At 56.6% G+C, this 133,166-nt stretch overlaps 11 protein-coding genes across 25 annotated transcripts in view; 7 read left to right on the top strand and 4 right to left on the bottom strand.

Annotated features, from left to right (window-relative positions):
- Positions 1-85, bottom strand: part of TAF8 (TATA-box binding protein associated factor 8) — a gene marked incomplete at its 5' end in the record, with an annotated part of 5,446 nt that extends 5,361 nt beyond the window's left edge. The window contains one exon of the mRNA XM_082069422.1: positions 26-85. Coding sequence (XP_081925548.1) covers positions 26-85 — 60 coding nt within the window. The remainder of the gene's footprint in view (positions 1-25) is intronic.
- A 21,401-nt stretch (positions 86-21,486) lies between these two features.
- Positions 21,487-34,443, top strand: CCND3 (cyclin D3). Its single transcript, XM_082069423.1, has 5 exons — positions 21,487-21,827; positions 23,426-23,641; positions 29,700-29,859; positions 30,375-30,517; positions 32,722-34,443. Exons 1-5 carry the CDS (start codon positions 21,630-21,632, stop codon positions 32,881-32,883), a joined length of 879 nt encoding a protein of 292 aa, XP_081925549.1. The 5' UTR covers positions 21,487-21,629; the 3' UTR covers positions 32,884-34,443.
- Positions 34,444-35,400: 957 nt separating this feature from the next.
- Positions 35,401-38,214, bottom strand: BYSL (bystin like). Its single transcript, XM_082068966.1, has 7 exons — positions 37,850-38,214; positions 37,333-37,495; positions 37,125-37,263; positions 36,738-36,871; positions 36,456-36,616; positions 36,174-36,276; positions 35,401-36,026 (listed from the first exon to the last, which is right to left on the bottom strand). Exons 1-7 carry the CDS (start codon positions 38,127-38,129, stop codon positions 35,678-35,680), a joined length of 1,329 nt encoding a protein of 442 aa, XP_081925092.1. The 5' UTR covers positions 38,130-38,214; the 3' UTR covers positions 35,401-35,677.
- Position 38,215: 1 nt separating this feature from the next.
- MED20 (mediator complex subunit 20) lies at positions 38,216-40,721 on the top strand. The gene is made up of 4 exons (XM_082068971.1): positions 38,216-38,282; positions 38,394-38,548; positions 39,199-39,452; positions 40,089-40,721. The coding sequence occupies exons 1-4, from the start codon at positions 38,269-38,271 to the stop codon at positions 40,302-40,304; spliced, it is 639 nt and encodes a 212-aa protein (XP_081925097.1). The 5' UTR covers positions 38,216-38,268; the 3' UTR covers positions 40,305-40,721.
- Positions 40,722-42,818: 2,097 nt separating this feature from the next.
- On the top strand, positions 42,819-65,382 carry USP49 (ubiquitin specific peptidase 49). Of its 7 annotated transcripts, XR_014185684.1 has the most exons (8): positions 43,996-44,067; positions 55,190-55,308; positions 56,248-57,658; positions 59,237-59,441; positions 59,663-59,771; positions 60,495-60,700; positions 61,443-61,782; positions 64,842-65,382. XR_014185684.1 is itself a non-coding variant. In XM_082068942.1 (7 exons), the coding sequence occupies exons 3-7, from the start codon at positions 56,276-56,278 to the stop codon at positions 61,631-61,633; spliced, it is 2,094 nt and encodes a 697-aa protein (XP_081925068.1). In that variant the 5' UTR covers positions 42,819-42,939; positions 55,190-55,308; positions 56,248-56,275; the 3' UTR covers positions 61,634-62,847. The 7 variants fall into 7 exon arrangements, 6 of the variants coding, with proteins under 6 accessions (XP_081925068.1, XP_081925067.1, XP_081925071.1 ...); XM_082068942.1 differs by lacking the exons at positions 43,996-44,067; positions 64,842-65,382 and adding an exon at positions 42,819-42,939 and having other exon boundaries at positions 61,443-62,847; XM_082068941.1 differs by lacking the exon at positions 64,842-65,382 and having other exon boundaries at positions 61,443-62,847.
- Positions 65,383-65,500: 118 nt separating this feature from the next.
- TOMM6 (translocase of outer mitochondrial membrane 6) lies at positions 65,501-66,356 on the bottom strand. Its single transcript, XM_082068972.1, has 3 exons — positions 66,173-66,356; positions 65,983-66,084; positions 65,501-65,814 (listed from the first exon to the last, which is right to left on the bottom strand). Exons 1-2 carry the CDS (start codon positions 66,304-66,306, stop codon positions 65,988-65,990), a joined length of 231 nt encoding a protein of 76 aa, XP_081925098.1. The 5' UTR covers positions 66,307-66,356; the 3' UTR covers positions 65,501-65,814; positions 65,983-65,987.
- A 149-nt stretch (positions 66,357-66,505) lies between these two features.
- Positions 66,506-77,367, top strand: LOC309447893 (uncharacterized protein). Of its 6 annotated transcripts, none has more exons than XM_082068955.1 (14): positions 66,506-67,061; positions 72,825-72,929; positions 73,190-73,303; positions 73,507-73,659; positions 73,744-73,896; positions 74,122-74,213; positions 74,381-74,517; positions 74,619-74,707; positions 74,797-74,925; positions 75,212-75,310; positions 75,457-75,660; positions 75,765-75,956; positions 76,434-76,541; positions 76,841-77,367. In XM_082068955.1, the coding sequence occupies exons 2-14, from the start codon at positions 72,888-72,890 to the stop codon at positions 77,021-77,023; spliced, it is 1,695 nt and encodes a 564-aa protein (XP_081925081.1). In that variant the 5' UTR covers positions 66,506-67,061; positions 72,825-72,887; the 3' UTR covers positions 77,024-77,367. The 6 variants fall into 6 exon arrangements, 5 of the variants coding, with proteins under 5 accessions (XP_081925081.1, XP_081925082.1, XP_081925079.1 ...); XR_014185686.1 differs by lacking the exons at positions 66,506-67,061; positions 76,841-77,367 and adding exons at positions 71,388-71,540; positions 75,034-75,068; XM_082068956.1 differs by lacking the exons at positions 66,506-67,061; positions 76,841-77,367 and adding exons at positions 71,389-71,540; positions 75,034-75,068 and having other exon boundaries at positions 75,765-75,923.
- Positions 77,368-77,619: 252 nt separating this feature from the next.
- PRICKLE4 (prickle planar cell polarity protein 4) lies at positions 77,620-84,604 on the bottom strand. The gene is made up of 8 exons (XM_082068957.1): positions 84,375-84,604; positions 80,563-80,715; positions 80,265-80,372; positions 80,054-80,191; positions 79,761-79,961; positions 79,314-79,500; positions 78,823-79,134; positions 77,620-78,557 (listed from the first exon to the last, which is right to left on the bottom strand). Exons 2-8 carry the CDS (start codon positions 80,710-80,712, stop codon positions 78,067-78,069), a joined length of 1,587 nt encoding a protein of 528 aa, XP_081925083.1. The 5' UTR covers positions 80,713-80,715; positions 84,375-84,604; the 3' UTR covers positions 77,620-78,066.
- A 2,027-nt stretch (positions 84,605-86,631) lies between these two features.
- Positions 86,632-96,428, top strand: FRS3 (fibroblast growth factor receptor substrate 3). The gene is made up of 7 exons (XM_082068925.1): positions 86,632-86,837; positions 87,908-88,042; positions 88,235-88,323; positions 88,836-89,022; positions 90,964-91,125; positions 91,697-91,854; positions 92,215-96,428. The coding sequence occupies exons 2-7, from the start codon at positions 88,033-88,035 to the stop codon at positions 93,139-93,141; spliced, it is 1,533 nt and encodes a 510-aa protein (XP_081925051.1). The 5' UTR covers positions 86,632-86,837; positions 87,908-88,032; the 3' UTR covers positions 93,142-96,428.
- A 2,750-nt stretch (positions 96,429-99,178) lies between these two features.
- PGC (progastricsin) lies at positions 99,179-102,719 on the top strand. The gene is made up of 9 exons (XM_082068973.1): positions 99,179-99,356; positions 99,631-99,769; positions 100,196-100,313; positions 100,883-101,001; positions 101,348-101,547; positions 101,698-101,820; positions 101,906-102,050; positions 102,293-102,391; positions 102,511-102,719. Exons 1-9 carry the CDS (start codon positions 99,301-99,303, stop codon positions 102,661-102,663), a joined length of 1,152 nt encoding a protein of 383 aa, XP_081925099.1. The 5' UTR covers positions 99,179-99,300; the 3' UTR covers positions 102,664-102,719.
- Positions 102,720-105,044: 2,325 nt separating this feature from the next.
- On the top strand, positions 105,045-120,167 carry TFEB (transcription factor EB). 4 transcript variants are annotated; one of them, XM_082069450.1, is made up of 9 exons: positions 105,045-105,137; positions 114,875-115,144; positions 115,220-115,474; positions 115,563-115,643; positions 116,311-116,431; positions 116,620-116,676; positions 117,086-117,161; positions 117,265-117,412; positions 117,747-120,167. In XM_082069450.1, the coding sequence occupies exons 2-9, from the start codon at positions 114,950-114,952 to the stop codon at positions 118,179-118,181; spliced, it is 1,368 nt and encodes a 455-aa protein (XP_081925576.1). In that variant the 5' UTR covers positions 105,045-105,137; positions 114,875-114,949; the 3' UTR covers positions 118,182-120,167. The 4 variants fall into 4 exon arrangements, with proteins under 4 accessions (XP_081925576.1, XP_081925578.1, XP_081925577.1 ...); XM_082069452.1 differs by lacking the exon at positions 105,045-105,137 and adding an exon at positions 112,281-112,359; XM_082069451.1 differs by lacking the exon at positions 105,045-105,137 and having other exon boundaries at positions 114,692-115,144; positions 117,799-118,098.
- The last annotated feature ends 12,999 nt before the right edge of the window (positions 120,168-133,166 follow it).

Raw genomic sequence — 133,166 nt, 5'->3', positions numbered from 1 at the left:
CGCCCCGCCGAGGAGCCGCCGTTACCGTGCCGGAGCCAGCGGACGCTGTGTCGGCCATCTTGGAGCCATAGGGAGTTGTGCGCATGCGCCAGGTGCGGCGGCGGCGCGTACGCGCTGGGGGTGGGTGCGCGGGGCATTGTGGGATCCGTAGTTTGGGCGGGAAGGGGACGCGCGCGGGGCCGGTCCCGCCGCCCGGCCCGCCCGGGGGTCCCTGCGGCGCAGGTGCCGGTGTCGTCCGTGGGCTCCGAGCACCGACTGCAGCTCCGTGGCCCCGCCGGGGGCCCAGGGGTGAGAGGTCAGTCTGCCGTGTTCCGAGGCGCTGAGGAGCCTCTGTCGTCTGCTGAGCTTTTCTCTCTGGTGACCGGTGACAGGACCCGAGGGCACGGTAGGAAGATGTGCCAGGGGAAGGTCGGTTGGACATGAGGAAAAGGTTCTTCAATCAGAGCTGCTGGACACTGAACAGGCTCCCCGGGAAGGTGTCACGGCCCCACCTGACAGTGTTCAAGGAGAGACTGGACAATGTCCTCAGGTACACAGTGTGACCTGTGGGGTTGTCGTGTGCAGGGACAGCACCTGGGCTCCATGATACTTGTGGGTCCTTTCCAACTCAGGACATTCTGTGACTCCGAAGCTTGTGGTTTTCCCTTCTTGGGGGCACACCCCTCATCCTGCCTCTACCAGGTAACCAGGAAAGCAAAACCCCGTGTAACGGCATTGCAGCGGCACTGAAACAGCCCATGTTCCCATTAGGGTATTACCGAAAAAGCTTGAGAAGTGCCAGCGGTGTGCCAGGAACCCTGTAACCATGGGAGCACTTATGGTTTTCCTGTTGTAAGCAATGTGTACTCTTAGCTGAACCTTGGTGTACCAGCTCGTGCGCTTAGATCTTTTGATCAAAGCTTTGGTGTCAGTTCAGTGTTTCAGAAAGACAGAACAGGAAACCCCCATGCTACAACTCCCACCCCTCGCTTCCTGTTTAAGTACATGTGTGGGAGAACAAGGAGGTTGTGAGAACCAATTACTGCATGTGAGAGGGGGAAAAAATGTGATGTAAACAACAGCTGCCACGCTGGAAATTAAAGGTCCTGATCTCATTTGGTTTGGATGGTAACACAGCTTCCACACGCTGCTGCTTTTCAACAACAATAGCAGCAAAATCCGTTAAGAGATAGGGAAAGCAAGGAGGCAGAGGAAGGTGGAGGCTGGATTGTTCAAAGCAAACGTGCCTGCAGAAACAAATTTCTTGATCATCAAAGGTAGGAGGCAACATATCTTCAGAGACTGAAAAGTGGTGTAGATGCCTTACCTGCTCAAGCAAAACCGCTGGGGGAGGATAATTGTGCTGATGATATTAGAAGTGCCTTGAAATGGCTGTATGGGGTCGGTGCTGACTGGGGATCTTGCTGCAGTTTGTTGATGTGATTCCCAGGGTGTTGTTCTGCCAAACTGATGCAGCCACTTTGGCATCCCTGGGTGGGGATGTCGTGTCCCCAGGGCTGTGCAGCAGGGCTGGGACGGGCTCTCAGCCCCCTGTGTCTTAGGAGAGATGCTGAGCCCTTGTAGCTTCCAGCTGAGGAGCTTCTGGAGGTCTGCACATAGATGAAGCTAAAAGAGGGGAAATGTGAGCACGTAGTGCTGGTAGGTTGCAATCTGCTGGGTAACTATTGAGAAGTGTCTGACCCCAGTTGTTTGGGGAGTGGACACAGACAGGTCTACACTGAAAATGTGGGTACAGTGCTGCTGCAAAGATAGGCTTGAGCTGAGCCAGGAACGTCTGCAGGAGACAGGAGGGGAGCAGCAAAACCGCAGCACTTTAGTGCCACGCTGGAGGATGTTGCCAGGGATCCAGTTTGAAGGGGATGGAATTTGGAAGCAGAACCCAGCTGGCAGCTGGTGTCCATAGGTGGAGGGTGGGATCTGTATTTCAGAGCCCATGTGAAGTGGAAATGACATTGCCACTGGGAGAATTTGCCAATTTAATGTGCCAGTGTCCCTAGGCGTGCTGTGAAATTGGTCATCTGGCAGCAAAATGAAAAAAAGCAGGATGGCAATAGTCTGTGTGCCTTCCTGGGTATGTCGTGTTTTCCCAAAGGTTGGAACATTTCCTCTTGTTTCCCATTTTTTAGCAAAAACAAAAAAAAACATTTTCACATTGGTGCCAAACTGAGAAGGAAAAAAGTTAATGTTTTTACTCTGGATTGCATGCAGATTATTTAAAAGAGGCAGCAGCTGGGATTCCCAGGTCTGCTGACACTAAACAGCTGTGTAACCCCAGACAAAAAGCATATTAACCTTGTTGAGATACAGTTGTATAGTTATTCTGATACGTACAATCCCAGATGAGAAGTTGTGCATTTGGAATTCATATTTGAAAAGAATGGTGGGAACTGATGACTCTGGACCCTTCGGACAGCGAAAGCCCAAGCTGCTGCTGGTTCCTTCAGCCGCTGCCACCAGCGTGGTCCGTCTGTCCCAACCAGCAGCGGCGCTGCCACCAGAGGGCACGGTGGCACCGGCATGTTCTTCTGTGATTCTTACAGCCCAGAGCTGTGAGGGTGCCACCAAAATCCTCCCTGCACCCATTTGTTGCTGAAAGGCTCCTGTGAGCCCCCAAATTCCTGGGCTGACCAGACCTGAGGGGTTTTGTTGTGCAGTTTGACAAACATTTACTTTGTGTGATGTCTTTTTTTTTTTTCCTCTAATGACATTTGCTTTTGCCTTGTGGAAATGAAAACTCAAATGCAGAGAGCTTATAGCTGTGTTGCTGCTATTGGTTATTTACTGTTTTATTTACTATTTTGAGAAGCATTGTTTCTTTGCTAGTGTTATTATCCTCCTCTCTAAAACAGCAGTGGAATGTACACGGGGTGGAGAAAAGCTTCCAGAATGCTAAGAACATCTGATTGTGTGAGCTGGATGTTCAGCTGTGGAGTTTCTCTCAGTAAAGCTTGAAGCTGTTTAGTCAAACCTATAAATAATCACAAGGGGAGAAGGTGTCTGGTGGTGGAGGGCTCTTTGATCTAATGGCTCATAAAAAGATGCAGGTGCTGGAAGGGCAGGTCAGGTCAGTACAGTTAAAAGAGGAAATAAGATGCATTTCTTCCTGGGAGATGTCATCAGGCTCCTCAAGGGTGCAGCACACTCCCAAACATACCAAGACTGTCTGTCCAGAAGATAATGCTGTAGCTTAGCTGCAGGCTGCTGAGTTAGGGACAGAGATGAGGTGTTTATAGGTGGCTCAGAGCCAGGTGCCACTGTCCCCTGTGGGGCTGTGCTGTGGGGCAGTGACCCTGGTCCCTGGCTCAGCTCCCTGCCACTGTCTCCTTTTGCAAGCCATGCTCTGTGAGGATGAGCCTACAGCAGCACAGAGGATCCTGGGGGCTCTGTTTGGCCAAACTGGAGTGTCGGAGCATCTTCATTGCTTACAGCAGGTCCTGGGTGATTGATATTTACTGGGCCTTTTGTTCCAATGCTATTTAGCTGACGTAAAAACTGTTCCTTCCCACTGTACCAGCTCATAGCTGTGTTTCTGAGTCAGTGCCATGTCTAATCCCCCAAGCATGTGAACCCACACCTCTGGGCTGGCCGGAGCCGCCGCTGCCGAGAACTATTGCAGATCTCTGGTCAGCTCATCCCGCCTCAGCAGTGACTCAGGGTTCTGCTCTGCCATTCTGTCCCTGCCTGAAGCTCTGGGATCCAGAGGTGATGAGGAGATGGGTAAATTCTGCTTTTGTGCAGCCGGTTAGATGTGAATTTTGTTTTCTGCGGAACGGCAGATGGTAGGGTTTGCTGAGGAGAGGAACACTGCCAGGTTTAGGAGGTGTTCTCTGGTGCAGATTCCTCCAGACAATGCAGATGGTCCTCACCTCCCCTCCTGCGATGGAGAGGACAAGAAGTTCTCTGTCCAATCTTATCTGCAAGCTGTCATTCTGACTTCCCATCCTTGCTTTGGGCAAACTGCAGCTGCTTTGGACTTGCCAAATGCTGGATGTAACAGCCACTGATGCAGTCCCTTGGTATCAGGGATGCTGTAAATCAGAACATCCCCAGCGGTGTCAGGGAGAGCCGATGGCAGGCTCAGCACAGCCAGGACTCGGCTGGCCCAGTCTCACTTCTGTCTCATCAAAGGATGATGATGATCTGGCTGCTGGGGACCCTTAAACCAGCTGGAGGGACTCTGGGAGGAGACTCGTTGCCTCTGCCTTGTCCCTATCATGGATTCATGACCCTAAACTTCCTTGAATCTTCAATCCTTCTCACTCATCCTTGCCCAAGAAGTGGCAAATGTGGTGTGTAATTGCAGCAGAAGCAGAATTATCTCTGTTTGCTGACCCCTGTATCCACACTTGGCATATTTTGCCTTGGGCTGTGAGCCTGTTCCCCACCTCGAGTATTGGCCTGACTTTTAAATGTCATCTGCAGAGCATCAGACCTTGGGGAGTAGGGGAAGCGCTGCACAGCAAGGTGGACACCGGCTCTCTTGCAGAGCACATACCAGCATCAAAGCTCGGCCAGGACAGCGTCCCCTGTGTTCTTTGTGTGCCTCCCCCATGGCTAACAGCTTGGCAGCTGCAGACACCTCTGCTCCGAGCCAGAGCTGCATCGCATGTGCCTTTGATATCTTGCAGAGGGTGCAGCGTTGCCGGCGGCCCCGCAGGGTGACAGCCGTACCCCGGAGCACCGGCAGCTCTCGGCTCCGAAGAGGCCACTTACCACATCTGAGTTTCTTGCTGCTGGCTTTGCCAAATATCGCTATCGTTTCAGGAAACCACATGGTGGGTGGTGTCTTTTCAGGGCAGGGGTGGGGGAAGGAATCCTGCTCCTCCATGCAGAGGCCCGGGATGGGACTGGGGTGGTGGGACAGTCTGCTCTCTGGGATGAAGCTGCCCATGCTTCTTCTGGCATGGAGCATCCGGAGCCAGCCTGAGGAATTCTGCATGGGGTGCGCTGTGAGCGGGCTCACCTGGCTCTGCTTCAGAGTAGAACACCATGAAAGTTTGGAAAATTCCTCTGAGCTGTGGTTGTGCACTGCTGCCTAACCCAGCTGGGCTTCAGGCCATTTTTTTGAGCTCTTATCTCCAAAGGACAGGGAAGTGGTTTGGATGGGTTCTGAAGAGCCCACATGCCTCAGCTGGGTTCAGATCATGTCATGGAATAAGCCTGAGCTGGGAAAACTTCATTTTTTCTCCAAATGGCTCTTTCCACAGGAGCCTGACCCAAAGGCTGTTGGTCTGTGCAAGTGTTGAATCAGTCAGACCTGCCAGGAACCCCAGACTGGATCCCTCCAGCATCCCGGTGCAGGGTCACTGCCCAGCCAGGCTGAGCTGTTTGTTTCTCTGGGGGCTTCAGGAGCAGCAGTGAGAGACACGGGTGAGGCAGAGATAGAGGGTGGCAGCAGCTGTTCAGGATGTGTTGCTGATTCTGTGACATCTCCCACCCTTTTTGGAAATCAAGAGTTTGGAGCAAGACAGAAAAAAAGAAACAGTCGCTGATAAAGCTTCCCATAGATGACAGCCCTGTCCTCAGCGAGCTGTGACCCACAGCCTGGCTCCGGGGACCCACACCAGCTGGGAGGCACCGATAGGCTCTGGTGCTTATTCTGGCTGCTCACCCTGCTGCTCTGGCCATGGGGATGGGTTCATCTCCCTCCCTCAGGTCTGTGGCTCTTCCTCTCTGTCTGAAGCTCTCTCCACAACCCCATTGAACTTGCAGAGTTCCTGGCTCTGCTCACTGACCCTCTGTTGTGCAGCTCCCCAAGGACTTGTAGCCTTGGTCCCCTGAGGGTGTCACCTAGAGATGGTGGGCTGGGAAATCCCAGAGTGCGCTCTGTCCTAGGAAATGCAAGTCTCAAGAGACAATAGAAAAATAGCGAAGAAAATGTTTGTGGCTGGAAACTGTTGATGTTGGACCGTGTTCCCTGGACAAATTTTCTTCAGAGCACAACTGTGTGTCACTTGGGTTTGTTTGTGAGGGACTCCAAGCCAAGAGGATGTTGGTGTCACCCCAACAACTGATCTCCTGTGGGTGGTGGCAGTAGGACACCTACTGAGGGACAATGGAGAGGCGGTATCTGCTGAGCTTGTGTGGCAGAGAAGTTGGGAACGTGGAGTCTGGTAGAGCATGAGTTTCCTCAGCCTCACTGACAGCAGGGTCTATTTTGGGGTAAATATTTAAGACTGGGTCTTTGAGGGTCTGATAAACTGAGTTCCCACGGCCCAAGCAAAGATCCTGTGGCTTCAGGGTATACGGAGGGCTACAGGCCACATTTCACGTGCAGACAACTGTCACCATATGCAAATTGCTTTGTTTTATCTTTTTTTTTCCGCTATAACAAGTGAAGAGGGTCCCCACATCTGGCTGTGGCGGTTAAACAGGCTTGATTTAATCACAGACTGCTCTAGGAGAAAGGAGATGAGAGGGGTGAGAAAGGCAGAGCACCTGCTGAGCCCCAGCGCCGTGCTGGGAAATCCACAGCCCGCGGGGAGGCCACGGGAGAGATGAGTCGCTCGGGTCCTGCCTGGGGGGAACGTGGGTTGGTTGGGCCCTTTTGCAAAGGTTTTCTGCAACCTGCATCTGGGCGGAGTGGGAGCACAACAGGGATGCTGGTGAGGGCTGGCAGAGGGCCCGTGCTGCTCCATTGCACTGCAGGAGGCTTCCAAGGGGGAAATGCAGGAGCATGATGTGTGTTGAGAGGGGAGACAAACCCAGAGAGAGGAGCAACTTGGCTCTTCTGTGAGGAGTCCCTCAGAACCAGGATTTTGGGGCTGGAACCCCAAACTGGAGCCTAAAAATGCGCTCCTCCTCGAGGAGCTGGTCCTCCCACCGGGATCCAGGTGTTTTGCTGAGACGGTGATGGGTTTTGCCATGCAACCAGCACTGGGTTTCTTTTTCCCCTTCCACTCATCTCTTGCAGCGGGTGAGCACGTTAACTGAGACAACAGTTTTGCCTGACCCTCCCCCCTGCCCCTTTCCTCCCTCCACCCCCAACCTGGTTATCAATTAAAGCAGATTTGACATATGATAGGTCCCAAGATAAAAGCAGCATTACAAGAGAATGTAAGCAACAGCTCAGGGGGACAAAAAAATGCCCCAAAATAATGCAGGCATGGGCAGGGTATGTGGTGGCAGCCCAGCGCGCTGGGCAGAGCCCTGCCTGCTGCAAAGGGTTAATGCCAGGACTGCTGTGAGACTTTGGAGCCCTTTTCACAGTGGTTTTGAAATCTGATTTTCTTTCTGCAACCAAGTGAGGTTTTTATCGACTTCCTATTTGAGAGCAGAAGTCAGAGCTGGTGCGGGGAGGCTGGTGCAGGAGTTCTGGCTTGTCCTGCCCCGTGCCCTTGCATTTATTCATGGTAAGCAGTGTGCTGGCAATGCAAGAACCGCAGCTTGGGCAAATGGGAGGTTTGGGGTGGGGAACAGCCCCGCAGTTCGGTGAAATCAAGGGTCCTGGTTTATTCTTGGTGTCAGCCCACAGGCCAGCCCTGCTGAGACCTGCACTGCGCCTCAACTCCAAAATCAGAGGGGCCACAAATCAGCTCTGTTGTGGGCTCATAGCCTAACACCACCTATGTATGTATATCACCATGAGGAGGTGAGGAGCAACATCCCTGTGCAGGCGGCTCCATCCTCCACTGCTATTGTACCTGCGGCCACCGCAGCATTGTCTCCGGCACTTTGTCAGCACACGCAGAGTGGAGCGGGTCCCTTGCTTCATGCAGATGTGCACGAATCCTGTTGCTCTAACCCAGGAGCTGTTTGCACAATTTGTAATTGCTTTCTGTATGTGGCTGAGGCTTTTCACTTGAAATGTCTGTCCCAAACTCAAGCGCTCAGGGACTTGCACTCTTCCATGCTCGTGTTTTCTGGAGGAGCTGGGCCCAGGCAAGCACGGATGGACTCGACGCTTATGGAAAGTACCTTTCAAACCAGCCCTGTTTAGATTTCTAGCCTGAACCAGAAAATAACTAAATAATGAAGAGAGGTCTGCCCTTTTTTTGTCTGGTGTATTTTATTTCATTGACAATCAGAGCCCGGGTCAGTCTCTCCATTGGAAATACCCCAGAAAGTCTCAGATTTTGCAGAGATTTCCCTAAATTCTTCAGCTGGGGAGATAACACTTCTCATCTTTATCCAGAAACTATCTCAGCGCTTTTCTGTTCTCTCGCCCCGGACAGAGCCCGTGCTGGCTGTGTGGGCCGCCCCTCCAGCCCTGGCACACACAGACACGGGTCACCTGCCCTGGGTGACACGGCTCCATCAAGGCAGGGAAGGCTGCGATCCCCATATTGCTTGTGATGCCCCAAATCACAGATTCCATCAGAGCAATCATAGGATTCAGCAGAGGGGAGTCTCGGTTCTGCCTGTGCCGCTGACACACGAACAGCTAATGGAGTGTGAGAGCAGCACTGACAGCACCAGAGCTGCGAAAAGCTGCTGCGACTGTAGCTGTGACAGAGCGTGCAGGGAAACTGCTGCCGAGATGCTGTGTAATGTTCAGGCAACTGTCTCTCTTCAAAGGTCTTGTGCCATGTTTGTTTTCTGCCTCGCTTGCAGTTGTTTTTCTATGCTGGTGCCTGTTAAAGCTGTTGAAACTGTCAGCTTGCAGAGCTGAAGGGTTAAACACGGGGTGTAGGGTGGGCCTAATAGAGCAGACTGCTTTGGCTGGGGACTGCCAGCTTCATCGCTGCTCTCAAAACGCTGTCTCTGCTCCAAAGCAGGTTTAGCGCAAAGCATCATCCACGTGTGCAACCAGATGCATCTTCCTTGGGCCTAAGCTGTGCTGCCAAGGGCCTTGCTGAGCCAGAGCTGCAGGTGCAAAAATGACAAGAGATGGGGAGTGGAAATGGGTCTGTCTTTAGGGCCGCAGTGTAGTTTTCAGCTGTGCATCCAACCATCAATCTCTGCAGGTGAGCAGAGATCGTTGCTGAGCATCTATTTTCTCCTTCTTAACTTTTACTGTGCAGGAAGTAAATAAACACTTATGCATGCTTTTAACATATTTGTCAAGTAATTGTGGTAAAAGTAGGTTTGCATATTGTGGGGCTGAATGGGCTGAGAGCTGCTTCGTGTTGCACATGGGAGCCCGTTGAAATCAGTGGGGTCTCAGGGGTATAACTGGTGGCAAACATCAGCCCGTTTTTAAGCCTTTTGTGTCACTGTCCCAGCTGTTGGCACATAGGAACGGTGCCCTGCAGCCCTGCCAGCACCAGCCACAGGCTGTGCGGGGGCTGAGCGCTCCCCTGAGCGCACCAGGGAAGGAATCATCCGGGATTTTGACGCTTCTAACTGTGAAATATAGGAGTCTGGTCTTTGCAGCATCTCTTACTCCCATCTCATAGGAGAACCCTGTCAGGCTCAGAAGTACAAATGCACAGTCCCTTGTATACAGTTTATTACGAACTAGGATCAACTGTAATCTCAAGCAGTGTATGCCTGAAAAAGATCTGTTTCCATGGGCACCAAACTGGTATACAGAGCTGAGTAAATCTCCTGACCCGAGCAGGGCTTTCCAGGGCCCGTTGTTAGCTGCTGGTGTCCCTGGTTGATGCGTTCCCAGTAATAGCTGACACCAAGATGAATGTGTCTCCCCTCTTTCAGATAGATCATAATCTCTGTCCCGAAACAATTCATGCAGACACTTGGCATCGCTTCATACCCAGCCAGCAGCCGGAACAGCGACGCACAGAACACGGCTGGAGGAGAAGGGAGCTGCCCCGGCGGAGCCTGGCGAGTCTCAACAAAAGGTTTTTCCATGTGGAGATATAAAAAGAGTTGGATAACCAAGATTTTTAACCAGGTCACCACCTTACCAAGCAAAACCATAGTGCCTGTATTTCCTATAAACCCGGTACCTTTGTTTCTTCAACAAATTCAGCACAGCAGAGGGGAGAAGCAGCATGTCCAGCTCACTTTGCTGAGAAAGTTGTAGCAAGGGCAGGAGGAGGTGGTTGTCCAACAGCTCCCAGCCCTACCGTACAAGAGATTTTGGATAGGAAGTGAAGAGCAACTTTTCCCATGGGAACTACAGAGGGAGGCAAACTGAACTGAATGGAGGCCTCATAAATCAAAGACATATGCCTTTGACTTGCTGCACTATAGCCTTGGGCAGCTGGTATTTATATGCCCAGTCAAGAATTTAAAACAGAAAAAAAAAAGCCACAAAATGCACAAATTATTAAAGAAATTGCGTTCTGTGAATGTCTCCATTAGTGTCAAAGTACTATGGAAGGGGAGACTGAGGCACAGCTTGTGGAGTCTGTTTGCTGAGGGTCATGCAGAACCTGGCCCCTACAGGGATGGGCACAAACTGCTCTTAACCCCTCGCTAAGAGGCGAAGGGCTCCGGCAGCGCCACTGGCAGGAACATCTGTTAAGTTAAACGCATATTCCATGTGTTTTCTTCACCCAGAAGCAGCAGCAGTTGTGCTGCCTGCTTGAGGAATCTACGCTGTCCAAGCACTCTGCAGGTAGTAACTAATTCACCGCTGTTAAACTGCAGTGATGGGATTTTCCAAAGCTGTTGTTATTGGCCTAAGCTGGGAGCAAAACTCACAGCAGCTGTGATGGAAATAAAGTTAAGCACACTTCAAAATACACAGGCCTAGGGAGATGTGATTCAGTATGGATGATATTACTTCTCCATCAAAGCACCTTCTAGCCTCTCCCTCATTAAAAGCAGGAGTTATCAGCAATCAGTTCTCAGCCCCCCAGCTCAGAGCCGATGACCAGCGAGGGTCAGCCTGGACACCAGCTCGGTGTCCCAGCCCTTTAACCCATCACCAGCCTCAGCTTGCGCTGTGGAGGTAGGTCCAAGCTTGGTGTTGTCGTAGCTCTTGGCACCTGCAGGAATCCCACTCTGTTTAAAAGCTCCTTTTGCTCACAGAGCTCCCTGCCAGCCTGCAGCATCATCCCTAGCTCTTGCAGGCCACGAGTGGATTCTCTTGTGTCTGTTCGTATCTTCCTGTGCAAGCCGATCGCCTGCTCAGCCTGCAGGTTTGATTGCACAGCTACCTCTACAAGGCAATCAGCTCTTTCCCCACCTTGCTGCCATCAGTCGTCCCTGTGCGTAGGGATATGAGCCTGCCAACACCTTGGGGCAACCTCTCCCTCTTGCCTGGGCATTGAAAGACAGTGCCAGGGCCGTACAGAAGCGCTATCATTCACTGTACCCGTGCAGTTGTTTGTCTTTTTCTTTCTGAGGGCAGCTAGATTCTAAGAAACCCGGGCAGGGAGACAGGAGCACAAAAGGACCTTTTGCTTATCTCTGACCTTGCTGGCATGGATGTGTTGCGGGGTGGCCTTTGGGACCCAGATAATGCAAAAGCTGGGATGCGTGATTAGGCATTGAGACACCATCTGCAAAGATCTGGTAAAGACCTGTGGGGTGGCAGCGAAGAGAGAACAAATAATTAAAGGCAGCGTCCTGCAAAGTGTGGTGAAGAGGCAGGGTGGAGGGATGCTCGCTGTGCCCCAGTGCACACAGCTGGAGGAAAACGCTGATTTTTCTATGTGTTATCTGGTGTCTGAAGGACTGGATCGATTTCTCCGTGGTAGCGTGATGTGGGTCTCTCTTCTCCCGAGCTGCCTCCTCGTCTGAGACGAGTGGGAACATAACACTGGTGGAACCTTTACCTGATCAAGTCAGACTTGGTCAAAACTGGCCAAAGGATTAAGAATTGATGGGAACGGGAGGACGGATGCACGCAGCAGGATTGCATATGTCTTGTTTCTTTAGAAAACAAGGCGAGAAGCGCTGAGAGGCCTTGGGTTCATCCTGGTGCAGAACAGGAAGATTTTTGTGGCATGGGAAGAATGTTTCCTGCCCAGCTCCGGTCCGTGCCGCAGCGCAGGGAGACCCGCTGCGGTCAGGCTGGGCTCGGCGCTGGGGCCGGGACAGACAGACAGCACCACAGGGTGTGTTTATGTCCAGTAGCCTCAGTAAAAATCCCCCTTCATGGTACCGCAGCCAAATGCTGCTGCTTCCACCCCAGAGAGGACGGGCAGCATGGCATGACCTTGAGGGAAACACAGAGAGGTGAACTGGGCAGAATATAGCATACCTATATGCTTATTTGCAGGTAGAAAAAATCAAATACTTTCCCAGCCTCTTTGGAGAAAAACATCCTCTAGAGTTTCTTGTTTTGCTGAGGCTTCTCTGCCTCTCGAGCCGTTTCCAGCTGCTGTGGCGGGCGGGGGCCAGAGCCCCGTCCAGATGTGGCAGCTCCACCCTGCCAGCCCGGGAGCCGTGTGTTCGGTACCCGGGTGACAAGGGGTCAGCTGGGGTGTAGCCTCTGATGCTTATCTTTGTGGGGCCTTGAGAATATTATTTTTTTCCCCAAATGGTTTGTTTTTTCCCCACTCTTCTGTGGTTAGGCTCTAGTGACCCAGCTCTGATTTCCTATTTTAATTAATTGCAGTAGTCTCGGTTTCTGTGTTTCACATGGTAACGAGCATTTCCCATATTACAGCTATGATTTATGCAGCGTATCTGCCTGCTGCCTGCCCCGGTAACCACGGGGGCTCAGAAGATGCAGGTCTGCTCTGCGCTTCGCCAACGTAAACAGCTCCCGAGCCGGGGGAGGAGGTTTATTTGCCAGCAGAGTCAGAGCAGTAGATGCTTTTATACAAATATGGTCATTAACATGGTTTATTTTACATATATATACTAATTTAAATATAGTTACATTTAAATGGTTTTGCCACCACAATATTCTTTCCGTGGTGAAACGAGTGAAGTTTTTGTGTGGACGGATCAGGCGGAGCCCACCCAACGCTGAGCAAAGCTGACCCGGCTCTCTCCGGGCACGGCGCTCCTGTCTGCACTTGCCCGCTCCGTAAGGCAGCTTTGCAGCCAGCCAGGTCTTGTTTTTTACTGTGAACATTTATTATATGTTTTTATTGTACATCACACTATCTGGGAGATGGGAACAATGCGCCTCATTCTCTCTGGGAGACTTGTAAAGATACTCAGAAAGAGCGACGGCTGCGCTGATGAAACCCAAGGATCACTCACAGCCTCCTCTCCGAGGGGCCCGTGTTAGTGACTCAGGGAGGCAGAACCACCCCGCACAAGCAGCCCAGAGATCATTTGCAAGAACCGTTATTGGTGTTGACTCTGAAGCGTGTGGTTTAGCATCTCCTCTCATGCATTTTAGAATACAAGGTAGTCTTGATATCCAGGGAATATCCAAGTTCTTTCTGGCTTGTAATCTTGCTTAGGAATTGCAAGAAGTTGGCATTGTAGGCTCAAAAGGAAGTGGCAGGAGCCAGGATTTGTTGTTAGCTGTCAAACCCCCAAAGGTCGTGCTTAGGTTGGGGCACTGAGAAGAACGAGGTAGAAGTGCTGTTGCAAACGGAGAACATTTCCATGCACTGCACTGTTGTCTCTAGGAAACCTTTCAAGCACTCCCAGGCCCAGCAGTTTGCTAAGAAGACCCAGATCTCAGTCCTTTCACTGCGGTTGCCAGCAGAAAGGGTTTTTTTTCCAAGTAGAATCTGCTCCTGGCTCCACTGATGCTGGTCACAGCTTTTGTTCAAACATTAAGCCCTTCCGTCTTCAGCTGTGCTTTGTGCGGGAGCACATCGCCTGATCCCCGCGGGGCAGGAGGGGTCCCGCCAGCCCTGCGTGCGGAGGGGACTGCGGTCCCTGGTCACCCAGCGCTGCATCTCGACCCAGGCGGCCCAGCGGTAACTGCAAACGTGCCCACAGCTCCTCTGCCCCGGGGTGACCGCAGGAAAGGGGCTCCAGACAAAAGAGCAAGCGATGCATTGATGTCATACAAGAGACTGAAGTCGCGCTGAGGTCTGACTGTCACCTCCCGTCACCTCCAACTTCTTTACGTCCCTCTAGGGCCTCCTGTTCTTTCCTCCTCTGTAGCTGTTAAGACTTTGTTCTTCTCTGGCAAGGAAAAGACAAGATCCCAGCTGACCTGGTGTCTTTTGGTAAGTCCTGGAGCCAGGTGCAGACTGACTGTGCTCCCCAGCCTCTGAGCTCAGGACAGGACCTGAACGCATCAGTCACCGTTTGCAGGAATGAACTGCTGTGCATTCGACTCTCTCCCAGGTGTTCAGGCCATCACTGAAAAGCTGGCTCAGGTACTCCCTGTGTTTTTACACTCCCATTTTGCACTACAGGGCCGGTGAGCTGTGAGACAGCGGTGCTGACACAGTGCAGAGAGGCCGGGTCACTTTGGAGAACACGGGGCCTGGCACCTGCTCCCAGGTGGCTGCGTCAAGGGGGACGATGAGTCTCTCACAGCTTCTGTTTGGACACCCAGACCTGTGCATTACATCAGTGACCACAGGATCATACCTTTAAATCAATCAGATCTGGTCTCTGTGAAACCTTCATCAGAGGCGTGGAAGGGGAAGGGGCAGGCTTCTAAAAATGCTCAGAATCATCCAGACCCTGCTGCTTCCACCACTGCCTTGAGAACAAAAAGATTTGCTGGCTGCTGAATGCCTTTGAAAACTCAGCCCTTGATCTAGCTTTTAGTTTTTCTCGCCTTGTGCTCCCTTTTCTTTCTCCTCCTGGCTCTCTGCGCATACATCTTCCCAGTTTCTGTCTGCCTGGGCTGAGAAGTCAAAATCTCGTGCCAATTTGACGTTTGCTTTTTCTGAATGCAAGAAGCCCCTGGAGCTCAGGTGGGAGGAGAAACAAGTCACTCTACTTTCCATCATGTGCGCTGCTCAGAGCTCAGCCTGGGAAATGAAAGTTCCTTGGCTGGCTCTGAGCAGCCGTCTCCTGCTGTCACCTTGCCAGCTGAGCCTCACGCGTTCGTCACAGAATGAGCAGAACAATGCGGCTCATCTTCCTCACTTTGCCTGGTTCTCCGCACGTTTCCTCCACTTGCTGTTTGCAGCTCTCCACCCCGTCGGTTCTCCCTTGGTCTGCTGGAGGTGTAGCTGGAGCCGTCCTTTTCCTCTCCCTAGGGTCACATCAGCAAGTCCAGCTTGGCCAGGGGACCAGGCTGGTCCAAAACAGAAAGAAAATCCAAAGGAGAGCCTCTAGAGATCTGTTCCAAAGTCATGCTTGCCGAACAAAGGCAGGGCATTCCAGGTCAAGGAAAAGCAAAGCTGACACTGCTGCGCCCGCCGGGCCGTGACAACCCCTGTGTCCTTGTCCCCATGTTCCTCATGAGTGTGCCACATACTCCTCATTCCCTCACAGGCTTTCACCGAGACATTTTCATGGTAATGACTGTTGTAGGAGGTCTGGTAAGCCCCATGCTCCTCGCTGTGCAGATGATCGGTGGCTCCACGATGGGCTGTTTAGCAGTTCTGCGCTTCCCATGGCTCGGAGCCCGACGGGGACTGGCAAGGTGGCTGAGCAGCGGGAGCCTCCTCCAGCACGCAGGTGAAGAGGAGCCAACAGCAGTCGCAAGGTCTCCTTGTTTGCTGGGCTGTGGAACAGACACCACGCTGGGACTGGGATTTGCAGGCTCCCTGTCTAGGCCTGGCTTTCACCTGCCAGGGAGTGAGGAGCAAGTCGTTCCAGTGCCTCTTTTTCCTCCTCCGTAAGCAGGGACGCTCCTGCATTTCTCTGCAGGTCTGCTAAACGCTGCCATCCCCGTGTCTTTTCTCCCGCAGCTGCTAATGCTGTGCAGTTTCAAAATACCAGTAGGAACAGAGGGTTCTTCAGCGTGGACCAGACACTGGACCAGACACGCAGAGCCCATCCAGCAGGATTTTGGGTCTTCCACCCAACACCCGCAGGCTGCTCCTGCCCAGCCGTTAACGCTTGGTTTGGGGACATGGTCTGCCAGCTACAAAAATAAACTCAGCAGCACTCATGCCTGAGCGCAGGAACCTCTTTGTTTGGCAGTTTGCAGTGGGAAGGAAGTTTGTATTTCAATTGCTACAGACCATATCCTGGTAGGAGGCTGACTCGGGTGTTGCACGACAGTAGATCTTATTCTCTTCTGCTCAGGCTCTTGTAGCCAAGTGACAACGATAATATTTCTGCTCACACGTACAGGGCAGAGCTGTAAACTGAAGAATTGCTTTCGGAGGCAGATCTAGTTGTGATGGCTGAAGCCTGGCTGTCCAGTAGGAATACCAGTAGAGGATGCAATACCAGTATAGAATGCAATACCAGTATAGGATGCAGCCCTTTAAACCACTACTGATTTCAGCTTGTGATGTCTCAGGAGGCATCTTCTTCACTGCAGTGATGCTGGGAGAGGCAGGAGCAGCAACTCCCGTGCTGCAGGCTCCGAACAAGTGCAGGGCAGTAGGTTAGTGCTGGAAGACCTGGTTAATGTACCAGGCGACTGCTGGAATTGCTCCACCCAAGATCTGCCTAAATACAGGGGAATGCTGCTTGCCCAGTGATGTGTGTGTGTCCACCAAGTGTATCTCGTTAGCGCGTTGTTAATGTCAGTAATTACTGATGACATGAATGCAGAAGCGTATGTAGATAATATACAACCACCAGAACTGCTGGGAGAAACACATCCGTATTTTATTACAGATACTAAATCACGGTGAATTTGATCTCTCTGCATCTGTTGGGATATACAGAGGTACTGGGCTGGGACAGTCACAAGAAATACAGTGAGATTTGTGCCCTCAGGGAAAGGCGTTCTGAGAAGGAGACTTCTTGAGGCCGCAGGTTTTCTGAACGATGGCTGCGCTTCTGTGTGGATTATATTTTATTTCCATTTATTAACACAAGGCTGTGACATTCCCTTTAGCCCGTACTTCAGCACTGCGGCTTGTAGGTCCTTGAAATTTTCCTCCTTTGCAGTCTGGAGGGCCGAGCGTACCCTACAGCACAGTCCTGCCTCCGGAACCAGCTCCAGCACAGACTCGACTGATGCCATGAGATTCCTGCCTGAGCCGGAGCTGTTTCCAAGGGCTTTCCCTTCTCCCTTCCCATCGCTGCACCGGGCCTGGTGGATCTTCTCTCCTTGCTGCCCGTGTGGCTGGGAAGCTCGAGCTGGCCCCGCGTCGCCCACTGGCAGTTTGCGTTGGCAAAGAGGCACAGGCACCGGGCCGGCCACATCAAACGCCAAACAGCACGCAAGCAAAACTTCTCAGAAAAACCCAAAGGTGTCTCATCTCCCGAACAGGGCGTGCGAGATGCAGGCAATGAGATCAGGGCAGGAAGGATGGACAAGGGAAGGGTGTTGTAAAAAAGTTGTACTTCATATGTTAAATTTCAGGGCAGTATTTTTTAACAATTTGCATAATTGGCGACCACAGATAATACCCTGAAATGAGCTAAATATATCACAACTGGGGGCTTTCCAAGCCCAGTTTGCTTTCTGAAATTGATTGGTTTCAGCTTTGCATTTTTTTTTCCTATGGTCTGTCTTTCTATCTTTACCAGCTGAATTTGCCTGGTTTCTAAGATGCCTGATTTGGGAGCAAAACTGAACGTTCACCTGGGGATGGCTCACTCTGGTACGAGTTTGAGTCAATGAAAATGTGACTTAATTTTAGATTTCGTTAGGAAAAGGGAACTAAGGCAGAAAACAGCTGCTAAAGAGACAGATGAAGACAAACTTGTTCCAATGCTCTTCATAAAAAGTCAGGTGAAACTACATTTAAATCTCTGGCCTAAATCATCAGCTGAGGCAAACTGGGCTGACGCCACTGGAGTCACATCTGGCGCAGCTGCTCCGCAATGGAGACGCTCCAAAGCCAAAGCTTTGGAAATTTACTCCTAAAGATTTGCCAGAAGACGTAGCGAATTGCCTGTTAAATGCTTGTTTACAAATGCGTCTCTTTCCATCCATTTATACATCTTCCCAAGTGCTTCTTTGTGCTGTTCTGGAAGCCACCTAAGCAAAGGGCTTCCCTACATCCAACCCCTTCCCTCCTTTAATAATCCCGGTTAAGGAACGCATGTTATTAGATTGATAAATATCCCAGGAATGGGCATGCTGAGATACAGAAGTGATGGATACGGCGTAAACCCAAACAGTATCAACAGTCACACTCGTGTTTAAATAGACAATTGGTCCAAATTGTACCCAAAGCTGCTCTAATAAGAGGATTTAAGTCAATGATAAGTTACATTTGGACCTTGGAAGCAGCAAGCTTTCTTCTTTGGAATTCTCATGTGTATCATTACTGGGTCTATTTGAGCATTGCTGAGATCCAGTATTCAGATGATATCACTCCGAACTAATTAGTTGTGCTCAAAAGTCTGACCAACTCAGAGGAAAGGGAAGGCAGTGCTTGCCAGTAATGGGAAAGGTATTAGGAAACACATCCCCGGGGTCAAATGTTGAACTTGTACTCCACCAAACTTCCCTTCAATTCAGCGAAAGCATTTTTTCTAAGTTACAAATGAACATGATGAGAGAAAGGAGAGAGAGCCAGCTACGGGGGCCGCTCTTGTGTTTAAGCCTGGGACCAAGCCCAGGAAATCCTGGGCTCTCCTGGCCAGCAGAATGGCTGAGGAGCGGGAAAATCCACATGAACTAGAGCAGATCAGGGTGTTTGGAGTGCTCTGAAATCCTCACACCAGCGAATGTGAAATACCACCTTCGCTCTTTCTCACACACGCACAAAATGGTACCTGTTTTTCAATTTATTTTGGGGATTTCCTACAGCAAATGATATAGTTATTTGCTCATTGGATTTGGTTTTCAAGTCCTTCGTGTATGTTAAGCAGTTTCATTTTGATGTCACCGATGATGCCGTAGTTGCAGTATGACCAAGGCAGAAGATGGCTTAGCTCTTGCTACATCAAAAATTGGGCAGAAGGGAGATATAAAGTGTAAGACATAGAAAGCAGTGTAGAAAAGGCACTGACCACGTTTGTTGACAGCCTTTGGGGCCAAACCCGCTGCTGCGGAGCCACACACCTAAAAACTTTCTGCAGAGAAGAGCAGACAGACCTGCCCTGTGGAACAGCTTTAGTCCGGACCCAAGGCCGGGACTGACACCGGCTGCCCCACAGCCCGACCTGCAGCCGCGTCGCCCCTTTAACAGCCCCAGCTGCTGGTCACTCTTTCTCAATTCATCATCAACATACCAAAAAAATGAGCGCCCTTTATGATTCAGCAAAGAATAACATTGCTGGTTGGAGATCCTGGAAGTCTGGAGGCCATCAGGTTTTTTTAATTTTTACTCTGAAGGAATTTCCTTTTATAATATTGCTGTGCTCTCTCTTGCCAAACCAGGAAGCTGACTATCTATGGACAGCAGTGACCAACGTTTGGTTTTCCTGGAATTTTCTCCTTTTCCCTCCGCACACCCACACAATAGGCTTTTTAGGATGCCTGCAGTCTGTAATTTGCCTTTCTAGCCTGATAATGTGGCTTGCAGAGGCATCGGTTTTGCCAAGTCATCATCTGGAAGGGCCGCTCTCTTATGCAACGCGCTGCAGCCGAGCGGCTGTGTCAGAGCCACGGGCAGACACTGGGACATGGATGGCGACCGGCAAGGCTGGGAAAGGGCCCGAAACTTTCAATTTCAAAAGGCACAGCCCAGAAACCAGAAAGACCCAGACCCCGGTGCTGTGGTTTCCCTTTGCCTGACTAAAGAAAATAGCTGCTGTCTATTTTTACTAAAAATGTGGGACATGGGGCCCTTCTCTTCCCCTGCACAAATGGGGGATGCTGCTCACAATGAGTAGGGGGGGTCATCCCGGATTAAAACCAGCTGACTGGTCCACAGAAAAATCTCCCATAGATTCTTCAAATATTTCTTGCCCACACCACCGGAAGATTTATTTGTAAGGTGGAAGTGAGCGAGTTGGGAGAGGGATTTGGGAATCTCATCTCACCTACAGAAATTCTTTTTCATTTTAAGGCAGGGATGGGATTGATGGAATTCTCTCCCCCTTCCTTTTCTCCGGTTCTGCGTCACTGTGCCGTGTGGTGCTCCCAGGGCATTCAGCACAACGAGTCAACGCTGATGGCATCGGGAACAAATTGCAATGTATCATGTACCTTGCAGAGGATGGAGGCTGTTTGTGCAAGCGTAGAGATGGGATTCCAGCGCGTGAAATGTGCGATATGTAGGTGACCTTTGGGTTTGCTGTCAGGAGTGGTATTTTGCACCTCTAAACCTCTGATCAAAAAGATGGTTTTCATTTTCAACACACACAGAAACATCCCAAGCAGGGAGAACAAAGACTTCAGTCTTGTTTTACTTACACTTATTAACTTCATATGTTTGTTCTTCATTAAGAGACTCTTTTTAGATGACTGAAAATATAAAAAAGTACTACACTTGTGAAAATGGCACACAAAGAAGTGACTTGTGTGTGGGGAGTAGCTACTGTGGCCATTCGCTCCACTTCTAACTCCTTCGGTTCTCTGTTCAATGATGGAATCACGCAGAGAAAGAGATGGTGGTGGTGTGGAAAGCATCTCCCACCTCTCACATGGGTGATGATAATCATTTGGTTCCAGCTGCTGCTGCAAACGCCACATTGTGGCACCGTCAGCAGGCAGGTCAGCCCATGTGACACGTTGCCTTTGCAACAGGTATGGGCAACTTTTGCTAAAAATGGACCTCCTGAGCTCTTTCAACTCAGCGAGGAGCTTCTCATTTGCAAGTTTGCAGGCAATCCATCCCCCCCTTCCAGTTAGAGAATATGTTGTACATTTTATCCTGTTTTCTGACCCTTCCCATTGGCACTTGCAAAGTCAAGACATTGCAGTTTTTGTAGCCAGTGCCAGCGTGGCCAGAATTACAGCCCATTGTCTTCAGTTTCTCATACCAGAAAGCAATTACTGCTGGGTCAACTAGAAGCAGACTTGGGTACTAACTCCGAGCAAATCCTGTGCTCTGGAAGTCACAGCGCAAACTTACTCGAAAGACTTTTAAAATTCCTAGAGTAAGCAGCCATTCAGTGTACAATTTGCAAAGGTATTTCCAAACAATTGTTAATTATTCTGAGAAACCAGCCAAGCCTGACAAGCCCTTATCTCGGCAGACACTGAGGTTGCTATCTCCCATGGAGCTGCACCAGTAGTAACATCACAGTAACTTCTGGAAGACAACAGGCTTAGTACGGACCAGCTCCAAGTATGTACAGAGCCGATTATTTTCATAGCCTTGAAGGAATTTGGTCAGACACACACACAAAAATGTATAGGACTATATACTGAAAAAGTTACTCTTAAAAACTTGCAAATGTTGGGTTGACAGGAGCCTCCCTGCAAACTCCAGGACTGTCCCTCCGCAGCCTGGCCGGCCTGCAGAGAGCTCCGCACCGCCTGGGCACCGGGGCACGGCCCCTGCGCACACGGGGGGATCCCGTGCGGCCGCCGGTGCCGCAGCAGAGGGACAGGAGGAGACCCGGGGTGGCCGCTCTCGGCCCCCCAACCCGCGCCTCCAACATGGCAGCAGCCCCCACGTGCTGCCAGCCCGCCGGCGCGCCCTTCGCCCCGCCCCCGGCAGGCGTGGCCACCGCCCGCTTTCGGCGCGTCGCTGCCGGTCGGCCCGCGGATTGGCCGGGAGGCGGCGGTGGCCCCGCCCACTCGGCGCACTTCGGCCGCCCGGGCTCGGTGGGGCGCCCCGGGGTGGGCGGCGGCTCCGCCCCCTGGGAGCGCGGCCAGTTCCCGGCGTCCCGCGGCGGCTGCAGCGGAGCCGGCGGGGTGTCCGGTGCCCGACTGTGCGTTCGCCCGCGCTGCCCGCCCGCGCTGCGCGCCCTGCTCCGCGGCCATGGAGCTGCTGTGCGTGGAAGCCGTCCCCCGTGTGCCCCGCGCCGGGCGCGACCCGCAGCTGCTGGGGGACCGGCGGGTGCTGCAGAACCTGCTGAGCCAGGAGGAGCGTTACAGCCCCAACGTCTCCTACTTCCACTGCGTGCAGCGGGAGATCAAGCCCTACATGCGGAAGATGCTGGCTTTCTGGATGCTGGAGGTACGGGGCTCCCCGCTGCCTCCGCGCCCTGCTCGGCCACCGCCGCTTTTCCGCGCTTGCAAACGTGCGCGCTGCTGCTGCTGCTGCTGCGGCGGGAGAAGCGCGGGGCAGGGGCGGGCGGACCGTGTGCAGGGCTGCAAGGGACAGTCTAGGGGACAGGGAAGTCCTGAGGTCCCAGGGCTCGGTGTGCGCCGGCGGTCATGTCTCCGGTGTGGGGGTTATGCCGGTGGGGAGGGACGGCGCTGCACATGGAGGGTTGGAGGCGGGTGAGGAAGGCGCTCTGCACCGTGCAGTGTCTGTGCTGGGAGACGCGATTGTCCCATGCAGGAGGAGCAGAGAACCCCGAACCCACAGCCTGTGGGACCCCCAGTTTGCACCCCGCTCCGCCAGACTGGGCGGAGAGCTCAGCTGTGCAGCGGCCGCCTGGAGACGTGCGTGTCCTGAATGGGGCTGAAAACGCCCCATTAAAGGGGGAGAATAAGATCACTACCGTTTACTTCCCTAAATGAAAAATGAATGCAGCTTGCTGCGGGATGCAGTTCAGTGCAGGGGAAACCTCATGGGTCTCTTCGTGAGACCGTCAGAGCAAACAGTCTCCATAGAGAAAGAAAGAACGAACAGATTTTGCAAAGGACAAATGATGTTGGGATCAAGCCTGCCTGCTCTGCACCCCGGCCACTGTTGCAAGAAGCTGCCTGCTTCTGTCAAAAGAAAAAATGAACGTTTTGCCTTCCCCCCCACTGCTATTATTGTTCTGTTTCTGCAATTCCCTTCCTGAGAAGTGCAGTTAGATAAATGCTGCTCTGGAGCCTGTTCCTGTGCAGCTCTGGTGGCTCTGGGGGAGCGGGTGACACTTGGCAGTTGTCGGGACCGTGTCGGTGTCCCCAGGGCAGCTTGTGCAGGGGGAGGCGGCTGCTGCTGTGTGAGGAGAAACCTCAGTATTTTTATGGTTGTGTTGAAAGAAGGAAGTTAAATATGTTTTGATATTGGTTAAGAGATAAGAGCAGAGGACTGACATTCAGAGCTCCTGGATTCTGCTCATGGCTGAAGGAGGAGAACTGTCAGACTCAACCGCTGATCCGGGCTCCGCTGTTGATTCTTCTCGTGTCTCTGGACCACTTAAGGTGGAATTGCCAGAAGAAACTGTGGATCCTGCACTGTTTGGGCTCCAGCTGGAGATCTGCTAAAATTCCTCATTTTCTGCATACATCCCCAGTCCCCACAGAGCAGAAGATGGCAGCTCGGCTGTACAGCTGCCCGGAGACCTTAAAAAAGGGGCCAAATAATGCAATTTTGGTCTTACCTTATTTGTGCGCTTTTTCTAGCAACACATAAGTTCTGCTTCTTTCCACAGGAAGATGAAGTCTCAGGGCATTGGTCAGCCTTGTTGCTGCTGTAATCCCCCCAAAGTCATCGGCTTCGCACCCATAGCTCATTTATTCCTTAGCACCGAGGTGCCTCCAGGGCCCTGCAGACAAGTGTGAAACACCATCACAACCAAAAGCTTTGAAGCTGCGGTGCAGGCAGGATCTGGGGAGTCCTGTGCTGATTAAAACTTCCTTTTTATTTTATTTATTTTTGTAATTGGGTTTTGTCAGGTGTGCGAGGAGCAGAAGTGCGAAGAAGAGGTCTTCCCCTTGGCCATGAATTACGTGGATCGCTACCTGTCGTCGGTCTCCATGCGGAAAAGCCACCTGCAGCTGCTGGGAGCGGTCTGCATGCTCCTGGCGTCCAAGCTGCGCGAAACCATGCCCCTGACCGTGGAGAAGCTCTGCATCTACACAGACAACTCCATCACGCCGCAGCAGCTCCTGGTAACCAGCCCTATCTCGAGCCCTCCGCCTCCTCCCCAGCTCGCTTTATCTCCTGCATCCTGCTGCTTGGCAGCACCCTGGCCTCTGTGTCTCCTCCTGTTCTCTTTTTCCCGTTTCTTCACCTTCCTCTGCATTCCTCAACCACCCTTCTCCGCTCCTTGTCCTGGTGGGTGCGGTGCCACGGGGAGGGAATGAGCGGGACCTTCTGCTGCCCAGGTCCTGCTCTGCGCCCTTTGGTTAGAGCAGGGCTGCTTCGCCTCCGCCATCGCACGCTCAGGCAGGAGCTGTGTAGGCTCTGAAAGGCAAAGCATTTTCTCATCTGATAAAAGTTCAGAGCAAAGATCCAAACCTCAGAGCTCAACTTTGCCAATGGGGGAGGAAATTGGAGAACCCCTTTTCTTGGGGGCCTTCTGTGCTGGGAGGAAACAGCCACCTCGCTTCGAGTGACAAACACCCCTGGAGACAGTTTGTCTACGAGAATTTCTCAGGGTTAGTCATCGCCTTATTAAATACCTATTTTTTTTTTTCGGGCTGGGGTGGGTGAGATGATCTGAGTGTGATTTGTCCCCAGGGTGGGGAGTGAACCCACAAAACTTTCAGATGTGAATCGGAAGGGAGTTCTGGTAACTGGGGAACTCTTGTATGAACGTGGTTTTTCCAAGTGCCCGTGAAGGTTGGGGAAAACCCCCTCAGCTCCATCCCTCGCTCCCCAGACTCACTTGTGGGTGGTTGTTGCCTTAAGTAGCACTCACAGAAAAAGCACGTGGATCGTTACCACGAATCCTGGTGAGGGATGGGAATGCACAGAGGAAACACGACTGCTCGTTGCTCCTCTGGATGCTGAGCTGTGGCGGTGCTGTGGGGTCTGCCACAAAACCTCGGTGTGCAAGGGCTTTCTCCTGCTTCGCCAGCACAGCTTCGCCCTGGAGAGGGGAATGGGAGCTGCTTTGTGTTCACTTTTCTGCTGGGCCGGCAGAAGTTGCCCCAGTTGCAGAGGGAACAAGCTGAGCAGGAGGTGCCCAGCAGCCTCCTTGGAGGCGAACGGGCTGCATGTCCCAGCGACGCCGCTGCTCTCGGTGTTCTCAGGAGCGTGGAGCTGATCCAAACGCGTGTCGTGGGCCGGGTCAGGTTTGTGTCCCTTCGGAGCGGTGGGTGAGCTCTCTGTCCAACAGGAATACGGGTTGCAGGAAGGCAAACTTACAGCCACACTTCACCTCCACCTCCCTCTCTGGTTCAGGCTTTAAAGGGAGGCCCGCTGCCATCACCCCTGCAGAGCATCCCGGCAAATTCTAATGATTTCTGCAGCGTGGACCTTGGGCTACAAGGAACTGGACTTGGTGTGCACCTTGTGCATATCTCATGGTCCCAATTGTATTTCATTCTGATTGATGTGTTGATTTATTCTTGGTGAGGCTTGGATTTTTTCAGCTGAATCTGGACCTTTGTAGCAGGCTGTCCCAAGGAGAGCGGTAGGAGATGAGTGGGCAGAGCACGTGCATCATCCCTGGAGCTTTCTCTTCACTCTCGCACTCAAACGCTGACGCCTCCTCGCTCAGAGTTTCTTTTATTTCTTTCCCCAGAGGTCTGTCAGCAGGAAGCTGCGGCCAAGCGGTGCCACAATATTCATCTTCCTTTCTCCCTCTGGGCAGTGTCGGGTGGGGAGGAAGAAGGGAAGCGCTGTCTGCCGCCTGTTGCTCGCTCCCGCTGGTGCAGGTTTTGGTACCGGAGTTCTCCTTCTCCTTTCTGGCACCTTTTTCCCCACCAGGATCCCAGGACACACACACCGGGCGGCACAGCCTGACACTGGGCACCGAGCTCCTTCATCCTTGTGCTCCGGAGTCAATGTGCAGTTGAGGCGGACAAGAATGGCTTCATTTTGGGGGTCAAAAGTCCTTTCTTGGGATAGCCCAAGGCAGCTTGGCATCCTTCTTCTCTTTCCCAAGGGGATGCCCGTGAGGACTCAGTAACGTGGGGTTTATTGCTGGTAGTCGGTGCGAGCAGAAGGAATCACAAACCAGCCCCAGCCCTTCAGCAGAGGTGCTGAGGCATTTGCGGGTGTCTGATGCGCTGCACCCCAGATCCAGGGTCGGCTTTCCCTGCCCCACAAGGCTTTCGGTGGATATTTAACCCTGTTGGGAGCAGACCCTGCTCCAGCCTCCCATCGCTCCCCACTCTAAAAAGGTATTGGAGGTAACACCTTTGCTTTGGGACCTGACGAGCGTTAATGCCCTGATTACAAAACCAGGGCGAGCTGCTGCTTTCTTCCTCTGTGCTAATCGTGGTAATGTTACTTCTCTTTCACAATCCTGCAGTGGAAGAGGGTGGGGAGGGGAAGGGGAGCTTCTCCATCCAGGTTTGGACAATGGTGCGTCCTGGATCGGTGCCGTCGCAGCGCCCAGCGCGTCCCGCGGCGCTGGGAGGACGCGGCTCCCTTCCCGGTGCTTTGCTTCCTTCTCTCGCAGGGATGCTTGGCACCAGCTCGGCGGTTTGGAAGGGACACATTTGAGACAAAATCTTGATGAAGTTATTCTAGGTAGAAGGAAATGATGCAACGAGGGACTTGTCCATTTGGAGGAAGTTGGATTTCCGTCAAGGGTGTTATCTAACCTGCTTTTTTTTTTTTAATAAAGGCTTTTCTGGCCTGTGCCAGAGGGTGTTCAGCTGCTTGAAGGTTGGGGAGAGCAGTTGTAGGTCACCTTCATCCTCCTGCTTTGCCACTAATACACTGTCTTGCCTCTGAGGTCTTTGAGCAAAGGTCAGTGTTGCAAACCACCAGGTATTTCCTAGCAAAGACCTTCAGCAGGATCAGCCACTGGGCAGATAACGGAGCAGTAGTGCCAGGAGGCCACAAAGAGCAGAAATAAGGGCAGGAGGTAATAGCTGAGTAGGAAGGGATGTTCACTTGTGGCAGAGCATTGAGCTCCCAGCAAACATGCTGGTGTTTTACTGCTCATTGCACGGGTCGGGTAGACGTAACTGTTCCTGCGTCTGAAGTTGGCACCTTCACCCTTGACATCCAGACTTGAGCTCTGGTCAGGCGACAGAAACAAACGTTTGCCCCAGATTTCCTGTTTGCAGCTGGACTTTCATGGCTGCTCATTTCTGTAGCTGTGGGACGGTGGGCGGCCAGCAGCAGCAGCTCTTTCCACCCGCTCTCTGAGTCAGCGCAGCCCGCTCCCGCTTCGCCGGTGCCTCGTTGAGCCTGCGATCGTGTGAAATGGGACCTTATCAACGGGAGGGACAAAATCAAGCCCAACCTTCTCCTGCAACCGGGGCTGCTGCAGCGTGGAGCTGGGCGCTGCTCCGGCACCACCAGCTCCTGCGTGTGTGGGTGTGCTGAGGGTAGAGCTCCATGTGCAGAGTGACTGTCGCTGCATGAAAAGGGGAGAAACTGGCATGCCTGTCACATCCTCAGCAGCGTTTGCAGAGCTGTAAATGGAGTAAAACTGTCTCTGGTTGTGCCGCGGGTCTGTCTGAGTGAGAGGGGCAGAGGCAGCAGCTGGGGCTGTTTCAGTGCAGTGGGGCTGAGCTCTGAGATCACCGTGTCAGGGCAGGCAGTGGGGAATGCTCACTGCTTCCCTTCCCTTCTGGTCTTTGTGGTGGGATGGAGGGGAGCCAGCCTGTGGAGGGGAGCTCTGCCCTGGGCAGTGTCTGCCCCACAGGTGCTGGCTGAGCGTGGGGAGCTCTGTCCTGGGCAGTGTCTGCCCCACAGGTGCTGGCTGAGCGTGGGGAGCCCTGTCCTGGGCAGTGTCTGCCCCACAGGTGCTGGCTGAGCGTGGGGAGCTCTGTCCTGGGCAGTGTCTGCCCCACAGGTGCTGGCTGAGCGTGGGGAGCCCTGTCCTGGGCAGTGTCTGCCCCACAGGTGCTGGCTGAGCGTGGGGAGCCCTGTCCTGGGCAGTGTCTGCCCCACAGGTGCTGGCTGAGCGTGGGGAGCTCTGCCCTGGGCTGTGTCTGCCCCACAGGTGCTGGCTGAGCCTGTGGAGGGGAGCCCTGTCCTGGGCAGTGTCTGCCCCACAGGTGCTGGCTGAGCGTGGGGAGCTCTGTCCTGGGCTGTGTCTGCCCCACAGGTGCTGGCTGAGCGTGGGGAGCTCTGCCCTGGGCTGTGTCTGCCCCACAGGTGCTGGCTGAGCGTGGGGAGCCCTGTCCTGGGCAGTGTCTGCCCCACAGGTGCTGGCTGAGCGTGGGGAGCTCTGCCCCGGTGATGTTGCAGTAGGACCCGCTGCATTCCCAGCAGTGGGACGCTCGGTGGGCAGCGCTGGCAGCTCACAGCCCTTCCCCAGGAGGGTGGGCTCCCCAGGCTGGAGAAACAAAGGGACATTTTCCATTTTCTTCCTCTCTTTCATTAGCCAGGCAGAGGCTGATTTAATTAGGTGCAAAACAAAATGCCAGGAAAAGGATGTTTGCTATACTGAGTGGTGCCGTTGCGAACCTGCTCGCCTATCTCTTGCAGCCTTTTGTTCTGCTTCTTCCACAGATAAGTGATTCAGAGATTCTGACATGCTGCTCTGCGAGCGGGAGTCCCCAGGGTGAGCAGGGGAGGCAGGAGCAGGGTGGGTTGGCAGGAGAGCGGCTTCCCTGAGCTAAATCCTGTGAGCCGGTGACAGTCCTTGGCGCCTGGCGCCTTCAGCTGGCACCTCAGCGCCGGCTGGGGCCGGGACCGGGCCTTTGGAACAACGAGGTTTTTAAGAAGGCGATGAGCCCATGTACTGCCTGGAAAAGAGCTGCTTTTGTGCATTGCAAGGGGCCGGGCTGTTGTCCCCGAGCAGCCCTGGTGCGGCAGGAGCCGCCGTGTCCCAGGTGAGGTGCTGATCTGCGCCCTGGATCTTCGGAGGACAAAGCGTGTCCCGCAGGGCCAGGCTCGCTGCCACACGTGCTCTGCTGGCTCCGGGAGCTGCCGCAGCTCCGGGAGAAACCAGGGAGCGAGAGCTGGGTGATGCTGGGCTGCGGTCCCCTCCGTGCTCGGGCGCTAGGTTTCTTCTTGCTCTTATTCTGCAAATTTGGCTTAAAAATACGGTGCGTTTGGCCTCACGGGGGGTTTGGAGCAGGTTGAGCAACGCTGCTCGTTTGAGCAACCCAAACTGGTGGTGTTGTGTAAGGGGAAAGTGGGTTTAAAGAAAAAAACAAACAAGAGAGAAAATGAAGATGTGCCCTTACGAAAAATCTCACTTCTTCAAAGCCATCTGTTCGGCAGCCCTTTGGCACGGCTGCGGGCAGCACTGCGCTTGTAATCCTACACTGCTTGGGAGCAGAATAGATGTTCTGCTGGGTAGGACTGGGCCCTGAAATGGAGACATCTGATACAAATCCCAGCAGGGGACTGAGCACAGGCGTCCCAAATTCTGTGCTAAGGCTCGAATCGTGGGGTCCCCTTCCCTACACCACGCTGGGTGGCACCTGGAGCCCCTCGGGTTTGCCGGGTGATGGCTCTGCCAAGCCCTCGGTGGCCTTGGTGGTGTCAGGACGAACGCCCAGAGCTGGCGGAGCCCGAGGGGCCGAGCAGACGAGAGAAGCCCCCAGGGAGCACCTGGCTCTCCCGCCATCTGCTCCCGTTTGCAGCTTGTGCAGAGACCAGATCACGGGAAGCATCACAGCAATCCCTGCGAGATGCTCGGAGAGCGGCACAACACGGGATGGAGCCGCCGGCGCGTCGCCGGGCAGCACCAGCACGTGTTGGGTGTGTGTCCGCAGGAGAGGAGCGGAGCAGCAGTGCGGGAATGGGGCGTCCTGGTGCTGGATTGTCCTCTGCGGGCTGCTGCAGCCGCCGTGCAACGCAGAGGGTGTCAAAGGCTGATCCCACTGCACCTTGGGAAGAAGAAACCAGATTTATCGCTTCCTCTCCTGATCTTTATTCCCAGCTTTGCAACAGCTCAAGGCTGGATTTGGGCCATAGTCGCAGGGCAGGGACGTTCCCCCTTTTCTCCACTGTCTCGTGGATTGTGCTGTTCTGCCGTCCCTTCCCCAAGTGCTGGCTTTACCTGCCCTTGAATCTTGTGAGTGTTTTTGCCTGGTTGAGCCCCGCTGAATAATGTTCTGTCTGTTTGTCTGTCTGACTCTGCAGGACTGGGAGGTTCTTGTCCTGGAGCAGCTAAAGTGGGACCTGGTCTCGGTGATAGCAAATGATTTCTTGGCTCACATCCTCCATCGCCTCCCGCTGCCGAAGGACAAGATGGAGCTGGTGAAGAAACACGCGCAGACCTTCATCGCGCTGTGCGCCACGGGTGGGTGTCTGCTCGGCCGGAGCCCCCGGGGTGCTGGGGGGTGGTAACCGGGGGCTGCTCTGCAACCCCCCGGCTTTCTGGGGCGCTGAGCACCTGCCTGCCCTCAAATCAGAGCGTTTGGCTGCTCAGTGACATGTTTTCTGCCCCTGACAAAGTGGGATAATGGTGCTGGGGGCTCTTAGTGGGTACCCAAAAGATGCCGGGGGCTGCCGAGCCGCCGCTGTTGCTGCGGGAGAGCACCAGGGTGAGGGCCGGGCTGAATCTGAGCTGTCATCAGCCTCGCTCTGTGTCACAAGAGCAGCCTCGTCTTCAGGATTTGTTTTGGTGAAGAGAAGCAGCTCCGTGCAGCCGCTCCGGTGCTCACCCTGTCTCTGTTCCTTCACCCCCATTTCCCTGTGCTGAGCCAGAGACCGCTCTGTCTGCCCCGCTCGAGTTTTCCAGGGAAATCAGTGACAAGAACTCACCATGTGCATCCCTGCTAACGGCCGCTTCTTGTGTCCCCTCCCTGGCTCTAGACCACACTTTTGCCATGTACCCGCCCTCCATGATCGCGACGGGCAGCATCGGGGCAGCGATCCACGGCCTGACGATCTCCGTGAACGATTTCAGCGGCGAGGCCGTCACCGAGCTGCTGGCCAGCATCACGGGCACGGAGGTGGTGAGTGCTCACGGGGGACACAGAGCGGTTTTGCTGCTGGATCTGCTGGAAGCCTTTCCTCTTTCTGCTGCTCGTTCTTAGAGGGAGAGGCGGTTCGGCTGTTTGTAGCGATGCCGACTTTGCTTTGAGGAACGCCTGGAGATGAGGGAGCATCTCCAAACGTGGTTTGTCAGTCCCATGGCTGCGGTTGGCTCCTGTGCCGAGCGGGACGAGCTCGGGAGCCTTAGAGCGGCAGCACAAAGGGGAGCGGCTGTTCCCCGCGGGCAGGTGGCCGGGGGATCGGGTTGACGCAGTGGGATGGGGCAGCAGGAGAACCCGGGCTCGGCATCTGCTCGACCTGCGCCGGTGTCTGGTTGCAGGTGCCCAGCCTGGGGCGGGAAGGGGGAGCGTTCCAGGACGCGGGCACAGCGTCGCCGTTGGGCTCCCTGTTCCCAGGCGCTGCTGCCGCGGTGCAGTGATCGGGAGCTTTGCTGCCAGGGGCCCCTTTTGATCTTCTCTTGTGGCCGAGCGCTGCGGCCGCAGCCGGGCGGGTTGGTTACAGTCCCCTGACAGCCGCGCCGGGATTTGGAAAAGGTGCCGGTGCCGCGGCGGGCGGGAGGCTGCGCCGGGGCTTTGTCCGGCCAGGAGGGCGTCCTGATCTATTTGTGCGGCTTGCATTTTTTTAATTGTTTGTTTACCAGATCCTTTTTAAAGAGTGAATCAGTGCAGCCAGCTGCTCTCAAGCTGCTGCGGTGAATGGGGCCGGCGCTGAAACCTGCGCTGGGCCGGGGCTGGTGCAGGAACAGGTGGGAAGCAGGAGGGCACCAGAAGGAGCGAAACGGAGCCCCCAACCTGCGCTCCCTCTCCCCAGCCCGAGGGAGCATCTGGCCCGCCCGGCGCGGTGCCGCACAGACGGGACCGCGGCAGCTCCCAGGCCACAGGGAGCCCTGGGGACGTGTCCACAGCGTTTCAGGACTCCCGGGGGATGCTGCTGCTCCCCAAACCTGGCCTTGCCATTCCCCTTTGGCTCTGCAGGTCCGTGGGGACGGAGGGGACGATGGCGCAGGTCTGTGGCTGCAGGAGCTGTGCCATCGCGCTGTCCTGGCCTGCGGCAGCTCTTGGGGTGAGGCTGGGGGCCGCTCCGGACCATCCTCATCCCATGTGGGGCAGGACCAGACCCCCGGGTGCCACCCAGCGCCCCGGGCACGGCGCCAGAGCAGGGGGCTCGCGGGCTGGACCAAGCCCAGCTGCCTGGGCAGCCCTGAGGCTTGTCCAGCAGGGCAGGAGCCAGGCTGCCGCCTCTCAGCCCCTCTGCCGAAATTGCCGACCCGGAGCCCGTGAGGCCCCGCAGCGAGCTGCCCATGGCGGCCGCGCTGACGGGAAGCGGTGCGGGGAAGGGGAGGTGGGCGTTGGGGCGTTTGCTATTTTCGCTCCCCACATCCTCTGACAGTTTCTAAGAACCGGCAGCAGATTCCTGGTAAGAGCTTTCGGGGTGTGACAATATCCAGCCAGCGCGCGGCCCCGCGGCGTCCGGCTCGGCCCTGGGGTGCAAAATGTCACCTCTGGCCCCTTGGTTTGAGCCCCACGGGTGCAGGGCCGGGATGAACCCGTTAGCGATGCCTCCGCGGCTCTTGGTGCATCGTGGTGCTCTGGTGTCGAAGTGGAGGAGTTTCCTCCTCTGGTTACAGCTCATGTGGGGGGCAAACAGCGGGTTTGCTTGTATTACAAGAGACGTGCGCTGCTTGCAGCCCCAGCACGGGGCTCCCTGCACCCCAGGGACTCACGGGGGCTCCCCGGGGATGGCGGGAGGGGAGGAGCCTTGAGAGAAGCTCCGTGGCTGCAGCATCACTCTGGTGAAACCATCGCTCGTGGGGCTGGGGGTTTGGGCTGGTCCCAGCGCCGCGGAGCTCGCCGGCTGCGCCGCGGTGCTGGAGACAGGTGCCGCGTCCAGGCGGAGCCCGGCTGCTTTGGGAAGCTCCGATGGGCACAACGTCTGCTCCTTGAGAACGTGGGGAGGTGGGGAGAAGACAACCAGAGCGCGGGACTTCTCCCAGAGCGCGGCCGCGCTGGAGATGCCCCTTGTCGGAGAAACGCGGCTCTGTCTGCTGGGTTGAGGTGCTCCAGCAGCCACAGACGTAGCCCAGCAGCTCCTCAGAGCTATTGATAAGGCTCCCACCTCTGCAGAGCAGAGCGCTGAGGCCTCTTATCCCTCTCGTGTCCCACAGGACTGCCTGAAGGCCTGTCAGGAGAAGATCGAGGCGGCCTTAGCCGAGAGCCTGAAGCAGGCGTCCCAAAGCCAACAGGAATACAGCGGCGCCAAGACTGCTGCTTACCCGGCCAGCCAGCCCACCAGCACCCCCACAGACGTCACGGACGTCAACCTGTGACCGGCCCCCCCCTTCCCAAGAGCCGCCCGGCCCCGGGGACCCCAATGTCGCTGCACCCCCTGCGCGCCCCTCGGCGCCCGCTGAGGGTCCGTTCCGCTCGCTGGCGGCGCGGAGCAGGATGGGCCGGCCGGGCCGGCGGAGCTCGACGCTGCTCGTCAGCTTCTGTGGGCGGCCGGGGGAAGCGACGGTTTCCGCGGTGGCCGCGCACGGGGGCAGCTGGGGAGGGGGAGCAGGACCCAAAACGCAGTTGTAAGATGTTGCTGAGTTGGTGTTGCCCGGAGCCCGGCCGCTGCTCGCTGTCTCCGCAGGGGCGTTCACCGTGACGACTCTCAGCCCGCAGGGCGCTCAGTCATGGCTAACGAGCCCCTTCCCCAGCCTCCGTGACCAAAATCCCTGTAACCCCCCAACCCACGCGGCTCCAAGACAGAGCTGGTGTCCGGGCAGAGGGAGCAGGTGCTTGCTGGCCCCGTGGTCCCCGTCGCTTTGTGCCTGTTTGCTGCGGCTCCGGGGCGGGTGGTGCAGCTGCTTCTGCTTGGAGGGGGAAACGTGTGGCTTGTTTGTTGTTGCCGTTAGATTTGGGATTTGTGGGTTTTCGGCTTGCTTGGGGACGCGCTCCCCGTCTGCACCGACGGCAAAGTCCCGGCCTCGGGGAGCAGCTCCCAGGTGAGGTTTGGGCGCGATCCCCTTGGCTTCCCGCTGCCCCACTGAGGCTGCTTAATTTATTGTTAACTGCTGGGAAACAGGGAGGGAGGAGAACGCGGCCGCTCTTGCTGTGGGGCCTGGACGCCGCTCTCCTCTCCTTCCCACCGAGTGCCTTCGCCCTTGTCCCCTTCCCCGCCTCCCTGGGCAAGGGGAGGCTCTCCCTTGGAAGCTGGTTGTTTTTGTAGGTAGCTTAGACATCAGACTAGGTTTTAAGAAATCCCTTTGAATGTGCTGCTATGGTCTGAAACGCGTCTTCAGCTCCTCCAAGGCAGGGACCTCGGATCGCGCTCGGGGGCTGCGCTGGGGGTGGCTCATCCAGCCGAAAATTTGCTGCGCACTTGAGTTGAAAAGCAAATATTGCAATTTTTGTATTGTTGTTGATCCTGTCTGTTAGGTTTTATAAAAAAGTGTTTAAAAAAAAAAATAATGCTGCTTTTCTAAGAGGAAACCCATTAAATAGTAGGATTGTATTAACAAGGAGAAGCCGGAGAGACCCTGCAGGAGGGGAGGCGGACGCTGCTCCGTGAGCTCCGGATCCGTGGCTGTTGTCCCGCGGGGACGTGGAACGGGAGGTAGGAATCTTCCTTTTTGGATGCCACTAGCAACAAAAGTCTTATCAGGTGGAAAAGGATGGGGCTGCTGTTCTTCCACCAGCCTGGTTTCTCCAGAGGAGCCTCTGCTGCTGCCTCCCGCTGCCGGGGGCTGGCGCCGCACAGCCTGTCTGTACAAAATCTTTTTTATATATATAAATGAGTTTTAATTTAAGAGTAAAGTGGTTCGGTGTTCACACGCAAGAGGCCCGCTGCTGGGAGAATCAGAGGACCAGATGATGTTGCAATAAAGTATTTTAAACAAGTGCGAACGCCTCGAGGGTTTCCCTGCGCGATCCGCTGGGGCTGCGGAGCTGCTGATCTGCCCCAATGGCGCGGGGGCCCGGCAGCCCCTGGGCTGCTCCCCGAGGCCCCGGCCCCGTGTTCCCCAGCGCGGGGTGAAGGGAGCGGGCAGGACAGCGCCAGCTCCGGCCCCGCTGACGCTGCAGCGCCCGTGGGACTCGCTGCGCTTCCCCAGGGCAGCTCATGGATGGTGGTGATGAACACGGAGCCCAAACGCCTTCCTGTGGGCAAGGTGGCTGCCACTTCACCCCCCGGCAGCTTCGAGCCGCCCTCCCTCCCGCCGACAGTGCGTGGGCTGCGTGTGAGCCCGGGCTGGCGCTGGCGCTCATCGGCTTCTGGCTTCGCAAAGCCAAGGGAAAGGCGCTGCGGTGTGTGACCAGCCCGGGCGGCCGGGCTTCGCGTGCGGCTCCGCTTCACGTGGCTTCTGCTCCCGCCGCTGTCACGGGAGAAGGGACGGGCGCAGCTGTCCCAGCACAACCCGCTGCCGCGGGGGCTTTTCCCCACAGTCCAGCAGGACTTTGTGCCCGTTCAGCGGCGAGACCGGGGAATCGCGACACACAAACCGCGGTGTCGCAGCATCGCCGTCAGCAGCTCCGCAGGGTCAGCTCAGCGCCACGTGGGACACGGCAGGAAAAGCCCCCGCAGGGTTTTCCCGCAGAGGTGGCCCGTGTGCGTGGGCTGGTCGGGCACGCGGCTTCAGCAGCCCCACTGCGCAGAGCTACAGCCGGGACGGATGGGGGAGCGTTTTGGGGAAATCCAGAGAGGGCAAAGGGGATGTGCAGGGGTCCCTTTGCAATGTGGGGACAGGTGCACAAGGATCCCTTTGCAATTGCGGCACCAGCGACTCCACCTGCAGCTCTGCAGAGCCCTGGGGCTGGTGGCTTTGCTCTGCCACCTGCTGGGGACAGGACAGGGATGTGACTGATAGACACGGCTTTGGGTTTTATTTTCCAATATAGGAACAGCACCAGGTGGCACCAGGTTCCCGGGTGGGACGGGGCTGCCCTGCCCGTGACGAGCAGCAGGGAGCACAGTCCGGCTCTGCGGGCGCAGCGGAACCCGGCGCCCATGGGGAGCAGCAGGACCCCGGCTCCAACGCTCCCGCGCTGCTCCCCGCGCTCCGCTCACACGGAGCTCCCAACCGCACAGAGAAGCGTCCCGGGAGCAGCTCAGGCTGCGCGTTGCCCGGCTCTCCCCGCTCAGTCCATGGCCGCCGGCTGCTGCCCCTCCACATCCCGCGTCTTGGAGTTCACCAGCTCCCTCCGGATCTCCGGCGAGATCTGCGGGTGGCTGTGGAACTTGAGCAGCTCCAGCAAAGCCTCCTTCTGCTCCGAGGACAGGTCCTCCTTGTAGCGCTGGGCGAAGGCCAGGAAGCTCTGGTGCCACAGCACGGGCAGCTCCCGCTGGTCCGTGCGGAAGGCCAGGAAGTGGAAGACGAGGGCGTCCACCACGCGGAAGGGCAGCGCGTACTTCTTGTCGATGAGCAGCCGCAGGAAGATGCTGTTGGCGCCGCTGTACTGCATCTCGGCGATCTTCAGCATGGCCGCGCTGCGGGACAGAGGGAGCGGCGGGGTGAGGGCAGGAGCCTCCCCAAAAAGTGACAAACCTGTCCCTGAACTGTGAATCCCCAAGCCCTGAGATGCCGCAGGGGCTGAGGGACAGCCCCAGTGCCCCCCCGAGCCCGCAGCGCGTTACCTGGAGTGCAGGACGGGGATGGAGCACTTGGTGAGGATGCTGCCGATGATGATGGCCTCCCGCAGCGTGCAGGTCCCTGACTCGCACAGGGGGATGAGGATCCCTGCGAGCGCAAAGAGGCAGCGCCTGCGTTAACCGCAAAACCCCGCGATCCCCAGACACACCAGGAACAGCAGCTGCCCGTCCTGGGGTTGCCGCATCTCCCGCTGTGCAACCAGCCCCAAACACCCTCAGATCACCAGACAAGACCGAGCCCGGTCCCAGTTCGCAGGGAGCCCCCACCTTTGAACCAGGCTGCCGGCTTGAACAGCGCCTTCTTCAGAGCCATGTAGAGGTGGAAATTGAGGCGCTTGTACTCGGCGATGTCGTCCCTGACCCGCGGCAGCAGCACCAGGTTGTAGAACCGCTGCGCCATCCTCTCTTTCAGGTTGGATGAAAATATCCTGGGAAAAGCAAAGCACAAAGCGAGCTGTGGGGACGGGCTGGTGTTCTGTGAATCTGCTTCCAGTTACAGAAAGAAAATCTAAAAAGTCCCGCAGCAGCAGCTCCCAGGGATGATCGTACCTGGTGGCTTGGTACATGGCAGCTGCTGTCCACGTCTCCGGCTCCGTGATGTAGAGGATCTGCTCCCAGTTGGACAGGGCAGGAATGATTTTAAACGCCTTAGGGAGTTTCCCACTCCTGTATTTGGACAGCACCTTAAAGACAGGGATACGGGCCAGGCAGTGACACGGGCGCTCACAGGGAGGGCTGCGGGATGCGGCTCAGGACCATCCCTTGGCATCTCCGGTAAGAAAGGACCATCCCAGGTCCTAAGAAAGGACCATCCCGGGCTCATCCCCAGCACCGTGCTCAGGAGCTCGTCACTCAGAAATTCTGCAGTGACCGATATAAATACCGCAGCAGTTCCCGCACAGAGCGAGGATGGGGCAGCAGCGGCTCTGGGCTCACCTCCCTGACGCCCCTGTAGACCTCCAGCACACGGGGATCCAGCTGGGCCATGGGGCAGCCCGACAGCTCCGACAGCGCCGTCTCCACCTCCGTCTGCTTCTCCGTGATCTTCTCCATGATGATGTCGGCCAGCGTGCGCCTGGGCCCGCGGGGGGACAGTCAGGGACGCCCGGGGAGCGGCAGCCCCGGCCCGGCCCCCTCCCCTCACCTCAGCGGCGGGTTCTTGTTCATGAACATCTCGATGGCCGCCTCGTCCTCGGGGTCCACGGCCACCTCCCCGCCGTACTCCCCGCCCCGTCCCGCCGCCAGCGCCGCCTGCTCCAGCGAGGGCCACTCATCGTCCTCCGAGTCCGAGCCGCCCAGCGCCGGGCCTGGCGGAGCTGGGTGAGCCCGGGGCCTCGCGCTGTGACACGGGGGGAGCGGGGGCAACGACCGGGGAGAACTGGGGGAGGACCGGGGGAAATCGGGGGAGAACCGGGAGAGGACATGGGGGGAATCGGGGCCAAGAACTGGAGGGGACAACCAGGGAGAACCGGGAGAGGACCGCGGGGGAACCGGGGGAGAATCGGGGGAGGACTGGGGAAGAACCCGGGGGGAACCGGGGAAGGACCGGGACAGAACTGGGGGGAACCAGAAGAGGACATGGGGGAAACTGGGGGGGAGAATCGGAGCGGGACCCGGGAAAACGGCAGGGGACCGGGGGAACCGGGGGGACCGGGGCTCACCCAGCGCCGCGCTGCGCTGCCGGGGCCCCGCGGGCTCGCCGGGCCCGTGCTCGGCCTCCAGCTCCTCCTGCTGCCGCCGCGCCTGCTCCAGGATGCGCCGGGACAGCCGCGGCTCCACATAGGCCTCCCCGCCGCCGTCCGCCTCCGCGGGGCCGCCGCGCCGCTTCCCCCGCGCCGTGAGCCGCGGGGCCGCGTCCTGCAGGATCTGCTCGGCCAGCGGCAGCGCCGGCCCGGGGCCGGAGCCGGGCCCGGAGCCCCGCGCCCGCCGGGCCTTGGGCATCGCGGGGCCGGGACGGGACCGGGACCGGGACACGGGACAGACACGCGTGCGCCTCAGCCACGCCCCTTCCGGCGGCGCGGAAGGCCACGCCCCTTCCGGCGGGCAGCTACTTCCGTCCCGGCGCGGCGGGCGGCTCAGCATGGGGGTCACCTGGTACCGGGCGGGACGGCGGGACGGGCCGGGGCAGCGGGGCGGGAGGGCCCGGCGGGTCCGTGAGCGCCCGGCTCCCCGGCGGGTCCGTGAGCGGCTCCTCTCCGCTTGCAGCGTGGCGCAGGTGCCGGTGGCCGAGGGGAAGAGCGTCCAGCAGACGGTGGAGCTGCTGACGCGGAAGCTGGAGCTGCTGGGGGCCGAGAAGCAGGGGACGTTCTGCGTGGACTGCGAGACCTACCACACGGCCGCCTCCACCATCGGCAGCCAAGGTCGGTACCGGGAGCGCCGGGACACCCGGGTCCCTCCTTTCCCCCCCCCGCAGCCCCTGCCTTGCGCGGCCCTTGGAGGAGCCTTCCCGTGGGGATTCACGGAACGTTTTGATTGGAAAAACCCTCAGGCTCATCGAGTCCAACCACAACCCACCCCAGCACTGCCCCGTGTCCTGAGAACCTCGTGTCTGTCTGTCCAGCCCTCCCGGGATGGTGACTCCAGCACTGCCCTGGGCAGCCTGTTCCAATGCCCCACAGCCCTTTGGGGAAGAAATTGTTCCTAAATCCAACCTCAGCCTCCCCTGGCGCAACTTGAGGCCGTTTCCTCTGCTCCTGGCGCTTGTTCCTGGGGAGCAGAGCCCGACCCCCCTGGCTCCAAGCTCCTTTCAGGCAGTTCAGAGATCAGAAGGTCTCCCCTCAGCTCCTGTTCTCCAGCTGAACCCCCAGGTCCCTCAGCCGCTCCACCACACTTGTGCTCCTGGGTTTATTTGCTGTCTGTGTTTTTTTTCTGTGAAACTTCTTAAAATGCGTTTTGCAGGCTGTATTTTGCTCTTGAGAGGGCGGGTGTGGGTCCCTCCATCCAGCCCTGCTGTGCCCGTCACTGTCCCTCAGGGGAGGCGGGAGCCCAAACGGCGCCGCTCTCGTTTCAGGGCAGACGGGGAAGCTGATGTACGTGATGCACAACTCCGAATATCCCCTCAGCTGCTTCGCCCTCTTTGAGAACGGCCCCTGCCTCATCGCGGACGCCAACTTTGACATCCTGATGGTGAAGCTGAAAGGATTTTTCCAGAACGCCAAGGCCAACAAGATTGAGAGCCGGGGCACCCGCTACCAGTACTGCGACTTCCTGGTGAAGGTGGGCACGGTCACCATGGGGCCCAGCGCCCGCGGGATATCTGTGGAGGTGAGAATCGGCTGTGGAGGGTACGGAATACCAGTGCAGACGGGGAAATCCCACATTGGAGGCTACATGAGAAATCCCGAGTCCCTTCTGCGTCTCGGTGTGTTGCTCGTTGCTGGTGGTTTATCCCAGATGTGTTTGTGTCCGCGGCAGGCAGGGCACTTATCTCCTGTTCACAACAAGGTTTAATTTAGGCAGGTGTTTTAGTACTTTAAGTTTCGAAGTTTTTTTCATGGTTTGCATTTGAACTTATTCCTGGTTTGGGGTCAGATACATATTTAGTAAAATGCTTTAAGTCCAATCCCAAGGTTTTTTCCAGCTGGAAGATGTCACAGCCACACGAGTGGTCGGATGTACCGGCACGTGGGAATGAAGTTTGGGTTTGGCAGGGTTACTGTTAATGTGATGTTTGAATCGGTGTCCTGAGAGCTTAATTACTGGGGATTTAATAAAACAGTGCTGTCACAGGGTGTGGTTCACCTTCCCTTTCCTTTTGAAGGGGTGGCTCACATGTCCATCCTCTGTTTGTATTTGTCCTTGTTACATGCCAAACGTTCCGTGATGTTTCTGTGGGAAGGATTGTCTCTGTGGAGAACGCGCGGTGCCTCCTGCGAGGCTGAGGCCGTGGTTTCGCTGCAGGTGGAGTACGGCCCCTGCGTGATCGCCAACGACTGCTGGAACCTGCTCATGGAGTTCATGCAGAGCTTCATGGGCAGCCACGCTCCCGGCGTCCCCTCCGTGTTCGGCACCAAGCACGACAGCGTCTACGGCCCCGCGGACACCGTGGTTCAGTACATGGAGCTCTTCAACAAGATCCGCAAGCAGCAGCAGGTGCCCGTGGCCGGGATCAGGTGAAGGGGAGTCCTGGGGCTGGAGCCACCGCGTCCTTCGGCCCCGGGGGACCGGGAGTCCCTCTGAACAGCCACACTGGAGGCGGCCCCAGGTCGTGTGTTTTGTTGTTTTCAGTCTCTTTCCCGTCTCAAAGCAAAGTTCTGTGCATGTTTCTTGTTCTTCTTCGTGGTTCGGAGCGTGTCTGGGACCGGGCCCGTGCTTCTGATGGTTCTTTGTACGGCGCTTTGCGCAGGGGGTTGCTGTTCGTTAGCAGGAGGGGAAAGGACGAATTCCAGCCCAATGTGTGCGAGGGCAGAGCTTCCCTGATTGCAAACAGCTGCAGGAGAGACTTTTAATTTTTACTTGTTTTTTAGATATCTACATCAAAATGTCTTGTTATTTTTCATGCAAATAAAAAGCTGTATTTTGTGAGGAGATGGAGTCTTTCGGCACAGGAAGCGTTGTGCTGTTTCGTATCGTTTATTTACAGCTTGAAATTTTCTGTTGAATGGAGACAATTCTTCAGCATGGTTTTATCTTCAATTTGGCTCAAGAGCTCTATATCCCTGAAGCAAACTAATATTCCTGTGACAAAATCTGCAGGAATTCTGGCATTCCTGTTCCAGCTGTGTTCTTAGCTTGCCTTCATCTTTTATATCTGATGGGAGCATTAAAACCTTCTACCTCTCAGCTGGTGCTGATGAAGCCTCATGATAAATAAATGAGACAGGAGCCCTCTCCCGCATTGAAGAGAACACCAGGCGTTTATCTCATGTTTGACCGGTGGGTGACGAATGTCCCGTCCCTGCACACCATTTGAGAACTCCTGTAACTTCACCAGATTGAATGGAGTAAGGAATGATTTGGGGAGTAAGGAATGATTTGGGGAGGAAGAGCCAAAAATTTATTATAAGACTTAACCCGCACACAACGGGCGGGTGCAAAGGAGGCGTGGGATGGTTTTAGGATGGGAGATTTGCAAGAAGGACGGTGGGTTCCTCGGGGAGGAGCCGTGTGCGTCTCGCTCACAGAGAATCTCGTTGGCTCTTGAAGAGTCTGAAGAGCAAATAAAACAGAAATGGATTTCTCCTCAATGGATTTTTCCTTCTGAAGTGGGATGTTTTGTGACTTGATTTGCTGGCTGGTGCAGAACTAGTTATTTACATTTATACCTTTAAGTCTAATTAACTGTTAGAGTGCTGTAGCTTTTAGTCTGGGCACTTAATACATGTAAACAGCACTGGGTCCAGAAGGATCTGGTTAATGAGCCATAATAAATGGCATAATGTGCCAAAAGTGTGTTAGAAATTCCAGCATGCTGAATATACTGGATTTTTGCAACTCTTAGCTCAAGTTCATGACACATGTACTGACTTCAGTGGGACTATTAATCTTCAGTGATGAAAACTCAGCGAGAATCTGACCTGCTGTTGTTCCACGTAGTTAAATGTGGCTGGTAAAACTTAGGAAAACAAACTGCAGCCTTTGTAGGGGTAGTTGTTTCTGTCCTGTTGCCCATTTTAAGTCTTCAGGTTAAAAAAAATACCTTTTAATGACCAGATTAGTCATGCTGAACGCTGCTAATGGTTTATTAACTCCCGAAAGATGCGTTCTGTAACCAGAGATGTCAAAACTCCGGTCTTAAAAACATAAAGTGCGTGCTGGAATCTCTGGGGACTTCAGCGCTCTTATTAATACATCGTGCTGTTCCTGGAGCGATGAAACGGGACCCCTCGAGCTACGTTCTGCCTTCAATTACCCGTTACAGCTGTTGACGTCAGCCGGTTCCACGCGTGTGAGGATGGGTGGGATTCAGCCTTTTTTGTCTTGGCACAAACATCTGTTGCTGTAGCTGCGTTCTGTGAACAGCGGGATCAGCCGCCCCGCCTGAGGAGCTGCTTTTACACCGAGGCTTTTCACTTTCTCGATGGACAAAATGACCGTTTTTCAGTGTTATTAGCTGCAGTAATCCTCATTCTGCCCCCCGCCCCCAGCATCTATGTGGCAGGTTAACGCGGCTTGGAACGTGCTAGTCTGCATCTTAACAAGTCTTCAGGGGGCTTTAAATTGTGTTACGTTAATGGATTGAACCAGCGTAATTGAAAACCACCCTAATTTTGCCTGTCAAGGCGCGGTCTGGAAGGTTGCTCTGTTGCTGCCCAGTGTTTTCTCAGGGAATGCAAGATCTAGAGGGAGAGGTGGCCAAGCTGTGGTCCTGTACCGCTGTGGATCCTTTTTGCTGCTCCTGTACCTCTCAGAATCGCTGCGGTGGTGTTGCTTTCCGTGAGTTGAAGTCTGACCTAGACAGGACTGGGGATCTTGGGGATGTGGGTCTCACTCTTGGCGTTGTTACAGCTTTTCCCCTCCTGGCTTTAAGTAGAGTCTTGGTGACGTTTCCAGGGTCACCAGCACTTCAGTGGCTGAGTCCAAGTCTCGCTGCCACCCTGGGGATACCGTGGGCGTTTGTCCTGTTTTGTGCTGTGCTGTTTTTTACGAGGAGGTACTTACTGCTGCACCCTGCTAAGCTTTACAAAGAGAGCGAGGACATAAGGGCCTCATCGATCTTCAGTTTTAATTCTTAGCAGGCTTTGCAGACTGAGGGCTCATTCCAGTGGGAGCGGTGGTGGAGCTGAGAGGCATGTGATGGATTTCTGTGCAGGTATGGGTTCGAAACACACCGGGCACTGGGCAGAAAGGGAGGGGGTAGAGGAAGGGCAGCAAATCTCACAGGAAATGGAATTTGGGGGAAGGCTGGTGAAGGAGCTCACAAAGGAGACCGCGGGGCTGAGGAGTGTCCTCTTGCCACGGCAGAAGCAGGTGGGCTCCCACCCGTCGCTCTGCCGAAAAACTTCACAGGACGGGAGGGGAACTTTGTTCCTGTGCAAAGGAGTTGTGTCTGTGACACCGCTGCCCTGTGCTCCATGTCACTGGTGTCTGTGACACCGCTGACCTGTGCTCCATGTCACTGGTGTCTGTGTCACCGCTGACCTGTGCTCCGTGTCACTGGTGTCTGTGTCACCGCTGCCCTGTGCTCCGTGTCACTGGTGTCTGTGACACCGCTGCCCTGTGCTCCGTGTCACTGGTGTCTGTGTCACCGCTGCCCTGTGCTCTGTGGGTCAGTGTCTGTGACACCGCTGACCTGTGCTCACCTCAGGGTCCCCTCTTTTACCTCAGAGCCCCCGTGGGGTCCCCCCATCACCTTTGGGGTCCCTCCCCTGTCACCTCAGGGGCCCTCTGGGGCACCACCCCACGCAGCCACCTCAGGGCCCCTCGGGGACGCGTCAGCTCCCGCGCCGCCCCTTTAAGAGTCTCTTTGTCTCCTAAACATCCTTATTTACCCTCTCGTGACTCAACCGAACTTCAGCCCGGGATTCACAAAGCCCGGTACGTCACCGTGCGGGGCGTGGCCCGCGCAGTCCCCGCCCCTCGGCGCGGCCCGCCGGCTACTCCACCGTACGCCATTGAAGAGCTCCCCCTAGCGGCTACGCAGAGCCTGTAAGCTCCGCCAGAACTCTCCCCGCCGCGGCGTAGGCTGCGCAAACGGTGTCCGCCGGTGCGCCCGCCGCGCCGTTAGCGCCCGGCTCTGCTCTACGGAATCGGCGTAAGTGCCGGCGCTGAATGCGGAGCGGGGCGAGGGGGCGGGAGAGAGCGCTGTGTGGCGTGCGCTGCAGCCAATGGCGAAGCGGGGCGGGGCGCGGCGGGCGGCCAATGGGCGGGGAGAGGGGCGTGGCCGGCGGCCGTTGGGGTGTCTGGCGCTGGTGACAGCTCGCGCGTGCTGATGATGGCGGTAAATAAAGGGGCCGGGGGGGGGGAGACACCGCGACCCGCCCGAGGGGAGGCGGGAAGGGGCGAGGGGCTGAGGGGGGGACACCCCGCTGTGAGGAGGGTGCTCAGGGGTCCTTGGTCCCGTCCCCACAAAGGGCCCCCCCCCTCCCCTCAGTGCGGTTGGGGGGCGCGGGGGGACCTGAGGCGAACCCCGCTCCCCCCCGGCCCGGCGGCCGCCGCCTTTGTCTGCGGGCGGGAGCCCCGCGCCGGCCTCGGCTCCGCAACTTTCCCTTTGTTGAGGCGCGGGGGCCGGGGGAGCGCCCCCCCCATCCTCCCCGTCCCTCTGCCCGGTACCGGCCCCTCCCGGGGCTCGGCCGCCCCCGCCGGCCGGGGCGGGAACAGCGCGGGGGGGAGAGCGCCCAAAAACTGCCCGCAGACCCCCTTGCTGCGCTCGGACCGGGGTGGAGAGGGCACAAAAATGGGGAAAGTCGGTGCTGATTGATGCTTGTGTGAAACAAGGAAAAGCCGCGGGGTTCGTGTGCGGTGAAAGGCTGAAGTTAATCGGGGGGCTTGGGGTTGGGTGTCTCGATCGCTGGTGTCTGCCCAGGGAGCAAAACATCCCTTAAAATCACGTTTTAAACAGAATTCGAAGCAGAGGGGGCGGCAGCAGTTTGTAGCCTCCTCCCGCGAATGCTCGAATAACCAAAGCAAATAACGAGCCAGTTTTAGCAAAGCTGCTGATTTTAGGAAACGCGCCCGCTCATCGTCTTGCGTGCGGTTGTTCGTAGGAAAAAGAAGCGTGATCCGTGTGTCAGAACAGCTCCTGGTGTGCAGGTACAGCCCGTGGGGACACGGTGACGCGGCGGTGGAAGCGCCCGCTTGGTTCGAAAAACACAGCGTGAGGGGGGAGAAGTGGCTTTACTTTTCAGAGCGACACTTGTAGTTTTAATGAGGGAAAGATGCTGTGAGCTCTTGAAGGCGCTGAGCTCATCTCGTGTGGAATGTTGCAATATTTGGTTCTTTTATGTCCTGCGGAGGAGGAGCCGCTCGCTGGGACCCGGGGAGCGCGGGGAAGGATGCGATGGGAGCCACCAGTTCCTCAGCCCGGGCAAAACTCCAGTTGAGTTCGGCGGGAGCTTCTCCTGAGCGGTGTCGGTCGTTCTCGTGCAAAGGCAAGGCGAGAAATAGGGATGAGATTAGAAGGGATGATAGGTGGGAGTGGAAGCAGAAATAAGGTGTCGGGGAGGGGGAGGAAGGTGGAGATCCGAGCTGCTCATTGAGACGAGATGCACGGCTGGGATGTGGAAACGGGAGGGGAGAAGGAGCTGCAGGAGAGGGTGGAACCGCGAGTATATAAACTGTGGGTATGTGTGAACGCTGGGGATTAAACTTGCCCTGGGATTAAGCAAGTGTCGGTGTAACAGAGCGGCTGGAGTTGCGCCGCTGGGCTGCTCTGCCCTGGGCAGCGGCGCTCGGGGTTGATCTTGTTTTACAATCATCAGATGAGTTGGCATGGTTAAAAGAAAAGCTGGGGGGGCGGGCCAGCAAAGCACTTGGTGTTTTTAATTGCTTTGAAAAGATTCTAGGTGCAAACATTCGAAAATTATGTGCCAAACATGAGCAGCATTTGATGTCTCTGAGCTACGTGTGCTTTCAAACACGAGGCTGCAAACGGTAAACGCTTGTTTATTTTTCCCCTAATCATTTTTCCTGTTAATATGAGCTGACTTCAAGTGAAAAGGGTGTTTTGAAATTGGCAGCTTTTCAGGTCTGGAATAGTTCTTGGTCTTGTGCAAGTTCTGTTTGCTACAAAGAATTTTGCTTATTTGCGAGCAGGGCTTAACAATAGTCACATATGCAACGGTTTAGAGAGTGTTGCAGCTAGTATGGCAAGACTGGGGATTTATTTAGCTGTTGTGTGTCCAAAGATCGTTAGTGAGGAATCCGTGGCCGCGGTTGCTGCGTGTGGCGCAGAGCGCTGTGGTTGACGAGGCACGCGGGAGGCCTGAACGATGGAGAAATGGTCAATAAGTCTCATGTGCTGCAGCTTGCGAAACAAAGCGGCGCTTGCTCCGGTTAGTACTTGGGTTTGTGAACTCAAAGGGAGCGGCAAAGCATCTCTTTTGTGCATTGAACTGTTAATCACAGGAATCCTACTGATAAAAAACCTAAAGGTCACGTTTAGCGTGGTGTGTGGCTGCTGCGTCTGGGAGCCCGAGTGCTGGTTGTTGCTGCAGTGGGTTTCTTGCGCCTAATCGTGATCCTTCGCACGGTGTTGGCTTGTTTGCGGCTCTGTCCACATCAGACATTGCAGGCTGCTTTTTTCAATAAGGCTCGCTAGAGAAGTTCATTTAATTAGGTGATCATAACGTGGTGCACGGCCAGGTCTGTCCTCTTGAGAACTTCACTGGGAAAGTAGGAGACAAATCCAGAAGCAGCAGCAGCTCTTTCCAGCGCATCCCGCTCCTCCCGCCCTGTGCTCCTCGCTGTCGCGCTGCTCTGGCTGTGTCGTTCGGCCGCTGTTTCAAATGAAGACGGAGAACTGGACTGCGCGGCTGTGACAGCTCAGAGTTACTGTGAGTGCAGCTGAAACGCGTCTTGTGCGACGTATCAGTCGTGACAAATTACTCTTGTAGAAAAACGTTCACAGGAGGTGCTTTCTCGATGTTTCATCATTTTGCTCACTGGAATGCAGAACGGTGCTTCAGCCAAAGCAAAACCCGCGTACTTGCATGTAGGGGTCCCTACAGAAGGCAGGAATTACTAAATAACGTGCTCCATCTCGATCTTTAATAGCATGGTCTCTCATATTGTACCTCAGTTTGTTGTTTGTATCACGAAAACTTTTACACTCAACCTCTAAACAAACACCCCGAAAAAGGAAGTTTTTGTTTTGGCCTCTCTGGGTGAAGGCAGTTTAGAAAGGACCGATTTAATGGAGAAAAGCTTTAGTTCACTTATGTTCTTTTCAGGCTTTTCAGTCAAAGCATGGAAGATCAAGCCAAGAGTTATGGGCCACAGCTGTGTTCCTCCATTGAGACCTTCTATAGCGCATCAGCTGAGCTGATTAAGAGATGGTGACCACAGCTCCCTTCCCTTTTTCCCTCTGAAAGGCAAATCCGTCCACTTGATTGAGAACCGCTGCCCTGCAGCCGTGTTTCCCCATTCACTTTGCGGTGGGCGGCTTAGATCTGATGAAGAAATACTGTCCCGTAATCGCGTTCTGCCCGTCTCGTGCCGTGAAAGGCTCTGCAGGCAGCGCGCGGCTCCGAACCGCGGCCGGTGCCCTGGTTGTCTCTTGCCTCGTGCTAAATACGACTTCACCCGCTAATTTTAGATAGTTTAGAATTCCACGTTATGTTGTATATTAAATGCGTTCCAGCTGAATAACAAGAGCCGTGTGAATTAAGAAAATGATAAGAGATTTGTGGCTGCCTTCTAGCTCGAGCGTTATCTGCGTAAATACCGCACTGTAGGCTATCAGAACCAACAACTTTTTCATCCACTAAACTTCAGCAAAAACAGTTCCGCACTAATTCCTCCCGTCCCCCCCACGCAGGTTTGTGTAACTCAGTCAAACGAGGAGCAAACATCATTTTTGGCTAATTTGGCCTTGCATTTGTGTTCACTGGGAGGGTTTTATACTTGGTAATAGTTGGTGGCTCTTCTGGGTGGAGAGAGGGATCTAAATATTGATTTAAGCAGACCGTACGTCTATATACTTGTGTGTGTATCTATAGATACTGGACAGGACAACATGCTTTGGGATGCGTGGGGGTTTTCAGTCATTACCGACCGGTGAGAAGCGATGTGTTCTAATTCAGAGATGGCAGCTGGTTCAGTGTGAGCCAGAGGGACCCTTAACGATAAATTAACCGAAACTTGGGTTGTGTGTTACTTAAAATGAAACCCCGTTGTCTGGGGATGTAGATCGGTGGCTTTCTCTCTCCTCGCTGTCCCATCCGTGCTTCCTCTCATGGAAGCGTAGAGAGCAAGAGCAATTCATTAAGGTGGTTTGTTGGACTTTAATTAAATTGAGAGAGTGATGGTTAAATATCTCTGCAAAGATACAAAAGTAGGGGAAAGACAGCTCCTCACTCTCCTTACTGGTGCCTTTCAGTTTTTGATGTGCTTAAAACCCACACAAAGGTGACAAACGTGTTTGAATTTTGAGTATTCTAGACTTAGAATAGTATTAGTTATTCTCCAAAAAATCCATGTAAAACTCTGCTGTTCTGTACAAGTTGAACCAGCTGTTTATTCAGTGGAGTTGTGAGAAAGAGCCCTTAGCTTGGGTTTAATGATGTTTAATCATTCTTTCAAAAACACAAAGGAGGTACTAAAAGCCGTTCAGCTAAGCTTTAAGGAACTAATAGCTGTAACTCAGATTCAAAAGTGATTTAGTTCAGAGGTAAGTCTATAATCCTACCAGTCATGAGTTAATCTGTCATCAGACTAAGACTAGAAGCAAATCTATTTAACTAAGAATAGTTAATTCACCTGAATGAGAGCAAGGCTGAAGACCCTTCTCGCAAGAGCTGATTTATTTGCAGAAAATGTCATATTGAGGCTGGTGAACACAGCGAGTGTTTCTCAAAGGCGGCCTCAAAACTCCCACGTGGACGTCTGTGCTGCTCTTCTGCAGTAACGCAGGGAATATCCTGCTTGTTATCAAATGGGAAGGTTTTAGGAACAGCTTTTTGAGGCACTGGATCGCGGCATCAAAACCGAATCCACCCCGTCTTTGGTTTCCTTGTCCTGTTGTCGTTTCATCTCGAGACAAATTGATGCGGTGAACTCTAACCTCTTAGGAGGGTAGTTTATTAAAATAACAGATGCTATAGAATCGGGCCGCGGTTGATCTTCCATTCTTAAAGAAGATTAACAACCTGATATTCTGCAAATCGGGTTCCCGCTTCCTGCATCGTTCTGGTACGGCGTGTTGTGGTGAGGACAAAGGCACAACTCAGATACTGCCCGTGATTCCTAGTATGCAAATTGGGAATCATTCCATCAGGAACGGGGGAGAAAAACAAAAAGGTGCATATGAGCAAGTGAATTGTTCCATAGGTACCAGAAATAGGGGCTCAAGCCTCGCCTGCCAGCTGGACGGCGGGAAGGGCTGGGGTTCTTAGTTTTGCTAAAGCCACTTCAGGTCTCCTCCTGCACACCTGGGAAGAGGCAGGTTTGCGTTTATTAAAACCCATAGCAAATGTTCTTGCCGCTGCTGTGTTTCACTCACTTGGGGTTTTCAAAGGCTCGGTAGGGGCTGATTGGCAAGGGAGGGGAAGGAAATGATGGAGAGGTGTGTGGAAACCCGTCGGTATTTCATCTGGTAATCCCTGCTCCTCAAACGTCTCGAAGGCACCTTCCCTGCTCAAAGCGCAGCCCAACGTGGCTGCGGAATGTCGCACTTTATATTTAATACTCTTTGCCTATTCATGACGGCTGGGAAGATAATAAGCCCCAGTCTGCTGGGTTGTCTTGTTCTTTATTGCTTCAGTAGATGGCACTGACATGTTCGTCTGACTGATCGCTTTATGTGTTGTATCAGCTGTGATGTTGTTTTAGATTAGTTAATAGTCTGTCTAAGATTCTGCCAGGATGAATATGAATTAAAATGGGGGAGGAAGAACAGCAGAGGACTACCCGTAACTTAGCAAGTATTCAGTGCCTGGGATAATCCGTCTTTGTGTCGATCACAAAGAGCTGGTGAAGAGGCTGCTGAGTGCCAGGGCTGTTCCGAGCTCTGCTGCAGCCGCCTGGATTCTCCGCTGCGCCGGAGCCGGAGAACTTCACCTCGTACCTGTGCCACGGGGCTCTGCCCTTGCTTTGCTGTTGGCAAAGTCGCGTGTCTCTTGATACAAAACCCATCGGGTTTTGCAAATGCTGGGGGAACGGAGCAAGGTGCCATAGATCAAAATCTGACTGCTCCTGACCTTGCTAATGGCTTTGCCAGCAGCCCAAAGTTATGTTTAATTTGTTGACGTTGTTGTGAAAATGGGTGGAAATTGTGTATAATTTGCCCTATCAACGGTGGAGTTTTAGTATTTTTAATACCTAATGTCTGAACTATTGCTGTGAGCGGCAACTCTGTATTGTTCGCCTGACAATCTGATGAATGTGATACGCACTGGATGTGAGAAATAACGTTTACAGAGCGCGGTCGGAAGAAATAAAGCTTTTGTGTTCTGGCAAACGCAGCGTTTTGGCTGCCTTGTGGTAGGCCAAGACTAAAAGGAATAATAAGGTAGGGAAAGTGGGGCCATAAGAAAGCGGCTGTTTATCTCCTGTGTTGCTGCTTTGTTAGGCCATGTTGAAACAGAACATGGCTGGTTTTGTTTAACTGGTACCTTGTTAATTATTCTCGAGCTGCCCTGCTCGCCGTGCCGGGTCTGGGCCCGTGAGCACGTCAGCGCATCCTCTGCCCGTTCCAGCAGCCTCGCTAAGCTCGACTCCTTGCCCAACTGGGCAGTGCTAAGAGTGAAAGGAAACAAAAAGACACCGGTTTGGGTACAAACCCCGGCAGTTTGGGGCTGCTGGGGTATAAAAAACTGCATTTCCAAATAGTGAGAATTGCTGTAGCTCGGGACTGCGAGTCGGTGCCGCTGATTCTGCGTCTGCTAAAGCTGTTACTGCCTGTGCCAGCCGAGTGTGGTTCAGGGGCAAACATGTAGAACACTTCAAAATGCTGTGGCATGTCGCAATTATGGCAATTACATGAAAAATGTATGAAATCATGTTGTCACAATTATGGAAATAGAATTCGTTGGGAATTCATGGATTCTATAAAGCTGGTTGCTTGACCCATAAAGTGAAATTATTGCTTTATCTCGGGCAGTTAGCATCTACTTGCAGACCGTTGTAGTGCCAAACGTTCCGTCGTGTTCGGTAACTCCAGGTGTATGTAGCTGCTCTAGGTGCTCCGGGTTCCGGGCGCGAGTTGCTGCCTGGAGCAGGGGAAACGCTGCGGATGGGTGGGATGGAAAGCGGCGCCTCCTCTATACGTGTCCATATCGTGGTGCCCAACTTACTGACGCTTCCAAATGCCAAACCAAAAATCAAACCTGGGAAGCCTATGAAAGGGGAGGGAGGGGACTTGATGTAGCGCAATAAATGGAGAAACATTAACTTCTAGGAAGCCGGGAGCTAAGGGGTGTATAGCATTTTAATAATGCTTTTTAACATCCAGGGCTGCTATGGAGTAACTGCCCACATTTTCAGGGAACTGCAGGACATGCGTCTTTATTGCTCGTTTGTTTTGCAGTGTGATACAGAGCAATATCTGCTTCTTTGAGCTTCCTGAGATGATTCGGGGAACGAAGTCCCGCAGAAGTGGCGTTTACCTCCACTGAGGAAGCCTGTGCAGGAAATAGGGTTTTCTTCACAGTTGTATTTCATTCATCGCTTTGCGTGTCTTTTCAAAGACTCACTGAATCTTGAGTCATCTGTACCATCTGTAACTCTTCCTCCTGTGTTTTCCTTTGTTTTCCCTTTGTCAGCTGCGTTCATTTGCCTGTAACTCACTCGATAGCGCGTCACCCTGGGTAGAGAGAACCCAGCAATTGTGGGACAGAAAGCTGACAGATTTCAAGAAAATCTGCTTCCAGAATAATTGCAGAATTCTCTGGGGCTGTGGTCGCTCTTTGGAGCCGCGATTTGAAGGTGTAAAAGCAGCGGGTTTGGACTGGAGGAGCCAAGGGGGAAACTGTCCCTGCCCGGGGAGCGGGCGGCTCTGGGACAGGAGAGGACAAAGAGCTTTTTGGGTGTTTTCCAGGTGGGTGGGTTGAAATAACCAGAGGAATCAAGTTTTTGAGTAGTTTTATGCAATTTTAACATATACATATATATATATACACTCTCCAATATCTCCTCTATTGCATTTTTGAGTATTTGCAGCAGGCTGGAAATTCTGCTCTAGGTTTGTCCCTAGAAAGTTGTTTATTGGGGGCAAGAGGGGAAGGCGCTTGTGGTTTTGCACCCAAGGTTTTTAAACCCATTTGGTCAAATGTGAGATATTTGTGTAGGATGTGTAGTTTTGACCACAAGAATACCCCCAGCCCCTTCCCTGAGCCCTACACTTCTTTTTCCTTTGCTTCGTGCACATTTATTGAGAAAAAGCAAGTACCTAGTGTCAACGGATCTGTGCAGATGTCTTTAATCAGTTTCCAAATGTGTAACAATGGTGCAAAGAGACATAATAACGTCATGTGGTTTATTTTAACACTCTTTTAGGGTCAAGAGCCAAATGGTTTCTGCTGCGTTTGGTTCTTGAAGCTATTATAGGATCTTGCCGTAAGTTTCTCCGGGATTACGAGGCATGCAAGAAAAGCAAGCGGGGTCTGACCCGCTGTTTAAACACCGCAAGCGATTTGCAAGGGAAGAGTTTTTCAAATTGTCTCTAGAACATCACTGGCAGTCCAAGAAGAACTGGGGAATCCAGTGTCCTTATTTTCCTTGTATTTCCTATGCTTTTATTTCAGCTTTAACTCACCTTTAGTGGCATTGCGGTGCAGCCCCATCGTTCTTCTGGTACCTCTGCTCCATACTGAGCAATGAAGTTGTTCCCCCAGCCCTTATCTGGAAAAGAACAGATCTAAGTAGGTGAGAAAGGACAACTATACAGACATTGCTTAAAGTGAGATCTACCTTGATGGAAAAAGCTGCACACCCAAGAAATAAACCTGATGTACCGTAATTGCAAAGAGTTTTTGTTCATTTCCAAGACCTTAACATGTGAGGTGTTAATTCTCCATCATTAAGCGCTCGTGTTGCTCATGGCTTGTCCTGGGCTGTCACGTCAGCCACATGAATTACTGTTCACTTGCAATATCTTAAATACTTCCACCCCGGCATCTTTGCAGGGTTGGTTTGGTTTTCTTCCCCTTGTGCAGCTCTTTGCAGGTCCTGACTCATCTCTGTGTTTTCCTTTGATAACGCTCTGTAATTTCTCCTGTTGGTGCGTTCTTTGTATTCTCGCTAGTAGGTTGTGACAAGCCGTTTGTTTGCTGATGGAAAGAGGAGCACGTTTTGTTCTGAGTCGTGTGCGTGGCTCTCAGTGACTTATTTAACGGTCTGTGCGCGTGTTTCCCGGTACCGCGCGGCCCGGTTCATCGCAGTGCTCCGCGTTAAATAAACACCGTTCATTTGTAACACAGAGCAGCCGAATATACGTGGGATCAGCGCTTAGATTTGCGAGAGGAGTATCCAGAGATGCCTAAAGAGAAACAGGTGGGGAATATCACACGCAGTATCAAAGGTGCTTTTGTGCTGAGAATTGCTGAATTAAGGTGTAACAAAGCTGCTTTGTTAACTGACCAACGCCGTTCAATTCTCTGTCCTTTCTCAAACAGGAAATCTTGCCGGCCCGCACAGGAAAAGCAAAAGCAGTTGACAAAAGGCTTGTAATTTATATCCTGACAGGCCGCTTCATTGTTAAACACGATTCGGTGCCGCGCCGGCTCAGCCGGTGATTGATTTCCGCGCAGCCTGTTACCCAGCTGAACGCAGCAACGTATCAGCGGTGTTCCTTTCTGCCTTGGAAATTAAGGATCAATCCGGTGCTCTTTGACAATCTCGTGTCCTGAGCCCTTGCAGGGCTGGCGAGCGGCTGCGCTCGGCCCCTGTTTGATCGGCCTCTAGGAAATGGTGTTTAGAAGGCCTGGGTTTTGTTAGACGGTACGAATCTGGTGAGACGCAAGGGTTAAATTCCCAGCACTGTCGCATATGGCAGTGAGCAGAATCACAGATGTTGATGATACAACATAATTAGTATTCTTTTATGTAAATGAAGGCTGTCAATGTTACCATAGTGTCTATACTCTTTGGAGCTGGAATCTGTGCCGCTCGGTCTCACCAAGGCGAGACGGGATTATTCCACAGTTCTCTGGCAAGACCTGAGCAGAAAAATTAAGAAGAAAGAGGGAAAAAAAGGTCAGAGAGGAAGGTGGGATGGGATGTTTCCAGCTTGGAAGGAGGAGACCCAGTGTGTCCTTTGTTTAGTGCGGGATTTCCCAAAGCGTCTTGGCGGGGTTTGTGAGGGGACGAGCGCAGCGCTGGGCACATTCTGGGCTGCTTTAGATCAATAACGAAAACGGTGATTTAGGCACCGCAGGATCATTCTGTGGAGATGGATTCTGGAGCGGCCACTTGTGCTTTCAAGTTGAGTTCAATAGTAGAAGAGCTTTGATTTTTCTTTTTGTCTTTAACAGATCCCATCTTCAGCAGCAGTGGCACTGGAAACGGAGAGTCATTTAAGTAATTAGCATGATTTGGGGACCACTATCAAGGTGTTTTCTTGCCGTGGTCAGGCGGGTTTTCTGCAGCTGGTTGGTGTCTGCCCTGGAGCTTCGGGGCCTCGGGGTGTTGGACTCTGCCCCTTGTGAACTGACCTTTGGTCTCGATGTTCTGTCCGCAGAGCTGACGCTCTGTGACATCTGTGACCGCCTGTGCGCGCTGCCGCTGTCCCTCCGTCACCACCTTCTGCTGCATTCAAGTGCTGTAGTTGTAGATGTGTAAGCCAGGGAATTTAGTCTTTCTTGGATTATTACAACGGATATGTTTTTTAAATCTTTCCTGCCTTGGGCAAAATGCAGGATTTTGCTGTTTTTCTGTCCTCTGTAGTTCTTATTTTGTTGCCGCTCACATTTGACAACTATTCGTTGCTTCATTTTTATTGTTTGCAAAATCATCTAGAAACCAAATTTAATTCAGGATAGATTTCCCTTTCTTTTCCCATCTTGTCCCTGCTCCTTTCCCGAGTTACGGAAGCAGCCAGAACGGGCGCGATCGCAGGAGCTGCGTGTTTGCGCCCAGTTCTTTTAACTCACATCTTTGCCATATGCTGGGGCACCCACTACTAAAGACTTATGGAGAGGCTACGTCGTCAGCACTTCCATAGATTATCAGAAAATGAAAGCGGGAGGATGGAAATTCCAGACTGCCTCTTCCCTGTGCCGTTTCTTACCATCTCTGTGTTTGTGTCCGAGCTGCGTTCATGCTTCGACTTCCAGAAAATTCTGGTTTCTGTAACAAACGTGTTCTCCGCAGCAGCGCTTGCACCGAGGGGATTAATCGTGTTGGAAAGCAACTCTGCCAGCGTTCTCACTTGGTGTATGTGCATCACAAGAATATTCTCTCTCCAGGGCTTTGGAGCTGAGCTGCCTCACAGCGAAGACTGGAGCAGTAATTAACCGCTGGCCATGGGGCGGACGGGCGCCCCGGAGGCGGCTCCGCGGAGGGGAGGATGTTCAGCCGGGACCCCGTGAGTAGCGCGAGCGGCCGCTCCTGCCCGCGCTCCTGCCCGCGCTCCTGCCCGCGCTCCTGCCCCCGCTCCTGCCCCCGCTCCTGCCCGCGCTCCTGCCCGCGCTCCTGCCCCCGCTCCTGCCCCCGCTCCTGCCCGCGGCGCCGGGACGGGCAGAACAAACCGCGGCGCTGGCGCACGGCGGTTCGGACACACTCTTTGGGTCTTTTATACAACATGGGGGCACAGGACACGGAGTGAAAGGTTTTTGCACCTTCTTGTATCCCTGATTTGATTTATCTCCACTCACACTATAGAGATTTAGTAGATCAGTTGCTTTTACTGCTTGTGCGCTCATGCAAACATGCAGACGTACAGATGTTCCTTTAAGTTTATTATAACATGGTCTTACACATTTCATTTTTTTCCCCTGTTGATTTTTTTTTTAAAACATGGGAATGTGCGGGACGCTGTGGGAAATTGGGGAATTCAAGGATAGAACGTGAAGCCCGCAGACTTGCAAACGCTCTGGTTATGACAATTATCTGATGTTTTTGTGGCTTCTGCGGGAGGTTGGTAACCGCGGTCTGGTTCCCGATGGCCTGCATTCCCATTCCAACTGCATTTCGTATGTATCAGTTTCACAAGGGCAGACAAAGATCAAACGTGTGTGTGGCCGCAATGAACCGTTTTCCCCGGGGGGGCCGCTCTGGGTGGGTGAGGTGGCGGGGGCCGCCTGGGCCATCCTGAGCACAGAGACACTTTTATTCGGTAGACCTTGCCAACCCAATATCTTTTGCTGCTACTACAAACCGCTTTTAAAAAACTATGCAGAAATAACGCAAACTGCACTTGGGATTGATAAGACGTGACATCTGTATTTTTATAGGTACAAGAGAGATAATTTTGGATGCGTATAGTGGCTCTAAGACGTTTTCCTTTCTCTTTTTGCCCCCCAAGGTCGAAGCAGCGCAGACTCCTGTGAGACATGGATAGATGCAAACATGTTAGGCGGCTACGACTCGCCCAGGACCACTCGATCCTGAACCCGCAGAAGTGGCACTGCGTGGACTGCCGCACCACCGAGTCCCTCTGGGCTTGCCTCAAGTGCTCCCACGTGGCGTGCGGGACGTACATCGAGGAGCATGCCCTCAAACACTTCGAAGAGACCGGGCACCCGCTGGCCATGGAGGTCAACGATCTCTACGTCTTTTGTTACCTTTGTGAAGATTACGTCTTGAATGATAACCCGGAGGGCGACTTGAAGTTGCTGAGAAGTTCTCTGTCGGCGATCAGAAGTCAAAAACATGATGCGTCGACAAGGAGCGGCAGGACGTTGCGATCGATGGCTTTGGGAGAGGACGTGAGCAGCCACCCACGGAGCCCTCAGGGACAGTCGCAGATGCTCACCGCGCTCTGGCACCGGCGCCAGGCCCTGCTTGCCAAGGCGCTGCGGACCTGGTTCGATAAGAGCTCTAGGGGCCAGCTGAAACTGAAACAAAAGAGGCAAATGGAGGAGCTGGAGAAAAAGAAGGAGGCGGCTCGGCAGCGGCGGCAGGAGATGAAGAGGCAGCTCCTGGAGGAGCTGGCGAACACTCCTCCGCGCAAGAGCGCCCGGCTGCTGTCTCACGCGCACAGGGACAACTTGATTCCAAGGAAATTCAGGGAGGTGGCGGCCGCTTCTCCTACCTCAAGGCAGGTGCAGAGCAGCAGGTTCAAACAGTTTTATTCCATCCGGCGTAAGCCTCTGATGACTCCCGGGGTGACGGGTCTAAGGAACCTGGGAAACACGTGTTACATGAATTCTATTCTGCAAGTGCTAAGTCACCTCCAGAAATTTAGAGAATGTTTTTTGACACTTGATCTCTGTGAAACAGAAGAACTCTTAGCCAAAACTGTGAATGGGAAGTCTCGGGTGCCTGGCAAATTGGCAAACGGGTCGGCCGCTCATGAGCCGGGGAGGACTGACAAAGTGGGAGCCTGCGGCGCGCAGGGCCTGCCAGCTGCCTTAAACGGCGGCTCCTCCATAAGCAGGAGTTTAGAGCTCATACAGCCCAAGGAGCCGAGTTCAAAGCACATCTCCCTGTGTCACGAGCTGCACACCCTGTTCAGAGTGATGTGGTCGGGGAAGTGGGCGCTGGTGTCGCCGTTCGCCATGCTGCACTCCGTGTGGAGCCTCATCCCCGCCTTCCGCGGCTACGACCAGCAGGACGCGCAGGAGTTCCTCTGCGAGCTGCTGGACAAAGTGCAGCAGGAGCTGGAGTCCGAAGGAACCAAGCGCAGGATCCTCATCCCGTTCTCGCAGAGGAAGCTCACCAAGCAGGTCCTGAAGGTGGTGAACACCATTTTTCACGGGCAGTTGCTTAGTCAGGTAGGCACCTGCTTTTGCACAGAAATCAACTGGAGCCGCTCGCACCAGGGAGCAAAGGCGCCGATTCTTGAGGAGCCACCAGATAGGGAGAGAAGTTGCTTAGGAGCGTCTCCTGAGAAAGAAATCTGTTGGGTTGCTGTGCAGGTTGGGACGTTTTTGACATTTGTCACGTGTATTGTAAATGCAGTTGGCTTCTGCCACTTCAGAATGAAAGCTGCACAAGTACAGTAGTTCTGTGCCCTTAGTTTTAAGTTTTTGCCGTGTTTTAAAGTGTCTTTGTAATTTGTTTTGTCCCTGCCTGGTTTTGTTTCTGTGGCTATAGAAAGAACGTTCTGAAAGTCCTCAATTACGTTTGCTTTCCAGGAGAAATGAAATGCGTGCACCACTCAGCACCGAGGGCTGGCAGGACCAGCCCACACGCAGTATCACACGTGTGCGTTCTCATCACTATTTATATCGTCCCTCTCAGTGCCAGTCTTACTGAGCTTACCGCCCGTAAGAACTTACGTGCACGTTAAAGATTAAAAGGTGTATTTTCCAAGTTAAAGCTTTTGGCTTTTCAGGGAGAGGGTGTTTGAAGTCGTGGTTCATTTGAATCATCTCTGCAGTGCGTGAACTTCTTGTGGGCTTCTTAACTAAAAGCTCTTTGTTGGGTCGGCTCTTGACTCTGGACGTGGCGCGTGTTCTGAATTCAGCGGTAGGTCTGTGTTCACAGCGTGAAGATGCTCACAGATCAGTGTAGTTTATCTGCTGCTACCATACACTATAAATAACTTGCCAAGCTTTTTATTCTCCTTACGTAACTCTCGTGTACACATGCTGGATTTAACTTCAAACCCCTCCATGCGCAGAATTCCTTCCCCAACTACGAATCCGTCTTGAAGCTCCTGGTGCCTTCAGCGGATGAAGCCGCGAGGTTGGGAGTTGGTTTCTGGCAAATAGTTCTCATAATGACACAGAGTTTGAGCAGATTTGCTTTCCGGTTTTGTTACCTCATGTTCTCACTTTCTGCCTCTGAGTTTAATTGAAAACTTTGCTGCTGTTCTTCCTGAATACTCTGGGATGACATAAGGAAACAAGCGCGTCTGAAATTTGTCCTTTCGTGCTCCATTCAAGAATAATTTTTATATAGTTAGCAAATAAAACACTAAGGGAATTATACACTTTGAAATATGCAAGGAAAGTAGAGAAAATGTGGAAGGAAGATTGCATGATAAACGCAAACGTGTACTTTTTGTAGTAGAAAAGAGATCCAGGGTGCTTGTTACCAACGGTGAACTGGTGGTGTGTCTGTAATGGTGTTTTTCTCTGTAATGGTGTTCAGCCGAGGCGGTGAAGGGAAACAGTGGCTCTATTCAAAGAAATGAATTGGGGAAGCAGTTGAAATGATGTGCTGCAGACAGACAGCTCGCAGACTGGAATGAGCAAACGCGTTTCTTCTGCCTCACAGGTCGCCTCTGTGCGCCTGAAACTGCGCTGCCCTTTGGGCGCAAACCGGCTGTTTATTGTGGGCATAAACGCCCGTCTGCAGGTGTGTGTGTTCATAACTTCATCTGTGCCTACGCGTTTCATTCCCAGGTCACCTGTATAACATGCAACTACAAATCCAACACGGTTGAGCCCTTTTGGGACCTTTCCCTGGAGTTCCCCGAGCGCTATCACTCGCTGGAGAAGGGGCTGGTCCCGGTGAACCAGACGGAGTGCATGCTGACCGAAATGCTGGCCAAGTTCACCGAGACGGAAGCGCTGGAAGGGAGGATCTACGCCTGCGACCAGTGCAACAGTGAGTGGCGCATTGCTGCTGTGTTTTAAACCTGTGCGTTTCGATCCTAGAGGTTCCTGCTCTGCGAAGGGATTAATGAGAAGCGTTTCCTCGCGTGTCCGTCCCGAGTGCGTGTGTCCGGCCCACCGCCACTGGAAAAAGAGCTCACAACGTGCTCTTTTCCCCTTCTGAAAATGAATGACACCCTCACCATCTTTGCCTTGATTTTGTTTGTTTGGTAGGCAAACGGCGAAAGTCTTCTCCGAAACCTCTGGTTCTGAGTGAAGCTAAAAAGCAGTTAATGATCTACAGACTACCTCAGGTCCTCCGGCTGCACCTTAAACGCTTCAGGTGAGTGGGGCCGCTCCGTGGGCAGAACGGGCTCGCGTGGGCGCTCAGCTTCTCGCGCTTTCCGGGAAATGCACGTGTATAGACATTTTACCCAAACCAGGTGTGTGATGCCCTGTCAGTACTACTTACATTGCAATCAGTAGCTTGTTTGGAGCATGTGTTCTATTATACACACAATATAATGCTTTGTAGATGTTAATGCTGGTTTCCTCGCATTGTATTCAATGGTATTTGTCTGGGTTTGCAGACGATTTGAAACAGCGGCTGTGAGGTGGGTGAACTGATGAGCGAGAGTTGTTGAAGCTGGGAGCCTGTGATAGTTAAATCCCACTATTCTGTATAGACCTGCTGAATTAAATGCAGCGAGTTCAAAATGTTATGGAAAGCTTCTAAAACGGTTAGCACAGGGAATCGAGGTGTGTGGGGGTTGTATTTATGTAACTGAGTATTTAAAGTGCTGTTAGACCGTCACAGTAGGTGCGTGTCTGTCTCTGGCTGTTGCAAATCTCAGCAGTGTCCTAACAAATAACAAGTGGGCGTCAGCTGTATGCAAATATGCCGATGTTAGAGCGAAAAGAGAGGTGAAAAGCCCCCTGCTGCCCTGGTGTTATTCATTTCCTATCTCTGTGAGCGCAGTCAGCAGCAAGCGGGTGCTCGTGTGCGCGGCTCCCCGGGCTGAGCCGCCAGCCGGCCGCGTCTTTGACGGTGCCCGTGTGTTTGCAGGTGGTCTGAGCGCAATCACCGTGAGAAGATTGGGGTCCATGTCCTCTTTGACCAGGTATTAAACATGGAACCTTACTGCTGCAGGGACTCTCTCTCCTCTCTTGACAAAGAGACCTTTGTCTATGACCTCTCCGCTGTGGTGATGCATCACGGGAAAGGGTTTGGCTCAGGACACTACACAGCGTATTGCTACAACACGGAGGGAGGTGCGTGTGCCTTGTGACGAGGAAACAAATGCAAGAAACGCGTGTGCTGTGCCGTAGACGTAGTGCGTTGTAAAGCTTTATCATCCGAGTTGTTTGGAACCAAGTTTCCTGACGTACGGTAGTTTGTTTCCTGGAACGTGTTGCTAGTAGCATGTTTTCTTTTTCTCTCTTTATTTTCCCCATAAAGCACGGGTTGCTGCTCGTTGCTGTGCGGGTCCCTTTTACCGCTCGCTGTTAACAGCATGAATGCTTTTCCCATGCGATGTGACCCCGTGGAGCTGCTCCAGCTGGGCGTCTTTTCTCAGTATCCTTGGGATGATGAGATAAACAGAACGTGTTTTGAAACCGGACAGGGACTATTCATGAGTAACATCCGCAGGGTTCTGTGATTTTCCAGCGGTCCTTTCTGCAGCTGAATTAGTATTGACTCTGCCTTCTGACGTGCAGAGAAAGACGTACAAATTGGCCGTCCCCAGGGAAGTTTTATTTTCCTAATTGAGTCTTGGGGCTATAATTTACAATTTGTTAAATTATGATTTGGTCTTTCCAAACTCAGTTAACAGCACAGAAACTATCAAAATGTTTTCCAGATTAGAACCTCTGTTCCAAAGCATCTGTAGGGGAAAGACAGCGATGCCTGTCTCCCGTTTGCTCTGTGGATGTTTCCAATGAACAGTTCCAAACGCCCTGGGAAGGAACGCCGCCTCCCTCACTCGTGTCCTGTCTCTCCTTTGATCCCCAGGTTTTTGGGTCCACTGCAATGACTCCAAACTGAATGTATGTAGCGTGGAGGAGGTGTGCAAAACCCAGGCTTACATCCTTTTTTACACTCAAAGAACAGTGCAGGACAAAGCAAGAATCTCAGAAAAACAACTTCAAGCTCAGGTGCCGTCCAAACACAGCGATAAGGACAGAAGGCTGACGTTCCCGTGATGGGAGCTCTGCAGCTCCATCAAGTCTCCGTTTCTTTAAGAACCGTTGGCATCTTTCCTCGCCGTAGGAACAAGGCTGCGGGAAGGGATCGGGTCCTGGTTGCCGCCCAGGGTCTGGAAAAACGTTACCGAGCTGTGCAATTCTGACACGTAAGATTGTCCTCAGAATCTTGGTTTTAAAGCATCTTCTTGTTAAATTATGCTCACAAAATCCAATGAGAAAGATCGATGCTGTATTATTCATCTCATATCAAAAGGGAATGGCTTAAGGTGTGTCACAAACGAGCACAGCCAGGAAACAGAAGCGTTCAACTGGCTTCAAACCCCACTGGTCCCAGTAATGCTGGTATCACTCCAGAAGGAGCAGGTACGGTACCCTCCCCTCTCATTGCCGTGCAGATTGCCAGGGTTTGGGTCACGCAGTCACCCAGGTATTTATTTGGACGGTTGTTGGGTAGCTGGGGGTGAGTGTCTGCAGAGCCGTTCTGCTGGAGGAATGTTCAATGTTCTTCTAGCAGAGAAACTGTTCCCCCAGGCCCAGCCAGCTCTGCTGTCCCGATTGCTTTGCCATCGTCGGAGGGCAAACCCGAGGCTGGGGAGCGTTGCCAGCAGGTTTCACGCTGTTACCGAGGCTGCGTGCTCACTGGATGGTTTATTCTCTGGGCTGAACTGAATTGGCAGCTAAATTCACTCAGAATGTGATCTTAAAACCAGTTCTGCTCTGGAGAAAGTGTGTTTAAAAGCAAAAAACCAAACCCCTGTAATAAAACGGGAGCGTTCCTGCGTGTCACACCTGGTTACAGTGGCAGCAAAGCCAAAGCCTGTGCGAGGGCACGACTTGGTGAGCGGGTTAGAGCGGAGCCTGAGCCCGGCGCGCGCAGCCCCGGCGGCGGGAGGGGACGTGGGGGCGTCTCACGCCGCAAACCAGCACGCGGTTCAGCCTCCCGAGTCTTTATTTCTGCTGGGACGTAAAGGGAAGGAATGTAATTAAATCTCAAATTCCATGTTGAGTTTGGAAGGCTGGAAAAATGTCTGTATCCATCATCATCTTGATTTGAGAATCGTGAGTGAAACGCAGGGCCTTAGGTGACTATTCCTAGTCACTGCTCAACCTACAGTTGCACCTCAGGTGTTTTTATAATTTGGGGTTGGCTGTTCACCTTTCATGTTTCAATCAGGTCTGAATATGTAACTGCAGAGACATGACCTTTTCAATCATGGTTTGTTGAGTTTTTAAAGTGGTTAAAGGTGAAGTAATCTAAAGCACGAGGCTCCTCAAACAATGGGTGTCCCAAATACCATTCATTCCTCTCTTTCCACTACCACAACTCTGAATCTCCTCTCCTATGGGTGAATGGATCTCTCTTCCCTTGGCTGCTGGTGGTGGCTGCGGCCGCGCAGACACGAGCACGGCAAACAAGAACCTCCTGCTTTGTCAGAGCACGGCGTCGCGCCCGCTCTCCTCCGTCCTTCAGCTCCCCATGTCTTGTATGTCTGAGCAACATGCTGCTTTTCGAGCCAACAAAACCCACCTTCTTGACGGTTAAGTATAACTTGGAGATCACATGCTGTTATTTTTTGGAGACGAGAGTTTGAAACAGTCCTGTGGGAACTGATTCAGAAGTTTTGGGGTTGGTTCTCTACGTGTGGCAGGGTCCGGAAGGATTTCTGATCGATCTCTGCCTTCAGGTGACGGTTCGGTGCCTTGTACCCAATAATATTTTTCATGGAACAGAAACGTTTGGGAAATGTCGTGAATTTCCCCCTCCTGACACAAGCGGCGGGTTTGCGTGTTGTCACCCGTGCTCATGCTCACTGGTGTTATTCATTTCCTATCTCTGTGAGCTCAGCAGCTCGTGCTTTAGGAGGTTGAAATCTCTGTATTTGTCGTAGCGCAGTGTCTGGGCTGTGGAACTCCCCACCTCTGATTTACGGCGACATTTTCATAACGAGTGTCGTCTTCGCTCACCTTTAAGAAACGGGCGGCCTCGAGGCCGTTTGCTGCTGCTGCGAGAGGAATGACACATTTCCCCGCGAAAACCAAGTTTTCACCTCGTTTATCAGACGTGTAAACTGCAGTAAGTTACCGCTGCCAACCTGCAGCCCACGTAAAAGAGAGTTAGGTCCTGTTTTCTTCCCTGCTTAACTTCGCGTTGGTTAAGCAGTCAAACTCTTTAAGCCACATCTATACATCCAAGGAGCGGTTTACAGGAGAGGAGCAAGTGGATGAGTTTGTTTCCCGTAAAACTTCTTTTTTACAAGTCTGTCTTTCCACAGAAGAAACTTAAACACATCTTAGAAAGTTAAAACAGCTTTTTGGAGAGGAATGTTGGGCTGGGGCAGGATGCTGCCGGGACCCCCCGATGCTGCCGGGGACCCCCAGTGCTGCGGGACCCCCAGTGCTGCGGGACCCCCAGTGCTGCGGGACCCCCCAGTGCTGCGGGACCCCCAGTGCTGCCAGGAACCCCCAGTGCTGCCGGGACCCCCCAGTGCTGCCGGGACCCCCAGTGCTGCTGCCCTGGACGCGTCACTCCTGACGAGCAGGGCAGAATTAAAGCTCATCTTCGGCACTTTACAAAGTTAATCCTGCTCTAGGAGAGGGGTGCTGGGAGGGAGCTGTGGGGAGGAGACGAGCGGTTTTCCTCCGCTGTGAAGTGCTGCGCCGTGTGCTGGGGAGAGGAGCCGGGTGGTTTGGGAGGGTCTCCTGATTTTCAGGGACTCTGGGGGGTCTTTAAGTCAGAGCAGCCTGTGGTTCCTGCCTCACGTTCCTGGTACATGCGTCACTCAGGACTTAAGCCGCTGCTGCGCTGCGCTCCCAGCGAGGCCGCCGGTGCTTCAAGGACGCTCCCGGGCAGCCGCGAGTGACGAGAGAATCCAATTAATTACCGAATGTTTCTGGCAATCTGTCCAGCTGTCTCACAGCTTGGGGCAGCCGCGCTGCTCCTAATCGCAGGTTCAGCAGCTTTTATTTTAATCAAGGTTTGTTAAGACAACATCCAGTAAGTCACCTATGGCAGCCTTACATACTTAACTGCATGAACTGCCCCCTGCCTGAACCCGGGCCCCGGGAGGAGATTAGTGTGCTCTAAATCAAAACTAAGATTAACTATAAAATGATTTAAATGTTCTAATTAACCCCCTTGTCCCGCAGAACTGTTTCTGTATAACTCAGATTATCCGTACTTCAAAAGAGCTTCATTTCTCTACAGGATGTTAAAAAACCCGCTTTGAAAACAGCGTTTTTCTGGGTAGCGGGATGTTTGGCTTGGGGCAGCTCTTGGTCACAGAGCGCAGAACGACGTTTTAAACCGAAAACCCGCACAAACGCACCCAAAGAACCTGAGCCCGCGCTGTGGTCCCGCTGCCGAACGCTCAGGGCTGGAATTAATCCTGCTTTATAAACAGCATCTCCCAGGAGCTGTCGGGTGGGTTCACAGCAGATTAAACCGCGGGCGCAGCTCCCTCGGCCTCACGTGGCGCTGCCCCCGTCCCCTCCGCAGCCTCAGCACCCGCTTCCCGCTGGGAACGGCAAACTGGGCCCAGTCCAGGGCGCTCCAATGCTATGCAACACCAAACCGCTTCTTCCTGCCTGCTCAGCCCTACAGCACCCGGCCCGGGTTTATCTCCTCCAGTCACCCCAGGAAACCTCCTGGTGCCCCGTTCACCTGCGGCTTCTCACAGGTTCGTTTGTCCTTGGAATAATTAGCCGATGGGTCCTGCTCACAGCCCGGGACTGCACTCGTCCCTTTGTCTTTTGGGTGTGAAATACAAAACATGTTTTTATGATTTTTTTGTAAATCTTTACTCTTTTTACACCTTGTTTTTGTAAGCTGAAGTTTTCTTATTAAAAAAATGAAATTCCAGTGGGTTATGTCGTTATGCTACATTAATATTTATTAAACACCTCGGGGGGTATGGAAGCAAATTCCACGCACGCTGGCTTCACGGCCTTGAGGAACATTCTCATTGTGCCTTGTAGAACAAACTGAAAATCGATTCTCCCCCTCACGCCCAGTGTCTCTCCCCCCCTTGTTGTAGCTTCACGCAGGAGCTGAGGAGCGGAGCAGCAGCTCTGCAGGGCCGGACGGGCTCCCGAGCGCCCCGCGGCGGGAGCGGCGGGAACGGCGGGCCGGTCCGTCCGGTGTGCGGGGCCAGCGCCTCCCTGCCGGCTGCGCTGCTTGCCTGGGTCGGAGATGAAGCGGGGTTAGACACGGCTGTTTCTAGTCCGGACTAGCGCTGTGCAGCGAGTGAACAGCTTCGCGCCTCCCGGCACAGACCGGCCTGGGTCGGGCTCTCGGCCGGTCCGCTCCCCGTTATTCTGCAGGTGACCCCCCCGTTCCCCGGACTCACCGCCGCTACGGGCCGGGCTGCGGGGCCATCAGGTCGATGTCCGTCAGGTTCCTGGCGACCCAGACTCCGGCGGCGAAAAGCCCCAAGTTGACCAGCAGATTCCTGAGAGACAAACCGGCAGCGCTGGCTCCGGGGCCCGCTCCTGCCCCCCCGGGCCCGCTCCCGCCGCGGGCCCGCCGGCGGCACCCACCTGCGGAAGTCGTTGCGGTCGGTGGCGAAGCGGTACGCGCTGCGCAGCCACCCGCGCAGCCCCAGCGGAGCGGCGCCCGCTGTCCCCGCCGCCCCCGGCGCTCCCGCCACCGCCGCCCCCGGCGCCGCCGCCATGCCGCCGCCTCGCCTGGCCCGCTCCGGCGCTGCCTGATGGCGTCACTTCCGGCGCGCGCGGGGAGGGGGGCGGTGCCCGCGAGGCGCGTGCCGGTGCGCGGTCCCCGTGCAACAACAACAACAACGTGCGACCACGTGCACCGAGCGCGTGTTTCCCGTGCAAGGCGGGAGCGGCCGGGGCAGCCCCGGGGCGGGGGCTCCATTGGGAGCGGGCGCTGCACTCGGGAGCGGCCGAGCAGCGCCCCCCGCACCGCCCGCCGCAGCGGAGGCGAACCCGGACCCTGAGCCCCCCGGACCCTGAGCCCCCCGGCTGGGGTCGGGGCTCCTGGAGCCGCTTTGCCCAGCGGCGGTAACGGCAGCGGCTGGAATGGCGAAAACCGCGTGGGAAGCTGGAATGGGGAGCCGGCGGGGGGTCCCTCCCGCCTGACCGAGCGGTTTGGGGCGCGGGTGCTGGACCCGGAGCGGGACGGGCGCGGCACCGAGCACCGGCAGGACTTGGCAATCGTCTGCTGCTCCCTCCGTCCCTCCCGTCTGTGCCCGAACCTTCGCTCTGTTCTCCCTTCCCCTTCGGCTCTTTCCCGCCCTTGCGCTCTGGTTCGTGGGTCTCGAGCGGCTCTGCCCCCCGTGGCCCCAGCGGGTCCGGCCACCAGCGACCCCCCCGCAGCCTTTGCGGCTCTTGGGACAAACAGAAACCAGCTCTCTCTGCCACTTGAGGCGTCGCAGCGTCCCCAGGAGGTGCCCGTTTGCACCCGGAGGTAACTTCCCAGCAGCAAAACCCACGTTATTAGCGCCGTTAAGTCTCACACATGTACCTGTTGTCAGGGCACCCTGCACTGGCGCTTACCTGGTTATTCATCACCTTTTCCCAGCGCCCCAGCACTTATCTCACTGTAATTATGGCACTTTCTGCCTCCATTTCCACCCTCTTTGCCAGCACATGATGTATTACTGTGCCCACGTTCCACGTCAAACAATGCAGGAGGAGCAGCCGGGGTCACCGCGACGCCGGTCACTGCAGGACGGGGCGTTCACCGGGGAGCGGATGGGGCACCGGCTCCTGTGCTCTGCTCTGTGCCCAGAAAAAGCAGCCGGTGGCACCGAGAGCTGCTGGACCCGCAGGGACGTTCACCGCGGAACCCCGACCCCAGCGGGGTTTGCACCCTTGGGGTGTCACCCGGTGCTGTGGGGACAGGGAGGTTCCTTTAAGGGTCCTTGGTGGAATGAGAGCTGCTGCTGTGTTCCTTTCCCAAATCACAAAGAGCTAATTGATCCACCCAGTTAGTTAATTGATTTATAGCTATTAAAGACTATAATGAACTGACCAGCTGGGAAGCTGCGTGTTACCTGCTCGGTGGGAGCAGGCTGAGAAGCGGCTCTGGTGCGCCCTTGGCTGCCGCGTCCATGCAAACAGCTCCGCTGTTTGGGCTCTCTGAGGGGTTTTGCTCCACCTCAGACTCTGCGCTTTCCCTTTTATCTCCTCCTGTGTTAACATTTGGCGCAGGAGCTCAGCCTCGCTGTTCTCCCTTATCTCCTCCCGCATTCCTGCAAGGTCGCAAACTCCTCTTCAGGAGTTTGCGCAGCTGGACAGACCAGTTGGGACCAGCTCGTTATCAGAGCGTTCCCCGCCCCGGGCAAAACCTCCCGCTGCTGTCAGACCCTGACACCGCACAGATGCTCCTTGGGTGACGCAGCTCATCGCTGGGCCGCAGAGATGCCTGTGCCTAGTACCAGCACATCTGGCTGGTGCTAACGAGCTCCTGGGAGTGCTGTTCCCTGTTGGAATGCAGGGGAACAGGGAGGAGATGCTGTAGTTGTGGCAGAGGCTCCCCAGAGGCCACGTGCTGGCGGGGCAGTGGGTTCTGTCCCTGGGGCTGCTGGGGGCGGCGATGCTGCGAGCGGGGCCCAAACCCGCTGCAGCGTGAGGTGAGCGGACACCGGCAGCCACAGCGGAGCCGCAGCCTCCCGGCCGTGCCCAAAGGTGGGTGTGCTGGCAGCGTCCCGTCCCGCCAGACCCTCTCGCCCTCTTCCCTCCCCTGCTCGTCCCTGCAGGTTGTGCTGCAGCCCCTGGGGGGGACCCTGCTCCCCCAAATCCCCCGGCACAAGGCTGGGAGTGTCTGGGGGAACCGTGCGGCTGATCCAGGTGATGCTGGAGCTGCATGCAGGCGGGTGCTGGGAGGGGGGCTGGAACAGGCACTCTGTGCCCTGGGGGTGCAGGGTCCCCCTTGCACAGAGCTTGCACTCAAGCCACTCCGGTTGTAGATAGCAGCGCTTAGTGCAATTTATTAAAATGCATTCAATAAAGCATAAGCAAACCAGCGCTGGGCGCGCGGGGAGCCTGCGCTCCGCCAGCACGCACACCCCTCATTTTCAGACGGGACCTTTTATTGCCTGCTGGTCTCTGATTCTGGGCAGTCTCCACCTTCTTTCGATTCCTCTGTGTTCCGTGTCCCTTTCGGTCCGTGCACACTCCATGCTGTTGCTAGGGGGTCATTTTCTGCCGGCGGCACTCTCGTGGTGGTCGTGTGGAGGAAGCTCCTCTTCTTCCTCTTTTTACACACCTGTGCGCATACCAGCTAGTTCTGCAATTACTTTAACAGTTTACCTGAAGCGTAGCCGTTACTTCCTTCTCTCAGTTCCATGCTTTATTTGGTTAAGAAGGGTTCTTAGAAGCAAGCGCTACGGCCTTCCTGTAATTGTCCTTGCAAGCAGAATAACTCCCCTTCTTTTAGCACGAATCATAACTACATTTTTCATAGGAGCATCTGGGGGGACCGTGTGGCTGATGCAGGTGATGCTGGAGCTGGATGCAGGTGGGTGCTGGGAGGGTGGGCTGAACGGACTCTCTGTGCCCTGGGGGTTCAGGGCCCCCCTTGTTGGACACGGTGCCTGGGGGTGCAGGGTCCCCGTTGCATGGACACGGTGCCTGGGGGTGCAGGGCCCCCCTTGTTGGACACGGTGCCTGGGGGTGCAGGGCCCCCCTTGTTGGACACGGTGCCTGGGGGTGCAGGATCCCCCTTGTTGGACACGGTGCCTGGGGGTGCAGGATCCCCCTTGTTGGACACGGTGCCCTGGGGGTGCAGGGTCCCCGTTGCATGGACACGGTGCCTGGGGGTGCAGGGCCCCCCTTGTTGGACACGGTGCCTGGGGGTGCAGGGTCCCCGTTGCATGGACACGGTGCCTGGGGGTGCAGGGCCCCCCTTGTTGGACACGGTGCCTGGGGGTGCAGCGCCCCCCTTGCCCAGCAGAGGTGGGATGGAGCGGGACCAGGGGCTGCACCCAGAGGCTCATGCGGTGCCGAGTTTGCAGGTCTTGCACCAAGCTCAGCTTTAAGCCGGGTTTGCTGAGTGTGAGAAATGCAGTTGTGATTCGTGCTGAGAAGATGTTTGATGTTTACAGATAAAACCAAATGAGGCTCTGAACCTGGAGAAAGGAAAAGGTGGTTAAGCTCTATGTAAAAAGTTGTGAAACTTGTTTATGAAGTTATATTGATAGAGGGAACTGGCATTTTAAGGGTTAACTCACCACATAATAAGGGCCTACTAACAAACTAACACTTTAAGCCACATAATGAATGCCTAGTTTAGAGCTCTATGTAACCATTTGTGTTAAGAAAAACCAGAACCTCATTGAATGCCAAGATAAGAAGTTTTACAGCACCAGCTGTGAGCTTTGAGGAGACAAGATAACCAAGATTTACAGCAAAAGGGGGCGCCGGTCTGGTTTGGCAGACTTGGCAGCTCGGGTTCCAGCCAGTTCATCATAATGAGCCAAAAAGGTAAAAAGTTCACCGTGAGGAAGCTGAAGGAGCTTCATCCACAGACCCCCAAGGACCCTCCTCAAAACCACCAAGTGACACCGCGCAGGCGAACAGGGGAGACTGTGGGAATGGTTATCTGGGACTCAGTGGGGAAAGGTTATGAATATGTATAGGTGTTCCTGGGGTCATTATGAATATGTAACACCTTACGGTATGTTATAGACGATCACGATAAATAGCACACACTCGTTGGAATAAATTGCTTAGAATGTATTGCGGCAGGTGGGCAAAACAGCGCAGGGCGGCCGGGGAGGCTGCGCTCCACCGCGGCGTGCTTTCCAGTACCAGCAAGCTTGGTTAAATGCGGTAAGGATTACATACTCATGGTTATTCCAGGAACCCCTATACATATTCATAACTTTTTCCTCGAAAAGGCCGTTCTTATTAAAATGAGTTCCAAGGAATTCTATCTATAGTGGTCACGGGCGGGGTCTCCTGGATGCAGGCTGCAGTCTGTCTTGTCGTGCACTTCTCGGCTTTGGCCCAGCACGCTGGGTTTGGCCAGGGCTCCAGCGGCTTGAGCTGCTTTTCCTCCCGCTTTGTGCTGAACCCCCCGCCCCGTTATCTCGTTCACACAAGGATGCAACTGGGCCCTTATCTCTGTCAGTCTCTTACTGAATGTTCTGCAGGATACACTAAATTAGGCTTTTACACATATCTGTGGAACGAGTGTTTTACAAAGACTACATGCAGGTTGCATTGTTTAATGGCACCATGTACTAATATCATGTTATATGCTCAGGTTTCACAGCCACCGATAACATATCCATTTAGACCGGTTTGATTAACAAATACATCGTTAAGTCCATTACACTGTATTTAAGCACTTCTCATTGTTAAAAGGTGTGCGTGTTGGGTGGAGCGAATCCCGCCCCCTCCCCGTACCCAGCGCTGTTTTGCTTATGCTTTAATGAACCTGTGTTTAAGGAATTGGATTAAACGCTGTTTATTCATGGAAAAGCGTGAGTTACGTATTTCACTGCGGGACGTCAGTGTCCCTGGGGCAGAGCCCAGTTTGGGCAGAGGGCTGCGCAGCCCCCAGGGCACGCAGGGGAGTCTGTCGGTCCATCCGCGCTGCTCCTTAGCGACTGTTTGTTCTCGGCAGCTGAAATGGGCGTGAGGAGCCGATCTGCAAACAGGAGCGAAAGCGCCTGGAGGGCATCTCGGCTTTCAAGGAGGGGAAACCGAGCGCTGGGGCGGCTCGGCGGGCGCGCCCTGGGCGGGAGGCGGCCCCTCCCGCTGCCATTGGCTCGCGTGGGCGGCCGCGGGCGGGGTGCGGGCGGGCCGGCGGGGTCCGGCCGGCGGGTCTCCGGTGCAAGGCTCTGCCATGGAGGGCTCTCCCTTTGAAGCCCCGCGGGGCTGCGTCTCTCCGGGCGGACGAGCTGCTTTCCAGGTCCACCTGGGCCCCATCTGCCAGGTAAAGGCTCCGCGTGGGGACGGGAGCGTCCTGTTCTTCCTTTTCCTCTCGGCACCACCCGGTCCCTGCCGACCTGCGGGACAGAGCGTGGTGCCGGGAACTCTGCCAGCCGGGGCCTTACTGGTGTTACTGGTGGCTCTGGGAGCCCAGTGCCCCGGCCGGGCTGGGTTTGGGTCCGGGCATCCCCTGCTCATTGGGGACACACTTACTGCACGGAGCAAGCAACACGGTTTACATACGTGATCATTATATCCAGCTCTGTGCATCTCCAGGTGCAGGAGTTAATATGCGGAAGGCAATTAAGCATGCTCACTAAAACCGGAGGGCACAGAAGTTCAAACTGTGCTTTACAAAAACAGGGGATCACCCTGGTGATAGCTCCTGTTAGCTGGTTGGTCAAGCTTAACATTCCTCTTCTTATCACAAGCTGCACGTTTTTGTGGAGGCGTGTGGTGTCGTTGGGACCATGACGGTCGCTGGTCCTTCACGCAGCCCCTGTGGGAACCACAGAGCCTGACAAGTGCAGGGTTTGGACCCTGTGCCCCCCAAAGGGCCCAAACCGTGCCTGCCGCGATGGGGAGACGGGACACAGCTTGATGCAAGCGAAATGTCAACTCTATTGTAATTTCTAACATATTTTATACCTATCCTAAACAGCGCGTCACACGCTGATTGGTTTGTTATTCTTGCTGGATACCTCCTGATTGGCTGATGTTTGTTTAGGCAGTTGCTATCTTGATTAATGCACTCAGTGTAGCAGCAGCAGCACTTCCTTCTTGACAACCTTAGGAACTCGTAATTCTTACCTACACAAAGGGTTTAGCACATCCTGTCTTTAAGTACTGTTTCTGGCTTTCGTCACCAGGGTCTGTGACCAACAAGCTCCAGCATCAATGGATAAGTGCTGGGAGTTTTGCTGAGGCCAGCCCAATCCTGTCCCACACGTGCCCAGCTGGCCCCTGGGACAATAGCGGGAGGTGCCACTGGGTGCTGTGACCCATGGGGTTTGCACGGGGCCATTGAAACGTGGCTGCGGGCGGGGGCAGGGACGGGGTGCGCGGTGCCAGAGGAGCAGTCCCAGCACTGCCAGGAGCCGTGTCCCCTCCTGGGGTCTGTGCGTCCCCAGCTCAGCCACCTCTGCGTCCCGGCTGGTGACGATGCCGTGTGGCTCTGGGTGTGACACAATGCAGCTGGGGGCACTGCGGGTGGCACCGAGCTGGCAGCTGTCCCCGAGCCGGCAGTGACGTCTGGCGGACGTGCTCACCCTCGCCTCTTCCTTTGCAGCTGGGTCCTGACCTCCCCGGGGCCTCCTCACCGGGACCGGGGCAACAACCGGCTTTTGGCAACATGTTCCCCCCGCCGGGCGGCAGGAGGGGCTTCCCCTGGGAGGTAGGCGGCTTTGCAGCCCCCCTGCTGCCAGCGGGGTGCGAGCGGAGGGGCTTTGTGGGGCAGGATGGGTGTCTGCTGCTCTATGGGTTGGGATGCCAAAGAGCCAGGAGGAGCATCCCTGCGGCGTGGGGAAGAACTGGGAATGGTCTGGGACCTTGGTGGGAGAGGAGGGTGGATGGATGGGCTCCTGGCTCAGCATCCAGCCGGTGCAAGGGTGACAGGGAGGGTCTGATCCTGTGCTCCCGGTGTCCTCTCCCCAGCCCGGTCCGTGGAGAGCCGGGCACCCATGGCCCCGTGGTCCCAGCCCCCAGGACGTCTGGGACGAGCCGCCCTGGGAGCCCCCGCACAGGAGAGGCCGCCACAGGTGGCACCCGGTAAGGGGACACAGGCTGGGATGAGCAGATGGGGGACGGAGCTCCCGGGGTTCACCCACCAATCTGGGTGGCCCAACCCAGGGGCTCCCCAGTGAGCAGGAGAAGCGGGAAGAGCCGGGGGCTGCGTCAGGAAACGGGAACTGCAGCAAAACTGAAACGCCGCGGCGAGCTGCCGGCCTCACTGGTGACGCTTTGTGTCGCAGCCCCATCCCTGGGAGCCCAGACCCTTCCGTGGTCCTGCCGACTTCCACGAGGACGGGAGCTGGGCACCCCAGGACTGTCCCCCGCCACCCCCCTGGGACAACAGGGAAGACAACCAAGGACCTGAGGAGCATTTTGGAGAGAGGTGGCACCCGGTGAGGGGGAGAGGGGCTGGGGGGCAGCTGTGTGGCTATCCCCAGCATGTCACCATCCTCACCAGCAGCAATTTGCCATTGCAGCCTGGTCCCTGTGACCCCAGAGACCCCCCTGGCCCTCCTAACTTCCCTTGGAAGGAGGAGGACGGGAGATGGGCACCCCATGGCTGTCCCCCGTGGGATGACACAGAATACAATGGAGGACCAGAGGGCAGCTTTGCAGAGGACTGCTACCTGGTGAGGGGGTGGCCGTGGGACTGAGGGCAGGGAGTGGGTGACATGGGGCAAGGGCCATTGCCTGTCCTGGTGACAAGGACAGCATGCAGGGACAGACCAGTTTCCCTGTGTGGCACTGGGAGCAGCGGCAGCCCGGCTGCTCCGCTCTGCAGCCACAGTGTCCCCGTCCTGCCCTGTGTCTGAACCCCCCTCGCTCCCCGTGTCTGAACCCCCTGTTCCCGGCAGGATCCGCCACCGCCTGGCCCCGGCTCCTTCCCCCGGCCTGAATTCCCCGCAGAGGAGCAGTGGCCGCCCTGGCCCCCCGGCAGCCAGCACGGGTGGGTGTGTGTGCCGAGGGAGGGGGCGCGGGGGGGCTGCGCTCAGCTCTGCTTTACAGCCCAGGGCTGCTGCAGCGATGCTGCTGGCCCTGCTCAGGGTGGGGGGGTCTGCACCGGAGACCCTTTCCAGCCCCAAATCCCCCCTGGGGCTGCTTTTGCCGCTGCAGGGAGCAAGGGGGCTTCCAGGACGGCTGGTCACCTGGGGGCTACCATGGCCTGGGGAAGAAACGCTTTCGACGCCTCCGCCAGAGCTGCCGGCAGTTAACCATGGTCCGCCCGGCCCCGTGTCACTGGCCCGCCAGAGGTTTGTGTGACCCGTAGCGGCTGCCAGGAGCCCCGAGCTGCTCCCCAGCATCTCCAGGTGCAGAGCGAGGAGTCACTCCCGTTGTGTTTCGCACCCTGCAGGGAAGCAGCCGCCTTTCAGGTCTAGTGCTCCTCGGCCACCTCCATCCTCCAAAGATGCTGCGAAGCACAAGGAGCAGATGCCTCCGGTTGTGGGTTTTTACCCCCCACCCCAGCACCCAGCAGTGACCCCAGTTTGCACCATGTGCTGCCGTGCCCCTAACCGCTGTGGTTTCCCCAGGGCCCTCCGGCAGTGAGCGAGAAGGTCCCGGAGCCCCCCAAAGCGGCTGACACCCCTCAGGACAGCCCGGCCGCGGGTCCCCAGGCTGCGGCAGCGGGTGCGGAGCCCGGGCAGGCAGGAGTGACGCCGGTAGGAGAGCAGCCCTCTTGGGGCCTGGCAGGGGGGGCTCCCGCCCCGGAGGTGCCTGGTGTTGGGGTCTCTGCCGCCAGTGTGACATCTTCCTTCTCTCTCATCCAGCCCTTTCGCTCTTCACTTCGCTGTCTCTTTACCAGGCACGGACGTGTTCCTGACTCTTCTCTGGGGCTGCAAAGCCCCATGGTTTCCTTTGGGTTTTCGCTCCCCGTCCATCCCGTCCCCCAGCTCTTCTCCCCCGGCCACACGTGTGTCCCTGCCTCACGCCATTGCGTGTCCCCAGGTGGAGCCGGGAGCCGGGCAGGACCCTGCGGGCAGCCAGGACCCCTCTGCTTTGCAACCAGAGGAGGAGAGCTCTGCCGGGACGGGGCAGCACCCTGAGGTACGAGCTGATGTGTCTCTTCTTCCCACCTGAAAACAGCACCGGGGGAGGTGGCACCTCGCCATCCCCTTTGCAAACATCTGGTTTGCCCGGCGTTGCCAGCACTCACCGCGGGCTCTGTGTCGCATCTGTAACGCTTTGCGCAGGTGGAGCCCAGCAGCCCGAGCGTCCCCGAGGCTGCCGCAGGTGCTGGGTCACGTCCCCAGACGCCCCCAGCCCCCACGGAGCCGGCCCAGAGGGTCAGAGCGGCCGCTGGGGAGGGGGACGCTGAGCTCTGCCCGCAGCCCCCGGGGCGGCAGCACCTGCCCGGAGCAGCTGGAGCAGCCGAGGCAGGACCTGCCCGCCATGGGGTGCGTCTCGGTGTGCGGGGCAGCTCCCTGGCGTGTCCCCCCCAGGCTCCCCGCACTCCTGTGCAGCCATTGCTGTCCTTCCCCAACCACCTTCTCTCCTGCAGCTCCTCAGTGACCTCCAGACACCCGAAAACTCGCCAGTCTCCGCAGGAGCTGCTGCCGAGCCCGGTGCACAGCCCGGCCAGGCTGGTTCCGACGGCTGCACCGCACCAGTGACCTCGCCAGGGACCCGGCACCCTCCCGGGTCTGCTGAGTCAGAGCCGGTACGGGCTCCGGGTGCCTCTGCTCCCCCTGAGGTATCCCCGTGTCCCTGTTTGCAGGGTGATGGAGTTAAAGTGCGGCTTTGTCTGGAGGCAGAGCCCGTGTCAGCCCCGCTGCCGGCTGTGCCGGACACGCTGATAAACGGGAGACAGCTGGGAAAACAGCCAAAAAAATAACTGGAGGTTTGAGAGTGTGCTGGAGCGTGAACGATCCCGGGACTCGAGCTTTAACGAAGCAAACGAGACCATTGCAGAGTGGCTTAATTACTGCCTAATGGGGAAGAACAATCTGCTGGCAGGGCTCTCGGGGCGATGCCGCCAGGGCTGGGGTGGAGCGGGGGGCGAGGGGCAGCTCCCGCACCCACGGAAGGGTGGCCAACCAGCACCCAGAGCCGAGCGTGGCCAGTTCCTGGCCGGCAGTGGGTGCCAGCAGCCCCAGTTTGGCCCCAGCCCACCTAGCCCCTCTCCCCTTCGAAGCACCTGACCCTTCCTCGCCCCCTTTCCACCGCCCAGGCTGCAGACGGCCAGCGCCAGCTCTGCTCCGTGCACCCGGCATCCTCCCCGGCCGGCACCGACCTCCGCTCCGCCACCGTCCTCGCCAGGAAGGAGGAGATTGAGCTGGTGAGTCCCGGGGAGCCCCGGCAGAGGTGTGGGGGGGGGGTCTCTGAGGACCCTTTTGACCACGGGATGAGAAACGATGCTGGGTTAATTTGGCATTTTGGAGTCACTGGGGAGAAACCCCCCTCCAGGTGACGGTTGTTGCAAGGGAAGGTGCTCGTAGGCAAGAAGGGCTCTGCAGGGGCTTGGACACTGTTATGGAGCTCGTGGACCATCCCCAGGGGAACAAATATCCCAGGGGGGCGCATACTATGTGGGCAGGTCTAGGGGCACCCCTGCTGAGCCCGTGTGCTCCCTGGCAGTCGTACCAGCAGTTCAGCCTGACCATTGCCGTGGTGGCCACGATGCTGCTGCAGAAGGAGCCGTCCATGGAGGCGGCGCTGGGGCTGGCACTCAGGGCCAACCTGCGGCAGCGCCGGCTCCATCACCTCCGTGAGCTCGAGAACTTCATCGACAGCTACGACTCGGCCGCTCTCAGCCGCTGAGGGGTCGGGGAGAGCGGACAGACCCCCCCCCGGCCACCCAGGGCTGGGGGGTGATGGGAGGCCGTGCTGGCACAGTGGGGTGACGGTGCTGAGCCCTCGTGTCGAGGTGGTGTGGATGTGTTGGCACCGTCCCACCAGCTCTTGGAGATGGAGGAGGGGGTTGGTGCTTGGTTTTAGCCCCTCTGTATGTGCAGAGAAAGGGGGAGCTGGTTCCTGTGAGGGAGAGCAGCTGTGCGGAGCTCCCGTCCCCCCCAGCTCCTCACTCCGTTCCCAGTTCACAGGGATGTGTCTGGTTCACAGGGTTGTTCTTGGTTTTAAATCTAAAATAAACTATGGTCTTTGCAGCCCCTGCCCTGCCATTGCTCTGTGCCATGCACAGGAGGGGTCCCACGGTGTCCCCCCATCCCAGACACACTATGGGGGACCCCAGCTCCAGCAGCTGGCCCCAGGGATCACACCCCTCTGGTGACATGGCCAACACCGCAGTGACCGCAGAGGGGAGGAAAGGGGCAACCGAGGTGGCTCCTGCGTCCAGGTCTCAGCTGAGCTTTATTGGAGCATCGTCTGCATCCCCTCCCACCCCTTCCCCGCTGTGCCAGGGGTACAGGCTCCCCCAGGGCTGGAGAGCATCGGGCAATGGTGCTTGTCCTTCCAAGAGGTGTCCCAGGGAAGGCTCCGGCCCTGGCTGCCAGCACCCCTCCTGTCCCCCAGGTCCCTGCAGCAGAACCATGCAGGCAGCTGCCCTTGTCTGGAGCACCCGCTGCCCCCCCGAACGTGGCTGCTCTCGGAGCTGCCACCTTGCCCGAGGTGGGAGCCCTGGCGCGGGCTGCGGCGCTGGGCTCCCTACCTGCTTTACCTGTTCCTAATTGCAGGGGAGGCCGGCAGGAATGGCAGGCTGAGCTTTGCCAGCAGCCGCCAGGGGGAAGGATCCCAGCGGCTCCCACCAGTCTTGGGCTGCGTCCAAAATGCACTTGGAACACGTTGAGACTGTGGCAGGACCCGGCAGGATGGCAGTGCCGGTCGGGCACCCCCTGTCCCCGCTGCTAGGACACACTGCAGTGTTTGCTGCTGCCCCACGGCTTCGCCGTCCTGCCCGCAGCCCTCCCCGGGGGCTCCCTGCCCAGGGAGCTCATCCCAGGCTTGGGGATGGGCTTCCCAAAGAAGAAACCCTCCTCCTCCGAGTCTGAGTCCGAAGATGAAGAGCAGGTGGGACACCAGGAGTCATCCTCCTCTGTGATGTCCTGCAGGTCGATGTCCTCTGGCCATGGGCTGTGTGGGGCAGGGCACGTGGATGGGAAGTGTGGATTCCCGTGGCCTGTGGGTGTTCGGGGGTCAGGGCCCCCCAAAGCTGTGTGGTTGTGGGCTCCAGCCCCACTGGGACCCTCTGTGTTGGGCTGGGGGGCAGAGGGGTCTCCGGCTGGAGGTCCCAGCATCCCTGTGTGTGCAGCAGCATCCCTGCTCCGCTCCTTGGCTGCCCTGCGGTCCTCCGGGCTCCGGAACGCTGGATGCAGAGACGCCTGGTCCAGAAATGTGTCTAGAAGAGGGAAAACAAGGCTGGGTGAGGAAGGGGAAGGCTGAGCCAGCCCTGCCACAGCCCCTGGTGCAGGGACGGAGGGCTGTACCCACCAAACCCCGGCTGCCAGTGCTCACCCTCCCGCAGGAGGTGCTGGGGGCTTGTCACCGCTGCCCCAACCCTGGGGTGGGCTGTACCCATAAAACACATCCCATAAAGTACCCAGGGGCCAAGTAGAGCCGGGTTGTGCTCCCACACCCCCCAAGCAGAGCAGCAGGATTCCTACCGGCCCCTTCCCCACGCCGCCTGCAGCCCCCGGCCGCCGCGGTGCCGCCCGTCCCCGCCGTGGTCCTGCCCGTGGGGCCAGCTCGGGGTGTCGAACCGGGGGACGGGGCTGAGGTGAAGGCTGAGTCCGAGGAGTCGGACGTGGCGGAGGACGCGTCCCATCCCAGGCTGCAGGTCTCGGAGCAGAAGAGGCGGCCGCGGCGGCAGACGAGGGGCTGCCCGCGCAGCGGCTGGCGGCAGCGGCTGCAGCAGAAGCAGGCGGCGCGGGCGTGCCAGCGCAGCCCTTGGTGGGTGGCCTCCTCGCTGTCAGCACCTGGGGGGCAACCTGGGGTGAGGGGGAGGCTCTTCCCACCGCCCCGTGCCAAAAACCCGGCCCCCGCAGCGAGCCGCGGGGCTCTGGCTCCGCAGCGCTCCCAGCCCACGTCCCACCTGCCCGGGTGGGGATGTCCCGCTCTGCCCTGCCCTGGGGACGCGGGGACAAGGGGGCAGTACCGATGGGGTCCCCGCAGGCCTGGCAGGGCTCGGCAAAGAGGCTCTCGAAGCAGCTGCAGCAGCAGGGCCGGCCGCTCGTCATCACGTAGCGCTGCCCGCGCAGGGGCACGTCACACTCCAGGCAGCAGAAGTGCTCCAGGTGCCAGCGCCGGCCCTCCGCCTCGATGCACTCCTCCATGAAGATCAGCTGCAGGGGGAAAAACAACCCGTCCTCTCATCCTCTAAGCACCCAGCGAGAAAACCCGTAGCCTGGAGGACGCTTTGCTGTGAGGAGGAGCGAGGGGGAGCCCCCGTGCCTTGGCAAGGGCGCAGGGCTCTGCAAGGCTCAGAAGGAACTTCCCTCCCGCCCACCGCGGCTCTTGCTGCCTTTGCAGCCCCCAGCCAGGCACAGGAGCTTTAATCAACAGCAAAAGGGGGGGTGAAAGCCTCTCCCCACTCAGCACCCACCTGGTCGCAGGAGGCGCAGCGGGGCCGGAAGAGCTCGGCGTGGTGCCGGCCGCAGTAGATCCTCCCGTCCTGCTGGAAGTAGATGAGGTCGACCAGGGGCTGGTGACAGAAGTGGCAGGAGAAGCAGGACGGGTGCCAGAACTGGTCCCCCAGCCGGGATGCCGAAATCCCCGGGTCGCCTTTGTTCAGCCTTCTGCCACACTGCAAGGCAGAGGGACGCGGGGTTCAGGGTCCGCTTGGCTTTTGGGAACAGGTCCCTGCTCAGGAGTGGGTGCCTGGGGGGGATGCCTCACCTTCTTGCAGGGACAGCCATGGCAAGGACCTGGCACGGGACACGCCAGCCCCTGTCCCAGCGCCTCCCGCCTCCGTCGGGCGCTGAACGCTCGGAGCTGCCTCCTCTCCTCCTCGGCGAGGTCGGGGCAGAACCGCTCCTGCGTGGGGAGGGGGGTCAGGGGGTGCTCGGTGGGGGAGCGCGGGGGCAGCGCCCACCCACCCGTGTCTCACATCGCAGTCCTGCGGCGGCAGCTGCTGCAGGAGGGCTCTGGCGCGCAGCCGGATCCTGTCGGCGGCAGAGACGGGCCGCGGCGAGCGGCTGCCGGGGCACAGCGGGACCTTGGCGTGTTGCATGGAAGAGAGAAACACCAGCAGATTTTTAGGAGGATTAAGCTGCGTTGCTCAAGGTTGCTAAAATGCATTTCATTCTGGGGTGCTGGGCTGCAGGTACCACCCAGGGATGGCACCCACAAGGCTGGGGGAGAGCAGGGAGCCAAGGGAGCCCTGGCAGAGCTGCGGTGCTGCCCACCTCGGGGAGCGCGGGGTCTGCGGGCGGCTCCGGGTACTCTTCCAGGGCACAGCCGGAGTCGCTGTCGGACGAGGCCGGCGGGAGGCCGGTGGCGGTGCCGCAGGGCGCTGGCTCGTCTCGCTGGGGCCATGCGGGGCTGGGCCGGGACATGAGCTGGGGAGAGAGCGGCAGAGCTGGGGGGAGCGGGGGGAGCAGGGTCCGTCCCCAGGACACGTGTCATTCCCATGGCAGCGGGACAAGCAGCCCCTTGCCCACCCCAGCTGGGGTGATGCCCGGTGCCACCGCAACCTCAAGGCCCTCAGTTGAACCCCTGCTGAAATCCAAGGGCTTTTGGATGCTGTTCCTTTCTCTGCAGGGGTGATGTGCAAACCCACCCCGAGGACATGGGTGCTCGGCAGGGCAGCGGTTTGTCTGCAGAGCAGGAGCGGCTGAAGGGATGGTGATGGAGAGAAACCGGGCAGGAAAGACCCTGGGTGTCTGTGCTGAAGCTGGAACAGGTTTTTGGGAAATAGCTCTGGCCATTCGCTCACCCGCAGCAGGAGATTTTCCCACTCCCGCCAGTCCTTTGCCGGCACGGAGAACCCCGGTCTGGTGGCCAGCGAGCAGGGCCGTGGGAGGAGACCAAGGTCTATCCCAGTTCAGTGGAAAATAATTTATTCCCCTCGGGCTGCTATTGTTCTGCCCGGAGCGGCTGTTCCTGCTCGGGCAGCCAGCTCGCCCAGCCGTCACCATCTCGCCTGGCTAATGGTTACACGGTGGAAACCCGGCCGGTCCCGTCCCCTCCTCCCCACGCCGCGCTGTCCACTGCTCGCTTCCTTCCTGCCTTGGCTTTCCACAACACAGGCGAATGGTGATGGGCTGGCTCCTGGACACCGGCCCAGAGCCCGGCGGCCTCTGCCCAGGTTTCCTGCCCTGGCGTGGGGAGCGAGGGTGGAATGTGGGTGGGATGGGGCTGAGCCGCTGCTCCAGGGGGCAAGTCCCAGTGCTGCAACCAAACAGCCCCAGGACACCCCCGGATTCACCCCATGCAGTGCCCACTGTGGACTGATAACTGCTCTGGAAAGTGTTTTATACAGCAAGTGGCTTGGCAGGGGCTCAGGCTGAGGTGGCGGTAACCCCCAGGTCCTCCTACATCGCTGTCACCACAAGGACCAGTTCATTCTGCTCTGGGATGGTATTTCTGCATGTCTGGTTTATCCCCTGGCCAGCACCTGCATCCCCACTGCTCCCACTAAACAGCTCCAACACCCCCCGCTCAGCCCCTGCTCCCACCGTGCTCCCCCCTCCACAGCTGCCCATTTTTGGGGTGCTGCAGCGGGTGGAGCAGCTGGGGCAGCTCAGGTTTCCCTGCCACACACCTGGGTCAATGATTAACGCTGCAGATTGGCTGATCAGCGGGAGAAAACAAAAGCGCTGCTTGGTCCTTCCTGGGGCTCGGGGTCTGCCAGCCCTGGGGTTGATCTGGAGAGGCTGCAGGGCTGGTCACAGGGGGTTTTAAAGCTGTGCTCAGCTCTAGGACCTGCACCGGGATGGAATCATCTGACCCAGCTCTATGTATCCGCAGCCCTGGCCTTACCGACAGACCACTGTACCTGGGGACCTCCGTGGGCTCTGTGACCGGTCCCAGCTCTGCTGCTGCCTTGTTCGGGTGACACAGGTCTCTGCTTTCCCTCCCGGTGGGAGGCGGATGGCAGTCCCAGGCTCTGCTTGCCTCATTAAGCCTCCAACCTGCATTTGTTTAATCTGCTGGGGCTTTGCTGTAATTAGAGCCCTCAGCCAGACTCAGCAGAGCTGGGGGTGCCCGTGTGGCCCCAGCCCCATGGCAGGGTGCACAGGGCACCTCATCCCAGGGACAGGGAGCCCAGTGGGTGATGCTGGGGGAGAGTGGAGGGCAGGGCTGCTGGGAACCCGTGGGCTGTGCTCAGAGCCCAGCCCAGCTTGATGTGATTATGCCGGCTGGCAGCTGTCTGGGCTGGAGGCAAGTCCCTGTAATTAGCCCCAGACGGTGACAGTGGTATGTGCCTCCCATGCTAAGGAGCCAGGCAGCCCCAACAGGTCTGTCTCCTCTGCTCCCTGTCCCCTCTTCCTTCCCGCCGTCCCTCCAGGCACTCCTGCTATTGCCCTGCAAAAGGGATACAGGGATGCTCCCCGCCTGCCAGGCTGCAAACAGCCACCCCGGCTCCGGTCCCGATGCTGGCACCGCCTGGCTCGGTGGCCCCTCAGGATTCCCCTTCCTACTCCGAGCCCGTTTCCCACAGTAGCTACAGCCCTTTGCAAAGTGGTTGCATCTCCCTGGGTACAAGAGGCTAAAATTCACGAGAACGTTAATCTCATTTGGCTCCCTGGGAGCAGCCCCCGTCTCCAGCTGGCGTGTGTGGGCTCCCGGCCCTCTCCTGCCAAGGTCACACATTAACTTGCAGCGCAGCCACCCCGGCCCATTCGCATTCAGGGCAGCTGCTCCGTTCCCAGCATGGCCAGGGGCTGGTTGGCATCTCCCCCGCAGCCTTTTGGTTTTCTGAAGTCACTTCTCCATCTTACAAGAACCTGTTTCAGACCCCTCTAGCCTATTTTTCAGAAGCACCAAACGCCCCCCAGCTCCGCAACCCCGAGGAAACACAACAGTTCACCATCACCAAACCCACCAGATCCCCTTTCAAGCACCCAAAAGCACCGGCAGCTTTCAGAGGTGCAGCTCTGTGTTCACCACCTCACCCACAGGATAACCTGTTTTTGCTTGAGCTCCTGTCAACACAGCTGCAACGAAGGTACGTGGAAATAGAGATGAAGAGCCAGAAAGATGCATCTTTTCTGGGGTGAGATAAGCTGAGGTCTGGCAAGGCGAGCCCGAGCAGCTAGTTCTGCAGCGCAGCCCAAGCCAGGCTGCCCGAGCTGGGAAGGAGCCCACGGCGGCTTTTGGGGCTGCGGTGGCACGAGGTGGAGCAACGCTTGGGTGCTGCTGGCTGGGTGCAGCCATCCGTGGGCTCACGATGTGGAGGGACAGGGTCAGCACAGCCCCCAGTGACAGGGGGTCTCAGCATCCTGCTCTACCATATGGCGTCGTGTTGCCCACATCACCGGAGGGGACTGTGGCCAACGCGGTGGCTTCTTTGCTCACCGGGGAATGTGCCAGTGCTGCAAAGGGCTTTTCCTAGTGTGTTTTCCCCCATCCGGAGTGCACAGGCACGGCCAGCTGCCCCAGCTGGGAGCAGTAACCCATTAACCTGCCCAAACTCAGCCATCCATACACGGTCGGGTGCAAACCGAGAGCCCTCCACCCACCCCACCTGCCCCCACAGCCACCAGATCCCATCCGGCACGTCAGTGTACGAGGGGGCCCAGCCAACTCCAGTGGAAAACTCCATCGCTAACCCCAAAATACCCCGCTCCTGCCGAATCCTGTCTGAAGGAGGGATGGCGGAGCCAACACTCCTTCCTGGGGTCCCGAGGGACGCGGGCAGCCCTGCCCGCCCTGCCAGCCCCCTGCCCGCAGACCTGCCCGCGCCGGAGCGGCCGCACACCCGGGATGGCAGAGCCCGGTAGGATGGCGCACATGCTGTCTCCTGCTCTCAAGAGGCGTTTTCCCATAAACAAAGACCGCGGGGGCAGCAGTACCACTCTGCTTCCCCCATTTATTTCTCCCAGGACACCCCAAATCACTCCCTCTCCCCTCCTTCACCTCCTCTTCTCCTTGCAGCGATTCCCAGGCGGGGATTCTCCAGTGTCCCCCCCTCTCCCAGGCACCTTGTCCCCCCGCTCCAGCTCAGCTCGGAGCTCGGAGCTGCGGCCCCGTTCCCGTTCCCAGCCGCACGTACCTGCGGTTTCCCCGCGCTGGGCTCCGCGGGCTCCGCCGCTCCGCGCTGCGCCGGCCGCTCCAGCGCCGCCGGCCCGCCCCGCTCCGGAGGCGGCGAGCGAATGGAGCCTGAGCAGGGGAAACTTTGCAAAGCGAAAGGAAAACATCCAAGCTCGGGCAGGGAAACAATTATATTATTTTTTCCTTCTCTCTCTCTCTCTCTTTTTTTTTTTTTCTTTTTTTCAGCCCGCCTGCCCAGGAAACCGGAGCTGTGTCAGCCAGGGTCCTAATTACAGGCTTTTTAGCCTAAACCTACAGAGACAGCCAATGGCAGGGAATCCCAGCGGCGGGCAGGGAGAGGAAGAGCAAAGGATGGCGGAGGGGGGGGCACGTTAACCCTACAGGGGACAGAGCTCTGCGTGACATCTGTTTTTCTCGCCACCTCTCATTTTCCGAGCGTCCGCGCCCTTCCCTCCATCTGCGGCTCAGTTCACCCCAGGTTGCCGTTTTGATGACTTTTATGATCCACGCGGTGATTTATTTTCCTACGTAGATCAGAAAGAGTCGAAGCTTCATGAAAGAGGGGAAGTGTCATTACACCCCAATTTAGAGGTGGAGAGACTTTGGCTGGGCTCTCACAAAGGGGTTAGCCAGGGGCAAGTCAGGATGTCCCAGTTTTCACAAGCCCTGGACACCTGACGAGCCTCCTAAAAGCCATTTAGAGGCCTTGGCTGAAGCAATTGCACTTGAGCACGAGTCAGGGCAAAACTGATCAGAGTCTCCAACACAAGGCAGAGCATCTTTGTTGTATTTCTCACATGCCATAAAATGTTCCTGCCTGATGATGTGGCTTTGGGGATAGGCAAAGCCACAGCATCCCCCCAAAACCCTCATCTGCAGGGGTTGGCCCACGTTGCTGTCCCCCGCGTGGGCCGAGCAATTCGCTGCCCAGGAACCGCACCTTGTTTTGGGGCTCCCCGAGGGGTGTGGGTAGCTCGTGTGTTATGGAGGTCCCTGGGACCAGGGTCGGGACTGCAGTGTGAATCTGCAGGGGTGGTAATTTGGTCGCAGTTCCCCAGGGACCCTTTAAGCTCTCAGATGTGCGCTGGGGAGGTTAATCCGCTGTTTGGCTTTGGTGGGAGTTTGGTCTCCACAGCTTTATCTAGACCCGTTTGCTGCTATGGACTTTGTACCTGCTGCTGCCTGTGCTCCATGTCCCTCTGCACGGCGGAAAGATTAATGGGCAAAGTCCTCGTTAGGAGACCAGCCAGGCACAGGGACTTGGACTGGACAGATGGGTCACTCAGGGCTTTCTGAGGAGGGACCAGCTGCCACTCCAGTGAAGCCACCGCCCTGGAAACGCCACGACATCCCCCACGGGCACTGGGTGACTGTGCACGTGTGACGGGCAGGACACTGGGCTTCTCTGCTGCCAAAACACCGCGGAGCAGCCGGCACGTGGCCGGCAGCGTCCCCACGGAAAGGGCAGGGCTGCAGACTGCGGCTCCGTGACTCGGCGCTGGAGCAGACTGGGAGCGTTCACGGGTCACGAGGAGCCAGCAGCCCCTCCAAATCCACAGCTGGTGTCCAGCAGCTCTGTGGCGTGACAGCACCGATGGGATTGTAGTGGCAGAGCGTTCACAATTGTACAAATTGCAAGTGTAAAAACAACAAGTGTAAAATCTGCAGCCCAGCCTGACTCTCCTCGTGGCCTCCCTGTGGTCCTGCTGTGCGGCAGCCCCCTTGCGTGTACCCAGAGCCTCCCAGGGACCGAGGCTGAACACGGGCCACGGGTGGTATTGTTGAGCACTCAGGAGCGCGGGGGCCGAGTCGGGACCCCGTGCAGCCCAACCGGGAGCAATCGAGGCGGTCCAGAGGTCCAGCCGCCTGTGGGACCCCAGCACTGAGCTGCCACGACTGTGCTGGTTTAGTGCTCCGATACTGGCGGAGCTGGGGCAGGTGGTGAGCGGGGATGCTGTGGATGGGGGGGCTGGATGCAGAAGGCAGCCCTCAGCACCCCTTCCTGCCCCAGACCCCCAATCCCCTTTCACTGACCCCCCTAGAGAGCATCCCTCCACCCCAGACCTCCACTGAACGCCCCGATAAAACCTCCTGCCCCTCGCTCCCCCCAAACCTCCCGCACATCGTTTTCCCGCCCCCAGACTGCTAACGAGGCCACGCCCCCTCTGACCCCGCCCCCGCGGCGGAGGCGCTGCGGACCCCGCGCGCCCCCTGGCGGCCGCGCTGTTCCGTGTCTGGGTCCTCCCAGCCCGAGACGCTCTAGGCGGCGACCGGCGGACTCGCTGCTCCCGGCGGGCCCGGCCCGGGCTGGGGACGCGGCGCTGGCGGGGCCGGACCCGCTCCCGGTCCCCGAGCCCGAGCCCGGACCCGGCGGGCCGGGCAGGGGACGGGCCGGGCCGGGGGCCGGCCGGCAGCGGGGGCCCGGGCCTCAGCTCCCGGACGGCGGAGCCGGGCAGCGCCTCAGGTACCGACCCGCGGCCCGGGCCTTTCCCCGGCACCGCCCGCATGGCCCCGGCCTCCCCCCCGCCTCCCTGTCCCCGCTGTCCCCTCGCAGCTCCAGCCGCCCCCCGCTACCCCCCGGGACTCGCCCCTTCCCCAGGCCCCCGGACGCACGGGCTGTGCGGGCCCCGTCCTCCCTCCGGCCCTTCCCGTCGCCAGCAGCCCCTCGGTGCCCCGGCAGCCCCGCCGCTCCCCGGTGCAGGCGGGGCCGCTGGGTCCCGGTGGGTCGGTGTGGGGCCGCGGGCACTTCCCGCCGGGTGTCCCCGTGTCCCCGGTCAGGGCTGTCCCGGGGGTCCCGCCGGGGCCTTTGGGATCAGCTGGACCCTCATGGTCAGTCCGGTTTTAGGGGAATCACAGTGGGGTGCTCTGCAGGCCGGGGGTTTGGGGAGAGTGGAGATCCCGGCTGCGGGGCCGGGAGCGCTGAGCTGGGCCCGGGAGGCTGCAAAGGCTTCTGGAGGGTTTGGTTGGGCTGGTCGAGGCTCTGAACGGGCAAACAGCCGTGGGGAAGGTGCGCTGGGTGCGTTGAGAGCGCTGAGCAGGAGACGGAGCCCCCGAGGCTCTGTGTTCTCTGTGTCTGCGAGAAGGGGATGCCACTAAAATATTCGCAGTGAGGAGCAGCAGGAAGCCCTGAGGGAGTGCTCAGGGATCCCGCCAGGATTTTTTGTTTCCTTGTCTGTTCAGTTCTGACCATAATAACTGGTGGGGGTGGGCGACAGCGCTCCAGCCTCACCCCCTCACAGCGGTTAGACAGGTGTGGGTGAAGGGAACACCATGGGGACAGAGGAATAAAGAAGAAAGAGGGCAAAGGTGACAGGTTTTCTACTAGATTTTTAATTTTTACTGATGGAATTGATGAGATGTGAGTGGGAGGGCAGAGACAGAAGAGGACGAGGCTCCTAGTGACCAGATTAGATGAAGCAGAAAGGGATCTGTTGCTAAATTATAGATCAAAGCCTATAAGGTCAGTGGGGAGTAAATCCATACTGAGTCTAGAAAACTGGTTTTTAATTTGCTTAATTGTATTTTCTTTGTCAGGTGGAAGATGGGGCAGTTTGCCTGGTGTTTTAGGTGACTCTGACACCTGGTCACCATGAAGTCCCGAAGGAGATAGAGGGACAGCGGTGGGAATTTCTTCTCACTCCTCCAGAAAAATCCAACAAATGCCTAATGGTAAGAAAGCTGTTGTTTTTAATTAGCCTTATATTGCATGGCATCCATTAATAAAGAAAGGTATTGAAGAGTTTGAGATCCAACCCCCCTGGGCCATGTGCAGGACACAGGCTGTAAATGCTTCGTGTTTGGAGAGGGTGGGAGGAGCTGGTTCCCAAACCTGATTGCCCTTGGTTTTGTGTCCCTCCGCAGGGATTACCTGTTACGCTGACGTCATGGGGAGCTGCTGCAGCTGTCTGTGCAGAGACACCATCCCAGACAACCATCCCACCAAATTTAAGGTGAGTATTGCACCCTCCTCCGCATCAGAGAGGCTGTGACAGCACCGACAAAGCCCAGCATGGGTTGGATTCCAGGCCTGAAAGGCAAGAAAACCTCTGCTCTTGCACTTGATAAGATTTGCAAATAAGTTACTGTTTTGGTGGTGGTGGGCTTTTTTCTTTCCTTTCCTTGAGCAACCTCTGCTGCAAATGTGTTTGTATTTGCAGTAAAAATTGCCTTTGCACTGAGATTCAGCTTGAGTGAGGAAATAGGGAGCTGGAGAGAAACCTTTTATTGCTCAGGGCTGTGTTCCAGTGTCTGCTGAGACGCGGCAGTGGAACTGCCAAGCGCACGGTCTCCAGGGCTGCCGGCTTGGCGCCTTCTGCCAGCAACAAATTCATGCTCCCCGCTGAAAAAAAGGCATCTCAGTCAGCAAAGGGGGAATCCGTGGGAATTACAGTGTCTTCGTGGGTGGGTTTTTTTTGATACCAATGCACCGAGTCTCCTGATGTGAGCTCCGTGGGCTCTGCAGGTAACGAACGTGGACGATGAAGGTAACGAGCTGGGATCTGGGATTATGGAGCTGACGCAGACGGAGCTCATCCTGCACACGCACAAGCGCGATGCCGTCAGGTGGCCCTACCTGTGCCTGCGCCGCTACGGCTTCGACTCCAACCTCTTCTCCTTCGAGAGCGGCCGGCGCTGCCAGACGGGGCAGGGTGAGTGTGGGGGCTCCTGCAGGAAGGAACTGCTGAGCTTTCTGTTCCCCGGCAGCCGGAGCGAGCTGGTGCTCGTATCTTCCCATATTCCTGCGTTTAATGAATCAACAGGTTCTTTAGCGTCTTCTGTTCCCCCAGAATACCAGAGCGTGCATGCACATATAGTTAATAGTCCTGATTAAAACACTAATGAGAACAACATCATGGCTCAGGACCTGGGCTTAAAATGGTCTCATTTTGCTAGTGCGTCGCTGCTCATGAGGCAATGGGTGAAGCAGGCTCGGGCGCTGGACGGGGCGTATTTAATGTCAGGGAGGGTGCTGGTGACGCTGTCGCTCCCAGCGATGCACAGCTCTGGCAGGAGGGGCTGCTGGACTAGAAAGTGCTTTTTGCAAGCCTGAAGCTTTGTTAAGCATCTTTTAAATCCGGGGATAAAGCAAAAGGGCAACACCGGCACCTTCTTGCAGGTCCCTCTTTGGGTTTGCTCGTTCCTCAGAGCTGCCCAGCACGCGTCAGCAGCAGCGCTTGTTTGAGCGCACTTGGTGTTTCTCCCCGAGTTTATTCTGCCTCGGTTAGTGCGAGTTCTGCTCCGCGCTTTGCGTGTGGTGTCTGGCGGCGCGTTGTAACGTAGAGGGGAAGGAGTTTTCCTGATTTTGTGCAGGGGGACGCTGTGCTCAGGGAAGGGAAGTGAGTCACCCAGGAGCACATGCCAAGTCATCAGCAGCGCTGGGAACAGCCTCCAGTTTTACAATGGCGCCTGTTCGTTCCGTTACCACTCTGTCTCTCTTGCTTTTAAAGAGCTGAACGTTTCCTTGGCATCTCCATCCCTGGGAAAAAAAAAAGTTTGTTTCCTCATTTTGTTAATGTGTTTGTCAACTCCTCCTTACCCAAAAGGGCTCCACATGACTGCTCAGTGTCTGTGTAAAGCGCCCTGCAAATCTGTAGTGCCGTATGCTGCTTTTTAATATTTATGAAGTGGGGTTTTCCTCTCCCGGAGTCGTGTGCGAATCCATTGCCAGCGATGGGCGCTGCTTGTCCTCGGTTTCTGGTTTGCCTTTTGCAGTGATCAGAATTCTGCCCTGTGTGTGGTTTGGTTTTTTATTTGATGCAGGTGGAGGGCCTAAAGCAGAGCCGTTTGCTCTTAATGTATTGCAGAATTTTTAGCAGACACACACTTACTCACCAGTGGTAACACAGACAGAAGTGAGGGGGAAGGCATTGTGTTTTGATCAGTTTTCTCCCTTCCTTGCAGGATTTTTTTCAACCTAGTTAATTTTATTGGGCGGACTCCTTCCTTATGCTGCTCCCCACTTTATATAAGGCAGACATAGCTATTTTTTTTTGGCCAGAACGTTTAAAACCTTATTCTTTGGGGTAGCAGCGGTTGTTGCCATGCCGTTCTTGTTGCTATGGCTTTGTGCGTGCGTGTGCGTGCCAGTTTGGGATTAGTTAGCTCTGGTTTGGGCTGCTCGCTGTTTAAATCCACACATTTTGGAGATAGGGTGTTGTCCCTCCCTCGCGTGCGCGCTCCGCAGGGCCCAGTTCAGCTTCGAGCGGTCGCTGGAGAGACTTTCCCCGGTAATGAGAATTGGACTGCATCCCCAGTGACTTAAAATAGAATATGAGAGGTGAGACAAGACTGGATAGCATGTCCTTTTCACACCTCTGCTCGTGCAGGATTGGCGGTCATAAGATAACTGGAGTGCTCGCTGTTTTCCTCGTCCTAATGCCCGTTTGCTCAGACGGCTGTTGTCCCACTGTATTTCTGTTGATGCAATAAGCCACTTGGTTATTCACCTGTGGCTTGCGGGGGTTGATTGTGTTAAACACAGCGAAAGAAATCCAAATTGCCTGTTCGTTTAGAGACGAAAATTACATCAACTCTGGTTGAAGCAGAATCACTTTCTTGCTTTTCTGACCCTCCTCTTCGTTACCGTGCAGGGATTTTTGCCTTCAAGTGTTCCAGAGCAGAGGAGATCTTTAACCTGCTCCAGGACCTGATGCAGTGTAACAGCATCAACGTGGTGGAAGAGCCTGTTGTCATCACCAGGAACAGTCACCCCTCGGAGCGGGAGCCGGCCCGGGCCCCCCAGGCGCCCAACAGTGAGTCTCCTTCTGCGGGAGAACTGGGGGGACACAGAGCCGGGGGTGGCTGCGGTCACGCGACCGAAACTGCCCTTTGCAGGCCCTGCATCTCTCCCGTGCGCGGCCTCGCTGCTCGCCCGGTTCTTTCTGTCTGTGTGTGCCCCGTACAGCGTGTTTATTTTAAGGTCCCACTTGTCTGCAATGTGGTATTTTGTTTCCAAGGAAATGACAACAAAAAGCCCTTCAAATAGTCCACCGAGGTGTCGCTCTTCGGTTGGTTTTCACCTGGACCGCTGCCAAGCGGCCTTTTTAAGTAGCACCTACAAGGATCAGGTGGTTCCGAGAGGAAACCACATCTGGAAGAATTCGGGTTTGCTCAATTCCTGTCTCCATTAGAAGTGGTGTAAATCAGTTTAAACAGGAGAGCCAAGCCCTTGTATTGATAGGAGGTATTTAATGGTGGGATCTTCCCCGCACAGGGTGATTGTGATGTGCAGGGTGCAGTTCAGAGCCCACCTTGCTGTGAAAATGAATCGACTCTTGTACCAAACCAGCGCTCTGATTGTTTTCTGTCCCGGTTCTCTCCCAGGTCTGGGTTATGCTGTCCCAGGATTTCCCAACGGATTTCCCAGCTTCCCTGGGGAAGCGCTGTCGTTCTCGGCAGGCCGGCAGCCCTCGCTGAGCAGCCTCAGACATTCCTCTGTGGGCGAAGACTCTACTCACGCCCTTATTGGGCCCGATGAGCAGGTAAACCTGCATCTCCTCAATTCTGCTCTTTGCAGGCAGTGAACAAGCAGTTTGTCATACTAGGAGTCCTGCGCAATTCTAGATTCTCTTACTTGGGTGATACTCTTACACTGTCATCTTTTTTTTTCCTCTTTTCCTTCATTTTGCTCTTGGAGACTTCTGCTCCCTGGCACTTCACTACAACAGACACTCTGTTGAGGCTGACGGAGTTGGCTGCTTTGATCCACTAGTATTTCCATGACAATTATTTAACAACTATTAAATGAAGAATGTTCCATTCCTGTTGTTTTCTCAGCTGGTGGCACCTGCTTTGCTCTTGTCTCTTCTCCTTTCACTGTCCTTCTGCTTCTCTCCTTGCAGTCGCACACCTACGTCAACACGGCCAACGGTGAGCAGGAGCCCAGGGGCCGACACTGTATGCACTCCTTGCCTGAAGTCCACCCTCCTTTCCCCCCTAGGAACCGCAGCTGCTCCCTCGAGGACCGCAATCCCCAGGTCTTCCTGCAGCCGGGGGAGGTTAAATTCGTGTTAGGTCCCACATCCAACTACAGACGCGTCTGTCGGCAGCACCGTGAGTGCAGGACGCACTTCTGCCCCCCCAACAACAACAACAACGAGTGCGAGGGGCAGTGCCCGTCACCCCAGTGTGTCTACGAGAACGTCAACGGCTTGCTGCCCCCCAGCACCTCCTCTCTCTGCCGAGGCGGACGCTTGAAACTCAGCCGGGAGGACACGGGTTTATCTGGCTGCTCCCACCGCAGAACGGCCTTGCTGCACTATGAGAACTTGCCATCGCTGCCGCCGGTGTGGGAGTGCCAGCCGCTCCGGCACGGCGAGGAGGACGTGAGCGCCGCGGATGTGCTGACACCTTCTCCCAGCGGCTACTCGGAGGCTGGTGAAGAAGAGCCCCTGCAGAACTACATGAACTCGGAGAACACCGCGCTGCACGGGGGCAGCGGCCAGCGGCGCAGCAGCTTCTTGCCGAAGCCTCGCCGCGGCTGCGTGCCCAGCGTCTTCAGCTTTGACTTCCCCCGGCCCTGTCCAGAGCAGCCGCGACAGCTCAACTACATCCAGGTGGAGCTGGAGGCCGAGCCGCGCAAGGGCCATCAGAACCCGCCGGTCCCCCGCGTGCCCCCTCCTGCCGCCCACGACGCCCGCCGGACGGACTCCTACGCGGTCATTGACCTAAAAAAGACAGCGGCCATGTCCAGTTTGCAAAGGGCCCTGCCGAGAGATGATGGGACTTCGCGGAAAACTCGCCATAACAGCACTGACCTGCCTCTGTGAGGGGAACGCCCAGTGCAAGCGCCGTGTCGTGGCTTCGGTCCCTGCCCTTCAGTGTAATTCCATCCCCCGTTGCCTTTGCTTCCCCGTTCGCCCCATTCCTGGTGTTTCGGGGTGGCTCCTACAGCTGATGTTGAGGCTGGTCTGTCTGTCCGTCTGCCCCTCTCCATCTCTCCCCTGTAGTTCATTTTTAAAGCCTTGTGGGGTATTTGAGGGTGCAGTTTGAAGGTTAAATCCCTGGTGAGAGGGGCAGGAGGTGCTGGCGGGAGCACGGGTGCGGTGTGGATGCAGCTCTGGGTTTTGCCTCGTGGTTTCACCGGTCTCTGCTGACAGAGCTCGTGCTGTGGTCTCTCCCCCCTTGACTCGCTCCTTTCTCCCCTCTGCACTGTTGCCGATTTTCTCGAAGCACGTAAAAGCTTTTAATACTCCCGTCCCTTTCTCAGATTAAATTTAAGTTGGGCAGTTCTAGAAATCACTAGAGGAGGACAGAGCCATGGGCACAGACACTGTGATCACATAAACCCCATTTCCTGAAGAGACCTCGCTTTGAAAGAGGAGGGCAAGACCGCAACTGTGAGAGAGTTTGAAGGTTTGAGACAGAAAACTTTGATCATACCGTATCCGGTTTTGATTTTTAAGGGTTCTTTTCGGTGCCTGTTCAGAAGTGTTGTCTATCTATTTATTTGTTTACTTATTATTTATGAAATGTTCTTTTGCACCCCAGTGGTAATTGCCAAATCCGGTGCCAACATGAAACACGTGCTCGCTGTGGCTCGCTCCTTCCATCAGAAGACATCTCGGCAGAGGTTGGCGGCTTTGCGGAGCTGCCGTTGGGGAAAAGAGCAGCTGTGAATCAAGAAGTTGTTTTTTAACTGGGACTGAGCGTCAGAGGGTGGGTGGGAACGGCCCGGGAGCTGTGGGTGCGCGAGCGGAGCTGCCTGGAGCCCTATCAAAGTCATCGCTGCACCCACGTGCCCACCCGGGTCCGCGAGAAACGTTTGATGCGTGTTTGGGGTGAACGCGCAGTTTGTTTCCTCCAGCTGCGGCCTTGGAAGGGCTGAGTTTCGGCTTTCGGGTGTATTTGTGGCCTTTGATGTGGATTTTTCTCTGTGGGTCTGAGCTGTCAGGCGGGTGGGGGTGCTGCCTGGGCTCTGCGCCCCCTCCCGCTGCAGGGCGTCCCACCCCCCGCTGCAGCTTCACCCCCCTGGCTCCTCTTTGCCATTAGCAGGTGTTGCGAGGGGACAGGAGCGCTTGCGGTCATTCTGGCGTCCACCTCTGCTGTCTGTTCTTCATCTCCTGTCCGTCCAGCTGCAAACTGCTGCTCAGCTTCTCATTTCCGGATTGTTGACGTTTGGCCTTTTTTCTTACTTTGGTGCTGTAATGTCGCATTGAACCGCAGCCCGTTGAGGAGCAGGGACACGTGCTGTGCCGCTCAGAAGTGACAGGAGTGTGAGTAATGCCAAGCCTGTGGGGGTAAACATGGATTTCTTGGCTTGCCGTTGCACTATAAATTCAAAGTGCACCACATGCTCAAAATCCCTGCTTTTGCCTTTTTTTCTAAGTCCTTGTGCATGTCTTCCATTCTTTTTTCCACCCAGCCCTTGTGTAATCTGTAAGTGAAAGGAAACGCAACTAATATATTTTTATATGTATACCAAATGACTTTATTCAAAGGACAAACCCAACAAGTAATAGGTCCCTGTAAATCTAGCTTTCATTTAGGAAAGGGAGAGAATAAATTATTTATGTTAAAAAGTGCATTAGCTTTAAATAAACTATTTGAATGAAGAGTTTCTAAGCTGTAAGTGTCCCCGCGGGGCTCCCCCAGGGCAGGGCTCCGGGAGCCTGGGGGGAACCTGCCTGAGCTGGGAAATGCAACATACTGTTCCCCTCTTGCCCCAAAAAAGGGCAAAAAGGATGAAACGGGCCATGGAGGAAGAGGAGAGGGCCCTTCCCACCGCACAGGCCTTGGCGGGGCGGTTTAAAGGGAAGATGCTGGGGTGCAGGTTGTGTCCCGGGAGGACGAGGTGATGCTGCGGCTGCTCGGCTGTTCTTCATGTCCCAGGTGCTGTGGAGGTGCCGGGAAGGAGCGGAGCCGTGTTGGTACACAGGCACAGGGAACAGAAATGTCGCTGTGGGCTTTCTCCTTGTGTCACAGCCCCGGCTGGGTCGCGGCTTCCTCTAGTGGCCACGTTTGAAATGGTTTTGGAGGAGAAACCAGGACTGGGTTGAAAGACAGGACAGCGCAATTCGCATTTTCTCGTTCCTTCAGCTCCTTGGTTTGGGTGACGGGCAGGAGGGATCTTTCCTTGTTAGTTGGAAATCCAGACTGTGGGATGGTTTTTCATTTGTTTTTAACCCATTTTACGTGTCTGCGTTTCCCCGGGGAAGGAGGCTGCAATGTCAGCTGTACCTGCCTTACAGGGCGAGGATGGCAACACAGAGCCTGGATGGTGAGGGTTAGGGGATCAGTATTTCTGCAAAGAGACTCAAATGTGTCAGTTCTTACTGAAATATTGTTATTTTTATTACTTAAGCCATGCTGTGCACTGGGGCTAAAACACAGAGCTCGGTACTAGAGCCGTCTGTTCTCAGCCATTTTTCCCCAGGTCTTTCCTCTGTCCCCCGTGATGCTTCTCAGCCCTCTTGGGTGGTGTCTTGACTGTGAAGTGCCATTAATGAATGATCGTTAATGAACGCATTGCCTAAATTTAGCTCCTGGGAGGGCTGCCATCCTTCTTTCTGGGAAGTTTGTCTTTCCCTCCAACTTGGCCGGTCTTGAAATGCCACGCACAGGTAGCAGAACAGGTTTACATTCCTATACCGAACGGGCGAGTACATTAGTGGAAATCCTGAGAGCTTTGAAGTTGGCAATTACAGGCCAGGCTATGGAAAAGGCTAATTGTAAAGAAGGGAGTTAATTTGTTTTCCTTCCACAAGTGGATGTGATTTTGCAGTTGAAAGGCGCAGATGCACCCGTGTTATCTCCAGCTCTTCTCCCGCGCGGCTCTGCGTGTTGCTCCTTGTGCCGGTGTCTTTGATACTGAACATCTCTGATGCGGCAGAAGAACGAAGGTGCTTCGGGGCCGTGGCCGCCGGGGTTCGCTGCTCCGAGCAGGGCGTTGATCTCGCTGTGTAATTGCTTCTTCGGGTTATTTCTGTGGAAATCCATTCCACCCCTCGATCCATCCCACCGGGGTCACCTCACAGGCGAGGAGCAGCAGCAGCGCTCATGTCTGACCTTAATGTGCACCACGAATGTATACAGAATAAACCGAGTGTGACGATCGGCCCGTGGTCCTGTCGTTTGTGTGTGCTGCAGAAAAACATGTGTCATTTCAAACCGAACCGTACTCTTTATTTGAAATGGAAAGGCCAGCAGGCACCCGTTGTCCTCACGCAATTCAGGCTGGATTTCTTGCAACCTCTGTTTTCCAGGTCTCCCTCCCCTGCAGGAGCAACGTCTCCATCCTCCTGTGTTCTGCCTGGAGCAACCTGCTGTCTTCCCCCTGGCTGCTCCCACTGCAGAGAGCTTGAACAAAACAGAGAAGATCATCCTGGAGCGGCTGATCCCCGCCCTGGTTTGGGAAGTTAAATGTTAGACCAAGAGCCCAGCAGTTCATTTCGGGAGCCGTTCTCATGGTTGCCTGGGAAAGGAGGAATATTTAGATGAAGGTGGCTGGAAGCGGTTCGTCTGTGTTTTGGAAATAAACCGCTGAGAGCAGGTTGGGCGGCGCGGGGCGCAGGGACGTGTGTGCGGTTCCCACACAGCTGCCCCGGCCGCGTGTGCCGTCGCGGCTCCCCCCGCCCGTTCTCGGCCGGCGAACCGTGCGGAGGGCAGTTCTGCTCCAGGCAGAGCCTGCAGAGCTGCTTAACTTAACCACACCGAGCAAGGCTGGTTAAGTGATGAGAGCGTTAACTCCGATGGGGTTTGGCACCTTCGGGAGGGGTTTGTGCTGGCGCGGTGCTTACAGGAGCAACAGGGAAGCTCTGCCAGTCCCGTGTCCGTGGTTATTAAGCTCCGTGCTGCTGTTTGTTGGACAGCAAGAGCGGGTGTCTGGGGCAGAGACACAGGAACCAGGCTGGTAAATTGTGCTGGAGTCGGGACCGGTCGCTTCTCTGTGTTTTTGCCGTGGGTAGGGGGAGCCTGGAGCGGAGCAGGACGCTCGGGGTGATGCCGAGGTCCTGGGCAGGCGTCTGTCCCGGTGGCTCTGCTGTCCGCGGGCAGGACGGGGCCCTGGGCCCCGGATTGCGCTGCAGAGCCCATTTCTAACCCTGCTAAACGCTCCGTCGAGAGCTCCCGGCCGTCGGGAGACGGTGCCGGCCCTGCCCTGTTCGCTCTGCTGGAACCGGCACACCGAGAGCTGCCGGCGAGCCTGGGGTCAGGAAGCGCCAAAAGTGGAATCCGTGTGTGTGCTGTAGAGGGCACCTGATTCCTTTGTCTTCTGGCAAGGCCGGGTCCCCGTGGGGACCTGCAGATAACACTCGCTATATCGACCTTTTGATAACTGCTCTTTGCTTTCAGCAGAATTTGCTTTTTTTATCCAATCTGAATAAGTTGATCTTCCTATCAATCCTGCTAGCAAACAAGATAATTGCTTTATTATAGTCTCAATATCCACCAAAGGACACGCGCTCCCCAGTGCTCCCGAGGGAATAAAATCCATGCGGAGCGTCGACACGGGACGAGGACGGTGACAGTGACAGTGGCGGCGGGGCAGGTGAGGACAGCGGGGCCGCCAGCGGCGCCAGGGGAGCTCTAGACGCATTTCATAGGATCGCAGAACGGTTTGGGCTGGAAGGGACCTTAAAGATCATGTAGTTCGAACCCCCCTGATTATTTTTGCCTGGCTCCCTCCTCGCTGAGACGCGTCGCTCCTGAGCTGGGACGAGCTGATCCTTGAATATCAAGCAGAGTTTTGGGGCCCCTCTCCCCTCCAGGGCTTTGTCCCCTGGTGTTCTGCAAGCGGATCCCTCGAGAGGCCGCATTTGCTCCCTGAGCGCCGGGCGGGCTTTGCTGCGCACCCTGAACAGCACGACAAGGCTGCCCCGGCGCTTCGGCTCCTGACTGCAAACGGCTTGCTCGCTTTCCTAGAAAATATTTAAGTTGTGACCAAAAATATTTTGGTCCATTTGCTAGAAAAATATTTGGGTTATAACCAAAAATATTTTGGGCCATTTGCTAGAAAAATATTTGGGTTATGACCTAAAATATTTTGGTCCGTTTGGTAGAAAATATTGAGGTTATAACTGAAAACGCCGGGTGTTTGTTGGCAGTTCGGGAGGTCTGTGTTTGCCGTTCAATTTTTCCACAGGAAAAAGAAAGTGAATGAGGAATTTCCTGGTTTTCTGGGCTGGTGCAGGACCCGGCGCTGGGTTAAACCGCCCCATGCAGGAGGAGCAGCACCTGCCTCCTGACGCAGGGTGGAGAGGGAATTGGTTGCTGCAGAAAATTATTTTTAAAATAAAATAAAATAAAATATGGGATTTCTGTCTAGAATAGTGTGAAAGCAGGAGCAGGATTGCGGTGTGTGACATGTGGAAATGAGCAGGAGGAGAGATGCTGAAGGACTGGGAGGCTGCTGAAGAGCTGGGGGAGCACAGAGCAGCACAGAAGGCACCGCTGGGGAAGCACAAGGAGCCCCTGGGCCTGGGGAGCGGAGCTGCAGCCCCAGCCCTGGGAAAGCCCCGGCGCCCGCGTCTCCATCCCTCCTCCCGCCGGAAGGTCCCGGCCGGGCGGAAGAACCGCAGACGAGAGTCCGACGCGTTTTCCATCCTGCGCCAAAAAAGCCGCGAGCACCTTTGTTTTGGGCAAAGGTTTGAGGCGGTTTTGACGAACGCCGATAACGCCCCAGCGCGCTGACGCTGTGGGTCACTCCTCTCCCCGCGGCGATAAGAGCCGGGCGCTTATCGGATGGTAACGCTTTGATCTCGCTCCCCAAGACGTGTGCTGCTCGACTCTCACCTGAGCGCCTCGCTAAGGACACAAACTCCTCAACATCCTCCTGGCCCAAAATACAAAGAAAGCCTTGAAGCCGGGGCTGCGCGGGGTGGTAATGGAAAACGGAGGTCAGCAGATAAGCGGGTATAAAAGCGGGGAGCCCGCGCAGCTCCGCCGGCTGCTGCCATCACGGAGAAGGCGCTCGGGGTGACAACTGCGGCATGAAGCACCTGGTCCTGGCCCTGCTGTGTCTGCAGCTCTCGCAGGGGCTGGTGAGGTGGGTGTTGCAGCAGAAAGAACAGGAGAGGGTGGGTAAGAGCCTGGCTGCAGCTGGAACCCGCACGGGCTGCCCCGTGTCCCCAGGGATGCTGCCCATTGTCACCGGGGTGACTCCAGCATCCTGCATCCCGCAGAGCAGCGGGGCCCAGGGGACACGAGCAGCAGCCCGGCGGAGGGTTCCACGGAGCCCAGAGCACTCATTAGAAAATGCCCAAATGTCCTCATTTCTTGCTGTGCCACGTTCTTCATTGTTTTGTTTTTCCTCTGTACAGAATCAAGCTGAAGAAAGCCAAGTCTATACGGGACAAAATGAGGGAGGCCGGCGTGCTGGAGGACTACCTGAAGAACGTTAAATACGAGCCAGCCAGTGAGGCCCAAGTTGTGTATGAGCCGATAACCAACCACCTGGATGTGAGTCCCGGCTCCCCTGTCCCGCTGCCCTCCCGTCTGCAGAGGGGTCTGTTCACCCCGAGCCCCCGGGAGTGAAAGATCTGCTTTTTTCCATTCTTTTTTAAAGCTTCTGGTTTAGACTTTAGAAAAGTTCCCCCTGCCCAGCACTCAAACACAATGTTTTTCTATATGTAAGAAAAGGCATAAAAAAGAGAAATATTTAATATTACATCTTTTGGGAGAAAAAGCAAGGTGAGAGTTCGCTCCATTCCTGTCTACTCCGTTATGTGCAAGAGTGATCCTGGCGTTTGCCAGCACTGGGGACGCTGGCGCGGGGCTGGGAGGTGACAGCCTGGTCTGCGCTGCGCCCGTGGCCAACGCGGCTGCCCCCGTGGCCAACGCGGCTGCGCCCGTGGCCAACGCGGCTGCCCCGTCTCTCGCCCGCAGTCCTCCTACTTCGGGGAGATCAGCATCGGGACCCCGCCGCAGAACTTCTTGGTGCTTTTTGACACCGGTTCCTCCAGCCTCTGGGTTCCCTCCACCTACTGCCAGAGCCCGCCGTGCTGTGAGTACCACAGCCCCCCGAGCCCGGGCAATGGCGATGCCAGACCAATAATGACGCCGGCACGCTGCTCTGGGACAGCGGCTGCCCAGGAGCAGCTGCTGCCTTGCTTGGGAATTGCAAAGCTCCCAGCCTGGCGTGCTTGGCTAACGCAGACGGCCAGATCACTGTGGCCATCATGGGTGTCCCCAGAGCGCAGAAATCGCAGGGGTTGTGCCTGAGCTTTCGTGGCCAGGCTGAGGAGGAGCTGCAAATGGTGGAGCTGACGTCCCGCTCCCCGGCAGAGCCCATCGACGTAACCCGCTGCTGGCGATGGGGATGCAGCTGCTGATGGCTTTGCTCCCGCTGGGCTGTGATCACAACCGCTGTTCCCTTGAGGGGTGCGGGCAGCTCTGGGATGCAAACCCTGCCTTGGAGAGAACGGGGAGAACACCCGTTCTGCTCTTCACAACCTGCTCTCTGCTGGGGAAGCCGCTGTCCCGGGCGTTATCCCGACAGAGCAACTGGCACCGAAATCCCACGGGGGCCAGGCCAGCGTGTGCCCAGGAGCTTTGTCCTCTTCTCTCGCGCAGACAATCACGCCAAGTTCAATCCCCGCGCGTCCTCCACCTTCAGCAGCAGCAACCAGACCTGCAACGTCTCGTACGGCAGCGGCACGCTCACGGTGCTGCTGGGCCGCGACACGCTGCGGGTGAGCAGCCGGCCTTGAGCTGCACCGGGGGAGGCTGAGGTTGGATCTGGGGAACAATTTCTTCCCCAAAGGGCTGTTGGGCTTTGGCACAGGCTGCCCAGGGCAGCGGAGTCACTTGGGCAAACCAGGGCCTGAGATGGGCAGAACCCCTCTAAAGTGGTTATTGCCACCCTCAGCTTTGTTTCAACCCAATTCCTGCGTATTTTCCCAGCTGCCTGGTGATGTTTTCAACAGCTGTGACCCTGCACTGTGCTCTTTGGGCTTTCAGAGCACCAGTCATCCTACCTGACGGCCGCTCGGGTCTGCCCGAGCATACGGGCTGAGCTGGTGTCTCATTCCCCTCCAGATCCAGAACATCACGGTCACAAACCAGGAGTTTGGGCTCAGCAAGAACGAGCCAACCCAGGCATTCTACTATGCAGATTTTGACGGGATCCTGGGGCTGGGCTACCCCTCGCTGGAGTCGGGAGGGATGGCCACCGTGCTGCAGGGCTTGCTGCAGCAGAACCAGCTCGCCCAGCCCATCTTCAGCATCTACTTCTCTCGGTAAAACCCTGCCAGGGATCTTTGGACATCTTCTTGTGCTCCAGTGTCCCCTTGCCTGTCCCTATGCAGATTCCTGGGGAATCTGTTCCTCGCTAGCCCATGCGTATCGCCCTGATTTACCCATCTCTGCTGCTCTAACTGTTTTTGCAGCGAACCCGCCTACAACTATGGGGGAGAGCTCATTCTAGGGGAAGTTAACACTCAGCTCTTCCGTGGGGACATTCTGTGGGCAGCGGTGACCCAGCAGCGTTACTGGCAGGTGGCACTAGATGAGTGAGTTGTGTTCGTACCTGATGGGGACAGGTTCAGTTGCCGGGGGGTGCCCGAAGTGACGCCGTTCTCCCCGTGCTCCTGCCAGGTTTGGTATCGGAGACGTGGTGACGGGCTGGTGCAGGCAGGGCTGCCAGGCCATCGTGGACACGGGGACATTCCTGCTGACGGTGCCCCGGGAGTACATGGGCAGCTTCGTTGAGGCCGTGGGTGCCCAGCAGACCCGCTATGGGGTAAGTGCAGGGGGTGCTGTGGAGGCGCCCACAGAGCAGTGGGGACACTTGCGAGGGAGCCAGAAACTGTGGGCTTGAGCAGGTCCTGCAGAAATCAGGTGGCATCTGCAGAGCATGTTGCTGCAGGTGTGTCAGAGAGGTGACGTGGCACTGGCAGGGGACAAAGCGTGTTACCCCACACATGGGGGTATCTCTCCTCTTGCTCTACCAGCCATAACCTCCTCTTCGCCCTCTCTCCGCAGTATGAGGTTGAGTGTGATGAGATCCAGAACATGCCCACCATCACCTTCATCATCAGCGGCGTTCAGCTCCCGCTCTACCCCTCCGCCTACGTCCTGAACGTATGTATCGTATCAGCTGAGCAGCTTCCTCCTGCTGAGTCCTTGAGGGCCAGGACTCCATTCCCGCTGCTGCCCTGGGGCTCGGCTGGGGCTCTGACTCCCCGTTGTTCCCCCTACAGAACAAAGGCTACTGCATTCTGGGGGTCGAGGCCACCTACCTGCCCCCCCAGAACGGGCAGCCGCTCTGGATCCTGGGGGACGTCTTCCTCAGGGAGTATTACACCGTGTTTGACATGGCTGACAACCGCGTCGGCTTCGCCCCGGCGGTGTAGAGGAGCGCAGCAGCAAATCCAGCCCCTCTCCTGGCCACACACGCCACAGCCAGCGTTGCTGGGGCACGACAGGGCTCCTATGGACCTTTATGTCCCTTTACATGCCCGCGTGGCTCCCCGTCCCTCCGGGATTTCTGTGTAAGGGTGTTCTTACAGTCTCCTGTTACAAATAAACCCCAACATCCCAAATTGTCTCTGACCTTCTGAGTTTGTTGAGTGATGCCTGAGCACAGAGCGACACGTTGCGTGTCTCGGCTGCTCTTTCTGCAGCAAGGTAAGTGCCGCGATAAACTCCCGGGCTGATTTCTGCCACGTCAGCAGGGGAAGGCGGTGGGGACGCTGTCCCTGCATGGTGCCGAGCTCAGCGCTGATGTTTCTTGCCAAGGGGCACGGTGTGTCAGCTCCGCCGGGGCTGCAGACTCGGTGCGGTGGGAAGCAGGCGGCTGCCGTCCCCCAAATCGCAGCCTTTGTGCCTGCACCCCACTCCTGTCCTTGTCGCCAATGAGGGACAGGCCCAGAACGTGGGTCCTCACCTCGTTCCTGCCAGGGCTCTGCTCCCCGGCTGCGCCGCTCATCGAGGGCAGAGCCGTGGGGCCGGTCGGTCCCCATCTCCGTCCCTCTTGCTGGGAATCGGGAAACCTCGTCAGAGGTGCGTGTGGGAAGCGACTAATCTCCATTGCGGCTGGATAAGGTTTAATAAAGTCCTCTGATTAAGTGAGAGCGGGAATAAGAAGCCAGCTTAGGTGAGCCATGACATTCAAATGACCCCTAAATCCTGCAGTGGGGCTATTCAGTCGGGTAAAACAACAGCCAGAGTATCGGGAACCACGATGTGTGGCTGAAGGGGACGGGGAACACCTTGGCCGGGGGAGGCTTGGGCAACACTGCTCTTTCCTGGGCTCCAAACTCATTTCTTAGAAGCTCTTTATCATTGGAGCTCATTATCAGATATATTAATAGCTCTGTCATTTCACCAGAGAAAGGACACAAACTCCTCTGTGCTTTGTGTCAAAATATTGACACAGGCTGAGCACAGCGAGGCGGAGATCAGGCAGACGGGGCAGCGGGGACGGACATCGCTCCTCCCTGCTCCGTGGGGAGGTTTCGGAGAGCCGGAGCTGCTCCGGCAGGACGGGACAGGTGACAGCCGCCCATGTCCCTGCTGGGCTTTGCTCTTCCCTTTGCTCCCCGCAGGGTCTGTCCAAGCAAAGGCAGATCCACCGGGATGCGGGGGGGCGGGAAGGGGCACGGGGGGTTTTCCTGAGCAGCTCTGGATCCTCAGCACCCTCCTCCTCCTGCAGCATCGCTCCATCTTCCACGTGGCCAACAGCAGAGCTGCCCTTGCCCTGTCACCCTGGGGTGCTGGGGCTGGCTGGGAAACCAGGGTGACCAGTGGAAATTCAGGCTGTAGCATGTGCTCAGCAGTGGCCCAGGGACCCCAGGGCTGAGCCGGTGTGGTCGCTGGAGGCTTCAGAAACCAGTTTGGAGCAGGATGTGCAGAGACAAGCTGCGTGTGAACAGCGCTCAGTTCATCAGGTTTGGGGGAAGTGCCCGCACATATTTGCAAATAAATTAGGGATTGGAAAGCGCCATGCAAAGACACTCAGGCTGAGGAGAACACCCTGGTTTTCTTCTCCAGGGGTAAATCTCTTCATCGCTGCAGCCTTGAAGGATGGGGGATGAGAAGGAAGGGGGTGGTGTGCCTGGGACACAGCTGTGACCAAAGCTGTGACTGCACAGTTTTCCTGCTGGACCCCAACAGTCCCATCTGGAGGGGCCAAGCACCCCCGTGTCTCGAGCAGGCACACGCTGCTCCTGCTCCCACCACCCTGCGCGGCTCCAGGCCACTGCTCACCCTGCACGGCTGCAACGGGCCTCTGGCACCAGTGCAAGGAGCTGCATGATCCTGGTGCAAGGGGCTGCATGATCCTGGTGCAAGGGGCTGCACAACCCTGGTGCAAGGAGCCACATGACCTTGGCGCAAGGAGCTGCATAATCCTGGTGCAAGGAGCTGCATCATCCCAGTGCAAGGGGCTGCACGATCCTTGTGCAAGGGGCTTCATGGCTTTGGTGCAAGGAGCTACATGATCCTGGTGCAAGGTGCTGCATGATCATGGTGCAAGGGGCTTCATGGCCTTGGTGCAAAGGGCTTCATGGCTTTAGTGCACGGAGCTACACGATCCTGGTGCAGGGGGCTGCACCCCCCACCCTCTCGTCTCGCTGTGGGGGTGGAAACCCCCCGTTTTTGGGGAGGAAATCCCCTGCCCCGAAGTGCAGCTGTGGCCGAGGGGGGAACTACAAGTCCCGGCAGGCGCGGGCAGCGCGGCCCCGCCGGCCCGGCAGCTCCCGGCGTGCAGCGAGGCCCGGGCGGGGCGGGCGCTGCTGCCACCCCCGGCGCGGGAGCAGCGGGGCCGGCCCGGGCGCTCGGTCCGTTCGGCGCTCGGTCCGTTCGGCGATCCCCCCGCCGGTGCCCGGTGAGTGCAGCGGGGGGAGCGGGGCAGCGGGGCCCGCGGCTCGGAGCCCGGCGGGGCAGGGGGGTGGGGGGGCTCCCGCTCCTGTCAATTCCGGGGGCGCTCGGACTCGCAGCCGTGAGGTTGTTGCTTTTTTGATTTTGTCTTCTTTTTTTCCTTATTTGCTGTAAATAATAAGGATCCTCCGCCCGCCCCCGCGACCAGCCCCCGCTTGCAGGAGGTTCCAGCCCGGCTGCCGCACTTGAGCAGCCGGTTGAGGGCTCGGGGGACTCCGGCAGCTTGGCCGGGTGTCCCCTCCGAAAGGCCGGGGGTCCTGGGGGCTGCGGGCCCCCCGGCAGCCGGGGGTGACTTGCTCGGGTCGCCTTTACAAGCGTAACCCCCCCGCCCCCCGCACCGTTTACACTGTGCATGGGGAAACTGAGGCACGGATGCTCCAGCCCTCGGTGCTGACACTGGGAGCGCTGGGTTTGCTCGAGGGTTCCTGTGAACCCCCCCGGCTGCAAATCCTTGCCAGCCTGGGGGGACAGGAGCTGGCTGCCCCCCAGCCCTTCTGCTTTTGGGGTCTGCAAAAGGCAGGGGGAGGGTTGGGGTATCCCTGTCACGCAGCTTTTAGGGGATCACCAAGAGGACCCCCCCGTCCCAGCCTGCAACTCGCTCCTCCAGGGCAGCAGGAGTTTGGCGGGGGCACAGGAGGGGGCTGCACCTAACTGCCTGCTGCCAATTAATTATATTCATGAATTAATTGCAAAGCAGGAAGGATTACGCCAGCGTTCATACCCATGTCCTCTAAAGCTTCAGTGAGTCAGATGATGGGGAAATTTCCTTAAAAAAAAAAGTAAAAGAGCCAAAATATGGTGGTTATTGTTGTGCTTTTCTAAGACAAATAAATAAGCCCGTGCAAGTCCGGGGACAAGCAGGGCCTGTTTCCAGGATCGCAGCGCTTCTGCGCGTTCCTGGCCCTTGGGGCATGGCGGAGTTTGTGATTTGATTTTTATGTAACAGCAGAGTCGAGCGGGCAGCAAAGGTGTGTGCTCGGGGGCTTTGATTTCCCCGGCCGTCCCTGCAGTTTCTCCTGCCATGTTTGCTCGGCTTCATGCGCGGCTGCTCGCCCGGCCCGGGGAGGGAGCGGGGCTGGTGCCTCCGGCCGCGGGCGCCGGTGGCGGCTGAGCCTGCACTCACCTGCACCCGGGGATCCGGCCGGGAAAACCATCCCGGGGCCGGTGGGCCTGTGGGAATTGTGCTGCTGGAGCTGCTGAAGCGCCCGGTTCGGGCGGCGGGGTTGGTGCCGATGGCCGCGGCGGTGACGCGCGGGTCCCGGCTGCGCGGAGGGCGGCCGGCATGTTTTCCAGGGATGCGGGTTTGCCTCCCCAGGGATGCCACCTTTGCCTCCTGCCCTTATCAGTAGGAAACCACTCCGGGGTGGAGCTGGCGGCAACGGGGCGACTCCAGCATCCGGGTGTTTGGGATGGAGGTTGTGATTCCAGCCAGGGCTTTTATTTCTTTTTCCACGCTCCACGGCACCGAGTTTATGGCACATGTGTTCCTGGTCCCCCCTGCTGCCACCGCCTTTGCCGTGACGAGGTTTCCCCGTTTGCCGGTTTTCGGCGGCGCTGCGGGGAAAGGGAAGAGCCCTGTGTGTGTGTGTGTGTGTGAGCGACAAAGTGATGAATCATCGGAGCAGGGGGGACATTTCCAGGGCTGAGGGTGGGGTGGCCGTGGAGCCTGAGCAGCACAGCCCTGCGGGGACACAAACAGCCGCTGCAGGGAAACGGGGCTGGGGAGGCCATGCTGGGGGTGTCCCCCCCCAAAAGCACATGCACCGAGGGCAGAAATGTCCTTCTGGCTCCCTGTTGCTCTCCGTGTGCTGGGGGGGTTATTGGGGTGCTGGTGTTGCGATGAATCTCAGCCCTGGATCCCTGTTTCTCCCTCCGTTCCTGTGGGGTACCGATGGATGGTGGGGCGGGACGGAGCTCTCCCAGTGCTGGCATGGGACATCCCCACTGCGCCGTGGGACATCCCCATTGCCTCTGGGCTCTGTCCCCGGGGGCAGCAGGAGTTTGTGCTTGTTTTTTTGGGGGGGGGACCTTGAGCTGCGCCCACCGAAAGGGGCCTGTTTCGTAACTGCCCCACGTGGGGTTGTCCTGCACCCCGGAAAAGCGGAACCGGCCCCGGGGGGGAAGCGACGCGGGGCCGGCTGAGCGCAGCGTGTCCCCGGCGCAGGGCTGCAGCCGGGCAGTGGCACCGCGCCGCTGGCACGTCCCGTGGCCGCAGCCCGCGCCCGTGGTGACCCGTGGCACCCATTCCGCGGCAGCTCCACGACCGTCCCTTTGCTGTGGGAGATGTTACAGGGCACGTGGTGGCTGCGGGAGCCAGCGCTGGGTGTTTCGCAGCCCTTTGGAAGAGGAGGCTGATCGGGGGTGTGACGTGTGGGGCATCCCGGGGTGGCCTTTCTGCGGTGGCATCACCTCGGCGGAGCCGGGGGAGGCAGCAGCTGGGGCTTTGCCGCGCCGTGGTGCGGTCCCGGTGCGGGCTGGCCGGGTGCATCCCCTCCTGGGACCGGCCACGGTCATTGTCACCGCCGCAGCTGAGCCAGGGGAAGGTGCTGTGGGTGTGATGCTTGGAGCGATGAAACAGATGCTCTCTCTGTGAACATGCAGACAGGAACTATGTGCTCATCTGTTTTTCCCCCCATTGGTGTGCCCAGAAAGAGCCCCGGCGGTTCCCCCAGGTTCACTGCAGGGTCGTGCCGCGCAGGGCCAGCGTGGCGCTGGCGTTTTGGTCAGAGCGGGTGTTCTTTGGGGATTTGCATGCGCGAAGGTTCCCACGGCATGGCCAGCCCGGGGGTGCAGGATGCTGAGCCCTGCGCTCCAGGACGGGCTCCGGTTCCTGCTCCTCACCTTCCGGGGACGCCCGCGTGTTGGCCGGAGGTGGAGGTGGCTCATTGCTGAGGACACCAGGAATGCCGGCCCGGTCCTGTCCAGCTGAGGCTGACAGTGCCTTTGAGGAGCCATCCCTTCTCCAAACATCTTCCCCCTCACTTCCTGATGAACAAACAGGCAGCGGAGCAAAGCTATAAATACTAAATTTAAAACAAGAAAAAAGAGAAAAGAAACCAGACGATTTCCCTGGGGGCGGAGGAAGAGCAGGTGAGGGCTGAGCGCCGGTGACAGGGGCGCGGGGCGGCCGGACCTCGCCAGGAGCAGCTTGGTGTCCGCAGCCTTTGCAAGGAGTCTGTGCCATCTTATTTTTAAACTCTTCTCAGAACTGCTACAGGGGTTTCGTCACCTTTCCTGCAAGTGCATTGAACTCTGAACAAACGCCCGGCACTCTGCAGCCTCCTTAAATCCCTCCTTTAGGTTAATTGGTGCAACTTTCTTTCCAGATAAACCTGAAGCGCCCAGGCAGCATCCTTCCCTGCTGGTTACATTCCTCTTTTTCCTTCCCATACACGCACACTATTAATGAAAGTGATTTACTTCTCGCATAAACAGTTGTGAAGCCAAAGGTTTCCCATCTCCCTGCCCCGGCTCAGCGTTATTCGGAAACTCCTCTTGGGTTGTAAATTCTCCTTTCAGCACATGGCCGCATCTCCAGCGCAGTTTGTGCAGCTGCTGCAGTAGCACCCGGGTGCCAAAATCAGCAGGGCCGAGGGGGCACCCGACCTGGGCGCCTTTGGACCCCCCTGCGTGGCACTGGGAGCAGGCAGAGGTACCGGGGGTGCTCCCCGGCGTGGGATCTGGGCTGGGACATTTGGTGGCAGTGGCTGGCAGTGAGCTTGGGGACAGCCAGGGGAATCCGTGGGGCCTCAGGGACAGGGAGGGCAGCGGCTCTGGCGTTCACAGGGCTGTTTCCCGGGGTTTTGGGGGAGTCGCGTGGTGCTGGCTGCAACCCCCCCATCTGCAGCAGGGTAGGTGCCACTGGGCGCCGCCACCGCTCCTCAGGGACGGCTCCAGGCTGGGGACAGGCAAAAATCTCACCCGGAGAAGCAGCCCAGCCCGATGGGAAAAACCTCTGGGCTCCTTCATGGTCAAACCGGCATAACTCGTGCCGGGGAGGCGGCAGTAGCCGTGGTGAGGACCTGACCCGGCTGCGGCGGCACCGTGCCAGGGCAGGGGTGGGTTGGCAGCGGGGGCTCCCGACAGCCCAGTTTGACCTTCACGGAGCAGGAAAGTGCTGGACTGAGCCTGGGGGAGAGGAGGGGAGAGCAGAAACCTCTCCTGTGCGGGTAAGCGGCGATGGCCGGGGCTCCCCTGGGCGCGAGAGCTGCTGCCGGGGCCGGGATGGCGACGGGAGAGCCCCGGGGCTGCTCGGGAGGACAAGTCACAGGCTGTCCCCAACTTGTTTATTCCTGGGGCCGGGGAACAGCTGCGGCTCCCGTGGCCGGGGCGGCCGTGGCGCTGGGCTGCAGCCACGCCGCGGTGACATGAAATCCGCCCTCAGGAGCCTCCTGGCCGGGCGCTGGGGGCTGGACGCGGCATATTTATAAATATTACCTCCTTGCAGCAGCACGGGCCCGCGGAGGGAGGAGGGAGGGGGCGGCACTGGGGGTACGGGGCGTCTGCTGTCACCTCGCACCTTCTGCTCGCAGCAAGTGGCACCATGAACTTGGGGTGCGTGGACCTCAAGGGCTGGTTTTGCTGAGCATCCCCACTTTCCGGGTGCGGTTTCTAGGATTTGGTGGCACGCGGTGCCTCTAAATCCCATCACCATGGTGCATTGCATCTGGAACCGAGCTGGGTGCCGGGGATGGTGCTGTCCTGCCCGTTCCCCTTGTTGCTTATTTGTGCAGTTATTAATAAAAGAGACACCCACACCAGCACCCAAGTCGTGTGGAGTCGGCCCACGCTGGAGCAGGACGGGTTTGCTCTTTGGCCGCGGGTGCGCGCGGGGCCCCGCTCGCTCCTGCAGAGCCCGTGACCTTTGCCGAGGTGAGCGGGACATGGTGTGTCCGTGTGTCCGTCCCCACCGCGGCCCCTCCAAGGTCACCCCGCTCCCCTGCTCGTGCCCCTGCTGGAAGGCGCCACGATACGGGGCTGTTGCTGTTGAATCACTCGGCGCGGGGCGTTGCTGGGCTGCGCCGTGTCCCCAGCGCCGGCGCTGCCGTTGGCTCCAACGCGCCCAGGAACGTCCTTCTGCCCGTTAACACTTTTATTTATAATTGCGGCTGCGGCGGGGGGCGGGAGGGAGCGCAGGCACTTGTCGGCTCGGGCTGTTGGTGCTGTTGGGCTGTGAATTCCCCGGGCGGTCAGTTGGACAGTGATGTTTCAATCGGGATAACTGCCCTGCGGGAAGGGCTTTTGCTCCAGGTGGGGTCCCAGGGGTCCCCAGCCCTGCTCCCGGCGCTGTCCCAGGGGTGACAGCCTGTCCCGCTGTGCTTGGCCAGGAGGGTGGCGCTCCTGCTGTCCCCCAGCTGTGCCACGCGAGGCACAGGGGCTTTTTGGGTGGAAGGAGAGGCTTTTTGGGCTAAGGAGAGGCGATGCAGCAGGGCTGTGTGTTGTTAAACCCAGGCACAGGTGGGGTCTTGTGGCTGCACCTTGGTGCCACCAGAACCGGGGGGCTTGTTTATGGGCCCCATTTATTCTGCTCTGGGGTGACACTGTGACAAGGGACACTCAGCCCTGGCTCTTGGTACCCAGGAAATGATGCTTTTCCCTCTGCAGGGTCCCTGACGCCTCCCCGGCGAGGCCGGCTTACCTGAGCAATTATGGGACCGCTTAACCAGGGTCCTGCTGCCGTACCAGACTTGCGTTAATGTTTTTACTGTGCTGGATACCTGGGCCGCTTCCAGGAGTTGTATTTAACTCATGGAAGGGAAAACATTTGGCCTCTGACCCAAGCGCCTGTTAACAACACCACGGTCCACGTTTCTGAGATGCCGGGGCTAAAAACAGTCCCGGTGACTCAGTCTCTCGTTGATGTTGTCAACTGACCCCGGCGTTTTTTTGCCAAGTCCCTCCGCCTTCTCCTTCTCCCTTTCAGGGCTGCGTGCTGGCTGCGGGGAAAGCACCTCTGGGGGGTACAGCACCTGCCCAACCCGCCCCCTGCCCGCCCGCTGGATGATGGGGAGGGCACTGTTGCTCTCTGGGCTTGGGAACGGGACCATCCACCCCTTTCCCCCGCCCCATCCTCATCCCAGAGGAGCACAGGTGGGATGGGACCTCGGGAGCCTCTGGTCCATCCCCAAGCGTGACCAACAGTTGGGTTAGATCAGGGTCTCCAAGGATGGGGGTTGTTGTGCTGCCAGGGTTTGGCCACACTCGTGGTGAGGAATCCCATCCCCATTCCCCAGGTCGGACCCTGTCCCGCTGACCCTTCCAGGGCTGCCAGCCACGGCACCGCACTGCCCTGCGTGCCGATGAGGATGAAGGACGCTGGCCTTCCTCCCGCTGGGTGCCGGCGTTACCCGACCCCTGACACTGGCACGGCATAAATCACGGCCGCGGTGGCCTTGCCAAGTCAGGGCGAGCACCCCGGGGGAGCGGGTCCCAGCTGCGCGGAGCGGATGGGTGCCAGCCGCGTTGCTGGCAGGGTGGCACGACCGCGGCTCGCCGGCCCGGCCTGGGGGGGCTTTGCACAGCGGGGGTCCCCGGCACCATGCCAGGTGTGTTGGGGCATCACACAGGTGTCCTTGTCATCCCCCGGCTTTGCCATCTCCATCCTGGTTGGTGGCAGCCAGCGCTGGCATCGCCATCCTGGTGGGGACCCGCTGTGGGTGCTGGAGGAACCCGGGTGCTGCCCGGCAGCGTGTGGGGCCGGGTCTGGCTGCGTGATGCTGCGCACGGGGAGGGTGAGGGGTCCTGTGTGCCACAGCCCCTGCAGGGACACGGGACAGCTCTTGTGCCTCTGTGCATTCACGGGCAGGAATGTCACCGCAGGCAGCTCTGCAGCCGCGCTGCCCGCAGCTCCTGAGGGGACGCAATGGGCACACCCAGCCGCGGCTCCGGCATCCTGGTGCTGGCTGCAGCAAGTTTTGCCATGCGTTTTCTCAGCTCAACTGCTAACTCGTGTGCTGCAGCGAGACAAACAAGCAGGTTTGGAGGTTTTTTGCAACTTCCCCCCCTTGCACCCTGCGCGGCTGCTGCTGCGTTAGAAGCAGGGTCCTGAAAATGAGGAAACACGGGGCTGGCGCAGGAGCCGGGCTGGCCCCGGCGAGGAGCACACAGGAGCTGCGACCTGCTGGCCCCGGCGCCCGGAGACCCCCCTGGCCCCGCCGTCCCGCACCCAGGTAACCCCTGCCCTGCTGGCCCCTGTCCCCACGCAGCGGGTGGCAGCGGAGCCTGTCCCTGAGCTGCGGGCACCCACGGGGCAGCTTTGCAGGTGCCCGGCGGGGTGGCAGCTCGGCGCTGCCGGAGCAGATCTCGGTGCCGCCGGAGCAGATCTCAGTGCTGCCGGAGCAGATCTTGGTGCCGCCGGAGCGGATCTCGTTGTGGAACAAACACCACCGTGCATCCCGGCCGGGATCGCAGCTCCTGCCCCCCAGCAGCCCCGAAACGGCGGCGGGCGCTTGGTCCTGCCCGGGCTGGGGTGCGCTGGGCTCCCTCGCTGCCCCCACATCTCTCCCCCCGCCACATTATTTGAAAATGAGAAAGGAGGAAGGAAGGCTGGGCGGGCGCTTGCTGCCGGTAGCAAGAAACGAAGCTGTTTTCACTTCTTTCTTCTCCCTTTGCTTTTCGCTGCCCTCTCGGGTATCAATGAGGTGGCCCGGAGCGGTGGGTGGGCGGTGTGGCCCCCACCCTGGCCCCCGCCCTTCCCTGGGGTCCCCACTCCTGGCTGAAGCTGCTGATAGATTTTTCCGCTCATAAATGGCCACGATTGACTGGGAAATAAACACACGCGGCGGAGCAGGGCCAGGCAGGCGGCTCCTCGGTGCAATGAGTTTGGGGTTCTCAGCTCTGGGGCTGAGCAGGGCATCGCTCCCCCCTTCTCCCTCCAGCTTTCGCAGGGGCGGGCGGGATGTTGCACTTGCTCTGTATGGATGCGTACGTGCCCATCCGTCGCAGCAGGACAGGCAGCGCGGGTGCCCGTGGGCTGCCCGGGGCGGGTAACGCGATCCAGGGGCTAAATCTGGAAACTGCCTCACGGCGGCTTTGATTTCTAACCCGCACCTGGGCGCAGCGATGTGTGCGGGAGGAGGCGCTGGGCGCCGCGGGGGCGCGGGACGGCGCTGTGCTCCGGGCACCGTGTCCCTTTGGGGTGGCACTGGGTCCCCACACCGTGCTTTGTTTCTACCCCCCCGGACTCGCTCAGGCCGGGTCCCCATCCTTTCGCTCCCACTCGCCGCCCTCCCACTGGGGCTGACTCAGAGTGAAAGCAGAAGCTGCTTGGTGTTTTGGGGGGGCCGGGGGGAAGCCAAGCAGAACCAAGCGGGTTATTTTAAACCTGACCTAATTTCCCCCCTCTCTTTATCGGGCCGGGCTCTGGCCGCCCTTCCCCATCCTGCCCTGGGCAGCTCCCGTCTCGGGAGGTTCCCAGGGAGGGGCAGCTCTCCGGGCTCCCCCTGCCCTTGTTTTCTGTATTTGGGGTTATTACTGCTCCCCTGAGCGTCAGCTGTGATTTGTCGCCCCTCAGCCTTGTTTTATCTGCTGTGGCTGTCCCCGGTGTCTCTGGGTCCTTTCCCAGGGCTCTGCTGTTGCTCATCTCAAATGTCCCCATGTCCTCCTCTCAGGCTGTTTGCGGCAGCTGTCTTAACGAAGCTCCGATTGATAACTGTCCCAGGCTCCTCTTATCCCATCCCCCTTAGATGGGCCACCATGTCTAATTAATTACCCTCCTCTTGCTGTTCAATAGCTGGCTCTTGATCCATGTAATCATATTTCTGTCCATGCTGGCTTGATTTAATTTCCCCCTTAGGAAATCGTGTGGCACCGTGCATCGGATGCCTCGCCGAAACCCCGGTGTGCTCTATCCGCTGTGGCCCCTTTGTCCACAATTACACATTGTATTTAAATAGCAAAACCCTCCAGATTTGTCTGGTTACGCCGCTGCAGAGCAAACCCTGGCTGTTCGGCTCCTGCCTGTTCCCCTGGCAGCGTTTGCTTTGGGTCCTGTGCTTCACGTCACCTCCCGCCCTGTGGATGCTGTGGGACCCCCATCCCGCACAGCATCTCCCGCATCCCCATCCCCGCCCTGTGAAGACCCGTCGTCGTGCCCAGGAGAATCTGGCATCCCGGCATCATCTCCCCCCTCCACGGGCCACTGTCCCCTTTGTACGGGGGAACAAGGGCTGTTCTGTGCGGCGCGGGGGCCTCGCACGCCTCCCCCCGCCTCTGCGCTCGCGTGCCGGCCCCGCACAGAAGCCGCGTTGTTCGCCCCGCGCCCGAGCCGCGGTTTCGGGGCGGCCGGGCTGGGGGTTAAACTCTGCCTCCCTGGCACCCGCCGGCCTCTTTCCCTTTCGCTCCGCTCCCCAGCTCTGGTTTGTCCCGGCCCTCCTTGTGTTGCTCCGGTGGTTGGGAAGTTGGTGGCTCAAAGCTGCAGCTGGACCCGGCGGTACGTGAGTCCGTGTTGCTGGGAGCGGCGTCCCGGCCCTCCCTGCCCTCCCTGTCCCCCCTGGGGTGCCCTGGCTGTCCCCAGGGAGAGCGGTGACACGGTGGGGAGCTGCGGCAGGAGGGCAGAGCCATCCAGCTGGCGTTGGGGCGATCATCCTGGCTTGGTCACTGGCTGGTACGGGTGCTCCAGGATGTCCCGTGCTGCGGTTTCCCTGCTGCAATATGCTGTTCTAATGCGCCATGTCCTCCTGTCAGGGTCACCTCCGTGTCCTCCTGTCAGGGTCACCTGCGTGCCTGGTGGGCGCCTGCGTGCCCCCCCCGCAGTGCACCATGGCGTCCCGCATTGGGCTGCGCATGGAGCTGATGAAGCAGCAGGCGCAGCAGGAGGCCGAGCGCGAGCGCGCGCAGCAGCAGATGATGATGAACTACGTGCAGCAGCAGCGGATGCCGGTGGCCTCCACCCCAGCCATCAACACCCCCGTCCACTACCAGTCCCCACCGCCCGTGCCTGGGGAGGTCCTCAAGGTACAGTGCTGCGGGTGTCCCCGCTCCCCGGGGCCGAGGGGTGCGCGAGATCCTTGATGGTTCGTGTCCTCGCAGGTCCAGTCCTACCTGGAGAACCCCACCACCTACCACCTGCAGAAGTCACGGGACAAGAAGGTTCAGGCTTATCTCTCCGAAACCTACGGGAACAAGTTTGCTGCCCACGTCAGCCCCGCCAGCCACTCTCCCAAGCCGCCCCCCGCCGCGTCCCCCGGCGTCCGACCCGCCCACGTCCTGTCCTCCTCGGTGGGCAACAGTGCGCCCAACAGCCCCATGGCCATGCTCAACATCGGCTCCAACCCCGAGCGCGAGGTGAGGAGGAGCCGCCGGGCTGCTGGGGGATGCACGGGGCTGGGAGGCGTAAAGACGCCCGTGAACACCTTGCACCTTTCTCTTGCAGTTCGATGAGGTCATTGATGACATCATGCGCCTGGATGACGTTTTGGGCTATATGAACCCCGAAGTCCACATGCCCAACACGGTGTGTCTCTGATGTGTGCTGGGAAGAGATTGGAGCCTGGGCTGTGGGAGGGAGGGTGGCCTGGGGGTCCTGCATCCCCCTGCTTGCTGGGATGGAGGTGGCACAGAGGGGACCTGTCCTGCCACATCCCAGCAGTGATGCCCAGGTGGCCCTGGGGACCTGGGGGGAGAGAGGCAGCAAGATCTCCCTTTTGCAACTACAAGAGCCAGTTCTTCAGCTTCTTTGCCTCTTTAATGGCAGTGGGGAGCCCTGAGAAAAACCCAGAGAAACAGGAAGGGGTGCGGGGACGGGTCGAGTATCCACTGCAGGATGGGGGGACGGTGGTACGGGTCGAAGTTTCCCAGCCAGAAGTTCACTCAGAGCGGCACCGTCGCCTGGGTCAGATCCATACGGCAGCTTGTGCCTCCCAGTGGGATTCATCCTGCCGAGCACTTCTCGGATGTGATTCATCTGCCCTATTTTAGATGCTGGCTGTGGGAGGGGATGAGCTGCGTCCTTTGAAGTCCTGTTTTCTTTGCTACTCTGATTATAGCTGTTTTAAGGGCCCAGGAAGACAATTACACCTGCCTGGGCTACGCACTCGCGCCCCGGAGGCCGAGCAGCTGGGCTTGAGCCCCAGTCCCGCAGCCCTGGATGGCGCTGACCCGCCTGTCCCTCTGCCTTTCAGCTCCCCATGTCCAGCAGTCACATGAATGTCTATAGCGGGGACCCCCAGGTGACGGCCTCTCTCGTAGGTGTCACCAGCAGCTCCTGCCCTGCCGACCTCACCCAGAAGAGAGAGCTGACAGGTATGTCCCCAGGGAGCTGGCAGGTCTGTCCCCAGCCCTGGAGCTGGCCGGTGGTGACAGCGAGCACCAAAGCCGGCTGGGGCTGCCCTGTGCGCAGGGGCTGGGGGTGGCTCTGGGGGTGCTGAGATGCTCGTGGGGCGAGATGCAGCTTTGTCCCCTCTTGGTGATGTTGTGGGACTCTGTTGCAGATGCTGAGAGCCGGGCCCTGGCGAAAGAGCGCCAGAAGAAAGACAATCACAACCTGAGTGAGTTTGGTGCTGCCTTTCCCTCTCCAACCCCCCCAGCCCTTTCACCATCACTCTTCATCCTCGTTCCCCTTCCTTCTGAGCTGGGTCTCCCTTCCCATCCCACCTCACCCTCTGGAAACACCCCGCAGCCCCTGCCACGGCTCTGCAGAATGCCCATGGTGCAGGAGGGACCCTGTTGTCCTCGTTAGCACTGGGGGAAGGTCAGACCGACCAGGGCGATGGACTCGAGCAAGGTCCCAAAGGCTTGGTTGGCCCCAGAGGTTTCTCACCCCTGAGCTCCAGGAGGGTCTGGCCAGGGCACGACCAGCCCCATGTCCCAGGAGCAGCAACATGGCCGGTGGGACTGGGGAATATCGAGCTGCTCCTGCTGCCTCCTCATCTCCTGCCCTCTCTTCTCATCTTGCAGTCGAGAGACGGCGAAGGTTCAACATCAACGACCGCATCAAAGAGTTGGGGATGCTGATCCCCAAGGCCAACGACCTGTACGTATCAGCAGTTTCTAGTTGCTTTTTGGTGGAGCAGTGGTGAGGGGACACAGGTTGCTGGCGTGCAGGTGACAATCTCTTTTTCCATCCTGCACGGCAGAGACGTGCGCTGGAACAAGGGAACCATCCTGAAGGCGTCTGTGGACTACATCAAGAGGATGCAGAAGGACTTGCAGAGGTCACGAGACCTGGAGAATCACTCGCGGCGTCTGGAGATGACAAATAAGCAGCTGCTGCTCCGCATCCAGGTGAGCGTCCCCCTGCTCGTCCCTCCCTCTGCTCCGCTCCAGCCCCGCGAGCAGGTCCCTCCCGTGCTGCACAGGGATGGCAGGGGCTCTGTTCCCTCTGATAGCTCTCAAGTCCCAGGAACAAAGCCTTCAGACAAACGTCTGAGGTTCAGGTCACCATGGCAAGCGTTGTTGAGCTCTGCATGGGACACCATTTTCCACCCTTCATCTCATCCATGAGTTCCTTCCCTGTGAGCTTCTCGGTCCCTCTGTCCCTGCCACCTCCGTCGATGCCCGTGTGCCGTGTCCCTGTGCGTGACGTCCCCAGCAAAAACCTCCCGCGCTCTGTTGGCAGGAGCTGGAGATGCAGGCGCGTGTCCACGGGCTGCCCACCTCCTCGCCCTCAGGTGTCAACGTGGCCGAGCTGGCTCAGCAGGTCGTCAAGCAAGAAGCCAGCGGGGACGAGGGGATGCTGGAGCCACTGCTGCCACCCCCGGACCCCGAATCGCAGCTGGTGGTGCCTCCACCACCCCAGTCTCCCTACCACCAGCTGGACTTTACCCACAGCCTGAGCTTCGATGACGGCTCCCGCGGCTTCCCAGACAGCCTGGAGCCCGGCCACAGCGCGTCCTTCCCGGCCCTGTCCAAGAAGGAGCTGGACTTGATGCTGATGCAGGACACGATGCTGCCCTTGGCCTCCGACCCCTTGTTCTCAGCCATGTCCCCGGAGGCCTCCAAGGCCAGCAGCCGCCGGAGCAGCTTCAGCATGGAGGATGCCGACATGCTGTGACGAGGATCTGCTCCGTGCTGGGGACGAGGGCTGGACCGTCAGGCCTGGTCGGTGGAGCTACAGGGCGCTCTTCTCGCGGGAGGAGCCCGTTCTGCCACGCACTTGAATGGACTTAGGAAGACCTTTTCTCTATGCAACGGGGGGCTCGGATCGGGGCTCGCTGGGTACCGCTGTGTCTTACGCAAGCTTTTTTTTGCCAAGAGCTGGAGCGGACCTTCTTGGTTTGCCGTGGTGTTGGCCTGACTGCAGATTCCCCAGCCCGGGAACATGATCTCGGCTGCTTTGCCTTTCAGCGAAACCCTCCTGGACCGAACCCCTTCCCAGGGTGCTGGCTCAGGGCCGGAGCGGGCAGGAGCCTCCGTGTCCCTGGGAGGAGAGGGACGATGCTTTTCGCCTGCTTGCTGCCTCCTTGCCACCCTGCTCCAGGAGCCCACGTCCCCAACGAGTTGTCCCAGCAGTGGCCTCCGAGCCCTGCGGATGCTTCACGGTGCCAAGTCCTTCACGGTTCCTCCCTCCTTGGCACAGCCGCTGCCTCCGAGGGTCACAGGGCAGGAGGGAGAAGAGGTGTTAATTGGAGCAAGTTAATTCACGGGGCACCGGGGGTGTTTTCTGAATGGGGTGGGTCTGAGGCTATGAATTTGCATTGAGGACTTCTAGAAGAGCTGGGATGGGGTGTTGGATGCTCAGTCAACCCCTTGCTGTGGCCCCACCTTGAGGGGGGACCTCCCCTCAGGATTCGGCAGCACCCACTACGCCAAAACCTCTCGCTCTGGCCAAGGATGAAGGAGTTTTACACTTTTCTGGGGGGATACTCGTTGATGTCTTGTCCCACATCTGGGCAGGAAGGTCCAGGCTCTGGCCGGGGACCAGGAGATGGTTTGTACCAATTGCCAAACCTGAGCTGCCGCTCGCTGCCTTTGGCTCGTGGGGTGTCTGCCCGGTGTCACCAGCTTGTTCCCCCGCCAGGATGACTCGGTGACAGGGACGTGCTTTGGGCTCTGTGTCATCTTGTGCCTCATCAGCCTGGCTGGCAGTGGGGAGGGAGCTGGGCGGGGGTGAAGGACGCTGTCCCGCATTAATTTGTTGTAAAGCGCAGGGAGGGCTAGGGGAGGAGACCCCTTTGTGATCCCACACGATAGTGCAGTGTCACCCCCCGGCTGTGAGAGCTGGGGCGGGATGGCCGGGAGCCCATCGCGGGGATGGGGGTCACCGGGTGCACCCCGTCCCGGACCAAGGATGGGGGATGTTGCGCGGTTGGGACTGCAAGGGGAGAGCCCAGCCAAGGAGGGACAAGCTCACTCTGTTGTAGCTGGATTTGGGATGGTGAGGTGGGGGCAGCCCCAGTGCCCCCCCAGAGAGGTGCCTGTTGGATGTGAGGGTGCGGGGAGGTGCAGAAGGTGGGAAACAAGGGGGAAAGAGGAGACGTTGGGGGGTCCCTGGGGCAGGGCAGGCTCTGGCCGCTGCCCCGCATGGGGGCAGGGAGGACACCGGGGGGACATGGGGGTTCACCGGAGGCCTTGGCATCCTTCCTGCGCTGCCGTTAGTGCCTGTAAAGAGAATAATCCCCTGGCAGGGCAGCAGCCCGTACGCTGCGCTGGGCACCTGTAGCCACGGGTGATCTGTGGAGCGTGCGGGGGCTTCGGGGCAGGTGTACGGAGCCCCCGCTCACCTGGGGTTGTCCTGGCGGGAGGTGGTTGTGCTGGGCCGGCGCTGGTGGCAAACGGCCCGAGTGGGGCACGAGCCCCGCTCCTGGCACCGGCCGCTGCTCATCGCGAGACGAGGCGTCTCCCCAGCCCTGAGTAAACAGTTGTGGATTATTATGATTTTTTTTTAAATCTTTTGGGGTTTTTGTTTGTTTTATTTTTTTTTTTAATGCACTGTGCTCTGATTAAAAAATTTTACTACTGTTTTATAAATAAATGTATAAAAGAATGAACTGGAATGGAAGAAGAATCATTAAAATATATTTATTTACAACATCCCAGAGCGTTGCAGTGTGAGCTGTTTCTTCTCGTCCCGGAGGAGGGAGGTTCATGCATTCCAAGCCTGGAGGTCGGGTCGGGCTGCAGCAGCATCCCCACCTTAGAGGGGAGCTGCCCTGGATTTGGGGGGCTGCTTGGGGGCTGGGTTTATTTGTGCAGACAGGCCTGGCTCAGTTGCAGGGGGCAGTGCTGCTGTTCCGCTCATTCCGCCTGTCCCAAGGCGGTTTGGGGTATTCAGGGTCCCTCTGGAGCCGGGTGCTTTGGGCGGGTTCGTGCTGAGCACAGGTGGCACTTGTCAGGTGCTGGTCCACCTGCTGATTGCTTAATTGCTTAAGGGGGCGTGGCCCCTTAATTAACAGTAATCACAAAGCCCCAGAGAGCAGAGCTGGAAGGGGTTGTGTCCCTGAGCATGCTGCTAGGGTTGGAGTGGGTGTCCTGGTCTGTGCTGGTTGACAGTGGAGCATCCCAAGAGCTCAGGTGTGTTCCTACCTGTGGGGTGGACCCTGGGGCTGAGTGGGGGCTTTGCTGCCCCCTCCTTGCTGCTGGGGCTGGCTCAGCATCACCCCTGGGTGCTGCAGGGCCCCTGGGACGAGCAGGGGAGGGGTGAAGTGTCCCCCAGCTCCTGCTGCAGCTGGGACCCTCCTGCCCAGCGTGAGCGAGGGGCAGAGTGTCCTTGCAAAGTCTCCTACACGGCACATTTCCAGCCCCTGCCTGTGCTCCCCTTGTTCCCGCTGCCCCTTTGCTCCCCTCCGCGATGGTGTTAAACACACATGCACAAAAGGAAAAAAACACACCTTAAAATAGGCTTCCCAGGCTGGAAAATCACAGGGGCTAATCTTGGAAACTTTATTAAAAGGAGAAAGAGGGGGGGAAAAAAAGAGTGTGAGGCTGTGGGGAGAGAAAGAGTAAGTAGTTTCAGACACTTAAAAAAAAAAGTCCCTGATTTGATTTATCTGGGGAGTGTGAACACTAAATAGAGAACAACGCCTGAAGTGTGAATTATTTCCTATATTAACACAGAGAAAAACTGATAGCCTTTTCATGTCAAGAGAATAGCGCGGAGGGGAGGGAGGGGGGAGAATGACATTGTTCAGTCTCCGGGTTTGCTCACTCTTTATCAGACTGAGATCAAAATTTATTCCCAGGATGAGGCCTGCGGCCCAGCTGAGGCCCTAGAGATTTTTAAGGGCCTAATTAAGAAAACAGGATGAAAATGGCGAAATAAGAGGGCAATTTACTTCTTGCAGAATAGGGAGATCAAATCAACTTATGAGCAATTAATGTGCACAAGGAGAGAATAAAGGGATGCCGGGATATGGTAGAGGGCCTCATTTTAATGACATGCTCTGGTGTTGGCATAGAGGATTACTCTGAAGGTCAGATGTAGATTGAAACGACCTTGCAGATTCTTAACCCTCCTTCCAATTAACAGAACCAACTCAGAAATGCAAAAGACCCTGGCTTGGAGCACTGTCATCCCTTTATGTTCAGAAAGGAGAGGGGGAAAAAAATTATAAAGGAGAGAGAGGACGAAAGGGGGTTTCCTTTGCTTAAACAGCAGCTGCTGGAGATGGGCGCTGCGGCAGGCGGGAGAGAAGGGCTCTTAATTACAGTCTGTGAGCCACCCACGGAAAAAAAATCAGTGTCAAGGCTCCAAGTGGGATATAAAAGGGAGGGAGTGTCGGCTGGGCTGTGGCGGGGGTGATGAGCTGTGGCTGGGCTTGGCCTGTGGGGATGGATGGACCGGGCAGCAGGATGGAGGGACAGGGCAGTGGGCTGGATGGATGGATGGATGGATGGATGGATGGATGGATGGATGGATGGATGGACAGGGCAGCGGGATGGGGACGGGGCAGCGGGTCCCTGGTGCAGCCCCTTGGCCATCGCACCGCGGGGACCTGTGGTGCTGCACCCGGGGGGTCCTCGCCTCTGTCCCCCGCCCGTGTCGTGCCCTCTCACTCTCACGCAGCCTGTGGCACCTTTTCCGCGCTGCCCCACGCAATATTGCGGCTCCGGAGGAGGCGCCGGGCGGAGGCGCCGTGCGCGCCCCGGCCCGGGCGGGGTCCCGGCGGGAGCAGCGAGGCTGCACCGGGGCTGAGCAGCCGCCAGAGAGAGCCAGACCGTTGCCGGAGAAGCGGGGGCTCCGGGGGGGCGGCCCGGCCGAGGCTGCGCAGCCCCGGCTGCTCCCGGGACCCGGCGCTCCCGGAGCCGCTGCAGCCGCGGGGGCAGGAGCCGCCCCGCACAACACGCAGCTCTCCCAGCAGCCGGTGCTGGGGTTTGTATGTCCCCGAGAGCCCGAAAAATCGTTTAGGTTGGAAGAGACCTTTAGGATCATGGAGTCCAACCTTAACTCAGCGTGTTAAACTGTGGCTGGTGCCTCTGTGAGCAGCAGCATCTCCCGCTTGCCCTCTCAGCATCCCCACGCCAGGGCTGCTGCCCCATCTCCCTCTTTGAGCTGGCTTTGGTAAATTCGGGAGGGTTAAACCTACCAGGCTGGCTGGCAGAGGTGCTGAGCGGCTGCTGCTCGCTGCAGGGCATGTGCTCAGCATCTCCCACAAACCAGCCTGCTGAGCTTTTAACTTCTCTGTGCGTAAAGTGCCAGGAAAAGCTGGGGGAAGGGAAAATGAACCCCTGGAAGAGGCCGGGGGTGACCTGGGCTGGAGAAGAGCACGGGGGCTGTGTGACTGGGGTGATGAGCACAGGGCCAGCACCCAGCCGGGACAGGGTTGAAAGCCCCTGGTGTGTGGGGACAGGAGCTGAGCCGTGGGCACCGCGCTCTCCAGGAGGATGCAGCCGCGTCCCCTTGGGCTGCTCCACGTGAAAGGTCTCAGGCCTGGGTTTGGTTTTCTGGTTTTGTTGAAAATGGAGAACAGCCTGAAGAGAGCTGGCACATCCCCAGCACCATCCCTATAGACGTGTCTATAATCCCACTCACAAACGCTGTTGGCAAATTGTTTCTGGAGTCCCAGAGAATTTTCTACAAGAAGTTTTCTTGGGGAAGGCAAGAACCTTTAGTAAAACAGATGGGCTTGATCCCAAAGCAAGAAGAAATGGGCACAGCCCAGCCCAGTCCTCAGCTCCTCTGGAGCAAGATGCTCAGCCAAGCAAGGGGACCCTTCCCCAGAGACTGGAGCAAAGAGCAGCGCAGAGGCAGCATGAGGAGTGGGAGATGGCACAAGGGCTTCCCCTGCTCCGGCCAAAGGCATCCCTGCACAGCTCCATGGCATCTCTGCACAGCTCCATGGCATCCTGGCATGGGACCAACCAGACCTGCAATCTGGAAGCCATCCCCTGTCTCGGTGTTGGGCTGTTGCTGAATTTTCCTTCTTCCCCTGTCTCCCTTCATTTCCTTTCTGGCTCTTGCCGGAGCTCCTTCGATGGGTTGAGCACTCCGGCTACTCCTGCTGCTCCTTCCCCACCTGAAGCCCGAATCCTCCGCCGCTGACGTCGCCAGGGGTTGTTGTGGCAACGGTTGGGATGAGGTCAGGAGGAAGGGATGGCTTTTTCAGGTGGGGGAATACGCAGCGCGACAGCCTTGGCTTGGAGAAACCAAAGCAGCTCTTTGCAAGTAAATCTTTGTGTGTAATAAAGAGGGAGAGACTGGAAAACCTCTGATGCCTGTCCAGGAACTGCTTCCAAAGAGAAGGGGCTAGGCTGGTCCCTGGTTGAGTCCCTGGCTCGGAAGGGTTACTCCCTGGATGCATTTGGCCTGTTGTTTTTCTGTCAGCAGCTTTTTAAAGTTGTGTGGTTGGGGAGCCCTTGCAGACAGTTTATCGGCTGTTGGGGCAGCAGGAATTTGCACCCCAAAATCTCCACCAGAGCCAAACGCCCCTGCTCCGCTGGCGGGGCTGGGACTGCTGCCAAGCGGAGCTTTGGCCCGCGATACCCGATAGACTCGACGGCAGCAGCCCAGCTGGATTTTCCATGCCCGATGTTGAATTTACAGCGCTGGATGCTGGAGCATTTGCTGGCTGGCTTGTTGCTGGAGCACGGTCTTGCTGAGAACAGAGCAGCAGAGCCCTGTCCTTGCAACCAGAAGAAGGGACAGCAGGCGCTTGGAATGACAAGAGCAGCAGCTGCAGCAGCAGGAACCCGGAGCAGCGGTGCCGGAGCCCACGGAGGTGCCGGGACCCCCGGGAGGGCCAGGCTGGGACGAGCAGCGCCCCGTTCATCTTGGTGCCTAGAAACCCCACTGGAAGTGCAGTCCTCTTGTGCTTGTGCCACACGGGCACCCCAGAGAGGTCGCTGTGGACATGCTGGGACCCCTTCTCCCACCAACCCCAAATTCTTGGCAATCAGCTTTCCCGAGGATGCTCGTCCTGGGAGCCACCCCGCATCCTGGGCTTGGGATTTGCTTCCCAGCTGGGATCAGGGGACTGCAGGGACCTTGGGGACACAAGATTCCTTGTCCCAAGCCCCTTCAGGGTCCTGCTGTGGGTTTGTCCATCTCCCAGGCCACCGTGGAGTCCTTTTCCCTCTTCCCCCCACACTGCAGAGCTGGTTTAATCAGCTCATAGTTTTCATTTCATGCCTTTCTCTCTCTCCTTTTTTGAGGGGGCAGTGAAATTTATACAATATTTAAGCAGCATAGTGGAGTCCTGGAAGATATTATTAATGTAAAAGGGACAGGCTGGAAATGCACTTGAACCTGGTTACAATTAGAGGGTGATTTTTCTAAAGGTCAATGAATTCAGATAATATCCACAGGGGGGAAAAGAAATTTAATACCTTTTTAGTGAATTAATTAATTATAATATTATATCGGCTTGGGGTTCTTTTCCAGAGTGATTAAGGGAACGATCTGTCTTCGGAGAGGCTGGGGGAAGGCAGCGAGCGAGGGGAAGACTGACAGAGGGAAAGGAGAGAGGGGGAGAGTTTAATGGGAGAATAATGGAGCCTTTTCTTTCCTTTAAAAACTTACAGTATTTCCAGGCCACCCGATCCCTGCCTGCCCAGACCCTTTCCTTGCAGTCTCTAAAGGCTGTTGGAGGGATTATTTTATATTTTTACCTTTCCAAAGTGGCTTTGGGTGCTTTAGCATCTCGGATACCAGACACGGTGCAGGGGCGGCTGGACCCTCCGTGGTAACCACATCCCTGGTGCCACCAGCACGATGGCCCAGGGCTGGGAAAGGGCTTTGTGCTGGCTCTGTGTGTGGGGCCGCGGGGTCCCAGGAGCCACCGAGAGCCGCAGTGCTGCTCCCGGCCCCAGCGGTGTTGGTTTATCTGCAGCCTGAGCTCAGGCTGGAATTTACACTCTCTGCTAATCCAGCCAGCCCCAGAAATTAATTACAGTCTTGTACATAAAAAATTAACATAACCTTTCTGGATATATGTTCTTATAGTACAGGAGTGGGCTGGAGTCCCTCGGCTGCCTGTAATTGGAGCTGCTTTTCTTCTAATTCTTCCCTTCTCCCCGTTTTTTGAAGATGTGGACCTGTGAAGTCATTAATCATGGAGCCTGGTAGCTGGTAAAGTTTAAGCGGTTTGTAGCTGTTTGGTCCTGGCAGTTTGCAGGGAAGGGGGAGAGGAGGCGTCTCAATCATGGAGGGTGAAGGGGTGTGGGAAAGGGGTGCCCATGTTTTCCTGGCATCTCCGGGCACGGGTGAGGCACCAAACACCCATCAGGAAGGTTATGAGGGCTCGGCTGCAGGAGACATGGGCTGCAAGGTCTTTTGCAGAAGTTGCTCTACGATCTCCCATGGGCCCCATGCAGATGTGATTCCAACAGCCACCTTTCCTCTCAAATAAAGGCAACTTTTCCTGGGGGCCCGTGCTGTGTTTCCACTCTTCTGCAGAGCCACAGGCTGCAAACCCCCCGGCCCAGCAGGTCCTGCACTGTCCCAGTTCTCCTGCTGCTCCCAGGGAAGCCTTCATCCCGTAGCAGCCTCCCTCCTCCTCTTCCTCCATTGCCTCCAATGGGGCACAGCACTCACCAGACCTTTGGGCACATCTTATCTTCCCTCCTTCCCCATCTCTGCTCCTTAAAACCCCACCATCTTTTATCAAACCAGCCCTTTCATTTCTCTTTCCTCCCCCTCTGCCACCTCCACCTCCCTCAGCCAGCGACTGCTGGAGAGCGCCAGCTCGCTCCCATTGTGCTATCTTTGGGTCCTAAATTAAAATTTATGACATCTTGAAATGAGCAGTGAGGGTAATTTTGCTTCTGAGCGAAGATGCTAATGAGTCCCCTTAATGGCGTGAATAAGGAGTTGACGGGTCGTGTGTCACTTTGCGCAGACCGTGCTGGTGGTGTAATGGCCGCAGTAAGTGTCTGTAATTATACCCTGTCTCGCTGTATTTTGGCAGCCGTTGTGGGAGAGCAGGCGGCTCAGCCGCGTACAAGGCGGGGGGGAGGGAGGAGGGAAGGAGAGGGGAAAAATCCCCGCACCTCCCGTGCCTCCCCCGTGCTCCCGGAGTCCTCGTCCCTCGGTCCGTGCGGTGCCGCGCGGGGACTCGCCGGGCTCAGCTCCGGCCGGGAGGAAGGTTGGCCGTGGCTGATTTGAGGATGGGATGCTCCGTGTCCTGTCTTGTTTCGTCCCCTTTAAAACAGGGTGACAAACCCACGTGTCCCCAAGACCTGTTGGACTCGTGTGTGGGACAGCCCTGCTCAACAGCACAGGCGATATGGGCTCTGTCCTCGCCAGCCCCAAAACGTGGGGTCCCGGCTCTGTCTGGGGAGCAGATGGGGAGGCCCCTCCTGTGGCTGGCACCGAGACCCCCTCAGCTATTTGTCCCCTTCCTTCACGTCTCCTTCCTGCTCTGCCATCACCAGCCGCCACCTTGGGCTCCCTGCGGATTCTGGGGATCCTTTGCTGTCCCATTTTTGTGGGTCTGGAGCTCGGTGAAGTGGCAGCTTTGGGCACAGCCCCATTGAGCAGCGCTGGTCCCAGTTGTCCCCTTGGGGACACGCGGTGTGGTCCAGCTGCTCTGCCATGCTCTGGGCTGGAAGGACACGTGTTTAGCTTTGGGCACAGATGTGCCCACAGGCAAGTTGTTGTCATCTTTGGCGATAGCAGGGATGATTATCAGAATAAAAGCATTTGAGTGTGCAAAGTATTGCCATTGTGGGTGTTACACGCTTGCTTTTAGGAGAGCCTGGGAGCTCCTTGGAGGCCAGGAGGCTGCCTGTGCCCCGGCTTGGGCAGCGCAGGCTTGTCCAGAGCTGCTCAGGGGTGGCTGATGCTGAAGAAAACTCCAACGGCGCTGTGGTCCTGGCACTGGGGTCCTGCGGGTGCCGGTGCTGCCGGCTCCATGGCCGGGGTGCCGGAGGCTCCATGCCCACCCGGTGCAGCCCAGGGATGCCGGTTTGACACGAGCCCCATCCCGGTGGGAAGCAAAGCTCTGCCACGTCACCAGAATCAATACAAGTGTCTGTTACAGAGACACGTGGCAGCGTTTTAAAGGACAATATCAATAAACTCGGGAGAGCTGTTCGCGGGCTCCGGCGAGGGCTGGCAAGCGGGCGCTCCCCGCGTCGACGAGATCATGACCATTGAAATATTGAAGTACTTGCATATAAACTGTGCTTTCAAGTATTTTTGACAAGGGTACTAATTAAATCTTAATTGACACTGCACTAATTAGCTTCTTAATTACATGGAACCACATAATTAGCAGCACACTCTGTGCTAATTGTTAATTAGGAAAACCAGGCTTCTCCCTGTCCCCCCCATCCCTCCCCTCCTGTTGTCGCTTTTAACTAAAGAGCCTCTGGTGGGAGGAGGAAGAGGAAGAAGAGGGGAGGAAGCTGTGAGCCCTGGGCAGCGGTTGGTTGTGCTCCCAGCATGCGGTACTGGGATGATGTGTGTCCCCAGCCATGGGGTGATGTCCCCAGCCATGGGGTGACGTCCTGTGCCATGACACGCTGTGCCCAGCATCCTCCTCCGCTTCTCCCAGCCCCGAACGCTGCTCCAGCAGCAGCCTGGCCACCCTTCCCTTGCAAGGGGAGCAAAATCAAACCCCGACGCTGCAGTTTCACAGGCCTTTCCCTCTCTCATTTTTTTTTGTTTTAATTTTTTCATGGTGAACTTTTCCAAGAAATACAACAAATGGCTTAACAGCTGCTGCGGAGCTGGTCTTTCCCGAGAGCCCAAGGGAGCGGGGTGCGGGCAGGACACTGCAGCCCCTGTTTGTGGGGAAAGGGTGGAGGGAAACGGAGAGATCTGGTTTTCACTGGGGGAGAAGAGGAGGAAAAGAAAAAAAAATGAAGAGGTGAGAAAATTGTTCACATTTGACAAATCTTTCTAATTAGGGGCCAATTATGTCCTCAGATTCCTAATTGGGATTCCGGCAGGTTTTCAGGCTTGTAGGGTAATTACAGGCTCGTAATTCTATTAAGATGGAAATTTGGGAGAAATACCTTATCATAACATTTAGATTTTGCCATCTGTGTTGACGGGCTGCGGCTCGGGTGGGAAGGGGCTGCTGTCGCTCCTGCGCCTGGAGCCCGATCCTCAGCTGGTGCCACCGGCGTCACTGCGGGCAGAGCGCAGAACGGGGACAGAGGGGCCTGAGCATCGTCTCGGTCCCGTAGGGACGTGTTGGGGTCCCCAGAGTGCTGGGCACATGGGTTTTGCTGGGACAAGAGGGCTGGATGTTGTGCGCTCCGTCCGTGCTCTGTCCTCTCCGAGCATCATCTCAGTGTTTCCAACCCAAAGTAGCCACGGCAATTGCTCTTCATCCTCCGACTTGCAGGAGGAAAGAGCTCCCTTAGCTTCCAGTTTTCATTTGCTCTAACCTTGATCTAAGTGCAAAATCGGGGAAAAATATGGGTGTGAAGTCCCTTTTGTAGGACCCAGAAAGCAGAAAAGGGCTCAGGGCACCCGTGGGTTGCTGGGGATGAGGCCGGCAGGGACGTGCCGTGGGGCAGAGGTCTGGTGTCGGGTCCACACCGAAACTAGGGGACAGGGAGAAAACTAAACCTGGACTTTGGGGAGGGTGCCATGGGTTCACCAGGACGCCTTGATTAACCCCAGGCAAAGCGTTTTGTGCTGGTTATGTTGGCTGGTGAAGAGCAGGGCCCTTCCCCTTTCAATGAATGGAGGAAAAGCTTTTTTTTTTTTTAAAAAAAAGCACTTATATATTTTGTTTCAATAATTACAATTTTCTTTTTTCCTCTTTTCCCTGGTACATTTTTTGCAGGAGCTGTTCGGTGTGACCCAGGTTGACAAGTGGCCAGAGCTGCAGGGAGGCTGTGGGGACACAGGCCCTGGCTGTGGGGACCCCCTGTGCCGCTGCTCTGAGCAAACCGCCTGTGTCCCACGGCTGACGTGTCCGCACGGCAAAGTTCCCACGGGGGATGCTGTGATCTGAGGTTCCCCAGGTCACTAATACTAACGTGGCTATTTTAATCTGGGTTTCTGGGTGGGAACACAGCTTCTTCTGGACCTGCAAATTTCTAATAACACTAAAAAAAGAAAAAGGAAAAAAAAATAAAGAAGAAAACCCCCCTCTGCATAAGAGTCTTGCTGTCTTTGATCTTTTGTGTGAGGCCTCTTATCGGGAGCAGAGTAGGTTTACACGCTGGCAGATAGGGGAATAATACTGCGTGGAGATAAGCTGCAGCCCGGCTCGCCTTTGTGTGCCAAAGTTGATAGTGCTGGGAAAATGTTTACTGGGAGACTCTGGGAGGGAATTAGGCCCCAGCGCAGCTGAGAAATATAATTGTTTAGCATGATAATTGCAGGGTGGTGGGCTGGGTGTCAGCCCCGCGTGGGGTGGAAGGAAAGTGTTGGTTTGCGGGGAAGCCCCGTGGCTTTACCGGTACAGCCCGTGGGGGGTGGCAGAGGGGACTTCTCATTATTGCCGTGGCCAAAACCCCTAATGAATGGCCCGACGTATCAGATATTAAAGCGCTGAATTATTTTGGTGGGATGAGTGGGGAAATGGAAACACCAGGGGATAGATGAACATCCTTGGGGTGCTTCAGGGGTTTGAGCGTTGCCACTGACTTCAGCAGGAGCCGGAGCATCTCAGTGCAGCCAGAGCATCTCGATGCAGCCGGAGCATCGCGGTGCAGCCAGAGCATCTCGATGCAGCCGGAGCATTGTGGTGCAGCCAGAGCATCTTGATGCAGCTGGAGCATCACAGTGCAGCCAGAGCATCTTGATGCAGCCAGAGCATTGTGGTGCAGCCAGAGCATCTTGATGCAGCTGGAGCATCGCGGTGCAGCTGCAGCAGCTCAGGAGAATCATCCAGAGGGGACAGAGGGGACCCGGCTGTGGGGACGGCTAAAACCTGCTGGATTTCTGCTGTCTCTGCCAAAAGGAGTTTCCCAACTCGTACAGGTGCCAGGAGGAGTTTCCCAACAGCTCTTACAGCATCGCCAGATGTCCCTTGACTGCTGGGCAAGGACATTGCTCCCTCCCGGGGACACGGGGACTCAAGGGGACCATCGGGGGCCGGGGGCCTCTGGGACCGGGGTCACCCAGGAGCAGCCCCCGCCACCCGCTGCCGCGTAATCGGTTTCTTATTAATCTAGCTTTTTATTATTATTATTATTGTTATTATTATTAAACATCTCTCTTCTCCCAAATCATCTCAGAACCCTGGCGAGGTCCCTGGTAATAGCTCCATAAATTTCAGCCATAAAAAGTAATGGAGGGAGACAAATGAGATAATTAGGAATAAATCTTGGCGAGGTCTCTATTCATCAACATCCCCCAGAACCGACCAATATTCCAAATCATTAGCAAAGCCCGTAATTAACAAAGAGCCAAGGCTTCCAGCGTTAATAAAGCTCGCTCAACTCTATATTATCAGGTAGCGGCTGACGAATCAGCCCTGTTAATATTATGGCCTTTGTTAAGGATCTTCTTTCTTTCTCTCTCTCTTTTTTTAAAGCTAAAAACCCTGTGTCATTTTTTTTTTCCTCTTCTGCTAAATTTTAATTAGATTTTGCATGTGCATCTGTAGAGGGCAAGTGAGGGGACAAAGGGACAGAGGTTTTTCTTTTATACTTGTGGATACGGGCAAAAGAAGAACCTGATAGATATTTTTCCAGTCTTACTAGTGTTATTCATTGCTGCACATCTCTGACTCCTCGCAGGGAGAAGCCCTTGGGGCTGGGGCCAACTAACAGCCCACGTTTATTATCCTCTCCCTCCCCTAGAGCCGCGGGATTTCGGAAACAAGCGCACAGGCAGAAGGCGCCAGGTCAACCCCGCACACTTGTCCCCCCCATTAGCCCCAGCACCTCTCATTTGGGTGAAGAACAGAAGGGATTTGCCTAAAAGCAGAGCCAATGCAATGATTGCCCATTTCCGTCCTGGCTTAAGAATTATGTGTTTTTTAGGGTTGCTGAAGACCAGATGACCCATGTGGTCCTTTCCAACTAGGCGTTCTGATTCTATGAGCTCCAGGCTGGACGGTACACACCAGCTGCTTTGCAAGAAAGTCCCTTTTAACCGCAGGTGTGCAAAGGTTTACGTGCCATCAGCATTTTTGTTTTGTTTTGTGCAAATGGGGATATCTCTAGATCTGGTGTGGAAAACTGGGAGGTTTAGGAAGCTGAATAACTTTGTGTTTTAGGCTTGGGCTCGCCAGCTCTCCTAAAATGATTTCTTTTTTGGCTTGGTGCTAGAAACCGCTGCAGGTACAGTTGTGTAAAATCTTTGTTAATGCAATGGGCTCCTCCGGATGCCGCTGAGAGGCGCAGATGCTGAGCACTTCAACAAAAACGGGGTGCTCACGTCTTCATTGTCCACTCGAGGAACTAAGCAGAGGCCCAAGGACGGACCCCTTGGGAAACGGGGCGCAGCGCCAGCGTGGAGGGGAGGCTGGATGGCCGCTCGTCCCTTCACTAGAGGGCAGCATCATGCCAATAAAAATTGCCTTAAATCTCCGCTTTTGGATGAGCCAGGTGGGAGCAGGCACAGAACTTCACACCTTGGGCAATCTGGCGCGGAAGGTTCTGTTGCCAAAAGCAGCCGAGCTGGGTGCAAGGGGCAGATTCTGCTTTGGGGTTGGGAGGGAGCGGGAGAACGTGCCCAGGGCTGGGCAGCCCCGCTCCGCCGGGTTTGTTTGCAACATCTGGAAGCTGCTTCTGAGCGGTTTTGCTGCCCGGCTGATGTGCGGCAAGGGGAGAGCAGCTCCCGGCTCTGGGGGGGCCGAAACAGGGCTCCCCTGGGATCTGCGTTATTGCAAGGACATAAAAGGTGGCTGGATGGCAGCGCACGTGGTTAATCCCAGCCTAGCTGAGCCGCCGTGGCCGGCCAAGCCTGTGTGCTCAGCACAGCGTGTTGTGAGAACGCCCTCCCCGCTGCCAAAACCCTGAGCAGCACCCTCTGTGGTGGGGGGGGGGGGGGTGCAGCGGGCAGGCGCCCAGCAATGCTGAGCCCTCAGCACGCTTTAAAACTGACATTAAAAATAAAGTAAAAAGTCCTTCATGACTCCAGGAACTCAGGCACAATGATAATGTACATAGTACCACTGGGCTGGTTTAGGAAAAAAAAATAAATATATATATATATATATATTTATATATTTATATTTATATTTATATATATTTCTATATATATTTCTATATATATTTTTATATGGGTAAATATATAAATATATACACAAACAAATGAACACATAAAATATGTAGCTCTGTAAATATGCCTACACAACAAATGAATGTGTAAACCTTTATGTGTATGTAAATATATAAATATATACAAATATATATACACACATATATATACACACATATACATATATACATATGTACATATATATACACACATACATATGTACATATGTACATATATATATACACACACATATGTATATACACACACATATATATATACAAATGAATGATTGCATAAAAATATGTATGCGTGCATACATATATATATATATGGGGGGGATGTATATATGCATACACACACACATACAGATATATATACACACACAGAGTCAGAAAGGCTATGCAGCACACAGCAGGGTCTGTCTCACACACGCGCGCACACACACACACACACACACACATATATATATATACACACACACAGAAA

Source organism: Streptopelia decaocto, assembly GCF_964273445.1.
Source record: "Streptopelia decaocto genome assembly, chromosome: 19".
In the NCBI taxonomy this organism is placed as follows: Eukaryota; Metazoa; Chordata; class Aves; order Columbiformes; family Columbidae; genus Streptopelia; species Streptopelia decaocto.
This window is presented reverse-complemented; position numbering and strand designations above follow the sequence as displayed.

What these genes read in the sequence shown, in the direction of transcription:
- TFEB (XM_082069449.1), top strand. Translation starts at nt 114,860, where the DNA reads ATGTCCTCCTGTCAGGGTCACCTCCGTGTCCTCCTGTCAGGGTCACCT. An exon ending in CCAGAAGAGAGAGCTGACAG is followed by an intron (nt 116,432 to 116,619) that starts GTATGTCCCCAG and finishes ACTCTGTTGCAG; the next exon opens with ATGCTGAGAGCCGGGCCCTG. An exon ending in AGCTGCTGCTCCGCATCCAG is followed by an intron (nt 117,413 to 117,746) that starts GTGAGCGTCCCC and finishes CTCTGTTGGCAG; the next exon opens with GAGCTGGAGATGCAGGCGCG.
- USP49 (XM_082068942.1), top strand. Translation starts at nt 56,276, where the DNA reads ATGGATAGATGCAAACATGTTAGGCGGCTACGACTCGCCCAGGACCAC. An exon ending in CGCCTGCGACCAGTGCAACA is followed by an intron (nt 59,442 to 59,662) that starts GTGAGTGGCGCA and finishes TTTGTTTGGTAG; the next exon opens with GCAAACGGCGAAAGTCTTCT. An exon ending in TTGCTACAACACGGAGGGAG is followed by an intron (nt 60,701 to 61,442) that starts GTGCGTGTGCCT and finishes TTTGATCCCCAG; the next exon opens with GTTTTTGGGTCCACTGCAAT.
- FRS3 (XM_082068925.1), top strand. An exon ending in ACCATCCCACCAAATTTAAG is followed by an intron (nt 88,324 to 88,835) that starts GTGAGTATTGCA and finishes TGGGCTCTGCAG; the next exon opens with GTAACGAACGTGGACGATGA. An exon ending in GCGCTGCCAGACGGGGCAGG is followed by an intron (nt 89,023 to 90,963) that starts GTGAGTGTGGGG and finishes GTTACCGTGCAG; the next exon opens with GGATTTTTGCCTTCAAGTGT.
- PRICKLE4 (XM_082068957.1), bottom strand. Translation starts at nt 80,712, where the DNA reads ATGTCCCGGCCCAGCCCCGCATGGCCCCAGCGAGACGAGCCAGCGCCC. An exon ending in CAGACCCCGCGCTCCCCGAG is followed by an intron (nt 80,373 to 80,562) that starts GTGGGCAGCACC and finishes CAACACGCCAAG; the next exon opens with GTCCCGCTGTGCCCCGGCAG. An exon ending in GCGGCGTGGGGAAGGGGCCG is followed by an intron (nt 78,558 to 78,822) that starts GTAGGAATCCTG and finishes TCCCTCTTCTAG; the next exon opens with ACACATTTCTGGACCAGGCG.
- LOC309447893 (XM_082068952.1), top strand. Translation starts at nt 71,451, where the DNA reads ATGGAGGGCTCTCCCTTTGAAGCCCCGCGGGGCTGCGTCTCTCCGGGC. An exon ending in GCCGCCACAGGTGGCACCCG is followed by an intron (nt 73,304 to 73,506) that starts GTAAGGGGACAC and finishes TTTGTGTCGCAG; the next exon opens with CCCCATCCCTGGGAGCCCAG. An exon ending in TTGCAGAGGACTGCTACCTG is followed by an intron (nt 73,897 to 74,121) that starts GTGAGGGGGTGG and finishes TGTTCCCGGCAG; the next exon opens with GATCCGCCACCGCCTGGCCC.
- MED20 (XM_082068971.1), top strand. An exon ending in CTCCACCATCGGCAGCCAAG is followed by an intron (nt 38,549 to 39,198) that starts GTCGGTACCGGG and finishes CTCTCGTTTCAG; the next exon opens with GGCAGACGGGGAAGCTGATG. An exon ending in CCCGCGGGATATCTGTGGAG is followed by an intron (nt 39,453 to 40,088) that starts GTGAGAATCGGC and finishes GTTTCGCTGCAG; the next exon opens with GTGGAGTACGGCCCCTGCGT.
- TOMM6 (XM_082068972.1), bottom strand. Translation starts at nt 66,306, where the DNA reads ATGGCGGCGGCGCCGGGGGCGGCGGTGGCGGGAGCGCCGGGGGCGGCG. An exon ending in GACCGCAACGACTTCCGCAG is followed by an intron (nt 66,085 to 66,172) that starts GTGGGTGCCGCC and finishes TTTGTCTCTCAG; the next exon opens with GAATCTGCTGGTCAACTTGG.
- CCND3 (XM_082069423.1), top strand. Translation starts at nt 21,630, where the DNA reads ATGGAGCTGCTGTGCGTGGAAGCCGTCCCCCGTGTGCCCCGCGCCGGG. An exon ending in CATCGCGCTGTGCGCCACGG is followed by an intron (nt 29,860 to 30,374) that starts GTGGGTGTCTGC and finishes CCCTGGCTCTAG; the next exon opens with ACCACACTTTTGCCATGTAC. An exon ending in GCATCACGGGCACGGAGGTG is followed by an intron (nt 30,518 to 32,721) that starts GTGAGTGCTCAC and finishes CGTGTCCCACAG; the next exon opens with GACTGCCTGAAGGCCTGTCA.
- BYSL (XM_082068966.1), bottom strand. Translation starts at nt 38,129, where the DNA reads ATGCCCAAGGCCCGGCGGGCGCGGGGCTCCGGGCCCGGCTCCGGCCCC. An exon ending in GCAGCGCAGCGCGGCGCTGG is followed by an intron (nt 37,496 to 37,849) that starts GTGAGCCCCGGT and finishes CAGCTCCGCCAG; the next exon opens with GCCCGGCGCTGGGCGGCTCG. An exon ending in TCTACAGGGGCGTCAGGGAG is followed by an intron (nt 36,872 to 37,124) that starts GTGAGCCCAGAG and finishes CCTGTCTTTAAG; the next exon opens with GTGCTGTCCAAATACAGGAG.
- PGC (XM_082068973.1), top strand. Translation starts at nt 99,301, where the DNA reads ATGAAGCACCTGGTCCTGGCCCTGCTGTGTCTGCAGCTCTCGCAGGGG. An exon ending in CGATAACCAACCACCTGGAT is followed by an intron (nt 99,770 to 100,195) that starts GTGAGTCCCGGC and finishes TCTCGCCCGCAG; the next exon opens with TCCTCCTACTTCGGGGAGAT. An exon ending in CTGCCAGAGCCCGCCGTGCT is followed by an intron (nt 100,314 to 100,882) that starts GTGAGTACCACA and finishes TCTCTCGCGCAG; the next exon opens with ACAATCACGCCAAGTTCAAT.